We start from the raw sequence: 133,284 nt of genomic DNA on the forward strand, positions 1-133,284 counted from the left end.
AAGACCTCGCCTCTTTACCTCTCCCATCTCTGCTTACTGATTCCCCGCCCCTTGCCCCTGCCCTAGAGGTGCCTAAAAGAGCACAGTGAGCTAAGGAGAAAGGCAAGAACCAGCAAAGGAGCATGCACAATCCCCTTCTCCCCTGCAGCTTCTGAGCCTGAGCCAGTCCCAAGTCCACAGTGGGGAGAAATTTTTAACTGGATGAGAGGTTGGAGTTTTGTCATTAGACCAAATGGGACTTTACAAATTACCTGACATTGAGGCTGTCCTTTAATACTGAAGAGTGACTGGAATAGCTAGAGAATCCATGTACGATGACTAAGATTTCCAAGGAATAGGAAGTCAGAGCAGGTTTGAAGGGACAATGATGAGAAAATAAAACTGCTTTTGCCTGATTCCAGTTTATTCAGGAAGTTGTTACCTTTTTAAAGATGTTCTTTCTGTAAGCTCTATGAGGGCTTGTTACGAGTCTTGTTCATCATGGGATTCCTGGCACCAACACTGTGTAGCTCATTGTAGGTGCTCAGCAAAGCTTTGTTTAGTTGCACTGAGTTCAGTTGAAGGGTGTAGGCAAGAGTGGGGTGAAAGCAATGTTAAGTGTAGTGATTTGGTGGGAGAGAAAGAAACTGCCTTCTCCCCATTTAGGATTCCAGTGAGGAACATATAATATGTTGGCAAGAGTGCCATATTACAAACTCTGTGTTCTAGGCCTGACTCTCCTGCCAGCTGGCTGCTTATATTGGGCACGTCTCTAGAACACCCTGGGCTCCAACTTTCTAGTCTGGAAAACAAAGAAGTCAGTTGGCTTGGTAAGTGGATTCCAGAGCAGGCTGTACGTGCGACTCATTTGGGGTGCTCCGTAAACACAGATTCCTGGACCCACTCCTACCCGCATGCTGACTGGGGTGGTGGTGTCTAGAATAGGTCCCCAGATGCTCTAGGGTTTCCTAGGTCATTCCGATGCACAAGTCAGCTTAGCAACCGCTGGTTAAGATCATTGCTAAGATCTGCTCAAGCTTTAAAGGGTGTGAATCAATTTCCTTATCTAAAAAATGGGAATAATCTGAGTGTCTGCCCCCACAGAGTTGGTGTGAGGATGAGATGGAATGATACATGCACAAGGTTGACAGCAGTTCCTGGCACATGCTAGCTACTCAGTAAATACTATCTCATAAAACATAGAAACAGATATTTGCCAGTAGAGTAGAACTGTCAACTTTGAAATTGGTTTTAAACCCACAAATATAATGCCAAATCTTTTCTTGTTTTCATTTTTCTTTCCTGCACATCTCCAGCCTGGGCCATGCCCTTTCTCCCTCTCATGTGTTTGTAATTATTTTCTCCTTAAAATGTTTTCTTATCCCATCCCACCCACATCCCACGCTTGAAGCTGTGTTTCCCCTTATACTGAAATCATGGACATTTCTCACTTATTTTCTAGTTCTCAGGGCAAACTTCCACAAGTACCTCTGCCCCAGTGTCCCTGAAATGAAATGTTTCAGAAAGTCCCTGGCGTTGCAAGGCAAGTTTTCTGTAAGTTGCAGAGCAAGCTGAACAAGGACTCAGGGCAGTGGGTAACTTAGCATCATGGTCAAGGCCTGATGGACAGAGGGATTGCTGTTGTCCTGGTGAATGTTGATCTTGGTCATGCTCAGCTTCCCGGCGGGTTTTCATTGCATCCTGATTTGGCCAAAGCCAAACGTTTTGTGCTGGGCCAGCAGTTGTGAAATCTACAGCAGATCCAGTGGTATTGTGTGTCTATTTTTAGATGCCGTGTCCTGGGGACCATAGAGAATGGGGGTTCTGTGGTATTTCGCTGCTTCTCCCGGGCCTCGCTGTCAGGGGCTGACCTCATTTTTCACTCACCATCAGTAATTGACTGCAGAGCCAGCTCTGGACTGCTCCAGAACCATCTCAGGCTTTCTCCCAGCACCCTCTCATTACTGAGCTGCAAGTCTACAGCCTGGCTTCGTGCACAGAAATTGACTCTGGCTTAAGGCACTGCTCCAATACATTTCTTTCCAGCTGTGAAGAACAGGCCAAAGGCCAGTATATCCTAAATGCCTGCAGGTCCCTGCTGTTGATGAGCTATTAAGTAAGGAGATAATTAGATTCAGTGAGAGTGGGGTTGGGTAGGCTTATTCCAAGGTTTGTCAAACCCAGTACAAGACAAGTGGTAGAAACTGTGTCTCCCACTCATTCTCTGTTCTCCTCTACCCCTTATTCACCAGTCCTGTAGCACTTAGCAAATCACGCTGTTAGTTGCATGTGAATTTTTCTGCATTTACTAGTAGATTATAAACTACTATGGCCCAGGCGCATGGCGGGGGTTCTGACAATATTTGTTGAGTGAGTTTTGAATAAGCTACATGAGGGTTTGGTCTTATCCACCACTTATTTCCAGTCTCATAGAGGACCTGGACATGGTAGGTGCCCTATCGTATCTGGGAATGAATGAATTTCAGCATCTGTGGCTTTGGAGTCTGGCAGATGTGGTTTAAATGCTGGCTCGGACGAGATCGGGCACGCTCAGGGTGGTATGGCCCTAGACTATGGACTCTGAGAAACAAACAGGGTGTTAGAGGGGTGGGGGGAAGGGGGGTGGGTTAGCCCGGTGATGGGTATTAAGGAGGGCACGTCCTGCATGGAGCACTGGGTGTTATATGAAAACAATGGATCATGGATCACCACGTCAAAGACTAATGATGTATTGTATGGTGACTAACATAACATAATAAAATTAAACAAACAAACAAAACAAAACAAAACAAAAACAAACAAATGCTGGCTTGGCAACCATATGGCCGAAATGGATCATTTTCCTTTCTGAGAGTCACTTTCCTCATCTGCATAATGAAGATAATAACATCTGTCACACAGAGTTTATCTTGAGGGTTGGATAAGCTAATGCGCTAGTTAATGAGGAAATTGGGTGAAGAGAGGCCCTCGAAGAATCAATGGAGTGTCTGGGAGAAAGGAATATAGAGACAGTAAAGTCACGGGGGCAAGGGCAGAAAGAGGAAGGTAGGGGAGAGGGTATGGTGAGGGCCAGTAAAGGGTATAGAATTCATCCATTTCCTCAGTGGTAATAGTAACTATTCCTGGCAACCTAGTCCACCCTCTCTTTCTGGATCAGAGACTTAGAGGTCCAGCTAGGGAGCCTGGAGAAGCTGAGCATAAACCCAAATGCCCTGCCCAGATCTGGAAGCTCAGTCCCGGTTGCACTGAGGTGAATGGGTTTTCCAGACTGCGACTTCTCCAAAATTCTTGGCATCTGTAATCAGTTTAAACACTTAGTGTTTGAAAAATATTTTATAGAATATTTGGCTGATCAAATATTGGTAGTGGTAACAGGGCTTCTTTCATATTTTGTGTATTCTCAGGAGCGTTATAAAAAGGGGATAGAAAGGGACAGGAAGCATGTCACTTGAGAAATATTTTTAAAAAATTCCAAGTGACCAGAGAGATTATAATGTAATAAAGGTTACATGTATATCAGATCTATCAGCATCTGATACCTTCTAGATATTCAGTTCACCATTATTTTTTCTTTTCTATGGGATTAGAAGCTGATAAACATCAGAATAAAAGGAAGGAACCCCAAGTCCCCAATTCCAAATCTAAATCCATAAGTCCTTAAATGTTGCAGAATCATAATTTCTTGAATTTGCTTCCATGGTTCTGTTTGATCACCCTGAACCAGCTTTCTGTTCTTGCTGGACGCCAGGGAGAAACAAACTCAAATTAAGATTCTGGAGAATTTTCCCTTTTGCCTTGCCTGTCATCCAGCTCCCTGTGCTGGGAAACGTAGCGCGTGAGGGAATGGAGGCAGACAAACAGTGGACTGTGGACAATCTCTCCTCACTTGCCAAAGTGGAACTTCAGGGGAGCAGCTGGGGCCCAGGGGACAGCTCTAGTCTGGGAGCCAGGTCCTCATCCCTGCTTGGCCACTGGCAAACCAAGTGACTGTGAGCGAGTTACTTAACTAATCCAGGCCTCAGTGTCCTCTCTGCGAAATGAGGTGCTTGAACCAAATCACCCCAAAGTCTTGGCAGTGGATCCTACTATTATTGTTCCAATTAGTCACTGCCTTTCTCGTAAGAGGATTATACATCCCCGCCCATTGCCACCCAGATTCCAGCTCTTCTTCCATTGATGTTGGAATTGGCCATAAACTTGCTTTGGCCAGTGGAGTCTGGGCAGACTTGACAGACATGACACACTGGGCAGCCGTGTTAAGAGCCCCTGTGTGGTTCAGTTACTGTTCTGTCCCTTTCTGCCATGAAATGACATTAGGAGCTGCTCCCCGGCCTGGATCCTGGAATGGGGAAGACCTCTGGAGTGCAGCCACAGAGCCAGAGTCAGCCTGCAGCCAACGAACAATGTGAGTGAGAAGTAAGTTGTTGTTGTAGGCCACTGGAGGCTGGGGCTATCTGTTACTGCAGCCTTCCCCAGGGAAAGTGGAGTCGTAGTCTCCCACTGTGAAGTTCTGCGTCCTCTGGCCTCCAAGGCAGGGTCACCTTGATCACTACTCTCCCAGCCAATGGCATGCCCATTCTAAAATCAGATCTGCTTGGATCTGTTCAGGCTTTTTTGGTTGCAGTTCCCAGAAAACCCAACTCCACAGGCCTAAGACCAAACAAACAAACAAACAAACAAAAAAGGAGCCTATCAGTTTATTGAACTGAAAAGTCTAGAAAGGATTTGGCCTGGCTTTATCCAGAGGTGCAGTGTTATCATCAGCATCCTACCTCTCTCCATCTCCGACTCTGCTCTTCCACCTTTGGCTTCGTTCTCAGGCTTTATATGGCAATAAGATAACTACTCTAGGCTTAAACCTTCCTAGGCCAAATGCAGCCGAATAAAGACACTCTTCTACCAGTGGTGCTTATACTAATCCCAAGATTTACTCCAATTGGACCATCTTGGGTAAGTATCCATCCCTGAAACAATCCCTGTAAGGTCAGAGGGATGAAATTATTGTGATAGGCTTACATCTAAATCAATCACTGTGGCTTGGGGGATTCTGTGACCTGATTGGCCTGTTCTGGGTCACAGGCACTGCTCCCTACCTCTAAGAGTCATAGAGGGGTGGTACTCCAAAAGAAATCTGAGCTACCATTGTAAGGGGAAAGGGGATGGGTGTTGGCAGGGAAGTCAGGAAATGAGCGGTATACTGGTTATGTCACTCGAATGACATTAACAAGACAAAAACAAAGAGAAACTTCAAAAAAAAAATCCATAATTTTCAGGCTCAAATCCCAACTCTTTGATCCGGCCCTTGCTCACCTTGCTGACCTCATCTTCTTACCCACCTCCAGTAAATCCTTCCCTCTTGGCCAACTTCATTCCCTCAGAGGTTAAGAGAGGTGCCTCGAAGAAAAATGAAGACATGTCAAAATAAGATTAGGAAAATTGTGATATATTTTAGATGTTTTTGGTTAATTAACACTTTCAACACATGCATGAAAAGTTCAATAGTCATACAATCTCATTGGATGATTAGGTTCAGGAGCCTGAATTGGGGGCCCTCTGTGATGTTGAGAGGCCCAAGCCAAAGGGCCTTCTGGTCACACTCTCAACCTCCTGACCCCGCAACTCTCCCCGCCAAACAGATACAGTGTCTGAACAGCATGTGCTTTTCCGAATGCTATTCCCTAGCCTCAGATGCCTTTCCCCGCCCCTGTCCTTTGCCTGCCCTTATATTTCATGCCCTTTAAATTCAAGTAGCTGGGACTTCAGAAGACACACCTGCATCCTCTAGTTGAGGGCTATTAATCTTTTTATGCCTTAGAACCTATTGAAGAAAATGAATTAGTGATATAGTCATATATACGTGCTTCTTTATTAATGCATTGCATAACAAGATCCTGCAGCAGGTTTTGATGGAATGATGCACATAGATGTTCTTCCAAGGTTTCTGCCGCAAATGAAATGTGATATGAAAATATCTGTGATTACAATTTGGGGCAAGGGCATGGGTACTGCTAATACCGCTGTGGTTTGTTGCCTACACGCAGGGAGAAAGGCATGCTTCATTTCAGTTAGAGGTTAGTGAAAATCAAGGTAAGTTTTTTTTTCTCGTCCAAGTTCAAGGAGCCCCTTAATTTGATCTATAAACCACAGGTTAGTCACTCTGCCCTAATCTGATTTAGATGCCCCTCTCCTCATATCTGGACCCTTTCTCCTCTTCTGTTCTCAAAGCTGGACTGGGACATACGGGTCCTATAAGGCAGCCCATCACTGGCCCTCCCGGCATCTACAGGATGCGTGGTGGCAAAGGGGGAGATGGAAAGGAGGCTGGCAGCCCTCAGCCTCAGCTCCAATCTCCAGCTTGATTCAGTGCCAGCCCAAACAGGCATACTTCACCCTATAAAATTCCCACCCTTCGTAAATAGCAACCCAGTGTTTCTACGTTGATGTTTCCCTGGCTTGACCCTTGGAGGAAGTGCTAGAAGCTTCTTTCTTCAGAGACAGTTTCTACTTTCCCGGTGTTCCTGAAGTGTTCCCTGAGGAACCTAATGCCCATCTTTCTTTCCTGACTGAGGGATTGCATGGGGAGGGAGGGACTTAATTCGAAGCTAAAGACATTCAAATTTTTCTTTATTCTCTTTGTTTTTACCATTTAGTATACGTGCTTAGCTGGGTCTCTCCCTCCATCTGGAGGAATGGAATCACCAACTGGTTGACTGGAAGGTATCCGAGCACAAGGCCGGGGCTGTGTATCCCACTTCCTAGTATACATTAAATATTCAATATTTTTGGAGGAAAAACTTCCACTGAAAAGCAATGGTTAAGGAGGGTTAAGATCTCCAGAATGAGAACCTGAAATACCCGATTCTTGCTCAGGCCTAAGGCTTTCATTCGAATTTTTATTCATCCTACCAGTCTTTCCTCTCTTTCTCCCACCCAACGCCATGTCCTGATTAAGTGGTTTGGTTTTATAACCAGGCACCAGGAAATGACAGGAACTGCAGACCTCCCAAATGAACACCTGCTCCCTATATTTTTTGAATGGAAGGGCGAATGACCTCAATGCAGAGGCTGATCATACATTAATTGGACAACCTCAGCGAGAAGAGAATATTGGCTTTCATATATTTTCTTTCTTTTTTTTTAACCGCCAAAAGTTTAAAAAATAAAATAAAAAGTCTGTGCAGTTTGTGCACATTTTTATTGCTGGGCCCTTTTATCCAGGCCCTGAGGGCCTCTAGCCCCATCATGTAGCAATATGGTTCAGATTTCATTTGGCGACTCTTTTGATGTGCCACTCTTGGTCTAGGCAATCACTGATTTCTTTCTGGAGCCAGCTGGCTTGCCAGGTGATGTGGCTTTCATTAGAGACTTTGGCTTATTGAGGTTTGGGGACCTGTGGATTGTGGGTAGACCAGAGGTCCTAGCAGGTGGTTGGTTTGCCCTTCAAGACATTTAAAAATTTGGGAGTAAGGGACCTACTTTTAAAAAAGTTAGGAAATTTTACATACAAAAATCTGGATTTCCAGCCTCTTTTGGAAAATTGCCAGGCCCGGCAATATCGTCCTGCATTCCCATGCCTGGCTGGTGTTAAGATTCAGATGGGCTGTGATTCTTCACTGCCCACAGTTACCTTCTGCCCTCACTGTTTAAAACCTTTCAGGTTGGGGCGCCTGGGTGGCTCAGATGGTTAAGCGTCTGCCTTCGGCTCAGGTCATGATCCCAGGGTCCTGGGATCGAGTCCCGCATTGGGCCTCCCGCTCCTTGGGAGCCTGCTTCTCCCTCTGTTTCTGTCTCTCATGAATAAATAAATAAAATCTTAAAAAAAAAATAAAAAATAAAAAATAAAACCTTTCAGGCTTCCACTTACTTTTAGGTTACAGGCCAACATTCTTGGCCCACTAGGCCTGCACAGCCTGAGTCCTGCCTACCTCTCCCACCTCATCTTGTGCTGGGAATAATAATGGCAAACACACACACACACACACACACACACATACGGTGCTATGCCTGGCTCTTTCAATCCTCAGGACAACCCTTGGGAAGGAGGCGCTATTATTTTTCTTGCTTTATAGGTGAGGAAAGTAAGGCACAGAGAAGTCAAGTAACTTGTCCCACGGCACAGAGCTAGGAAGACCTGGGGCTGGCATTCAAACCCAGGCAGCCAGCCCCTTGGAGACTCCATTCTGAACCATTGCACTCCCTCTCTTTGCATTCTAGTCTCATTGTTCCCCACCCCCCGCCCCCCAGCATAGGTTTTTGACAGATGCTGTCCCTTTCACCTAGCATGCTTTCCCGCCCTTCCCCCACCTTCAGCGGTGGATTTCCCCTCTTCCTTCTGTTCCAGCTCCAATTCCACTTCCTTGGGGAAGCCTCTCTGTGTCTGAACCCCCAGAGCTCCCAGCATTGGTCCCTTTCCTCTCATGCAATGCTCTCTGATAGAGGATCCCATGAGGATGAAAAGCCTCTCTATTTGTCCTGACCAGGATGGTAGCCCCTGGCTGTGTTGGTCGTTGGGCACTTGGCTCATGTGACTGAGGAACTGAATTCTTCATTTTGTTTCATCTTAATTAGTGCCAAGTTGAATTTCAGTAGCCGCGTGGGGCAAGAAAGTCACCTCGGCTGGCTCAGCTTTGGAGCGTTCGTCTCACGTTGGAATTCTACTCCCTCGCTCCTGTTGGTTCGATCTGTTTCCGTTTCAGTCACAGACCCTGTGCTCCACCAGGGTAGACATGATGTCGGTCCCTTCCCACTGTGTCCCTGACCCTGCGATCAGTGCCCCACGCATAGCAGATCCTGGCTGCACTGGCAGACTTCGCAGCTTGTGTGTGCACCGGAGAGGGATGTGCACGGAGGGACAGTCTGACACCCCAGTGCGGGAGGGATATTGCAACATCACAGACTTTGGGGGAAGAGCTACATTTGAACCCAGCCTCCAAAGCTTATGAGCTCTGTGAACCTTGGTTTTCTCATTGGGAAGATGGAAATAGTAATTCTATCTAAGAGGATTGTTGTGAGGAATAAATGAGTGTTGATAGTAAGTTAAGATTTATTGCCAGCTTACCATTCTTCTGAGAGTTTTCCATGTATCATTTCATTTTATCCTCTCAGTGAATAGAGGCACAGAAGGGCCAGGTGACACGGGGACACGTAAGTGGCACAGGGGTGTGGCTGTGTTTGAGCTCACCTGTTTCTCTCCCCAGTGCTTGCGCTTAATCAATTGTAAAGAGTCTGCTCATGGCAGAAATCCTAGCATGTTTAACTGTTGCTTGCCCCCCACCTTTGCCCCTCCTCCCTCTGCCAGCTCCTCCCTGGTCCAGAAGCAGCAAGGAACCCCCCTGGTGCTGTGAACCCCTCCTGGGGGCAGCTCTGGGCAGCCAGGAGCTGTGGAGTCCCGGTGGCTGAGCCCAGCAGGAAGACTCTGCCCTTGCAATGGGCCCTGAGACCCCAAGGCTTGTAGACAGGCAGGAGCCAGGTGTCCATAAATGGGCTGGTGACCTGTTCAATCTCTCTGGTGACCCTGCTGCTGTCTCCGACCTTGTGTGGCTCAACTGGTTGCTGTGAGCCTGGTCCAGCTGTGGGAGGTTGGCCTCTCCATCCTCAGGCAGAGCAGCTTCTGTTTAGGCTCCTCTGAGATCCCTCTTGGAGGGATTCAGACTCAGAGTGGGGAGCTGGGGGTGGGGAAGAATGGAGAGAAGGAGGGGGGAGAGAAGGGGAGGAGGGAATGAAACTTTTGGGCAAAAGGTCAGCTCCATCCAGGAACTGGGGCATTTGGGGATTTGTAACCTCTTGGGCATCACTTTGCAGCAAGGCTAAAGCTAATAATGATAACATTAATCAAGCACTTCATTGTGTCAGGCATTGTTCTAATCGTTTTATCCTTCAAATCAGGTTCTATGATTTTAACCCCGTTTGACAGATGAGGAAACTGAGGAACAGAGAGGTTAAGTAGCCTGTCCAAGATCACACAGTAAGGGGTTGAGCCTGAATTCCAATCCAGGCAGTTAGACTTTAGAACCTAAATTTCTATGAAATAAACCTGGATTATCTCATTGCCTAAGTGCTTGTTGGGAATGCCAAAGATGAGCTATCTAGAATACCCTGTTTATTTCATAGTTGGCACATCAGAAGTCTCAAGAGGAGGAGTTTTGAGGATTTGCTCAAGGATGTACAATACTGATGACCAGAACTGTTTAAGAACCTGGTCCCTGACTTCGATTTCACTCACACAGTAAAGAAAAATCAAGACTCCATTCCGCTAAAACAACCAGAATTCCACCTCCCCTGTGACTTCCGATGGAAATGCCAATGAAGCATTTCCAGAAGCGTGTCCTATGAGATGCTTTGTGAAAGAAGGGTCTAGAGGCAGATGCGGTCTGGACAGTGTCTTAGAGAGCTCACAGTGTGTATTTGCCCACTAAAGAACTTTCTACATCAGCTTGATCATGGAGTTTTGGTAAAATGTTTGAGTCAGTGGAATATGAGGAGAGAGAAGAACTAGCTGCAACTCAGTTTGGGGAGAAGAGGGTAGAAATTAGATAAAAATTGGGAGGGCATATGGTTCTGGGGAAAGGTCATGGGCTGCAGGGTTGGGCAGACTTGGGGACAGGCTGCCTTACTGCCTGTGGATGGTGGGCAACTCCTTATAGACCACCACCTCATTCAGACAACAACGACTCTCGAGTATGTGTGAGTGGAGACAACTCTACTCGTAGGCATCAACTTGACCAGTGATAGCTATTGATACTCTTTTTTTTTTTTAAAGATTTTATTTATTTATTTGACAGAGACAGAGACAGCGAGAGCAGGAACATAAGCAGGGGGAGTGGGAGAGGGAGAAGCAGGCCTCCCCCCGAGCTGGGAGCCCGACGCGGGACTCGATCCCAGGACCCCGGGACCATGACCCGAGCCGAAGGCAGTCGCCCAACCAACTGAGCCACCCAGGTGCCCTATTGATACTCTTAAAATAATGAGCACCAATTCCAAATGTGTGTTAAGAAAATGCAGGCGCTTTGGGAATTATTAGGGATTACTTGTCAAAAGTAAGTTTAGAACATGCTTAGTTAAGCAAGGGATATCGATTTCTTTCTGCAGGACTTCTCAGTGCTTTTAGCTGGACTCTTATCCAACTGCATTTCTGTTCGCGTTTCTTAGGATTACTAATTCTGCTTTCTTTTTAAGGGGAAACTTCACTTTTACATTTATTTTTTGGTAACGATTTCCCCTTTGTGTCCTTGAAGAACCTGGAATCTCTTGTGGTACTTTGAGTGTTAACCAGGAAGTTTTCCTGAGCTAAAGGGATGATTGATATGTGTGTCACGCAAGCTGTCATGTGGGATAGCACTCGCATTTATTGAATGAGCGCTTACTATGTGTTAGTTATTTTACATGCATAATTTTATTTCTTTCTCACAAAAGTCATGTATAATTTCATTATCCCCATTTTATAGACTGAGAAACAGAGGCTCAGAGAGCTCAAATTTCAGGGCTATCCAGGTAGTTTATGGCCCTGCTGGGTTTAAAACCCAAGTTCAGGCTGACTCTGGCGTTTCTGCCCTTGGGTTGGGGGGTAGAAGTTGGCCTTTAAGGATGTCAGAAAACGAAAAGTAAGCAAATAAAGAAATGAGCGGCTCCTTGGCAGAGATGTAAACGGAGGAGCCCCAGGGGGAGCAAGTGAGTTAGCCTGGCCACCTGCTTTCCTCTGGCTGGAGAGCTGGGGATGGGGAGGTAACTGAATAAATGAACAGGGTCAAGTTTCCTAAAGGCTGGCAAGCCAATAAAATGACAGTCTTCATTTAAATTAGGGGATGGAAAATGGGGGTCATTCAAAGAATTTGGCTATTTCGGCCTCCCTTTGGCTGAGCCCTCAACCTTACATGCGTTTAGTTTGGATCAACTGTGTTATTCCTGCCCTCTTCTAGGCTTCGTTTTGTTTTGTTTTTGTTTTTTTCTAATTTCTGAAAAATGACTTTGGAGCCAGTTTCTGAGAAGTGGCTTTTTCATTTTACTTGGGGTTGCTTTGATAACTTAATATTATTGTCGTTTGCAACAATCCCTTGCATATTGGAAATGAAATTTTTATGGAACAAAGAAAGCTTGCTTTCTCCGCCACGTGGGACTACTGATTCTCCTTGGAAGAATGAAATGGAACTGGGGAGAATTTGGTGTAGAGAGGGAAAAACAGAAAGTGGGCTTGAAGCTGGGGCTTTCAGGTTCTGGTTCTAGCAGAGCTAACACAGACTTGGGCTCATCTGTGTGACCTGGGGCAAGTGCCTTTACTTCCCTGGGTGTCAGTATCTTCGTTCATCAAAGAGAGGGTTGAACTAAGTCATCTCTAAGATGTCTTCTGATTCTAATATTCCACAACCATGAGGTTATCGTGTGTGCACAGGATACATAAACACACAATAAAAACTCAGGACTGCTGGCGAGATCGGGCTTGGGGTGCTGGATCTGGGGATTACTGGGGGTGGGGGTCTCCATGATGGCAACCTCAGAGGATCTGTGCCCCCGGCGGCTCTGGGTCCTCTGCCATACCTTGCAAAGACCACGTGGCACAGTGGTTACAAAAAGGTTTGCATCTCAGCCTGGCCACTTTGCTAAGCTGGGGCTCCCCTGGGGCCTGCCTGTTGGGCTGGCCATTTGGCGGGGCCAATGTTCCAGTTTTCCCAGCAGGCTCCAGTTCCATGTCCTCATTGTCTGAGATGGGAATTCTGGAAGGCAGGTTTTCTTTGAGATAAGGCAGTGTTTCTTCTTTATTATAAAAGTGATCCATACTTATAATTGAAACTCTGGAAAATAGGGAAAGAAGGAAAAAAAAATGAAATCTTCATTAGTCTGAAACTAAGAAGCCAAGTACAGAGACTGAAGCCCTATGTCATATTTTCCTGCATCCTTTTTGTCTACGCAAAATGTGTTTGAATATAATTGGGATCCTAGAATACAAGTACTGTGTATCCTGATTTTTCCTATAACAAGCACTTAAGATATTGTCACAAACTCTTTAAGATTTTATTTATTTATTTATTTATTTATTTATTTATTTATTTATTTATTTATTTATTTATTTATTTATTTATAGAGTGTGTGTGAGCAGGGGAAGGGGCAGAGGGAGAGGGAGAGAGAGAATTCCAAGCAGACTCTGGGGTGATAAGCACGGAGCCCAACGTGGGGCTCGCCATGGGGCTCGACAACTCCGACATCATGACCTGAACTGAAACCAAGAGTTGGACGCTTAATCGATTGAGCCACCCAGGTGTCCCTATCACAAACTCTTCTTAAGTGCACTTAGTAAAGGGCATTTAATACTCCATCAAGCCTGGCAACTCATAATTTAACTATTTTCTTTTTGTTCATCTGAAAGATGGTTGTCGAGGGCCTGGGGTGGGCCAGGCACAATATGAACTGTTAGACACTTAGGTTGTGTCCATTTTTGTAAGTTTACATAGCCCTGGGGTGAACTTTTTTATACATAATAGAGTTTTTTCCAAGTTTGAGATTATCTTCTTAGGCTAGGTTCCCAGAAGTTAGAGGCAGCTGCTTATGGTTAGTGGGAAAATCATAGGCTTCTGAGTCAGACAACCAGGGCCTGTATCCCAGCTCCATCTGTCAGTAGCTGGATGACCCTGGATAAGTCACATACCCTCTCAGAGTTTTGGTTTCTCATCTCTAAAAAATGGGTAGAAAGCCTCCCTGCTAAGAGAATGTAAGGATCCAGTAGTAAGTGCTGAAATGAGGCCTGGTGCCTAGTGTTGAACATCACCACCACCACAATATATATCCTATTATTGAGTTTGAGTCTATGAACATTTCATACATTCGATAGCTTTCTATCAGTAATAGGTCAAGGCCTCCTCTTGATTACTCTTCTCAGCTGTCACTCTTTTCAGCTCACTCTGGGCCTGGGAATGTCTTAATTAGACTCTTCGCTCTCCTCATTTACCCAGGCACACCCCTCTATGAGGCCATAGGGAAGGAAGTGGGCCATGGGGTATAGTCTAAAGAGAACCAGCTTATCTGTCCCCCTGAGCTATCTCCCCGACTGGCCTCTCTTGGTGCCCAGTATCTTCTCCATTAGGGAGATTCCTCTGGTCTACAGAAGGGCTCTGGCTGGAGGCCTGGGGGCCAGGGCCCTGGACTTATGATCAGGAAGTGCAGTTTGAATTCTGTCTCTACCCTGACAGATCCTAGAACGCAGCCTCTCTGAATCAAGTCTCCTCTCCCTGGAGGAGCCAAGGTGCCCTTTCTCTCAAAGTTGTGAGAATCCAAAGGGGCGTGTGAAGGCCCTGGTGCAGACAGTGTCTACCTGCCTGACTTTCACACCTGTCCCTGACTTATTGGAGGGGGCGCCACCTGGTCCGACTCATTTTCCTGGAGCCCAGCAGGGGGCCAGGGGCGCAGAGGTGCACGACAGACATCTGGAATGAATCGATGGGTCAGTGAGTGATGATGAGCTCGAACAGGAAGACGGTATGTTATGATGCAGAACTTGCAAATTTAAGGACCAGGCTAGTAAAAACAGCATCAAAACTCCTTGAGACTGCCTGCCCTTGAGACCATAGAACAGTCAGGTACCAGGACAGTCAGGTTCTCAGGTGAACAATAAGGTTTGCGCCCTTTTATGTGTGTTAAGCAAACTGCCCAACGAACCCCCCCCTGGGGCAGCATGCCACTTTGCCATCCTTGCAGACCCCTAAGTGGAAATGGGTTCTATACTGCGCTCTGTAAAATGTCTATGCCCATGCGTAAAGACAAGACAAGAAAAAAGAGCACCAGGATATAAATGACATCAATTGTTAGGGTAGCCAGGATGCGGGTGAAGTTCTCTACACTAGAAATTTATGATGGTTATAATGGATAATTTGTCTAGCTGGAAGTGATTTTGATAGTGGAAAATACAGAAAGGTACAAAAAATATTATAAGAAACATCTGTGTACCCACCGTCTTGAATTACTACGGTTAACATTTTATCTTATTTGTTTTAAATATTTTTATGTGAATGAAATTTTAAAAATTACAGATGAAGTTGAGATTCTCTTTTCCCTTTTTTCTCAGTCCACTTCCCCTTCCTCCTTCTCCCCACCTTTCCCACCTCATGTGTTACAGTGGAAAATGTGTTACAGTGGAAAAACACATGCTATTCGGTTGTGTTTTTAATAGCTACTTTCAGAAACAACACACAGACACTCACATAAATTATTTCTTCTTTGTTAATCATCCGAAATGCCAGTATCGTGTGGGTTAGTGGGTTTCCTCCTCATCTTCCTTTTATATGTGGCAATGTGTTTTTTTTTTTTTAAGATTTTATTTGTTTATTTGAGAGAGAATGAGAGGGAGAAAGAATCTGAAGCAGACTCCGCTCTGAGCACAGAGCCCAACGCGGGGCTTGATCCCACAACCTTGAGGAGATCATGATCTGAACTGAAACCAAGAGTTTGGACGCTTAACCGACTGAGCCATCCAGGAGCCCCAATGTTGTTTTGAACGATAAAAATGAGAAAACAAATTTACCTTTCTATACCCAATCCCTGTTCTGTTAGAGACTAGGATGAGAGACCTAAAATCTCAGTTTTGAGGACTAGAATATTCTAGTAAGCGCCACTAGGAAGAGCGTGGTCGTTACACCTAGGAGGTGCTTTGCAGGCCAGTATTCTTTGTTCACTGGGATTATACAGCTTGGGAACCACTACAGAAATAACGAAATATTCAGAGTTTACAACACGGTGCGTACTTTAAATATGTAACCTCATTTAATCGTTCCAGAAGCCTGTGAAGAGAGTACTTCATCCCCATTTTACAGACGAGGACACCAAGGCTTCGAGAGGTGATGAGATATACCGGGCTACTCAGCTAACAGCAAGCACAGCTGGATTTGAACCCAGGTCTGTCTGACTTCAACGCTCCTGCCGATGAGAGACAGCTGATTGAAACAGGCTGCGAAAGGACTCAGACCTGCTAAGCAAGGCTCTTGTTCTCAGTAAACAGGGCTTCTATTTGGTGCTGTTCTCTTTTACTCAGAATTTTTCTGAAAAGCTCTCTCCTTAGGGCAACATTTTCCATCACAAAAGGTGATTTGCTTTGGAGAAGTTTGAGTAAAAACAGCTCTATATTTCTTGCTTTCCAGAGAATGGAAAAACACATGCTATTCAGTTGTGTTTTTAATAGCTACTTTAAGAAACAACACACAGACACTCACATAAATTATTTCTTCTTTGTTAATCACCCCAAATGCCATCTGCAGTGTTTCCAAAGAACAGCTGGGAACGTGAGTTAAGACATTGAGTAATTTCTTAACATATTTATTTTCCTTATGAAATCTGTATCCTCTGCATTAGGAAAAAAAATATGTTTGTTATTTCTCAACTTGGAGTTATTTAACTTTTTCCAAGGGCCAGCAGGCTTCCAAGTACTTTGGGGGGGCATTCAAGTAGACAAGACTCCTATCTCAAATCTAGTCTAATTAGGCAGGCAAAGATACAGAAAGATCTATGAGTGAACAATGGCTAGCATGTGTACAGTACTTTGTTGTTTAAAAGTGAATTCACATACTGTATTGCATCTGTAAGCCTAGAGGGCAGGGGAGGACACATCGTGATTTCCATTTCGCAAAACAGGCAGGCAGGAGGCTCAGTGACTGGGTGACCGCATTGGGTCAGGTGGCTGGTGAGTGGCAGCACCACTCCTCCATCCAGTCTTCCGACTCCTGGATCCATGCTCATTCCTCAGGGAGACAGACTGATGAAGGTTTGAGTCCTGACTCGGATGCTTACCAGACACTGGAGCGCTCTACATCTCACGTTTTCATCTGCAGAAGGAGGAACCACGATGCCCATAACCAGAAGGATGGAAGAGGAATCAGCGAGCTGAGGGGAGACAGGAAGGAATGGATGTCTTAGATTGGGCTCAGCAAGTCACTCAGGCAAAAAGGGGATTCAGTGGGAGGATCCTAGCGCATCTTGTGAAAAGTAAATATGTGCTCCCTCTCTCCTCCTTCTTTAATTCTCCCCAACTCGCACTCCCCCGGCAATAGCTTCTCGTCTCTGCTTCTCATTCTGCCTCTCTGTTTTCTTCTTTCCCTCCTCCCACAGGCTTTCTGTGCTTCTCTGGACCCAGGACACAGAATGACCACCTCAGCTCTTACCTGTCATCTTGGTTCAGGCACCGACAGAGAAGAACCAGAATTTCTTGTACGAGTTATACATTTGAGATGGACAAAACCCAACTGGCCCAGCGTGGGTCAGGGTTCTGAGAGAGGGGCCATGGGGGTATGGGCCAAGGGGCCAAAAAGCGTTTAATAGGACTTTAGGTGCCAGGCAGTGTGCTTATTGCCAAGACCTGATTAGTCCAATGTTTCTGTAAGTGAGGCACTATGCCTTGATCCATGATTTCATTTCATCCTTACAGCAACCCTTTGAGGGAGGCATTACTACCCCCATTTTTTTTTTTAAGATTTTTATTTATTTATTTGACAGAGAGAGACACAGCAAGAGAGGGAACACAAACAGGGGAGGTGGGAGAGGGAGAAGCAGACTCCCTGCCGAGCAGGGAGCCTGATGCGGGGCTCGATCCCAGGACCCTGGGATCATGACCTGAGCCGAAGGAAGATGCTTAATGACTGACCCACCCAGGCGCCACCCCCCATTTTTTTTTTTAACATATGAAGAAACCGAGGCTCAGAAGATTATACCATTTGCCCAAGACACATAGGTAATAAGAGCCAGAGCCAGTGTTCTGACTCAGGTCTATCTGAGTCCAGAGAGGGCACAATGTTACCACTGGGCAGCATTGCCGTGAGGCAGTTGTGGCTCCTCGGGATGTGAAGAAATGAGTGACTCAATCACCATTATTTGAAAGATGCATGAGAACAGGGGAAGGTCATGTTTCCTTCCCAAGCTTCCGTGGAGGCTCCTATGTTCTGACACACAGGTCCTCCCCCAGTCCTAGCTTAAAGTATGTTTTGAGCCTGTCATGGTACTTTGTTGGCTCCCCAACTCCCTCCTACTTCAATCCTGGCCCCAACGCAAGTGACAGCCTGACCCCCTCCCAAAGGTACCCTGACCTCCAGCCTGCGCTGAATTTCCAAATGGTTTCTTTGCACCCCTCAACACAAGGTAACTGACAAAAGAGGACTTTATCCAAACAGAGCTGTGCCTTTGTCAGATCCTTGTAGGATGGGAAGTCTTGGAGGTGAGGAGAGATGTGTGTTTACTGACCACAGTGCAATCTAAATTGACCGTGGTGTTCATGGTTTCCATTGAACTATTTCCAGATCCCTTTAATAGAACTTTGCTTGAGGCAGTGGAGGCTACCTGGGTGAAGCAGTAAGTAAAACCCTGGAGAAAAGTGAGAGCTGATATAGGAATTCCATGTAGGGAGAGAACCATTGTGAAAACTTTGATGAAACTGACTGGGGTGGACCCCTTGGAGCGCACACCAAGAGTATTAGGACCTCACCAAAATCCAGGGTGCTTTCCTTATCTAGGCTGGGAACAACTTTGGAATCGTTTAGAATAAACAACAAAGCAGAAGCTTCTGGACACTGGGAGATGTACCAACCACTCAAAGATCGTTCTCCTGCCCTTTCATATCACTTTGGACCAACATCTGGCTATTGCCACACCACGGTCGGTCCTCCGCTTGGGACATGAATTCCTTTTTGATCTGACTGAAGAGAACTCCCAGCTTGGGTGGGGACAGACCACACATGGATACCTGCTTTGAAGGAGGAGGTGATATATATATTTTTTAATTGTTTTTTTTTTTTAAAGATTTTATTTATTTATTTGAGAGAGAGAGAGAATGAGAGAGAGCAAGCACATGAGAGGGGGGAGGGTCAGAGGGAGAAGCAGACTCCCTGCCGAGCAGGGAGCCCGATGCGGGACTCGATCCCGGGACTCCGGGATCATGACCTGAGCCGAAGGCAGTCGCTTAACCGACTGAGCCACCCAGGCGCCCAGGAGGAGGTGATATTTTTATAAAGTGCCCTGGGCAAACTATTATTAGAGGGATGATATTAGATCATAACTCCAAAATTTCAATTGAGGTGGCTTTAATGGGTCCCTCTTGGCAATTTAAAATTAATATTAAACAACAAGAATGGCCCAGTTATTGAATGACTATTATTTGTAGTAATTTTCCAAGTACTATATGTTCCAGTTGTGTCAATAACCCAAAATATGTATTTCGGAGAACATGCCACAGATCTTAGTGTGACTCACTGGAGGCATAGGGAAAGAGTCCAATATAACCTTCATTTTCCCCTAAAAATAGAAGCAAAAAAAGTCTTAACATGTATGTTGAGTTTGAAGACACTGGGTCAAGAAATAAAATACACACTAGGTATTTCTAACAGAGGGAATTTAACTCAGGGTATTGTTATACAGATGTTAGAAGGGCTGGAAAAACAAAAACGAGGAGGAGGAGGGCGGGAAGAACAAACGGGAAGCCGCGCAGGCACCAAAGCTTAGTGCGCCTGACAGGAGCCGCATCCTGTTGGGGGTGTTGTCGCAGTGAGGTCTGGGTCAGTTGAAGGGAGGCCTCTTCAGCCCCCGCTGATGAAGCTGCTTCTGTCAGGGCTGCCGGCATCCAGCATCACCCAACTGCTATTGTCACTATGATAGTCACCCCCCCCATCCCCCAGGGCCAGAGGTGGAAACTCCTCACTTCCTCCCACCTGCCCGCCCATCTCCCACCAACACCTCCCATTGGTGGAACCAACCAGGAAGCTCCTGGCAAGGGACCCTGGGAAATGTAGTTTGCAGACACCTAGCCCCGGGCGTACAGAACAGAGCACAGAAAGGCAGCTGCAGGGCTGAGCATCCGTAAGTAAATTATGGGCCAGGACTATCAATGGGGGATTTGAACAAGGGGTTCCTGGATCACCAGAGCTTCAAAGAAAGTGGTGGAACTTGAAAGAGAGCTGGGTGAGGAGGGTATTGGGGAGGGACACAGGGAGCTGGGGGTCAGAGTCAGGAAGTGGTCATGCAGGAGAACTGTGACCCTTCCCCACTACTTCTGCCAGCTAAACATTTTACTTACTTATTTAGGAAACAGGTGAAGGGTTTAAATCCAGTGTGATGCCAGAATGGACCAAGACAGCTTATGAAGGCCCAGGACTCTGGAGGCAGAGGTAGGAGACCATGGGTGAATGAGTCCCCGGGAATGTGCCCACAGATCGGACAGGATTCGTGTCCTTGTCTGTGTGTGTGCCTCCTGATAGCAGTCCTATACAGATCTCAAGGATGGGGGCCTCCAATTCATATCTGGATTACAAATAGAACCTCTGTTTGGGATTAGAAGACCTAATTTGTGCCTTTGCCCTGCCTCTTACTAGTCCTGTGACCCTTGACAAGAAACCTGTCTAGGTAACTGAATCTCTCTACTTAGCTCAAATTCCTCCTCTGCGAGATGAAGATTAGAATGGCTACTTTGCAGGGTTGTCCTGAACACGAAACGAGATCATGGATGTACAGCTCCTTGTGCACTGCCCACTGAATATGCTTTGGGAATGTCTTCTCTGTCCCACAGGGACCAGCTCCTGTGTCACCTCCTCCTGGAAGCTTCCCCAGCTCTCAGGCAGAATGAGACTGAATTTCTTTTCTGCTCTCACTATCCCTTATGCTTTCCTGCTTGGAGACCTCCTGGCAGAATACTAAATGAAGTGGTTTTTTTTTTTTTTTTTAAGATTTTATTTATTTATTCTTGAGAGAGCGAGAGAGAGAGGCAGAGGGAGAAGCAGGCTCCCAAGAAGCAGGGAGCCTGATGTGGGACTCCATCCCAGGATCCCGGGATCATGACCTGAGGCGAAGGCAGACGCTTAACCATCTGAGCCACCCAGGCGCCCAGTGTTTTTTTTTTTTTTTAATATTTTATTTATTTATTTGACAGAGAGAGACACAGTGAGAGAGGGAACATAAGCAGGAGGAGTGGGAGAGGGAGAAGCAGGCTTCCCGCCTAGCAGGGAGCCCGATGTGGGGCTCGATCCCAGGACCCTGGGATCATGACCTGAGCCGAAGGCAGACGCTTAATGACTGAGCCACCCAGGCGCCCCAGTGAAATGTTTGTTTTTATGTCTACGCCCCCAGTTCACTTGAGCTCCTTGAAGGGATTCACTTCATTTTATTCATGGTCTCATTCCTCTTTAGTAATAGAATTTCTACCTGGTCGCATGGTTGTCCAGAATAAAGACTCCACTTCCCAGCCGCCCTGGCAGCAAATGTGGCCATGTGATCAGGTTGTGTGACCAATGGGATGTGACTGTAGGTGAGGGAGGAGGTCTGTCTGCTTTCCCCTGTTTCTTTCTCCTTTCCCCTGGCTGGAATGCAGACATGGCGGTGAGCCATTTTGGGCCATGTGGATGAAAGCCACATCTCCGTGTTAGTTTTCCAGAGGCTGCCATAACGAAATACCATAGACTTAGTGGCCTGAACAACAGAATTTATTGTCTCACAGTCTGAAGGCCAGAAACCCAGGATCAAGGCCTGGGACAGAAGCTATTCTGTGCCTCCTCCCTAGCTGCTGGTGGTTTGCTGGCAATCTCTGTCATTCCTTGGCTTGTGGAAGCATCACCCCAATCTTTGTTCTGCATGGAGTTCTCCCTGTGTGCACTTCTGTGTCTGAATTTCCCCTTTGGCACTATGAAACCTGTCATATTGGATTAGGGGCCCACCCTATTCCAGTATTACCTCATCTAAACTTAACTAATTACATCTGCAATGACCCTATTTCCAAATAAGTTTACATTCTGAGGTACTGGGGCGTAGGACTTCAACATATGGATTTTTTGGGGGGGCACAACTCAACACATTACAACCTCATAGTGGATGCTCTGTTGTGCTGCTCGGATTACCTTTCAGGACCGAAGGGCTCTTTCCCACAGCTGCCCGCCTTCGGCCATCAGCCCATGCTGAGAATTGCTCTCAGCTGAAGAGAGTCTTCTGGCCCAAGGTCACACACCTTCCCAAGGGCAGCCAGTATCCAATGACTAGTCTCTGTGTGTGTATAAAGGCCTGGCTCCCTCAACTCAGTTTGGACAACCCCGCAAGGACATCACAGCCCAACTCCTCCCTCCACTCAGTCCAGCCCCTTTTCCACAAGTGTGGATCCTGCACGCCAACCTCCAGCATGGAGACTGCTTCCCAGGGGGCCCAAACTGCAATACGCCCTAAAAATTCAAGCAGAGGAGTCCTGTGTCCCCAACCCTAAGGAGCGGCCCTATCAGCCCCAGAGTGTTACGTGAGAAAGAAGCTCCTCCTTCATCCAAGCTGTGATTTCAGCTGGTCTCTGTCTCTGTGTCGGAACCTGTGTCCTCAGTAGTTGTGGATGCTGCAGAGGGAGGATCTGCCCTGAGCAGGTGGTTGCACTCAGTGAGCTTGGCTGGTCCTTCTAGCCTCACGTTTCCAGGATTCCCAGATTCTGTGCACATGGCATAGTGGGCAGTGGTCCCCAAAGCTGTCTGTGCATCACTAGGGACACTAAAGAATACAGGTTTGGGGTAACATCCAAGACCATCTAACATCATTGCTGGGCAGCCATCTGCAGACTGGGGAGGTACTGGTGTGGGGAAACTCATTGAACATTGCTTAGGGGACTCCGTTCCTGCTCTGAATATCTCTCTTTTCACCTCTGTTACTTCTTGGGCTCCAGTTTCCTCATTTCTAACACAGGACTAAGTTACTTGAAAGTCCCTTGCTTTGCCTACTTCGGAAAGTTTGTATGAGGCCAAATTGAGCCCAGATGAAGGGCTTTGAAGGGTCAGTACCACTGTCTAAATACACAAGATACGATGATCATGATTGGTATTGACACCGAAAGGCTGTTCTGGTCACAGGTTGTGCGAGTGATGCTTGACAGATGGTGTTCCCAGAATGCTCCCGGGGGCCTTGTTACTGGGGGATTTTCCACTGAATGCAGTTCTCTTTCAAAGTTTTGTTTTGAAATTGGAGTCAGTGAGGAGCCTTGGTTAATCCTGGGCACGGGCTGAGCAACTCAACTAGCTGAGCGTGGGGCAGGTCTTTTATCTAGGCCTGGACCTTTGGTTGACCTGGAAAGAGAAGCTCTTTCAGTCCCTAAGACAGTTGGCCACAGTTGGCCAAATGTGGGCTGCAGGCTTATCGCAGTTCCCAGAAGCCTCTGGACTGAGTTGACCCAAACTCTGCCTTTGTCTTGGGATGTGTTCTTTGGGACTGGGGTGTGTGTGTGTGTGTGTGTGTGTGTGTGTGTGTGAGGGAGCAGGAGGGGGAGGAAGAGGGAAGGGCAGGGGACATCATAGCATATTGGAGCTGGAAGAGACCCTGGAGCCCCCTAATCCAACTGCTTCGTATTGCTAGCCGTGATACAAGGCTCAGAGAGGTTTAGTATTTTGCCTAAGATCACACAGCAGATTGGGAGCCGGCTAGGTGCAGAACACAGGATGCTTAAACATCTGGGCTTGAGTCTGTTTACCACCCACAGAGGTTGTTGACTACCGTCAGGTAGGTTCCGCAGGGCCGGGGAGTAGGGCAGAAGGGCTGGACTCGCTTACTTTAACCCAATTTCACATCTCAATAACTGGTTCCTCCCTCCGGTGCTGCCAGATCCTTGTTAGATTAGCTTCTCCTCCGAGGCAGCCGTGGGCAGTGACCTGGCTGACCTGTGTTGGTCCTACTTCGAAATGCAGCGCAAAGTTGGTTACGATCTGGTGCAAGGGCAGCGTGACCCTCTCCGTTTCTCAGCAGACTGCCCCAACCACTGCCTGAAATGCCTCCAGGAAAGGCCTTCTTGAGGCTTGCCCTTCTAGAATTCCTCTATTTAAAATGTTCGTGACCCTGGGAGTGGCAACACGGGTCCATCTGACTTGCTGTTGTTGCCTGAGAGTGTCTTGGATCTCACAGCAGGTCCTGAGAGAGGACTGAACGAAGCCCCCTTTGCGGCAGGGGTGGGGTGATGGGGAGACTAAGGGAGTGAGGACCTGGTTCCCGGGACACACATTTTTCTCACTGCACGACTCCCATGAGGGCTTGTGGGCATTGCAGGCTTGGCCTCTGCCTACATAAGGGTATTTGCCCTTCTCGTCCTGACTTGTAACTTCATCTGCCTGGGAAGTCCAGGCTCTCCTCCCACAGATGGAAAGCAGGGGGCTGGGGAGGCTCCTGGGGAACAAGGGCCCAGGCAGAGGGCTAGCTGACACTTCTGGTCATCTTGGAGGCATGGAAGGGCTCTTAAGGGCCTTTCCAAAGCTCATGGCCTCAAGGTAGCCTTGGTGAGAAAGCAGAATTAGTCTCAGAGCTCCGTGATGGCCACAGGAGGGCTTGAGGAGGGGTCTTTGCAAAGGCAGGGAAGGCCCCCCTCCCTAGTGTGATTTCAGGGGAAATAAGAACTCTGCCCCCTAAATATATTCATAACTGCCTGCCCCACTTTTGGCTCTGCTTTCTCACCCATGGACCAGCATTTCTTTGAAAACAGAAAAACACTAAAAAAATTTTGAAGTCATGAATATCATAGAAAATCTAGAAATGCATTAATAAAAAATCACCTATAATCCTGTTGCCCAGAGAAAACCAGTGTGAGAATTTTGGCTGGCCCAGTATTTAAGGGTGTGTGTGTATGCACACATGTGTATATGTATGTACATGTGCATATGTGTGTGGACGTGTTTCCGTGTGCACGTGTATGCGTGCACATGTATGTATGCGTGTGTGCATGTGTATATATGTATATATCTGTGCACATGTATGTATGCGTGCGTGTGCGCGCGTGTGTATATATCTGTGCACATGTATGTATGCGTGTGTGTTCGCACATGTGTGTATATATGTATGTATTTGTGCACATGTTTGTAGGGGCCAACAAATACAGCAGAGGGACTTGATTTGGAAAAGCTATAGCCTTGGAGGGGGCTATAGAGCAGGATTCATGGCCATAGAAGGATGTAGAAACTGCCAGCAGTAGGGCACCGTCTGGCCCTTGCTGGTCCTTCCATTGCCTGTGCCCTCTGAGAGCCAGAGGTCAAGGGCACCCTGGTGGTATACCCCACAGGGGTCAGCCCCGGGGCTCCCTTTCCCTGAGAAAGAGCGCAATGGATTGGTGATGGGAGGTGCAAACAGACAACAGAAATTTCCTTTCCGGGGGAGGGGCTGGTGAGGAGCTGGAGGAGGCTGATTTTGATGGTGTAGCTATCTAGGAGTAAGTAAGAGTCAGGAATGGAGAAAAAGCCTCTCTCCTGCCCTCCCCAACTCCCCTTCTTTCTGTCTGTCTATCTACCTATCTATCATCTATCTATCTATCTATCTATCTATCTATCTATCTATCATCTATCCATCCATGTATCTATCATGTATACCTGTCTCTAAATTCTTTTAAGAGAGAACAGTAGGCAAGGTGAAGCTGCTAAGCGCAGGCTGAGGACCCAGAGCATGTGAGCTGGAGTGCTGGCTGGACCACTTCACGGTGCCGGGAGTCTGAGCTGGTTATTTCCACCTCTCTGAGGCTCAGTTTCCCCGTCTCTCGATGGGCCCAGTGGTGGTTGGGAGGCTTAGATGAGTGAATCTGTGTAAGGTGTTTAGACAGTGCCAGGCACATAGTAGGTGCTCAGTTTGTAGCTATGCCAACAATTCATTGTATTAAGAACTAGGGAGTAGTTGGGTCATAGCTTCCTGTGGGAGAAGAAAAGAAACCAGTCACAGGCTTATGGGGTGGGGGCTGGAGTCAGCTTGCCCCCCCTTCTCTGGCAGGCTCACCCCAGGTTAGAGTCCACTTTCCTAGTCCGGTCTCCAGGGGTGACTCTCCAGAGGGTCTTCTACTTTATGCCTTTGAAAATGGAAATCCTCCCGGGAAGGGAGCTATTCTCACCGAGGTGCTAAGAATTTATCGGAGCGTAGCTGGCAGGCAGGAGACATTTAATGGGTCCAAACGGGAGAAGAGGGACAGGAGAAAGGAAGGAAGGAGGTGGAGGGGGGAAGTGTGACAAAGAAGCCCATGGAGTGTGTGAGACGCAAAGACCAGTGCTCCCAGGGCCAGGTGGGCACGAGCGCCCCTCCCCGCCAACCTTCGCACAGGTCTCTCTGCTGCCGGAAACGCGGCTGTGGCTCAGTGAGGCCAGCCAGGCCTCCTCACGGTGCTCTCTGCCACTTTGTGGGTGGTAGGTCTTAAAGAGAGCCTGTTTCCTCACCTGGAAAATGGGAATCGTATTTCCAAATTTGCTTGTGTGAGGTTAAATGCAATACAGTAATGCACCTGTGGAGCTTGCTAGGCTGCCTGGCACAAAAACGTGGTCATGAAAGTAGCCTATAGTCATGAAAAATAAAACCAAGGACCTCGAAGAGACATTTCTCCAAAGAAGATACACAAATGGCCGGTAAGCTCAACAGCAGTCATCACGGGGAAAATGCAAACCCAAACCACAACGAGCTACCACCTCCCACCCAGTTATTAAAAAAAACACCAAACAAACCAAAAAATCAGTGTTGGTGAGGATGTGGAGAAAAGAGAAACCTCGTGCAGTGCTGATGGGAATGTACAATGATGCATTCACTGTGGCTTCTCAAAAAATTCAACATAGAATTACCATGTGATCCAGCCATTCCATTTCCGGGTACGTGGCCCAAAGAAATGAAAGCAGAAACACATCGAGACGCAGTAGCATCACTCAGTCACCCAAAGTGGGAGCAACCAAGTGTCCACTGATGGATGAATGGATGAACAAGATGTGGTAGATACAGGGGCGCCTGGGTGGCTCAGTTGGTTAAGCGACTGCCTTCGGCTCAGGTCATGATCCTGGAGTCCCGGGATCGAGTTCTGCATCGGGCTCCCTGCTCGGCGGGGAGTCTGTTTCTCCCTCTGACCCTCCTCCCTCTCATGCTCTCTCTATCTCATTCTCTCTCTCTCAAATAAATAAATAAAATCTTTAAAAAAAAAAAAAGATGTGGTAGATACATACACTGGAATTTTATTCAGCCTTAGAGAGGAATGGAATTCTGAGAGGAGCTAGAACATGGATGAAGCGTGAAGACATTCTGCTAAGTGAAATAAGCCAGTCACAAAGGGACAGACTGTTTGGTTCCCCTTATATGAGGTACCTAGAAGAGTCAAATTCACAGAGACAGAAAGCAAAATGGTGGCTGCCAGAGGCTGAGGGGGAGACTGGAACAGGGAATTCGTGTTTGATGGGAACAGAGTTTCAGGTGGCGAAGATGAAGAAGTTCTGGAGAGGGATGGTGGTGATGATTGCATAGCAGTGTGAATGTACTTCATGCCGCTGAACAGTACACTTAAAAATCATTAAAATGAAGGGCGCCTGGGTGGCTCAGTTGGTTAAGCGTACGACTTTTCGTTTCATCTCAGGTCATGATCTCAGGGTCCTGGGATGGAGCCCTGAGTTGGCTCTGTGCTCAGTGGGGAGCCTGCTTGGGATCCTCTCTCCCTCTGCCCTTCCCCCTGCTTGTGTGCACTCTCTCTCTCTCAAATAAATAAATAAATCTTCAAAAAATGGTAAAAATGGTAAGTTTTATGTTATGCATATTTTGTTATAAAAAAGTAACAAAACAAAACCAAGGAAATTTTAATAATTATTAACAGCAATCACTATGAATTTTTTTAAAGATGTGTTCTATTTTATTTATTTATTTGTTTGCTTATTGGTAACAGCTTTATTGAGATAGAGTTCACATATAAAGTTTGCCTGTTTAAAGTGTTTAATTCAATGGCTTTTAGTATATTTACAGAGTTGTGCAACCATCACTATACTCTAAATTTATGACATTTCATAACTATTAATTTTATTTTATGTCCTCAACACTCTTGTCTTCCTTAGCCAGCACAATGCTGGGCTCTGGATACATGAAAAACTCAAACAAAATAAACCAAAAAACACTCACTGAAAAGACAAAAACCATGGAAGTTATAAGATCTTCTCTCCCTTTCTGTCTTCCTTCTCCATTTCCTTCTTTTTCTGGAAGGGAGGTCCTACGTCTTTTCATTGGTTTACTCCCAGGGCCTCCCCCCAGTGCCAGCATAAGAGGATTTTTTTTTTTTAAATGAACGAATGACAAAGGCTATTCCTAGGAAAGGCTTGTCTCTGTCCTACTACTTACGATCCTAGAAATGCATCTTCAGATGCCTGGCAGGTTACATAAATGCACTGGAGCAATGAAGAAGCTAATAAAGAAGACAGGTCCTTTTTCCCTGCGGGGTCAGAGCTATCTGAGTTTATTGAGATAGAGCCCAGTAGGTGAAAAATCAAAAAGCTTTGGGGCAGAGGAGCCAGGACTTTATGAGAGAACAGCAAAGTTCTCATCCTTTTCTACAGACGCTGAGTCCTTCATCACTAACCAGAAAAACAGATAAGTGTCCTCTCCAAGATCCAAGTCACTTCCAGAGGGACTGGCTTCATTCCCTTTGAATTACATAAGAGGCTTTCCTGGCACTTTGGTTTATTCATTGAACATTCCTTTGAGATGTTCTAATTCTGGGGTACACAATAATCGCTTCTTGGTAGAACAGGATTTATCATAGGGTTTGAGAGCTAGTGTGTTAAAATCCTGGGAGCCTGGAATGGAAGCCCTGTTGGGCTGTTGGGCTTCTTTTCGCAGAGCATTTGGAACCCCTGTTGTCCTTTCTCATCTTGCAGACCATGTGACTACCTTTGGAGTGAGAGAAAAAAGGAGGAGGCAGAACTGGGGTCTTGGGCCTCATTGACAATGGGTCATTCCCCATTTTATCCCTAATAGGGTCTGTGTGCAGTTACTGCACCTTTCACTTCCCATCTTGTGCACACCAGGATTGCCAACTGTCTTAGTGTAACAATGACTCTAAAACTTAGTGGCTAAGAACAACAGCCATTTATTTAGCTCATGAGACTGTATGTGACTGATGGTTTTGCTTCTCTGGGCAGGTGGGACTTAGAGCTGTTGGCTCACGCCTCTGTGGTCAGCTTCAAGATGGCCTGGGGGCTGACTGGTCTAGAATGGCGTCAGTTGGGTTGGCTTGTGTCTGCTCCATGTGGCCTCCCATCCTCCAGCGGGCTGGCCCAGCCCAGGCTTGTCCCTGTGGCAGTGGCCCAAGGCCTCAAGAGAATAAAAGTGGACAAGGCCCCTAGAACAAGGTCCAAGCTTGGAACTAGCTGCCAATTGCATTTTATTGGCCAAAGCACGTCTTAAGGCCAGCCCAGATTCAAGGAAGGGAATGATTGAGGTCTTTTTTTTTTTTTTTTTCCCCCAAACAACTACCATTCTAACTGTACAACTTTGCTATCATCTGGGCTATCATGTGAATGGGAGAAATAATGAGATAGCACTCAGCACGGTGCTTGCCATTAGTCATGCTCAGGAAATGTTGAATAAATACATAGAAGCATCTTTAACAGAGAATATAGTAGTAAGAATAAGATATCGTTCTTGCCCTGGAGAATCTCAGAGCCAAGAGGGAAGACAGACTCATAAATAGGTCATTCTTTTTTTTTTTTTTTTTAAAGATTTTATTTATTTATTTGAGAGAATGAGATAGAGAGAGAGAGCATGAGACAGGGGAGGGTCAGAGGGAGAAGCAGACTCCCTGCCGAGCAGGGAGCCCGATGCGGGACTCGATCCCAGGACTCCAGGATCATGACCTGAGCCGAAGGCAGTCGCTTAACCAACTGAGCCACCCAGGCGCCCATAAACAGGTCATTCTAATACAGTGTGGTCAGTGTGGTGATAACAGTTTGTGGAGGGTTGTTGTAAACACCAATAAGACAAAGGCTCCCCTCATCCAGCCTGGGAGCGGGGTGGGGTGTAGTGGAGGTGGAGGCAGTAAAGTGGAGTGGTTAAGGTTATGTTTCCAGCCATTTTGCCCAAGTTGAAATCCAGCACTGATCTAGCTGTGTGACCTTGGGTAAGTCACTTGACCACTCTATGCCTCGGTTTCTTCATCTTTAACATGTAGATGTTAGAAGTAGTGCCTACCTCATAGTGTTTGCATGAGTTTTAAATGAACTGATGTTTGAAAAGCACTTATAATGGTGACTAGCACATAATAGACATTATATGAGTGTAAGCTATGATTATTAATTATTTTTTATAATTAGTAGCTGTTAGTCAGATGGGGGCCTGGGAGAAGTCAGAGCATTCTTGGTGTTGGAGGCTTGGTGAGACCCTACCCAAATCTCCCCTTCACATCGCGCACCAACTGAGAAATGAATACAGCAGTCAGATAGAGGTGAGATCAGTTTCATACCAGGAAAGCCAAGCTGGAAATCTCAGCTAGGGCTTGAGGGTGGTGTGGTGGTCCTGCTCCTTTGCTTCACTAATAGACTGGCTTCCTCACCCTTTTGCACGGGTTAAGTCCTACTCTGGGGAGTTTATCACAGGGTGGGAGGAGAGGAGAAAATCACTTTGGGTAGTATGCAAGCTAACAGGTTCCCTGGGAGGGACTCCACATGGGCCAGTCCCAATTTTCCTACCTCCCCACTCAGAGAGCTAGGGACTGTGGAGGGAGGAAGTGATTTTTCAATGCTTTTCTTTCCCAAAGGATGAGGGAAAGCCCTCTTGATCACATGCAGACATGAGGTGTGGTACAGATTGTATCTTGATCGATCAGATATTCATGGTCCCCCTACTTCTCCATGGGAGGAGTGCATACCCTCGCCTCATGGATGTTTGCTCCCCAGCGTGACTTGCACCGGCCAACAGAAGGGACCAGAATGATGTATATCACATCTGGTCCGAGGCTTGAAATGCGCTCCTGTTTGGCCTGGCCTCCTGAGCATCTGCCTCTGTCTTGAGGTTAACATACCCCTCGTACTTCTGTTTTAGCCTGGGGCCTGCGATGAAGAGACATGTGGGACAGACTTGCACCTGGCCCACGGCCTGGGGCTGAGCCCAGCTGGGCCCAGCAGAGCCACAGAAGACAGGGAAGCCCAGACACGAGAAATAAACATGTCTTGTTGTAAGTCCCTGAGATTCTGGGGGGCTGATTGTGACTGCAGGAAAAGCTGACTAGTAAAAGCGTGTAATTGGCCAACGTCCCTGGATCACGAAATGGGAGAAAGAGCATGAGTAAAGACAAGAAGCCACAAGCAGCTCAGGGATGCTGGAGCCACATGATGGGATTCACGGCTGCAGAGCAGGCAAGGGACAGTCTAAGGAGGACAGGCCTCAGTGGTCAAGGTCTTTGGGGTTAAACTGCAGGAAATGGGAGTTATCGAAGGGTTAGTTAGGACAGTGATGTGAGTAAAATTTGAACTTTCACTCATCTGTCCGAATAATTACAAAAGGTCCTAAAATGCATTGGAGCCTCTGAAAACAAGTAAGAAAGCGGAGACCTAGCTCCTACTCTAAGTAGTGGGGGAACTTAGGGGAGCCAGGTCCAGATTGGAATTTAGGTCCTGAACCCTGTCCTACCTGGATGTGTCCATTGGAAAGGAAAAGGGAGAAGTGAGAGCAGGTTTGCAAGTCAAGCTATGAAATAGGTTTGCTGTGGGAAGACCACTGGACACGGAATTAGAGAAGGTGAGTCTCTGTTCTGCCACTTGCATAATGTTACCGGTCTCATGGCATTCTTTTTTTTTTTTTTTTTAAGATTTATTTATTTATTTATTTTTTAAAAATTTTATTTATTTATTTGATAGAGAGAGGCACAGCGAGAGAGGGAACACAAGCAGGGGGAGTGGGAGAGGGAGAAGCAGGCTCCCGCCGAGCAGGGAGCCCGAGGCGGGGCTCGATCCTAGGACCCTGGGGTCATGACCTGAGCCGAAGGCAGACACTTAACGACTGAGCCACCCAGGTGCCTTATTTATTTATTTTTTAAAAAAGATTTTATTCATTTATTTGACAGAGAGAGACACAGCGAGAGAGGGAACACAAGCAGGGGGAGTGGAAGAGGGAGAAGCAGGCTTCCCGCTGAGCAGGGAGCCTGATGTGGGGCTTGATCCCAGGACCCTGAGCCGAAGGCAGATGCTTAATGACTGAGCCACCCAGGCGCCCCAGATTTATTTCTTTATTTATTTGAGAGAGAGTGCTGGGGGAGGGGCAGAGGGAGAGGGAGAGAAAGAATCCTCAAGCAGACTCCCTGTGGGTGTAGAGCCCGAGCCGGGGCTCGATCCCAGGGCCCTGAGATCATGACTTGAGCTAAAATCAAGAGTCAGACTTGCTTGACTGCGCCACCCAGGCACCCCAGGTCTCATCGCATTCTTTAGAATAATGTTGGCAAATAATAAAAACCCATTTAAACTATGGAAGCAAAAGGAGGAATTATTGTAAGGATCCAGAGATGCTTTATAGAACTTGAGCAAGTGGTACAGCTGGGCCTTAGGAAAAGACTAGAACTAGGAGTGTGGAATTCATCTAGGACCATACAGCTTGTCTCTGCCCATCTGCTTCATTCTTTTTCTACAGACTGACTTTCTGTGCTTTGGTCCTTATAACTTGCGGAAGATGGATACCGCATAGCTCTTGAGTTTACTTCTTCTCTGTTCAAGTAATCAGTCCAGACTGATCTGGAATCACTTAACATTCATTTCAGATAACTAGAAGAGAGATTTTGATTGGCCCATCTGGGTTTATTGTCCACTCCCATGGCCATGAAGTCAGGGTCATTGAGCATAAATTAAGGAGAGATCTTACTTTTGGGTGAAGTGGGAGGTCAAGAACATTGCTATAAGCAGGATAGTTATACCAAAATTCATCTAGGGACTATTTTAGAACATAGATTCACTTGTCTAAGAGACCTCAAATAGCAGTGGCTTAAATAATATAGAAATAGATAAGAAATAGGGCAGAGAGACCACAGCTGCTGTATTAGTTGGCTGGGCTGCTCTTACTTGGTGTCTCCTTTCTGTAGAGTTTTACCCTCCATGTGGCTCATTATGGCTTATCATCAGATTCACTTCCAAGAGGATGGAAGGGTTAAGATTCCCTTCTCTCTAAAAGCATGACCCCAAAGCTACCCATATGGCTTTTACTCACATCCCATTCTCTAGAACCTATATGGCCCACTGGGCTGCAGAGAAGCCTGGAAAATACAGTCTGTATTCTAGAGTGCCATGTATCCAGTTAAAGGCCACGAGTCCTACCACCACAAATGAAAAGAGAAGTAGAATGGTGTGGAACAACTAAACATCCTCCTACAGCATGATATTTCTTACCTTGACAAATTATTCTGAGGATCAAATGACCTGGGATGTAGGAAAGGTTTGTAAACTGTAAAGCATTATGTAACAGTATGAACCATAATAGGAAAACCTCCTTATGAGTCATCTGTAGTCCAGTGTTGAGATGAAGAGGCTTTGCTTTTGAGTCAGGAGTTCATCATTTATTATTTGTGTGACTTGGGGTGAGTAATTTGAACTTTCTGGGCCTCTGTTTCGTCGAAGATAAAATGGGTCTAACACTAGTGGCCTCAAGGTCACTCAAGGGTGTTAAGAAGATTAGACAATGTACACCGAGTACTTAATACTAAGCTGCTCTATAGTGTTCAACAGGTTATTAGTATTTATAGTCCCTCCTTCAAAGTTAACCATTTGGTTCCCTGGGTTGAATTTTTTGATGTCTAATGGAAATCAGGTCTCTGAGAACCTTTGTTGGTTGCCTCCCTAGCAGCCATCCCCAACCTCCTTTCTCCTTCTCTGCCTCCTAATATGGAGCCTGAATATGCCAGGTATTTGCTTCCCTAGCCTGCTTTGCAGCTAAGTGTAACTATGGGACCAAGTGTTGGTTGATGTGGTGTGCTGGGAAGTATTTTCATCGCTCATAAAGGGACAGAAAGACATATGAAGGGAGCTTCCCCTTTGCCCTGGCTGACCCCCTCACCCCACCCTTTCTTACTTCCTTTGAAAGCAGTAGTATGAGTATGTGATGTCTGGAACCATGGCAGCCATCTGTGTCCATGAGGTAGGTAATAACCCAAAGAATTTTTAAAAAGCCAATAAGCTAAAAATGGTAGAGAAGAATAGAAATACCCTCTGTTCTTATTTTTTATTTTTAAGTTTTTATTTATTTCCAGTTAGTTAAAATACAGTGTTATATTAGTTTCAGGTATACAATATAGTGATTCAACAATTCCATACATCACCCTGTAAGAGCCTATGTGTGGGGAGGATGGGCTAGATGGGTGATGGGTATTAAGGAGGACACTTGTTGTGATGAGCACTGGGTGTTTTATGTCAGTGATGAACCACTGAATTCTACTCCTGAAACCAATATTGCACTGTATGTTAACTAACTAGAATTTAAATAAAATTTTGAAAAAAGCAAATGAAAGAAAGAAAAGGAGACCCAGATCCTGCCTTGAAAGAGCTCACAGTCTAGGGAGAAGAACAAATTGATAAACAGATAATTCCACAAAATGGGAAGGGCAGTGATGGTATGGAATTACAAAGGAGGGGAGCCAGCCATATGGTTGGGGGTAGAGAGAAGGGAGCAAATCAAACCAGGAAAGAGAATACTTATTGAACCCCTACTACGGGGTGTGTAGAGTGTATGAATATATATGCTTTTAATTGGAAGTCCCAGTTCTGGATTCAACATCAGCACATGAGGGCTGCTTCCTCCCAGCATGGACCAGCATCTTTCCAGCATCAGCATATTAATGTAGCCTAATTTATACATTCATATAAGACAGAGAGATGGGTGGGGAAAGAAGAGCCAGCCTGAGCACTGCTAATCAACATATCTAGGATCAACATATTAGAGTTTGCTTATTTGCATACAGCCAATCAGAATGAGTGTGTGAATAGCAACACCCCAGGGAAGCCAATCCTCACTATCAGGAACTGAGCTTTCACAGTAAGATGGCATTTGGTGGCCCTGCAGGGGCTGTCTCTGGGCACCTCTGCACCTCTTCCCCACTGTCCTAAGTAACTCTGAAGGTCTGTGGCTAAACGTTCTGGATCATGCCCTGATGAGAACTCTTGTACCAGATCCAACCCACAGTGATGGCTGAGACAGCTGCTGAGGTGTGAGAGAGGACATCCATTCCTACAGGTGAGCAGTTCTGACAGGTACTGTCAGTACTGACGTTAAGGCACTGATTAGGTCCTTTATCCCAAAGGAACATATGTATGCACCTTCATAGGAAGGTTTAGTCTAGGCAGTTTAGGTAACTTTATATTGGAAGATCTTTTAATGTTAAGTAATCTTAACTGTGTATGTGTGTGTGTGTGTGTGTGATCTGAAAAGCAGCCTCCGATGGGTTTCTACTTATGACAAGGCTAGTGACATGAACAAACACAGCTCACTGTAGCCTTAGGCCCCTGTGGCTCTGACAGGGTGCTTGTAAATGGGGACTATGCTGGATGATTCTGTTAGAGGAATGAGTGTGGATTTTGTGGAGACCACTGTCTCTGCAATTCTGTCATCTGTGGATTTCACTCAAGAGGACACAGTCAAGCCTGGACTCTACGAATCCAGGAAAACACCCTCAGAGGACTAGGTCACCCTTGTCCTGGCCATCATGGCCATAGCCACTTATTTGCACAAATAATGGGCAGTTCTCCTTTACTGGCGTGGACACGTCTCAAGCTTATCTAATTCTATAATTAGAGTTTTATCCTTTTGGCTAAGTTGTGCCTTATTAAAGTACATTCCTTGGAGAGTGAACCTTTACACTTAATAACCACAAAAAGGAAGTTTTCACATTGCCTCCTCTCATTGGATGCCCTTGACAATCCAGTAAGATAGGCTTGACAATTGCACCTGTTTAACTGATGAGGAAACCGAGGCCCCAACAGAAGCCAGCATTTAAAACTGTGGCTTGGATTACAAATGTCTATGGATGATGTAGGCTCTTGGGCCCCACATTTACATCTGTAAATTGGATACAATAATGCAATAGCACAACTCTCTTGGATGTTATCGAGAGAACAGGATGAAGCATACTACTTTTTCCTTGTTAGTCATTCATTCACATTTAGCAAGTGGTTCACTGCATCCTGATCTGAGGGACAAAGGGCTCCCAAGATGCCTGAGGAGAACTTGGGGCCATAACAGTAAAAAATGACAATACTCCCCTTTATTTGAGCCCTTGTTATGTGCCAGACATACTTTAATATAATCCTCTTTAAATTATATTTGTTAGGTATTATTCCAGTTTTGTAGATACAGAGGAGACTCAGGCTCAGAGGAGTTAAGCAATTTGCCCAAGGTCACATGGCTAGCAATGGAGGGGCCTGGGACATGACCCATATCTGACTCGGGGGCTTTCATTCTCAATATACATAGCCGCTCCTGTATTGGACTTTCTTTGTGCTTTATTCCCTTTGGCTTTGGCTGGGCCTATTTTGGATAAATGCAGCTGGATGCTAAGGAGCCACACAGTCCAATGGAGACCTGAGCCAGCAGGTGGGCCCATGACCCAAGCAACTTGGTGAGAGCTGCTGGGACGTTTTAGGTAAAGGTCTTGGGGCCCAAACTCTGGACAGTTGCTGTATTCTTGCCTGGGGCCAGGTGTGGACTTAGTGGGCTGGTCACCATCTCCTGCCTCAGCAGCAGATCCTTGCTTCCCTTTCCCAACTCTTCAGGTGGCTGCCATGGTCCTCTCTGTCCGTGTCGGGATCTGGTCCCTTGGGCCGGAGTCTACTCATCCCCTGCGGTATGCTTGCTCTGAGCAGCTGGTACTGCAGCTGAAGAGAAAGCCTGCTGGTAGCCTGAGGAAGTCCAGGGGTCAGAAGCAGATGCAAGGCTGGATAGGACTGTGGAGTGGAAATACCCCAAAGGCCACATTAATCTCCCTCAATGCCCTCCCGGCATAATGAAGGTGCTGAGAATCCAATCAGCTCCTCTTTCAAATGAACACTGAGGTGGCTGCTCTTTTGGAAAGGGCAGGAGGCCAAGCTGAAGCCAGGCTGGGTGTTCTTGTCCTGTCCTTTTCTCTGCTCTTCATTTTGGCTCCCAGTACTCTGATCTGGACACTGAAAACTCATGGCATTCCATTTCGTTATAGACAGGAGGTAGAGACCCTGCAGCTAACCATATACAAAGTATTTTATGAGTGGCTTTCACAAACATGCTCTTATTATTTTTTTTCATTTTGACTCTGTCTATATGATGAAAGGTATCATTATGCCCATTTAATAGATGGGGAAAGACCCAGAGAGACTATGTGATATGGTGGAAAGTGTACAGGACAAGGAGTTGGAAGGTCGGGACCCTAAACTGGCTCTAATCTCATAAACAACAGTGGACACAAATGTGGAGCATTTTGCAGTGCAGAAAGTTTTTGCATCTAGCTTTTTAGCTCATGCATGTAACAAACCCCACAGGGAGTTTTATTATTAACCCCCATTTTGCAGATCACATAGTCAGTGACAGATCTGGTCTTCTAACTTCATATTCCATATTTTTCACCCATCATATCACTTTTTTTTTAATATTTTATTTATTTATTTGAGAGAGAGGGAGAGCAAGAGCGAGAGAGAGAGAGAAAGCGAGCACGAGCGGGGGTGGGGAGGCAGGTAGAGAGAGAAGCAGGCTCCCCACTGAGCAGGAAGCCTGATGCGGGGCTCAATCCCAGGACCCTGGGATCATGACCCGAGCTGAAGGCAGACGCTTAACTGACTGAGCCACCCAGGCACCTCTCCCAGGGTTCCTCAAGTTCTTTGAGTCTCTATCCCAGGAGCTGGTAATTTTTTTATTAAGTGCTGGGTAGTAAGTATTTTAGGTTTTGACAGTCAGACAGTCTCTGTCAGAACACTCACTTCTGTTCTTATAGCTCGAAAGCAGCCGTAGATATACATAGATACATGGGTGGGGCTGTGTTCCAATAACCCTTTATTTATGGATTGAAATCTGAATTTCACATAATCTTCAGATATCATAAATATTGTTCTTATTTGATTTTTTTCCTGCTCTATCTTTATCCGTAAAACTGGGGAGCAATAATACCTCTCTCTTAGACTTGCAGGGATGAAATAAGACCATACAGGTAATGAGCTTTGCACAGAGTACATCATCGCCCTCACGTCACCCCGTAAGAGCATGAACTTCCCTGGGTCTTAGTTTTCCCATCTATAAAAAGGGAAGGGTTGGCTACTTGCAGCCATAATTTCTGAATTTCTGCCAAATTGCTTCTTGAAGAAGAGCTTTGACTGCTTGCCTTCTTCCTGTTATGAGGGCATCCACGTCTCCTGGATCTCTGCTGAATTTTTCCACCCCTCCTCGGTTTTGCCAACTTCTTTTTCTTGCTCCTGGTTGTTAGATATTTTGTGCCTTGGCTCATCGGAGCAAGCCTCTGTTGGATGGGGTTTTTAATGGGCAGAGACTCAGCTGTGGGAAGATGTGTTTTGCTCGTAAAGCCACCTGGATGTTTCTCCCAGAAGACTCCAGGAATAAAGGTAGGGGCACCAGAAATGGTGCTTCAGGGGGAAGGAGGTGTGGGTCATACCTGCGCATGTGTTTCCAGCATTTGTTCATACCTCTGCGGTCAGAGGTTTCAGGAATCCCGGGCTGGGTGCTTGCATTGGAAGAGCAAGGGACAGACAGATCTGGTGAGGCTCCTGATCCATCCAAATTCCTGATGTCCCCGTCTATTGTGCTGAGGGAGGGAGCCAGTCTCCCTTGGCCCCTTGTATAACATGCAATTTCTCTTTGGAGCTATTAAATATACAATTAAATGGCCTTTATCTTTTAGTGAGCTCTTTGTGACTTTTTTTGACAGAGAGAGCGCGAGAGAGAGAGAGAGAGAGAGAGAGAGCGTGAGCATGAGTAGGGGGAGCAGCTGAGGGAGGGGGAGAGGGAAAATCAGACTCTCCGATGAGCAGGGAGCCCAATGTGTGGCTGGATCCCAGGACCCCGGGATCACGACCGGAGCTGAAGGCAGATGCTTCACCGACTGAGCCACCCACATACCCCTTTTTTTGACTTTTATAGAACTGCTGTTTGTGAGATGCGATGTCACTTGGGTACTCCCTGTGGTGTCAGCACAAGACCTGAGTGTGAGTCCTGGCTCCTCCTTTGTGGACTGTGAGACCTTAGGTAATGCGCTCCATCTCTTAGGACATCCAGTGAAATGTGTGTGTTGCCCGGGGAGGAGGGGGATAAAAGCATCTAATCCCAATAAAATATCAATTTGAGATTTAAGAGAGACCACTTGTGTGAGACTGTCTTGTATACTGTAAAGCACCACATCAGTGCGAGGTATTAGACGCTTTCCGAGGGCAGAGGACCGTCTGATATTACCCTTTATCCCCAGCCCAGACTCAATGATTGCGTCGTCAGCGACGCTCAAATACCATGTGCTGGCTGGATGAATGAACAGGTGGACGCAGAGCGTCATGAAGGGCGGGGCAGATTGGAGATGTGCCTGTTAAATTAAGGATTTCAGAGGATGAGGCTGGAGAGGGAGCAGGAGAAGCAGGCCGTTGAGAGGAATCTGGGGTTTCTGGCTCCTCTGCCTGGAAGGCGGCTAATGCATCCCTCACCAGCTGGCCGCCTGGGCAGCCTGGCTGCCAGGCCCCAGGCCATCTAAGGCCTGGGTGACTGCCCCAGAGCAGGTGGGCCAAGAGCTTCTGCCGTCATAGGCAGGCTGATGACTCGTGTGGAATGCCCTGCCTCTCGTGCCTGCTTTTCGAGCCTAAGTCCCTGGTGACAGTAAACAGAGTGGCCTGACACGGAGCTGAGCTGGCTCTTGGCAGGGCAGGGCTGAGGGACCTGTATCCCAGGGTTAGAAATACAAATACAAATACAAACAGGACAGGTTAAATATAGGCAATCGTGTAGGAAATCTAGATCCTGAGACTATTTTTTCCTGACCTAGTTTTTTTGTTTGGGACAGAATTACTTGGGGAATTGTGATTGCTTTACACGGTTGGTATAGACCTGAGAGAATGAATCTAATATTATTATTTAAACAGACTAAGAACAGCTACATTTTGCCAGTGCCAATGTAGGTACTATATTAAACGCTTCAGAGCCATCTTCTTAGTCCTATAGGATAAGCATTAACCCCTGTAGGATCCTATCAGACAACTCTGTAAGGTAAATATTACTATACATCCATTTTACAGATGAAGGAACTGAGGTTTAATCTTTAATTACTTACTGGGATTATAAAACTAGCAGGTGAAACAGCTGGAACTCAAATTATTCATCTATCCGTTTATTTATTCCATGCATAATTATCGAGCACCTGTTACACGCCAGGTACTGGGGATTTATGAGAGAATCATATAGATGAAAACCCCTGCTTTGTTCAGACAAACACAACAAAGAAACAGATTGTGTAATATATTACATGCTGGTGAAAGCAATGGTGAAGAAGAAAACAGGTAAAGGTGGGTAAGGAGCCCCAGTGTTGGGATGGAGGAGGAGCGGATGGGCTGCAATTTTAAACAGGATGGTCAGTAAAGACCCCACTTTGCTTTGACATCTAAGCAGAGAGTTGAATATGCTGGGTTGCTGAGCTGCATGGATCAGAGAGTAGAACTTCGATGCCTTTGAACTTTGTCCCATGGGACAAAATGAAAAATTGGAGTCCAAGGAAGATTTCTATGGATTCACCTTTCCCTTAATTTCATTCTCTCTTTCTTGTGCTCTGCATTTCCAGAGTAAGAAATAGGAAGGTAAACTGGGGAGGGTGTATAATTAGTAAAATCCATCCATCCATCCATCCATCCATCCATCCATCCATCCTTTCAGTATTTATATATTACAAGCCACATCTATACTTCTATTAGAATAAAGAATAAGATCTAGATCTACACTGTTGGAAACAGTAGCCACTAGTCACATATGGCTATTGGGTGCTTGAAATGAGGCTCTTTAACTAGGGAACTAAACATTTAATTTTATACAATTAATCGAAATTTAAGTTAAAAAACTCTGGAGCTGTGTAAAATATCTTTCTGTGAAATACAACTTTATCTTTTCACTAAGGTATTTTTCAGTTGAAAATTTAGCTCTGAATTGAGGTTTCCTGTAAGTGTAAAATGTGACAATGGATTTCAAAGATTTCGTACAGAAGGAAGAATGTAAACTACCTTATCAATGGGTTTTTATATTGATTTCATTTTGAAATGATCGTATTTGGGGCATATTCGGTTAAGTAAAATACATTAATAAGATTAATTGCTCTCTCTCTCTTTTTTTAAACTTGCTTTTAATGTGGCTGCTAGAAAAGTTAAAATGCCATACGGGGCTCATATTATATTTCTGTTGGACAGTGCTGTTCTCGTGCTGACCATCCTGGAGTTCCCAGGCAACTGGGCAGAGCTGGACACATAGCTGAATAATTGTAATGCCATGAGGTAAGTGCTGTAAGAGACCCAGGGACTGAGTGCCCTGGGGACAGAGAACTGAGCCTTTAGTTCTGTCTAGCACAGTGTCAGAGGGGAGGTGACATCTTAAGCTAGGTCTCCAAGATGAGTAGCAGTTTGTTATCTGGAGGACAGGAAAGGGGCCATCCCAGGCATTGGGCACAGCATGTGCAAAGGTGGAGCAGCATGAAACAGAGGTGTCCCCAGAAAATGTGCTTGGTGGGAGGAGGTGGTGTGGGTAAGGATCAGGAGGGTACCATTAGGGTTCGACCACTAAAGGGAAGAGGGCAATGAGCATGAGTCAGCAAGAGAAGGGCACAATGGCTGGGCACTAGCCACTCTGCAGATGCTCTCTCCTACGTTATTAGTTCATTCGCTGACTCCACCCATATTTGTTGAGTGCCTACCTACTAGGTGCTAGGCATTGTTCTGGGTGTTGAATATATAGCAAGGAACAAGACAAACAAGAGTCCTAACCCTCATGGAGCTGACATGCAGGTGATAACATCCAGGACAAGGAGGAAAGAGAACAAACTGAGGTCAGAGACCTCTAGCGACTTGGGCACATCACATAGCTGGTGAGCGCTAAGATCAGGACTCTAATCTGGGTCTTTTTGATGCCAAGGCCAATGCTCTTGTTACCCTGTGATGCTTTCCCCAGCCAGCGGCAGGCTAAGAGTTTGGACTTTGACCTCAAGGCCACAGAGGTCAGCAGAATCTCAGGAGAGGGAGACACAAGAGTCAGATAGATATGTGTTTTAGGAATGACCCACGGTGAGCACAAGGAGGAAGGCACTGAGGAAATTGAGGTGTTGTATGTAGTTCTTGTAGGCGAGAACTTTCCAGAGCCCCTTAGCCTTTTTCAGAGCCCTGTGCCCCCATCACTTCCCTCCCTCCCCAAGTCCATTTTTAATACAATGGCTGGGGGGGAGACTTTTCAAATCTGAGTCTGAGGATGTCACTGTTTTTTTTTTTCTTTGATTGCACACATGTATTTAACAATACAATTTTACAAAGGATGCTAAGAGCACTTTTCTTCGTATTTTATAGAACGACCAGAAACATGGACTTTCTATTAATATCCATACTGTAACACAGACAAATCTAATTCCTAGATAGACGCATTACAATTTGTTTATTTAGACTTTGAAGGCTTAATGGAAATGATGAGAGGAAGAAAAAGAATTTATTTTACATAACTGAATGAAAAATAATTCAAGAAATAGTAAATAAAATGTAATATGGTCTCATGCACCCTGAAGGAGGTGGTGCCCGATTTGGAGGTGTGATTGCTATGTCCAGATAGTCTCCTATTTGGAACTTCTGCCACCTTCAGTCCCCTTCCTCCCAGACATGGTGCTGCCAATCTCCTTTACTCGATAGGCCTTTTAGTATCTGTAAAAACAATTGCAAAATTGAAGTGTGTGCCCTTCTTTCTAGCTTCTCGGTAGACTTCTTCTACTAAACTAGTCAACTCTTTCAAAGTTGCATCCATCCAAGTGTAGCTCTGCAGCTCGCTGGACGGTACGTGTCCGCGGGAAAACTCGTCCATTCGGTGGTGGCGGCTGTTAATTGGTGGTGAAAACACGCAGCAGCAGCGGGCACATTTTCTCCCGATCAATCAGTTTCTCTGGCTCCTTCTTAATTTCCTCCTGGGTAACGCGCTACCCCACTGCTGTCTTCCTCCTACAGCCTGCGAGACACTCGCTCTGAGGATGTCACTGTTTTAATCACAATCGACCAGTTGGGGCACCTGGGTGGCTCAGTTGGTTAAGCGACTGCCTTCGGCTCAGGTCATGATCCTGGAGTCTTGGGATCGAGTCCCGCATCGGGCTCCCTGCTCAGTGGGGGGTCTGCTTCTCTTGTGCTGTCTCTCATTCTCTCTCTCAAATAAATAAATAAAATCTTAAAAAAAAAAAAAAAAAGAATCGACCAATGGCTTCCTGCCTGCCTCAGTATAAAACCCAGAGCTCTTTCATCATTCCACAGAGCCGACAGGATCTGGTCTTCTAGTAACTCTCTGGCTTCAACGCCTACTACTCTCCCCTATTTCACTCCACTTGCTGTTTCACGAACATGCCAAGCATATTCCTGCCTCAGGGTCTTTGCACTTATGAGTCTCTATGCTGGGGAGGCTTTTCCCCCAGATGTACATATTATCCCTCAGATATCCAGGCTGTACACACACTCGCTTCCTTAGGGCCTTTGCTCACACATCACCTTGTCAGAAAGTCTTCTCCTTACCACTCTCAATGTGTTCTGCCTCTTTAACTTGATCTATTCCCACCAGCCCTTACCATTACCTGACAGATAATAGATTTATTTGTCCGTGGCTCACTGTTTATCTGTAAACCTGATGAAGGCGGGGACTTTGTTTTTGTTCACTTCTGTATCCCCAGTACCTAGAATTGTGATGGGCCCATGGTAAGCACTTAGCTAATATGGTTGAGTGCATTCACCCATCCAGGGAGCAACATGAGGAAATGAGCTCTTTACATCCCCCACCACCACCTGGAACCCCCCCCCCCATTTAACCTCCACACTCTTCCATTGTAGCCAATTAGAGTTATTCTCTCACATGACCCCAGTGTGTCCCTGCATGGGACATGTTTACTCTCGATTTTCTGGCAGTCACCCTTTCCAGGGGTGGGAAGGTGTTGTTTCCCGCTCTGGAGTCCTGCCAGTGCTTCTCCTGTGGATGGGGAATTGATCACATTTCGGTTTCTTTTCTCCATAAAAGAACCTTCCAATGCCTCCCCACTGTTTTATTCCCTCAGGGAGAAGCTATCTTATTTTTTCAGTATGATGTTTAGGACAGAGAAAACAAAGCAAATGGAACTGCTGGAAGTCATCTGCTTGCCCATGCGGGAAAAGAAGGGAGAAGAAGACACGTGCAAGGAGTGTGAAACTGCCATCTCCAAAAGGAATCAGGAATTGTCAGCCCCAAGGGTCATCAGACGGCATCTCGCCTGGTGATGTCATTCCACAGAGAGGTGAAGGCACCTGCCCTGGGTGGCATCCCCTGGGGACAGCAGAGGCTAGAAACCCTGTCTTGTCTTGTTGGTTGTCCCCATACTATGGTGGATGCCCAGACTGATGCTCTTCCTTCCCAGCGGGGTCCTCTGCCCTCTCAGTCACCAAATAGATGAGACATATTGCAAATGAAGGCTCAGTTTGGATTATTTTGGTTGAACTTTTGTAAGAGCAACTGATTCTGTTCATGATTCTGTGCCTGGCTTTCCCTTGTACCCTTGCATGCACAAAATAGAATGTAATGTAGAATAGGGAAGGTGGCAAATCATAATAACAGCTGACATTTATGGGGTGTCACCACTACCTCGTGCTGACCTTAGTGCTTTTTATTGCATAAACTCAATCAATCCTTAACAAAAGCCCTTTGAGTGGGGCATTATTAATGTCCCCATCTGCAAGGTGAGACAACAGAGAAACAAAGACCGAGTCACCCAAGATCGCACACCTTGAATGTGGTAGAGCCAGGATTTGAACCGAGCTGGTTTTGATTCTGGAAACTAGGCTCCTAACCACCCTTCTAACTGTTTCTCTAGCTGCTCAGCTGGGGAAGAAACACAGCTTTCTGTTTTGATCTCTGACACATGTAATCCAGGAAAAACTAAAAGAAAAATTCTGGCCCGAAATAATTTGCTTTCTCCTTAAGTCAGCAAGTAGACAGAAAACATACACATGGCATTTTTGGTTCTAACTCTTCAGATGGTTGTGATCATCTTCCATTTTGCTTTTCCTACGTAAATACAGACTTAGTGTAAGCTGTATGTATTAGGGCAGTATTAGCTGTTGTAACAAATAAACCCTCTAATTTCAGGGACTTCATAGAAGGTTATTTCTCACTCATGGACCAGTCCAATGTCCTGCCCCGAGGGTGGCTTTATTCCTCAATGAGATTCAGGGACACGAGCTTCTTTTATCTAGTGACTCCACCATCCTCTGGTGCCTTGGAGTCCTCGGTTTCCTGCTAGGCAATTTTTAAACACCCCGGCCTAGGAAGAAGTGAACATCATTTGGCTCATATTTCATTGGAGAGAACTAGTCACGTGGCCAGGCTTGGAGGCAAGGGAGGCTGGGAGATACATCCCCAGCTGAGCAACTGTCTGTCAGCTCCCCTGTGGAAAGACAAACATGACTATTTGGTGGTTAGCTAGCAGTCTTCTGCCACAGTGAAGAATATGTACCTTCTCAGGTGGTTCTTCAGTGTAAGATGTCTAGCAAACAATATACTTATGTTAGAAATGACACAATCTGGGGCGTCTCGGTGACTCAGTCAGTTAAGCGTCTCTTAGTTTCGTTCTGCTCAGGTCATGATCTCAGGGTCGTGGGACTGAGCCCCGAATTGGGCTCTGTGCTGGGTGTGGAGCCTGCTTAAGATTCTCTCTTGCTCTCCCTCTGCCCCTCCCCCACCACTCACACGCATGCGTGCACGCTCTCTCTCTCTTAAAGAAAAGTCACGATCTTAGGTAGCTTTCCAAAACCTCATCTAGAAAAATGGAAAATGATTGTCAACCAAAGCACAGGCATTCATTGATATGAACTGGAATGTCGGGCAGCTTAAAATAGGGGTTGGAGCAAAACCTGAGTCAGAGACTTGGGTTCCAATTCTGACTCGGCCAATTACTTCCCGGTCATAGGCACCTTAACCTCTTTGAGCTCCCTGTTCTTAACAGCCAAATGGGGCTCATAACGTCCACCTTACGGTTTTATGATGGTGATTAGAGGCAATACATATAAAGGTCCTGGCAGACAGTAGATGGTGGATAAAGGACACTGGTATTACTATGTTTTCTGAACAAATATTTCTCAAGAAAGCAAGCATACTTTCTTTTAAATTGCTTTGAAAATAGAAAAGTGTAATAAAGAACAAGTAATGAGCCTTATGTAAATATGAGCTGTAGGGCAGTGTGGATGTCATGTTTCTAACTTCAGATGTTAGTACCTCTGTCCCGTAATGAGAATGAAGCCAGAAATCAGAGTCTAATCAAGTAAGTAATATGATTAAATGGCTTATAATTGCCTCAATGCCAGTAGGAGTCATGCAAGATAAAGAATAAGTATAATAAAAACAAGTATGATATTAATAGCCATGATTTATTGAGTGCATATATTATATCCCTTAATCCTCACAAGAGCCCTCACGCCTATTATTGTTAGCACCCCTAATACCACCTGCCATTTTGAAGATGAGAGAAGGGGGGCATAGAGAGGGAAAAGAATTGTCCAAGATGGTCAATTACTAGTGGCAGAATAGGGATTTGAACTCAGGCAGTCTGACACCAGATCTCAAGCTCTTAATCAAGCAGCCTGGGATCTTGTCGGAGGAAATGCTTTATCTATGTGAAAACACTTGAGCATAATGCATGATAATATTGTGCTTAAGTGTGGTTCCAATTATAAATGCTATAGGAATTCAGTCTGGAGAGGAACTTCCAGTGCTTGAGTAGGACTGTGTGCCAGGCATTGTACTGGGTGTTTCCATCCTTCCCATTTAAGGAGATGTGGCATGGCAAGTGTAGAAGAGGAAGAGCATGAGGTTTGGAACTGCACAGGTAGGGTTTAAACCCTGGCCTTGCTATTTATGACTTGTGCGATTTCAGGCAAACTACTTAATTTTTCTGAGATGGTGTCCTTAATTGAAAATAGGGACTATCACAGCCACCTTACAGCAGAGGGTTTATTGTTATCATATAGTATCAGATACTATCATAAAATAGTATCAGAATAATATCAGAATAGTATCAGAATGCTATTCATTCAACAAATACCGATTAAGTCCCAAGCATTTAGGAGCAACACTGTTAGCCAGAATAAGCAACATTACGCTGTTGTAACAAACAACCCCCGGATCTCACTGGTTTAACACAACACAAGTCTAAAATCTGCTCACACTACTTTTCTAATGCATGCTAGCTGGGCTTGCTCAGTCATCTTTACAGGGCCCTGCGCTGGCTGGGGGAGGCTCTGTTGCTGCACTTCCATGGTTGACAACATAAGATTGCCAAGATTGAACTTTTGGGATTGCCCATTGGCCCTTAGAAGTTTCTCCCTGAAAGCAATGCATATCCCTTCTGCTCTCATTCCATTGGCCTAAGTGAGTCATATAGGGTAGTGGATTCCTACCACATCCCTCGGGAGGGAAAGAACATGGAAATATTTGGTGAATAGTTTCAATTCCCACTACAGACACAGTCTTTTCACCTGTAAAACAGATCTGCTATTCCCTATTTTAAGGAGAAGTAACAGGCGCTGAGAGGTTAAGTCATTTGACCAAGGTCACACAGCCTATCCACCGGGGAGCCAGAATCAACCCACACTTTGCTCACCCCAACTCTTCAATTTATATGCACAATGTCTACAGACTTTATAAACAAAACAAAACAAAACAAAACAAAACAAAACAAAAAAGAATTCACTTTCAGGATGGGGGCAGGGAGGCCCTACAATTGTGGACAGCATAGGAATTGAATAGACATGGCCTTTGTCTTCTCCAAGAGCACACTGGTTATTGCATAACCAGTGTGCTCTTGGAGAAGGCAGGAAGGGGCAGAGAGAGGTTTATGTCAGCATCCGGAGGAGAGAAGTTAGGACAGATAAGGACAAGAGTGTGGCAGAGGCACAGAAATGGGGGATATGATGATGGCAGCATTTTAGGCCATTTCTCTAGCAGCAGGGAGGGGGCTGACGGGCAGGACAGGCTGTTGCAGGAGTCCAGGGTAAGGTGATAAGGGGGAGACAAGAGTGAAGACAGCAGGAATGCAGAAGGGATGGACCTGAGAGCTGCAGAGGAAGGTCGAGAGGGGCGCCCTGGTGAAAAAGTAAAGACCAACCAGGCACCAGACATTCTTCATACCTCACTCTTCCTATCCCAGTCTACTGCACCATTACAAAAAAAAAAAAAAATTCCCTAAGGCCTCTTTTTCTCTTGCCTTGAAGCTCCCGAGGAGAAGGAGTTTGTGTGGTGGTGGTGGGGGGGGGGCGCTGCTTCACCGCTGTCGGACGCCCTTCCTGCCTGACCCTCAACTTGTGGGGTACGGGCGCCCTTACCAACTCCGGGATCCGGGCCTTTCAGTTCGAGGAAAACTCCCAAGGCCCAAGGGGGCCAAGAGGCCTGCAAGTCGCCTCTTGCTCAGAAGGCTCCGGGCCCTGCTCCCTCTGAGGTCCCCGGTTCGCCCACCTCCGAAGGCAGCCGTCGCCGGACAGGGTGGGCGCCCCACGTCTTCCACGCCCCCAACTGTTCTCCCTTCCCTGGCGGCCAGAGTCCCGGCTGGTGTCGGAGGGCCGGCAGTCCGGCGGCGGACCCCAGGTTCAGCCTCTGGGCCTCTCTTCCTCCCCGCCTCCGCCTTTCCTCGGCGGGGGCGCGGGGCCGGGGTCGAGGCGCCCCTCTCGGGGTCCTCCGCGGAGCGCAGCCGCCCCAGCCGGAGAAGGGGGCCTCGGAGGCGGGGTGCCAGCCCCGGCTGGGCGGGAGGGGTGCGCACTGCGGCGGAGGGGCCGTGACTCACCGCCTGTAACCCAACACCCGCCCTGCTCCCCTCCCCCAGCCTCTCCCCCGTCTCCGGCCTGGCGGCCGCGGCGACACCCAAAACAAAATGAAGGGGTGCCCAGGCCCGTGGCGCCCCCGGCCGGATCGCGAGCGGGTCCCGGCGGCCTCCGGCTCGGAGCGCTCCTGCTTCTCCCGCCCCGGGGCTCGGCGAGCCGCCGCCGCCGCCGCCGCCGCCCGGGCGCCAGCAGGCGGGGAGGCCGAGCGGCCGGAGCAGGAGACGGCGGCGACGGCGGGCCCGCGGTAGCTGCGGCGGGCGAGCCCGGGGGGGGGCGCCCCGGCCTGGAAGCCTCCGGTCCGGGTCGCGGCCGAGCGAGGACAAAGCCCCCCCCCCCCCCCCGGCCGCCGCTGCGGCCTACCCCGCGCGGCACAAAGGGCGAGTCGCGACACGCTCCCATCCCCCTCCCCGCTCGGGTGGCCCCGGGCCCCGGGTGGCGGCGGGGAGGTGGGGAAGCCCCGGCCACGCCGCCCCTCGCTCCCCGCCCCCGGGGGCCGGCCGAGCTCGGCGCCCCCGCCCCCGCCCCCGCCCCGTCTGTGCGTCCTCCCGGGGAGGGGTCGGGGGGCGCGGCGCCCCACATAACACTCCCCCGCCTGCGCGCGGAGCCTCCCCTCTCCCCTCCCTCCTGCAAACACCGCCGCCTCCCCTGCCACCGCCGCCACCTCGCCCGACGCTCCGCAGCTCGCCGCGGCCGGGGGGCGGTGCGCGGACCGTGCGCGCCGGGGGCGCCAGATGTGCAGTCCGCGCCGCCGCCAGTGACCGAGCCGCAGCCCGAGCGGGATCGGGCCGCCTCCCCAATGCTGCGGGGGCGACCTTGAGCGCGCCCCGGCTTCCTCGGCGGGGACCCCGACACCGCGAACGCTGTGCCCAGTCCTGCCCTCTCCAGCCCGGCTCGCCCTGCGTTCCGACATGGAGGGGGCCGCTGCTCCCGCGGCCGGGGACGGCCCCGACTTGCGGCCGGGGGCTCCGGGCTCTCCCCCGGAGGTGGTGGCGGGGGCCACCGCAGCCCCCGCCGCGGCGGCGGCGGCGGCGGCGGCCCCGGAGCCCAGGAAGCCGCACGGGGTGAAGCGGCATCACCACAAGCACAACTTGAAGCATCGCTACGAGCTGCAGGAGACCCTGGGCAAAGGCACCTATGGCAAAGTCAAGAGGGCCACCGAGAGGTTTTCGGGTCGAGTGGTGAGTGGGGGAACCCCTCCCCCCCCGGGGCGAGGGCCAGACGGGGCTGCGGACCGAGGGCGCGCCGGCCGGGGGGCTGGGGCTCTGAGACTCTCTTGTCCGAGAGGGGCTTCCCGGGAACCCCCAGACAGACTCCTCACTCTCTCCCCAGCTCCCCGGGACTCAGGCGTGTCTCTCCCTCGAAACACTTGTTACATCCTGTCTGCGCATATTTTGGGGGTTTTTCTCCCAGCAGCCAAGTAGTGTTTATGATTTGCAAACACTTTGCAAACGTTGGGACCGTGGAGGTCTCCCTCGCGGGCACGCATTCAGACCAAGCCCTGGAATGCTTTATTGCTCTAACTCCGAACAGACCCACATCCTCAGCAGGGAGCTGGTCCCCGGAGTCCCGTGTCCTGTACGTGAAGGCGACCCCCACCCTCCCACTCCTACTCCCCATCACCCCGGTGCTGCTGTAGTTGCAAGGGAGGGTGGATTCCTGCCTGTTTTTTAGGAGAGAAGGTTAGGGCGCAAAAATAAAGACTACTGCATGCCTGAGGGTTGTGACAGTTCACCTCTGCTTCGGGGAGGACTGAAATGCCCAGGGCATGGGTAGCCACACAGATGCTGAATTGCAGCGACCCCACTGCCTTTCAGGTCCTGGTCGCAGGGCTGCTGAATTGCTTTAGGGGACTGGGCCAGCTGCCCCACTCTTTGTGACAGCTGAAACCCTGCCAGGGTCCCAGCCCCATTTGGAAGCGGTTGGAGTACCTTGGGGTCTCTGCGTGTCCCCAACTTGGCTTGTTGTCCTTTTCCTTTCTGGGGAACAGGCCCTTGAAATCCACACTGCTTGTGGCCAGAGGGTTGGGTTCAAAGTGACTGACTGTTGCAGAAAGATTTTGTGTGGTGTGTGGCAGAAAATTAACATGGTTCTTTGATTTGAAGCATATCAGATGTATTTTAATCAATTTAGGGCCAAAGTCAGGAACTAATTATGGTATGCCTCGTGTGCACTTTTGGGGTATTTCGGGGCCCAGGGTTGCTTATAAACTTAACGAATGACCACAGGGTAAAAGCAAAATGAACTGTTGAATGAAGTGGTAGGTAGGTTGATGTTGGTAATTTTCTTTTCAATCTGTACAGGGACCGTTCTATGGAGAAAATGGGGCCCCAATCAGAAGGTTTAGCCCCGAATTCTCAAATATTTGGATACCTGGATAACTCCCTCATCCTAAGCTTCACTGTTTGGGTTGATCCAACTGTATTCTATAGCTTAAAAAAGAAATCGTTCATAGATTAATTGGAAATTTGAGACATTGTACATTGTATTTTTAAAGCGGTCTCCGATAAACAAATCTGATAGCCAGCAAGTAGTTAAGAATTCACTCTGGGCAGGTGCCATTTTTTTGTAGGTTGAGCATTTTAAAGAGGAGATGGTTGTAGAGATGTCCTTTGAGGAACAGACTTTCAGGTCTGCGGAAGAAGAGGCTGAGAAACGTGCACTTCATTCATGCTTTTCTTCTGAGGTGATATTCCCCAGGCTGGATGTTGAAAAAGCAAGAACTAAGCCTAGCTCCTTGCTCGTGTTGTCTTAATAGCTGTTGAAGAATCGCGCTGGGAAGTTGGAAAGCGTAATAATGAAAAACAGACGCGGTCGGAGCTGCAGGTTGAGGATGTGAGCTTGAGAGGGGTTGAGTGGCAAGGGTGTGTCTGGGATCTGCCAGGGGACACAGAAGCCTGAATGCTGGGGAGCTGCCACCAACTGTTTGAAAGAATGAAATCTTGTCTATGGCAGACACCTTTCTGAGTTTCACTGGGGCTTCCTGTCAGGCATTCGTCTCGCTGTCTGATCCACAGACGAGGTTAGAGTGAAAGGGATTGCATCAGTAGACGGGAGCCTGCCTTTCTCTTTTGGTGGGTGTCTTTCCCTTTATTTGCAGAAACTCTGAACATTCCGTCGGGATTTAGTCGAACGACCACGAGGGGGCGCCCTGAGAACGGGAGAGGCTCATTTCTCCGCCAGCAGACTCCAGTCCTGCTCTGTTATTGTCCAGCCCTGGTCGTTGCCCATTGTGCTATTAATTTCAGCCAGATCTCTTGTTTTACTAAAAAATTATGTAAAGATTTTTAAATCTGGTAGCAGATCCAGGCTCAGAAGCTGGCAATCCTCAAACTGCTTTCTATTCCATAGATAAGCTGAGAACCTTAGCAGAATCATCTGGTGAAAGGCTTGCATTAACCAGATGGGAAAACTGAGGTTTGGTGATGGGAAGCCCTCCTTGGCCTTGAGTCCTCCCCCTGCTGAGCACAGTGCTCACAGATGGTGTAAGAACTTAAGTGAGAAACAGGAATTGTCAGGTGGAAAATTCCCTGTGCCTGGCTGAACAGAAAATAAAACAAACACCCAAAAAAATTGGTCAGCAAGTTGTTCTCGCCTGTACAGCACTTGGTGACTCAGAATCTGTCAAGAGCAGAAAGACATTATCATCTGAAGTATGAACTTGGGAGTTTTCTTCTGGTTCTAAGGATGCAGTGAATAGCTATCACTTGCTTTCGGGGTGCGGTGGAGGAGAATCGAGAGAGCGCTCTCTCAGGTCTGACTTTTCGGGCTTTGGGTAGAATTCCGAAGTGACGTTTTCATGGCATTTGTCTTTTTCATTGCCATGTCTTTTATGGCACCTCTCAAGAGGAGGAGGGGTTTTAAGCCGCTTTGCCAGCGCTGGTGGCTGGCGTCCCGGGCATGAGATGCTGTGGGATCAGCACTCCCGTTGAAAGCAGCTCAGAGGCAGAGAAGTGTTTAAAAATGAAAATGTTGTGGCTTTTAATTGTACATCTGGAAGGGCCTTCTGAATCAAACAGAGCACCACGCAGCATCATCTTCTGTGTTCTGTGAAAGCCACTTCTGAAGAGAGTTGCAGGATCAGGAGCTTGGAGTGGCCCTCGGCCTGGCCTAGTCCAGGCACACTCCTCTCTGAATTCCCAAATGTGGTTTGTGGCCACTGCCGGAGGGTGTCCATGACACAAGGACTCCAAGTGGCTTGTTCCAGAGATTAACACACCCCACAAGGAAGCACTCTTGCAGAAGGGCTAAGAGCCCTGGCGGACATTCAAATCCCAACTTTTCACTAGCTTCGTGAGCTGGTGCACGCTCTGTAACTTTTTGAAACCTCAGCTCCCTCATCTGTAAAATGGGCTACCGATAGTACCAGTTTCGTGGACTTGTGTAATAATTAAATAAAATAATCGATGGAAAGCCTCAAGAGGCGAAATTAGCTGGTTTAGTTCCTTCTTTTAGCAGAATTTTTTTTCTCACCTCACGTAGACTTTCCCTTAGATTTTTAAGACCATTAGAGAGACATGGTGCATTGGAAAATCAGCATGCTATCACTCAGAGAATGGTAGGGGAAAGAACCCACTTTTTAGGTGAATTAAGGAATGCGAGGTTCGCAGAAAAGTGCACCCATAAGAAGCCAAGACCATCAGCCAGATTCTGACAGGATCTGCGTGCATTTCTAAAGCCTTGAATTTGGGCTTTGTTTCTTGCACAACTTCTGTTTTGATACAGTTTTGGGCAGGGCCGTTGTTGAGTAGAGCCCCTGTGGCATAACATGGCATGCATTTTCTTTGAGCCAAACTGCCCGGACCTTCAGGCTGTGCAAACTATTGCCAAAAAACCCAAACCCCAAAACAAACAACATCTTGAGGAGCAGTGTCATGTGATCACCTCCCCGCCAAGGGCCAAGTTCAACTTTCCCTCTGCACCAGGTTATCTCTTGTGAGCAGGATGCTGTGTGGTATGAGCAGGAGGTGAGGTCTCTGGGCGGGTCTGGCATGGGAGGTGCAGGACCAGTGGGCAGAGTGTGCCCCCAGTTTACCATTGGTGTGCCTGGGGGTACCAGAGCTCTAGCTTGGGTGATGGGGCATCCTCACTCCGCAAAGGAACTGATTTGACCAAAAATGGGTGTTTTAAGCACTGGCCCAAAGTTACTCCTTGCCTTGCTTCACTGCAAATGAGGGGTGCTATCATATCGTAAGCTGGCCTGCTGAGCCAGATGGCTGTCATCTGCAGGGCCATGTTGCACTGAAGACCCAGACCCAGTTTCAGGGAGTAAGACGCGTTGGCCAACACATGGTACAAACTTCTCATCCCGGAGATGGGAAAAATAAAGCATAGACGCGTTAAGGGACTTCTCTGGGGTTGCCTGAAATGCCCCATATTTCAGTCTTCTGAAACGCAAATCAAGGATCATCTTCAACACCATCTGCCCTCCCTAATCCTCCAGAATGACCCAGTGACTGAGCTGGGTCTAAGCAACCTGATTCTCGGTTTGGTATTTTTTGCATCACTCATTTAATAAATCTTTACTAAAGCAAGACGTGATGCTCACGCTTAAGGAGCTTGTAGTCTAGTAGCCAAGATAAAATGTCCTTACAGATATTGAACTAGTTCTGTGTGGCTACCAGATTTATTACCATCTCCTGTATGCTGCTCTCCACGTTAAAATGCTGGGACACAGGAGTGACCGAGGCCCACGGAACTACCCATCTGGTGGAAGACGCAGTAAGCAGTTACCTGGTCTGAGTGCCTGGTACAGGACTGGATGATATCAGGTGATTGTCCACTTGGAATGTAGCTTACCGAAGCTTAGTTTGTTTGATTGCGTTCGATTCTGGACAGGGACACCCCCTCCCCGTATGGCCACAGCTACTCTGATTACTACCAGCTGACACTTTTGAAAGCTTGGTGGGTGTCCCGCTACGCTAACTGCTTTCCAGACATCTCTCATTTAACACTCACAACAACCCCGAGAGGTGTGCACTCGAGTTAGAGCCATTGAACAGATGGGCAAAATAATGCATAGGGAAGTGAAGTAACTTGCCCAGGTCATACAGCTGGAGGGTCACGTGGTCTGTTTCGAAACCCACTGCTGCTAGAGAAATGGAGAACCTTCCTTATGTTGCACAACCGGTGACCTCTGGATTTGGGCATGATACTTTGCTCGTGGTGTCAGAAGACCAGCCAGCCATGGGGTGATTCTTTTCCTGGGGGGCGGTTTTCTCTGCACTGTTCAGGAAAGGAATAGAGACAAAGGGCTGTGGCATTCTGGAAGATTAGGGAGGGCTGATGATGTTGAAGATGATCCTTGATTTGGGTTTTGGAAGACTGAAATATGGGGCATTTCAGGCAAAGGGGATTCTAGGGTGAGCAGGCCAGATCACTTAGAATGCAGGGTTTATGCTGGGATGCAGTGGGAAGCAAGATTGGCAAGATAGGATGGGGTAGTAATAACAATATTTAATAATAGTAATAGCAGCTAATACTTTCTGAGTGCTTATAACATGGGCCAGGTACACCGCCAGGTACATATGAACTGATTTAATTGTCATAATGTGCCTGTTACTATCCCATTTCCTGGATGAAGAAACTGAGTTGCAGACCGTGAAGGTCACACGCAGCAGCAGGGCCAGGGTTTGGACGCCAGTAGTGTGAATGCGGAGACCTTGACCGTATCTCTTCCTCTGGATGGGCTGGGCTGGGTTCTGGTTTCAGTGGGGCTCTGAGCCCAGCAGTCTGGTGGGCTGCCTTGGAGCAGGGAGGCTAGCCTGGAGGTTTTCGCAAGAGTTGAGGTATGAGAAGATAAGGATCGGAACCGCATTAATGTGTCTGCTTCTGGAGAGCTGTCTGCTTGTTGGGCCATGAGTCTGTTTTAATGAATCAAGTCAGGGAGCTCTCCACCTGGACACACACTGAGTTCTTTGTTCCTCGAGTAGCCTCAGATTCTGGAAGCCCTAGCAGGCCTGGAGGGATCAGCTGGTTCACTTCCCTGCCTGCAGATAGAAATGCACCCACAGCACGCAGGACATCTCACTTCCTCCTGGGAAGTAGCAGTAGAGGAGGGTTGGGGCCGGGTGCCTTGTCTGCCGGTAAGCCCGGCCTTACTGTCTTAAACCTCCCGTCGTGCCTAGCTTAGTTTGCCTAGCACATAGTTTGCCTAGCACATAGTAGGTCCTCAACAAAGGCTTGTGCGATGGACACTGATGTGAATACACTGGGCAAAAGGGACTATCTTAGGACATGGAAAGGCCGTAGGTCGTCTTCTGTGACCTCAAGGAGCTCTCTGATTTGCTGCGGTTGAAAAACAATTGCTGGGAATGAATGCGGCTTAACACGGGCAAACACTGCAGAGCCGGGCGGACCGTTCTGTGCACGGATTCCCTGTCTGCTGCATGCGCGCCTGCACTCGTGAGGGGGAGAGCGGCCGTCCCGGGCCTGTCGGCTTCCTGTCCTCAGTGGCTCCGGAGTCAGACGGCCTAAGTCTCGTTTGTGTTTCCCACATGAAAGTCCTGGAGCATCTGTAAGTTATGATTTGTGAAGTATCTGTTTTAGAGCAGAATGCATTTATCATTGTGCTGGCCCAGACGACACTGTACAGGGCGGGAATGAGAAGATCCCAGGCCCCGGAATAGGAGGGGCTCGGCCAGATGACCCACCCGTGAGGGGAGTCTGGCCATATTGATAAAATTCTCTGGAAACGGCCCAGGAGCAGCCAGATGTTGACTTCACGGTGGGGCTGTTTGGTGAACTTGTAACTGCCTTTTAAGATGGGGATGGGCAATTCCCCTCCCAGACCTGCCCAGGAGAAATGCAGACACACGTCCACACGGAAATGTGAACACAGTTATTCCTAGTGGTGTTATTCGTAAGAGCCCTCAGGAGGAGCAACCTAAATGTCCATCAGCTGACGAACGGATAAATAAAATGTGGTATGTTCAGCTTATTTATGGACTATTGTATATGATCCTTTCCATAATTTTATTTATGGTATATTTAGGGATTATTGTTCCGCAGTAAAAAGGAACGAAGTACTACGAACGCACAACAACACGGATGAATCTTGAAAACATGATGCGAAGGGAATGAAGCCAGTCACAACAGATCATATGTTGTATGATCCCATTTCTGTGAAATGTCCAAATTCGGCAAAGCCAGAGAGACAGACTGTAGACGAGTGGTTGCCTAGGGCTTGAGTGGGTTGGAAGGAAGTGGGGAGTAGCTGCTAATGGGGGTGGGGTTTCTTTTTGGAGGGATGGAAATGTTCTAAAATTGATTGTGGTGATGGTTGCACAACTCTGTGAATATACTGGAAGTCCCTGAATTGTACATTTTTAAATGGGTGAATTTTGTGATGCGTAAATTAGATCTCAATAAAGTTATTATTAAAAAAAACACAACAAAACAAGGCGGGGCTCAGGGTAGTGGGTGGGGAGTGGGGATGGGAGTGGAAGCCCCATATATGTCAGGTCCTCAAGATTCCAATCTGTGGGTCCCCAGAACGCTCATGCTCATTTTGTGTTGGAAGTGGAAAGCAGTGTCCTGTGTGCCATGGTCAACCAGATGCCCACCTCCACATTCCATCCCACAGCTTGACAATGGTGTGACCTTGGCCTCATTCTTAATCTCCTTGAAACCTCTGTTCTCTCATCTGGGGCTTATACTAGTTCTTACTTTTCAGACTGTTGAGAAGATTCAATAAGATGATGTGATGTAGCTGAGCGTTTAGCCTAGTGCCTGACACACAGTAGATGTGTATTAAGTGCATCTGGGGCTGTGGTTAGTCTAAAAGGTACATCTGTCTGAAATAGAAAACGGCTTCCCTCGAGGTGGATGAATTTGAAAAGGTCCCCTTCCTGGCCCAAAGCAGCCCCCAGATGGGTGGCCCTGGGAGAACAGGTTGCCATTCACTTGTTTTTCCATGGGGCACCCTGTGTGTATATGATCCCCACATCCCTACCTGGCAGCACTTGCTGGTGGTCTTCCTCATTCTTCTTATTATCCACCACTCCTCCCTGCTCTGTGGCTGAGTAGTAATATTCAGACACAACATACTAAAAACACGTAATAAAGACTCAACGTATGTAGGAGGTTGGCATGCCTCCTTTTCCTTTCAATCTAGCGGTAAACCAGATGTACTGAATGAGTGCTTCCTTTTTTTTTTTTTTTAAAGATTTTATTTATTTATTTGAGACAGAGAGAATGAGAAAGAGAGAGCACATGAGAGGGGGGAGGGTCAGAGGCAGAAGCAGGCTCCCCGCCGAGCAGGGAGCCCGATGCGGGACTCGATCCAGGGACTCCAGGATCATGACCTGAGCCGAAGGCAGTCGCTTAACCAACTGAGCCACCCAGGCGCCCCTGAATGAGTGCTTCCTAAGTGCTCAGGACTGTTGGCCATTTCGGAGAACATGACAAGTCCTGCACCGAGACACTGAGACTTCAGTTGGGGCATGTGAGTCATACATCTGGAATAATCTGGGAACAATACAAGGCAGTATCTAAATGAGGTGTAGGGGAAGAAATCATGGCTGTAGGACAAGCGGACTTGGGTTCAAATTCATCCCTGCTACTTGGCAGCTAGATGACCCTGGGCAAGCTACATGTTTTCTCTGAGCTTCTGTTTTCTCACTTAGAAAGGGCAGCTTTCAGCATCCTACCAAGTGGGATTGCCATGAGAAGTAGAATTTGGAAGCTTCCAACACAGAGCCTGGTGCCTAGCAGGCTTTAGGAAACCAGGACTGGTATTATTATTTATTCTGGTGAGAAGTACCAGCATGGAGTATAGAGTAGCTGGTGGTCTTCTTATCCTAGATCGTGGCTCTCCCTGCTTAAAACCCTGCCATGGGTTGTGTGGGGACTAAATTAGGAATTTGCCACATCCTTCAAGGCTCCTACCAGTGTCCAAACTCCCACTTCTTCATTCCTCTGTCTTGGCCCTTTGTTCATTTCCTTCAGAACATGTAAACTATGCAGCTTCGATGATTTGTCTGTGTATACCTTCCCCTTCCTCCCCCGTTAGAAGGAAACAGGGGTGCTGTCTTACTCCTTACTGCTTTCTGGCCTGTGGCCTGGTGCTCTGCCTACAGTAGCTGCTCAGTAAGAATGAAGGAAGGAAGGAAGGAAGGAAGGAATGAATGAGAAGTGCAGCAGCAATCCTGAGAGGGGGAGCTCTGTGACCCTGGGAGGCAGCAGGAAAGGCCCCTTGGGTCCCCACCCTCTTCCCTTTCTGAGTCACCCCCCTCCTCACCACTGTGTGGACAGGTGTGGAGAGCCCATTTTTTTTTTTTTTAAAGATTTTATTTATTTATTTTAGAGACAGAGCACAAGAGGGGGGAGCGGGAGAGGGAGAAGCAGACTCCCTGCCGAGCAGGGAGCCCGATGTGTGACTCGATCCCGGGACTCCAGGATCATGACCTGAGCCGAAGGCAGTTGCCTAACCAACTGAGCCACCCAGGCGCCCCGAGAGCCCACTTTTTAAAAAAATTTTTTTTTAAAGATTGTATCTATTTATTTGAGAGAAAGCATGAGCAGGAGGGACAGGGGGAGAGAGAATCTGAAGCAGACTCCGTGCTGAGCATAGAGCCCAACGCAGGGCTCAATTCCACGATCTCGAGATCATGACCTGAGCCGAACCAAGACAAGAGTCGGATGCTTAACCGACTGAACCACTCAGGCGCCCCAAGAGCTCAGCATTGTTAGCTGCAGCTCTGCACCCCTACCAGAGAGGAGGAGGGGGAGGAGGAGGGAGCCCATTTCCCACCCTGGGAGGCTGCTCCCACACTCTCACATCTTCCCAGGAGACCCCAGCCCCTCATCTGAGAAGCCTGGTGATCAGTCTGCAGAGTAGGCAAGCTTTAGATGCAAAGTACGTTTGCAAGGTTTTCAAAACATTTTCTCCCTGGGTTGTAAATCAAGTACTTTAAGAATTGTAAACCGGCTGGAGTGGAGAGTTAATGTATGTCTGGAAAAAAACACCATTATGATTTGCCTTTTAAACTCAAGAAAAGAATTCCACGTCGCTTGCTTTCATGAGAGATACTGAGACAGCATGAGGTTTCTGGGCGAAGGGCTAGGAGGTGGCTGTGGCAGGTTCCCCCTTCCCTGGGAGGGGAAGGGAATGGCAGTCAAGTGGCTCAGGGCCTGAGGGCAATTTCCCAGGGAAATAGAAGGAGTTGCTTCTTTGTCTTAGTATGTCCTAAAGACCCCATCCCCTCCCATCCCCTCTGCTTGTGTCAAGCTCTCCTATTCCTGTAGCTCCAAAGCCACAAGGACAGCTGATTGCTGCAGGTTTGGGAGTCCTTGCTGGCTCTTGCCATTTCATTAAGAATTGGGCTCCGCTCAGGGATGATTCGCAGGGATGCTCTTGTGTTTTCTCCAGGATGGTGGAAGGAAAGTGGATGATCCCATCTGTGGCTCTGGAAGGGAGTGTGAGGGTGGGTTCTGAGCATGGTCTCTGAGCCAGGCTCCCTGGGTTTGAGAGCCCGCTTGAACCTCCTGTGCAACCTTGAGATGGTCAGCCCGATTCAGTTTCTTCATCTGTGAAATGGGAGTGGCCGTGAGGATAAATGCGCTGTGTGTCACTTAGAAATGTGTGTGGTCCACAGCAAATGCTCCTTACGTGTTACTCTTGGAAGAAACCCTCCTGGGAAAGGCCGGACAGCCCGTTGGCTGTGCCCGCGCCTTGGGCAGCCTGGGTGCTGTGCATCACGTGCAGTAGGTACCCCAGTGTTGAACCTCCTTTCCTCACCTGTAAATCGAGGGGCTGAGACAGACTGGTCTCCAGGCTCACAGAAAGAGAATCCTGGGATTCACTGAATGAAATTGGTGAAATGTAGATTTCATTTCCTGTTGCTTGGTTTTTGGCAGAAGGAGGCTTGTTGCGGGGGAAGGGAAGTATCTTTATTTCTCAAAACTCTTTTCAGATGGTCTGGTGCAGGCTTTGACAAGTGTAAGGAGAGTCTCCCCATGTGGAGTGTCAGCCTGCAGTGGGGAGGCCTTCTTACTTCCCAGCTCCTGGTCTTGTCGGATGCACACGCACCCCCTTCAGCCCAAGGCAGGCGGTGCTTTGTTAAGCACGTCTGTGAGGTGGGTTCTGCACTAGATTCTGCGTGAGATAGAAAATTCTCACTTTCCAAGAATGTATCCGTTTTCTCATGTGTAAAATGGGACGGTAATAGTAGGACGTGCCTCCTAGGTGGGCCTGTGGATCCAGGAATGGTGGTGAGAGCAGTGTCTGACATGTAGCCAGTCCTTGATAAATGTGAGCTGTGATTCTTCGGGGTTTGGAGGAGGGCAAGTTAATGTTCTGTGGGTTTGCTTAGAGGGATCTTTGCTTATCCCTAAGATACCTAGCGCTTAGTAGAGCTTTCCATGGGGTCCTGGTGAAGCCAGAGCCCAGGCTGGCTCTGCTCTTGGTCGTGCCTGTGGCTCTCCCTGAAGACCACATTTTTTTCTCCCCGTGGCTTTAGCAGTGGTGGGGGCATTTGGCATCCCGGGAGGGCTCAGCTCCTTCAGCCTGGCGACAGGTGGGGTGGTGGCAAGACTCGAGGGTTGAGGAAAAGACTAAGGAGGGCCTCTTCCCAGGGCAAGAGATATTTTTGGCAGCTTCACTTAAAAGGAAGACTTGACTCATGCATTTACTACTATTTTATCCTTAAAGAGGGAATCAGTTGATCAATCGATCAAACTCCTTTTTAGGGAGCACTTTATTTTTGCCAGGCCTCGGGGTAAGTGCGTCACCTACATCACGTGATGATGTCCTTGTCGTGCTTAGACCCGTTCTAAGGGAGAGATGCTACAGCTATTCCCACCTCCCTGCAGAGGGGACTGAGGCCCAGGGCCACTCTCTTTGTCACTTGGGGAAGATGGCAGGAATGAAACTCAAGTCTGTCTCAGCTCTCAGCTATGAGTCTAGACAGCTTCCCAAGAAGGAGTAGAAATATCTGCTGTCATTTTTTTTTTCTTGTGGCAAGTGTTCCTTCTGCCTCTCCCATGTAGCATTTAGCATTTAAAAATATTTATTCAGATAGTTGGTGAACTCCTCCTGTGTGCCCGGCACTGTGCTGGGCACAGGGGAGAAAATAAAGAGCAAGATACAACCTCTGCCCCAAGGCGACTCAACCACCTCTTGGTTCTAGAACTTGCGGCTACCCCTGGTCATTTCAGATCCCGATTTTTGTGGCCCACACTTACCCGTCTTAGCTGGTCCATTTAAGGAGACCGATTCCCTGGTGTGTGTCTGTGAGTGTGTGTGTGTGTGTGTGTGTGTGTGTGTTGCTTTAATCTCTCAGAATTTCATCCCTTGGCCTCAAGTACATCCCTCATGCAGCCAGCCTTGACTTTCTCAGAGTCAATTAAAAAAGATGCCAACAAACTTGAGAAACTCTCAGTGGTCCCAGATGCCATGTAATTACCTTGTAATGGTTCTTAATAGATTTCAAAGTGAACTTTTCCTTCAGCTAGCAGAAGGAGTGGGAGGGAAGAGGCTAAGCCTCCATTGATCGGGTGAGCTCCGGGCCCAGCACGTGAATGTGTTCGGATGGAAAGGCAGGGCAGGGATGTGCTCACTCTAGGGAGAGAACCCTACCTTGCATCTTCCTCATGGTCAAATGATAGGTTTTCCAGGCAGAATCAAATGTGACGTTCAGGGAGGGAACTGGTGTGTGAATGGGCGTGCATGCAGCTGGTAGCAGAAATCCTGGAGAGGAGAGGAATTAAGTGGAAATCTCCCCTGAGTCTTGTGCACCTGCTTGAGTGTGTAGGGGGCTCCAGAGCAGATGGAGGGTCCTTTCCCTAACAGTGTTAATAGCAGGAAACATTTATTGAGTGACTGCTGTATGCCAGGTGCTGTTCTGAGTACTTGACATGCCTTCTCTCCCATTCTTCTGTATCATTAGGATGTTCATTTTGCAGGTGAGGAAGAGGAGTCTTAGAAAGGTCAATGACTTTGCTCAAAGTCTCAGAGCTGGGATTTAGGACTGGGCTGTCTGACATCAGGGTCATGGTCATAACCACTGGGTTCCCTAGCCTTTCATGGGTCTGGGACCTTGGAAGCTTCTGCAGCCCTCCTGCTTTGACTTTTTATCTGCATGCTGGATGGTAGACACCGGTTGAACCCAGACTTAAAGCTCAGAGAAGTTGTCTCCAAGCTTGTGAAAATGGTAATTGGAGGAACTGTGTCCCATAATCTCAGTTATTCTGTGTCTTACTCATGTGTGTCCTCCCAGTGCCTAGTTCAGGGCCTGGCCCACGACACGAATGCCATCAATACCTGCCGAATGGCTGTGGGGCATCATGAGTCTGGGGCTGGTGTCAGGAGACTTGGGGTCAGTCCCCTCATTGCCACAACTTGAGCTGCACGAGCTGGGGCAAGATCCATCCCTTCGATAGCTTTGCCTAACTCATCTGTAAGATGAGAGCTCTGGGACCGATTTTGGTGTCAGGCTTCATTATTCACTCGACAAGTGTTTGTTGAGGGCCGGCTTTGTGTCAGATACTGCTCTGCTCTGGGTGAAAGGGGAGAGGGACAGTCAGACGACGGGGTTCCTGCTCTCCCAGAGCCCCCTTTCCCGCCTCTTCCAGAGTCTGCCCTTGGCGAGTCTTCACGCCCTGTCCCCACATACGTCTGAAGTGGCAGTCAGCGAGTCCTCCCTTGTTCGTCTTCTTTCACTAGAATGCATGCTCCCACCCCCCGGGCAGGGACTTTCATCACTTTGGCTTGCTGATGTAGCCCAAGTGCCTAGTCCAGCGCCTGGTGAATCAATGTTGGCGACACGCATGCACGCATGCCCGAATGAATGATTCGGCTATCCCCCTTGCTCATGAAATCTCTGGATGTGAACGTTCTGGGGCTAAAGCCCAAGAAGAAAATGAAGGAGCAAAAGTCCCCCTTTTCCAGGAAAAACACCGTCTTTACAAAAGCGAGCGATTGGGAAGGAAGGTTTATTATCTCCGCTAGCTGAGGGATGAGGGAGTCAGGCAGGATTCCTCTGATTTGTCATCTGGTGATGCTTTTTTGCAAACCACAGAGAAAACAAAACAAGAGCAAAAACTCTCCCCTTCCTCCCACCGCCCTCCTCCCCCACCCGCCCCCCCACCCGCCCCGCGTGCCTTCTTTATTTCAAGCAGAAAAAGCACTTGCTTCTTAAAACAGCTCATGAAGGAAAAAATTATAACAAATATCTTCCATTTCTCTGGTGGCGGCACAGCCTGAATTCCTTTCAGCCCCACAATGAGTTCTAATTTTATGAAATGTTTGGATTAGCCACCAATTTTCCGGTGGAATTTAGGAGGCTTGTATTTGTACTTAGGCTTGAAGCGGGGAAATCTCATAAAATCCGTGCAGTGTCTTGGGCCCAGTGGGACGTTCTAGCCGAGGACAGAATGACTGACCATCCACAGAGCGGTGGGGCCGAAAGAGATCTCTCTGGCAGCTGTGGGCAGGCTTTGTGGGTGGCAGTGTGTTCCCGAACCGCAGTCTCTGGGGCTTGGCCGGGCTGCATACCTCTTCCAACTGATCATGGGCTATAAAAATTCCAGCCCAAGTACAATGCCTTGTACCTGACCTTGTTCTTTCAATTCTCGGAGCCAGAGAACATTAGGGCATCTGGTAATTGGGTGAGAGGCATTGGATAACACACGGTGCTCTAAGCACTCCCCACTCCCTCCCAACCCCTGTGGTACATAATGCCTGTGTTATCATTTCCCGTTTCCATTTCTTCTTCTGCCTCTAGACCTGCACTATCTAATAAGGACACGGGTGGCTGTTAAAATTAATTACAATTAGAATGAAAACTTCAGTTCCTTGGTTGCACTAGCCACATTTTAAGTGCCTGTAGCTAGCGCCTCCCTACCGTTGGACGGTGCTGAAAAGGTCTTTTCCATCATCACAGAAATTCTGAAGAGCAGAGTTGCTCTAGATGCTGAGTTTAATGAGAGTAGCGTGCCGCCCTTTACTTTGCTTTATTAGCTCCGTACTCGGCACTTGTCACTCTCTGTAAACAGCAACCCCATTCATCATCTTTTCTGTATCTTGTGTCTAGAACACTGCCTGGCATGTTGTAAGCACCCAGGAAAGATGTTTAGATGAATGAATGAAGTCTGACTCAGCACTGGTTTGTATGGGCCTTCAAAAAACTGAACACTTCGAGAGTTATAACCATTGCGTGGATTCACCTGGTATTTGTTGAGCACCTGCTGTGTGTCAGGCATTGTGTGAGGCTCTGGGGGATACAGACCTGGATCCTCTAGCTTAGCCAATCCAGTGGTTCTTAAATTTGAGGGGACTTGCGACTCTGCCGGGTGTGCCTGTCAAAATGCACCATCTTTGGCATCTACCCCAGAGAGTCTGATCCAGCTGGGCTGGCGTGGGACTTAGGGAGATTTGGGAATCTGCAGCATTTTAACCAAGCAACTCAAGTGAATGTGATGGGGTTGGTCCATGGTCTGCACTTTGGAAAACGCAGCTCTGGGGTGCCTGGGTGGCGCGGTAGGTTAAGCTGACTCAGGTCGTGATCTCAGGGTCATGAGATCGAGCCCTGTGTCGGGCTCTGCACTTGGCGGGGAGTCTGCTTAAGATTCTCTCTTCCTCTCCCTCTGTCCTTCCCTCCCCCCCGGCCAAATAAATCTTTTTTTAAAAAAAAAAAAACTCAGCTGGACAATGGAAAGCTAGTTGCTGTATTCACCTGGGAATACAGCACCCCACTTTCTTCAGTCCCTACCTTCTCTTGTGATAACCAGAAGGCTCTCAGATCTTGGAGTTCTCTTAGTGGGCCTGAAACGTGAGATCTCTTTGCCTGATATCCTCCCGTGGAGTAGTAATAATAGCAAACAGTTGCATAGCAGTGATTATACCTGGCTATAGCCCACGCGTGTTAAATCACTGACCTAAATTCATCCTCATGGTAACCTTAACAAGTGCACACCATGATTATCCCCATTTTACAGTGGATAGGCTGAGGCACAGAAAATTAAGTCACTTGCCCACATCTGCAGGTGTAGGTGGGATTCAAACCCTGAAATGTGGTGACGCTGCTGTTCACGGTCACTGGGCTTTGAGCAGCTGCTCCCTGTTGCGTGTTGGATGGACCTTCTTATCCTTTTCTGCCAGTTGCTTGGAATCAAAGTTCAGGTGCGTTTATGCAAATGCCTGTTTAGGGCATTAACACGGGTGGGCATTATGAGCTCTGTTGATCTACACGTGTCCATCCCTGGCCTTAAGGAGCAGCAGTAACTCATCCATTTGGCAGACGTTCCCTTGGGCCCACTATGTGCCAGCTCTGTACAGGGCTGCCAGGTGGAAGAGACTTGCACTTGGCCTACTGGGGGAGATGGGGGTGAGGCAGGGGCTTTCTGAGAAAGCGTCTCACCCCGGATAGGTTTTCTTCTGGACGGGAAAAGCAACGCCGATCTTAGAAACTAGGCTTTCCCTCAGCTTGCTGCTTGTGACTCTCGATTTTTTTTACATAGTTTCACTATAGAATATGCCCATTTCACCTAGTAGGGGTGCATGCATGCGTGTGTGTGTGTGCGTGTGTGGATTTTTTATGTGTGGTGGGGATCCAGCATAAGGAAAGATGGGCCTTTCTCCCCAACCTTTTTTTTTTTTTTTTAAAGATTCCACCCATTCATTTATTTGAGAGAGTGAGAGCACATGAGAGGGGGAAAGTTCACAGGGAGAAGCAGACTCCCCGCCGAGCAGGGAGCCCGATGCGGGACTCGATCCAGGGACTCCAGGATCATGACCTGAGCCGAAGGCAGTCGCTCAACCAACTGAGCCACCCAGGCGCCCCTCCCCCACCCTTTTTAAAACCACTTAGCAATTCAGGAAACCCCTTAGGATTGGGAGCGGCCCGGAATTCCCGACCCACTTGCAAGAGCCTTGAAAGGAGAGAAAGGTTGGGGCGCCTGGGTGGCTCAGTCGTTAAGCGTCTGCCTTCGGCTCAGGTCATGATCCCGGGGTCCTGGGATCGAGCCCCGCCTCGGGCTCCCTGCTCGGTGGGACGCCTGCTTCTCCCTCTCCCACTCCCCCTGCTTGTGTTCCCTCTCTCGCAGTGTCTCTCTGTCAAATAAATAAATAAAATCTTTTAAAAAAAAAAAAAGGAGAGAAAGGTTGACACTTACAGGGTGCACGTGTGTGCCTTCTGCAAGGCACACCAAAGGAGGCCGCTGACACGTATCCTCTCGTTTCACAGCAGCTTTGTGATGGGGTGACTGTTAACTACCACTTTGCAGTTAAATAACTTGATGCTGGAAGAGTAGCTGATCTGCCCAAGGGATCAAGGCTGCACCTGCGCTTGCTCTGGTCCGTCCGACCCCGCTGAGGGCAATTCCCGCTACACCACTGGTTCTCCGTCCCGGCTGAGCATTAGAATAACCTTTTAAAAGCTCTCTGGGGATGGCGCCCGGGCACCAACATTTTTAAACAGTCCCCTAGGTCACTGGCTGGCGCATGCTGACTGCAGAGGTCCGAGGTCTGCACTCCCGAAGATGTCTCCATCAATGCCTGGCCAAGTGGGACGTTACCCACAGGAAGGCAAGTCCTCCCCCAACTCCCAGCCTTGCCCCCTGGTATGCTTTTTTTCTCCGGGGAGGACTGGTGTGTCCAAAGCCATCCCCCTGGACCTGGGCCGGGACCTTTTGCTCCTATTGCATCAGAAGCTGCCCGTAAATGCGGCAGCTGGCTTGTTTTCTTTCTAGGCCCCAGTTGTAGCGACCTTTGTGTGTCTGTTTATTTCAGCAAAATAATCCCATCCTGCAAAATCAATTCCCTGGGGGCTACAGAAGTATATTTGGAGGGACTTCTTTTAGTGGGGTGACCTGAAATGTCCTCTCGAAAGTGGCCCCAGCTGCTCCCCTTCTCCCATCCCCTTCTCACTGTGCCCTCTGACACTGTCCTCTCGACCTCTCAAGATTTTGAAGGTCTCATTGGAGTCCCCTTCTTACTTACATATATTGCATAAGGGCTCTCTGTTAACTATAATCGTAAAAGCATTCTGGAGCACTTAGTGTTGTTGGGACCCCTCCGGGGTATTTTCTGTGTGTTATCTTACTGCATTTTGCATTTTCTTGGCAGTAAGAGAGTAAAGAAAAGTCTGAAATTGGGGGCTTTTTATCCTTAGGGTGGAAGGGCTTACAATCGTGTCACGATTTGCTGGCCTTGTTGGAAGAGGAGGAGTTCCATGGACTGTAGAGGCCGCCATATTGGGGCAGTTGACTTGCCTGGGATGATGGTGGGTAATTGGCTGATTGAACAAGAAGGCTGTAGGGAAAGCAGAGAGTAGCAGGTGCAACCCCTAGTCTTCAACCTGCCATGAGCCTCAGTCAAAGAAATGGAGAGTACCGGTTAATCTGATGTGCCTGGTAAGTGGACATAGAAGTTATCACAGAGAGCTCCAAGTGTATTTTTCCAGGTAATTGGAGCTTACCCATTTAAGAGCCAATTTTTTAAAAAAATTATAGCCATTTATTATGGAAATCTTTTTCAAGTGTACGTACACTTTCTTTCCTTCTTAAAACAAAGTACTTGAACGTTAGACCTCTTCTTGATGTCTTTGGGGGAACTTCTCCCAACTGGTCCTCAGAACTTTATTTTGGGGTTCTCGTGTATGTTATTTATAGTTTGTCGGCCTTCTCCCTCATCAACTTTCATTCCTGTCTGTGACCTTTTTAGAGTATAGCGCCTGCCCAATACTGAAAACTCACAAGACACGGACGTTAAAGATGGAAGGTAAAAATTAGTTGTCCTGTCTTGGTTCTGTCCTGTCTTGGCTCCCTCTGACGGCTTTCTCCTTCCATTTTTCCACTTCCCCAAAGATTTGCTGTGACCAAGCTTATTATAAATATTAGTAGGAAAGTTGTGGGTTGCCATTTGCAGGGGCTCAGTGCATGGATTCAATGACATTTCTTGGGTGGCTTTCCTAAGGGTTCATTTCCTTTCCTCTTATAATCTTCACAGCTGAACGGGCCCTGACCGTGAATCTCATGAACTTCTGTTTTTCATGTGACAGGATGAGCCATTGTGGGGGGAGCAAGGCTGGCCAAGGTCACTCAGGGAGAACATTTTCCATTTCACCGTCTCTTACCTGTGTTTCGGAGTGTGGGTTAGGGGGTCAGTGGCGTTGGAACTAAAGGAGATGCTGCCATATTTGAATAACTAAAACCGGGAAAAACTTACCTTTACCTCAAGGTTGCTCAAATGACTGATTTTTTTAAACTTCTTTCCTGCGGGAGTAAGAAGCAGAATGTGGCCTCTTGTTCAGCATGCCAGACCCACTCTCTGTTGGAACATCAGTCTTAGATTAATTCGGAGATGGACTCAGAAACACACTTGAAAGCAACTTGCATTATTAGCCATACATAGCTTACATTTTATGACCTGCTTAAAGATGCAGGGAGCATAAATCTTGGGGAAGACTGTCTTATTTACTTGTTCGTCTTTTCTGCAGATGGGATGCTTGCATCAGAGCCGGGCTGGCTTCAGATGTCTGATCCAGGACATTTTAGCTGAACTGTATGAGTCCATTAAACAAATGTAAGGGTTTTTGGGAAAGAAGGGCTGTGTCTCAAACCAAATGTTTTACATAGAGAACATCTGGGGAATATCGGTATTTGTGTGTACAGTACATCAGAAAGCAGCTTGGTGGGGCTCAGCTCGGATGTTTCTGGCCTGCGGTTGCTGGGATTGACAATTTCGTTGTAAGGGAACGGTTCTTATGAAATGTTGCCATCAAGGCAGCGCTTGATCCAGGAAGCGGTGTCCTTGTTTAGCCGCACACCCAAATTGTTCTGATTAGCTCCCCGGCCGGATCGTCCACGAAATTTGAACAGTCTGATATCTGAGCTAGTTTCCCCCCAGGCCTAACCTCCCGAGAAAGGAAGCATCCCAGTGCCAGGACTCAGGGTGTTTCTTCCTTACCCTGCGCTTCTGTGGATTTGATGAAAGTGTGGGAACAGGTGTGGCCCAGCAGAGGCAGCATTGGCCACAGAATCTAAGTACCCATTTGACACTTGGGTGTGGCCTTCATGACCTGTGACTTGGGGAGTCCCCTTTTCTTCAGTCTCTGTTTTCCTCTCCTGCAAAACGAGGCGCCCGTCTCAGGGGCTGGTGGGGAGAGTACAGTGAAGTGGGACGGCATTGTATATGCATAGTGCATGGGGGTCATTTACGCACCGTGGTCTTGCATCCCTGGGCTTGTGATCTTCCCCACAAGGACAGAAGTGACATGGACTGGAGTGGAATCTGGGATATCATCTGGGTAGGTTGTCTGACTTTAGCAACTTGTAGGTACTGGGCCAGGTTGGTGGTAGTGAGTGGATGGGTATTCTCATTCTTAGAAAAGTTAAGACAATATTCATCATGTCTGATTACATTCAACTCAACAACTATTTATTGAATGTCTGCTATGGTGCCAGACTCTTTCCTAGATATTGAGGACACAGGGATAAACAAGACAGTTAGGGTTCCTGTCCTGTAGGCTCTGCTTGCTGTGCTTGGTATTGACCGTGAATGACCCTCCCTTTGGTTGGATTATATGTTGACTGTGATTTAGGTCAATTGGACAAGGACCAGGGTATTACTGTGCTCAGGCCGGATACCAGAATACCACACACCGAGTGGTTTAAATAACAGAAATTACTTTCCTCCCAGGTCTGGAGGCTAGAAGTTCAAGATTAGGGTGCTGGCAGGGTTGGTTTCTGGTGAGGCCTGTCTTCCTAGCCTGTAGACCACCACCTTCTCACTGTGTCCTCACGTGCCCTATCATGGGTGTGTGCATGCCCCTGGTGTCTTTTCATCTTCTTATAAGGACACCGGTCCTGTTGGATCAGGCCCCCACTCTTATGTCCTCATTTACCCTTAATTACCTCCTTAAAGGCTCTGCCTTCAAATATAGTCACATTGGGGGTTAGGGCCTCAACATATGAATTTGGGGGGACACACAATTCAGTCTACAACAACTGGTAGATACAGATGTGAACATTATTTGGCAGAGAATATGGTTAGACTTTCTCCACTTTTCTGCAAGATAGGTCAAAATAATCCTTATTGAACCCCCAACCAGCCAGGAAAAAAAAAAGGCAAAACTCCACAACAATTTAATATGGCTTTGTTGTGGTGCGAGAGGAAATTATTGTAAAAATTACATCTGGATGGTCCCTGAAGATTGGCATTTTGACGTGTACCAGTCAAGTGAGACATGCCCAATTCATGAAGGAGGTGACTGAGTGTAGGTGTGCAGTATGTGTGAGCAAAGGGGACAGTGGAGATGTGTCCTTTTTAGGGATGGAAAAATGAATGAGCAAAGTGAGACTCAATTTTGATCTTATTTAGGAGTGTGAGTGAGACACAGAGGTAGAAATGGTGGGGGGTGATGCATGGAAGGACTTCTCAGGAGGCCCCGTCTCTGCACACCTACATCAGTTTGCCTGTGATCTTACAAAAAGACACTTTGCTGGGAAGGGTCTTACAGTCCTAGAAAAAGCATCATCTTGGCCAATCTCTAGGCCCATGTGTTTGCCTATTGGCTTGAGGAGGGTGAAGTATCTTGATTGGTAGTGTCCTTGTCTGTGCCAAAGCCTGTGTATCTTCTGGTCCAGTCCTCCATCCCACCTGCTCCCAGGAGCCCGCTCTGACTTCTCTAGCCCCAAGCACAGCAGGTTCTCTCTTCCCACGCTGACCCATTGATGTCTCCCGGTAGAAGTTAGGGGTCTTGGTTGCTAGCGACAGAAATGGACTCTGTGACTCATTAAGGAGAAGATGAATTTGGAAGGTCTGGTGTATCCCGAGGCCCAGGCTGGGGAAAAGACAAAACCCAAGGAAGCCCCAAGGAACTAGTTCTTTTCAGAGATTGTTGTTGGGATGAATGGCCTAGCTATTTTCAGACCATCAAAACTCAATTCTGGGGGGAGAGAATCTTCTTAGCCAGATCCTAGGATCATGGGTCCACTTGTTGGCATTGGGAGGGTGCTTTATCTTGACTGACTGTCTCTTTAAAACTGCACGTACTGGGATCCCCAGAGCAAAGTCAGGGTGTTTCTATCAGTAGAAGGGTGAATAAGTGCAGGGCAGGGAGGAGCCCCCATGTCCACTGCCCTTTCCAGTAGGATTGTAAGCCACTTGAAGGGAATGTCTGGATCATGTTCGGCAGGGCCTAGATCAGTGCCTTATCCAGAGCAGATTTGCCCAAATTGCTTGCTGGAGAATTGACTCATGATTACATCATTTTTAAGGACACACCTCTCAGAACCCGATTTATTAGTTGTGTGCCCTAAGGCAAGTTACATCACCTGTCTCAGACTCAGTTTGTATTCATTGAGAAGCAGAAATAATAATCTTTCTGCGAGAATTTAACGAGTGAAAGGTTGAGCAACATGATGGTGCCCAGTGCCTGGCACATAGTCAGGGCTTGATAGTCTGTAATTATTAGGATTACTGTTAACTGTTGTTGTGAATTATCTCCCAGCCCTTCTGGAGTGGATCCTGTTATTATCTCCATTTTATTTATTTATTAGCCTATAAATAATGGAAACTTATTTTTTACAGTTTCAAAGGGTGGAAGTCCAAGATCAGGCACCCAGAGGTTCTGTGTCTGGAGACGGCCCCCTTCCTGGTTCATAGATGACCACCTTCTCTCATGTCCTCACTTGGCAGAAGGCGCAAGGGAACTCTCTGGGGTCTCTTTCCTAGGGGCACTAATCCCATTCATGAGGGCTCCACCCTCAGGACCTGATCAACCCCTCCAGGTCCCATTTCTAAACACCATCATATTATCTCCATTTGAGAGATGAGCAAGTTCAGGCTCAGTGATTTCAGGACAAGTAGGGATTCAACACTTGAGAGATGAGTAAGTAAAAGAAGACTCAGTGGCAGGTGGTTCTGCACTGATAAGATGTCCTGCTTTACTTTTTTTTTTTTTAAGGGTCCTTCCCCCCCAGCTTTATTGAGATATGATTGGCATATAACGTATGTAAGTTTAAGGTGAATGGTTCGATGATCTGATACACAGATATATTGCAAAATGATTACCACTGTTAGGTTAGTTAACACCTTCATCCGCTCACCTAATCATCAGTGTGTGTGTGTGCGCGTGCATGTGTGGTGATAACATTTAAGATCTACTCTCTTAACAACCTTCAAGTACCTAAGACGATGTTGTTAACTGTAGTCACTGTGCTGCATGTGAGATCCCCAGACCTTATCCAGCTTAAAGCTGGAAGATTGTGCCCTCTGACCAGCATGTCCTATTTCCCCCACCCCGTGGCCCTGGCACCCACCAGTATACTCTCTACTTCTATGAGGTTGGCTGTGTTAGATTCCACGTGTAAGTGAGATCATACAGGGTTTGCCTTTCCCTGTCTGATTTATTTCACTTAGCAAAATGTTAAGGGTCCTTTTTAATACTTGGAGTCCCTTTGAGCCACAGCTTTTTGGCATCGAATATGCCAGGCACCTGCGAGGCGCTGGAGATACAGTGAATACAACAGAAATGGTCTCTGTGTGAATGGCGACCGAGGTTGGGAAGCGGACCTGTACGTGCGTTATGGGGGCCCCATTGTGGGGGATGATATGGAGGAGCTCGTCAGCTGAAGACATTAGTGGCAGATGATTGGGTGTGGAGGGGTCCCGGCGGAGAAAATGACAAGCACAAATGTCCAGGAGCACCTCATTCTCTGCCCAGGCTGTTCTTTGGGGCCCCTGTAAGAGCCACAGACCCCTACCCCGGTCTCCCTAAGGGTACGAACTGAGTGGTGGGTGCTGGATGAAGCTCACACAGCTAACCTGCTGGGGACTGAGCATATGCTCCTTGGGGGTCCAATGGACATCACCTGGGGCTGTGCTTGCATAGCTGGAGGCCCTACTGTGACAAGCTTCTCCAGCAGGTTTGTAGGGGGTAATTAGTGGGCTGATAAGCATGGGTGGGGAGGAGGTTTGCAGCGGGGCTCTGGAGCAGGGCCCAGCCTGCTAACTCTCTGGGTAATGGACAGTGAGAGCTTCCAGGGGACAGATTACAGCCTGACAGTTGTTCCTTACCTGTCCGGTGTGTCTTCTCACACTCTCATTGCAACAAATCAGCTCTCCGAACAAGAGTTTTGTCGGGATAAAAATAACATCGGAAGAATCTTCCCTTTCACTTATTTATAAAATCATCCGCAGTTAAAATACGCAATATAATTTAAAGCCATGCTTTTTTTTTTTTTTTGCATGTTCTATATATTTTACCATCTTAAGAAATTAAAAACCTTTTTTTTCTTTGTTCCGTTCACCTGGATCAGCTAAATTCAGTCGACTAATTTTTTTTCCTCCTTTGGAAAACTAATTTTGGTTCTTAGGTCTTTTGCGTCCCTTGTTCATCGTTCCTAAGGTCAGTGATTTCGGTAGCAGCCCGAAGTTAATGTTTAAAAGCAGTGTTTTCAGCGGATTAAGAAATAATGGAATAAAAACCTCCCAAGTATGCCTACTCGTGTGTGATATCAAATCAGCCTTCAGAAATTGGAACAATTTCTGGACTGAACTGAAGACCGTGTCTTGGGCATGTCTGAGGGAAGGCAGCCCCCTGGCATGAGAGGGAGGTGCCGTGCTGTGAAAAGGGTCATAATTTGCCGGCACGCTTAGGAGTTATCTGTCACTCCCCATCTCAGCTTGTTCGTAATTCGGCAGTCCGGGGGCCTGGCGGCGCTGGGGCCTGCCTCCCAGGTGCATGGTAAATCTTTGGGTGGCAGTTTTAGTCCTGCTGTTAGCTGTGGCTTGGAAGTTGGCGAGCACTCCTTGCCCTGAGTGTTAATTCCAGACTGGGGCTCCAGTGCTGCTCTGAACTCCGTGAACCCGGGCCTGTGCTTTAACCTCCCTGGGATTCAGTTTTCTCACCTGTAAAATGAGGGGGTTGGCATGGAACATCCTGAGGTCCTTGCAGCTGTAACATCTGCTGATTATTACACCTGGTGCCATATGCCTCCGTGCCTTCTCCGCCCTCCGTGCTGTACACAATCTGCTAAGACCCCCCCACCCCCGTCAACCTCATGGGGTTGGCCCACTGTTGGCATCCTTATCTGCAGAGGAGGGAACTGAGCTTCTGGCGTGCTGGTCTGAGTACCTCTGTGCAGGGGCGCCTGGCCAAGTAGCTGTGACTGAGGACAAGGCCAAGGTGCTGATGTGGTTTCCCAGCCGTTCTGGCCTGGGCTCTGCTGGGCTTGGAGGTTGATAAATAAAAGTTGCACAACCCTATGCTTATCCAAGCCGGGTTATGAACAGCGTCAGAGCGATCAGATGCTACCAGGCGAGGCTGTCCAGCATGGCCCTCTGGCCCGGCCCTTCCTCTCCCTCCCCGGGACAGTTGGAACCTGGAAGAAAAGCAGCTTGCACTTTAGAGTTCTGAGTTGGGGCTGCATTTGGCTTTCGGAAATGTGGAAGTCCAAAAATAAACAGCTGCTTGGCCACTCGGGTTCCAGCTAAACAGCCTTGTGAATTCAGTCCCTCTGTGGCCCTGCTGTTGTCTGGGTCCCATCTCTTGTGCTTCCAGCAGCCTTTGCTTGCAGCGGGCCCTGGGGTCATTCATTAGGGCAGAGCCTGGAAAGACTTCTGGAGGATCCTGGTGAGAGGAGGCTCCTCGCAGCCCCAGCCAGATCCTCTGTCACAGAGCAGGCCGAACAGGAGGCTCCAGGGCTCACTTCCTCTCTCTTCCTTTGGAGACATTTACGTTTCCAGGTGTGGGAACCCCAGGTTGTGTGCAGAGCATGTGCGCACCCCATTACCAGCCAGCTTCTGGGGCCTTCGAGCATCCACAGGTCCATGCTGAGCAAACTGTCCCCAGGGAGCAGACCTCCCATTTGCCAGGGTTAAATTAATTCGGGTCACAGAGTCCCCTCAGGGAAGCAGCTTGTTTTTATGTCGCCTCTATATGGATGGGCAGTTCATTAATTTTCATTAATCATCTCATGTTTAATATGACTGTGCAGCCTTTAAGTTTGGAATAAGAAGTGCCATCATGGCCGTGTTTACTCTGACGGTTCTCAAATGTCAGAGTGCAGCAGAGTCACCTGGGAAGCTTGTAAAAAATGCTGCTGCTGGAATTCAGTAGGTGGGGTGGGGGGGGGCGGAAGCTGCATTTTGACAGTCGGCCCCCCCAACCCCTGGATCTGATGCAGGCGGTGTGCTCAGCACTCTTTGAGGGAGGAACTGCTCTCCCAGAGAATCAGATCCCATGCTCTCATCTGGCTCGTTGCTTGCTGTTGGCATTGCCACCATTGTCAACTTTCCACGGGCTTTTTTTTTCTTTTTTCCTTTTTCTGCCGCTCCTTTGATTCCTCTCTGGTCAGCTGTGGCCACTATCTGGTGTTTGCAAACCCCTGGTGGTACAGGGAGTGTAAATGTGCCCACAGTTTCTGAGCCGTGACTTCCACTTCCCTTGTGGCATCACCCCATGCAGTAAGGACATGCTTAGCCCAGGCCTTTAAGAGGAGGTGTGGGGAGGAAGGGAAGCCTATGGCTGTAGATAAAGACGTCCCGGCCTCTCTGAGGTCCTCTTGAGCAGGCCCATCAGATAAAAATCTAATTCGCTATTCAAATTCTGGAAATAGAACACATTTTTTTTTAAAGATTTTATTTATTTATTTGAGACAGAGAGAATGAGAGAGAGCAAGCACATGAGAGGGGGGAGGGTCAGAGGGAGAAGCAGGCTCCCTGCCGAGCAGGGAGCCCGATGCGGGACTCGATCCAGGGACTCCAGGATCATGACCTGAGCCGAAGGCAGTCGCTTAACCAACTGAGCCACCCAGGCGCCCGAACATATTTTTAAAAAAAGATTTATTTATTTATTTTAGAGAGAGAGGGAGAGAGAGAGAGTACAGGCAGGGGAGAAGGGCAGGGGTGGGGGAGAGGGGGAGAGAGACTCTCAAGCAGACTTCCCGCGGGTTCCGAGCCTGACGCAGGGCTTGATCTCACGACTCTGAGATCATGACCTGAGTTGAAAGCAAGAGTCGGACGCTTGGCCGGCTGAGCCACCCAGGTGCCCCTGGAAATAGAACACATTTTTCACGGCGGGGGAAAAATCAGCCTCATCTGAGGCCACATCATCTCTGATGGGGAGCTTTGGGAAATCGAGGCTGGAGAATCAACGTAAGAGGATTCTATTTTCAGAACCTTTTATAAGGTTCAAGGGCTGCTGGTGGTGCACGGTGGATGCTGTTCTTTGAAGAAAAAGCTCTTTCTTCCACATGCCGCACTTCCTGGCGTCGGGGTGCATCTCCTCAGCGCCTGTTGATACAACTCTTGGCTCCTAATCTGCTTCTGTCTGAAAAAACATCCATGTAATGACATGAATCAACAGGCCGGAGAGGAAGAGGCCCATGGGCCCCGTGGAGGAGTTGGCTTGGGTCCCTGTGGGGTCGGTTGCATCATGGCAACTTGCTCGAGTGTTGTCCTGAGTTGGCCAGGCTCCTCACAAAGAGCTGAAGGTCATTTAATTAATTAGGGGCTTTGGCTGCAGGATGGCCTCCTGGGTCGCACCACCGCGGTGATGGCCCTGCACAGCCTTTCTGTGTGGCCGGTGTGAAACCGTGCCTTGCCCTGAACTCTGACCATCAACCAGACACGAGCAGGGACCCCTACACTGGCCTCCAACTTGATTTGGCTGCTCACCTCCGCTGCAAGTGGCCTCCGGGCCCCTGGGTGAGAAAGGATCTCCGAGCCGCTCTGACTCAGTGCCCGGCAGCTCCCGGGGAACGTGGCCGGGGGTGAGATCACACCTTGTGAATGGCAGGGAAGCTGCCAGCTCCCATTGTCCAGATTAGAATGCAAACTTGTTCCTACTAAGTGATGCTAATGCCGTGTTTATGGCCGTGTTTCTTCCCTGCTACTCAGACCCCAAATGCTGCCTCCTGGCTGCCTCACAGATGACCCTATAAAACCTCATCTGCTTGGAGGGGGCCCATCACACCGAGTTTTGGAGACTCTCTGAGATCCGGGGAGAGAGTCTGTCACCTGCCATGTTTGCTGTCCATGCCGGCTTTACCCAGAGCCTCTAGAATCAGCAGCCTCAGTGGAAGCCTTAGCTCTCTCTTTCACAAGCTGTGTGAGTTTGGGCAGTATTTGTCTCTTCTGTACCTCAGTTTCCTCCCCTGTAAAATGGGCTTGTAGTAAATGAGATAAGGCCCCCTGACACACAGTTCACACTTAAGAAATGCTAGTTACTGCCACTGATTTTAAAATACGGATATGTCAGGGCCAAAGACAGAGCACTGAGATCTTGCCACTCATAAGCGTGGTCCCTGGACCTGCATCACTGTCATCACCTGGGAGCTTGCTAGAAGTGCAGAATCCCAGGCCCCCTGTTAGACCTTTGGACTCAGAATCTACATTTTAACAAGGTGTCCATAACCCCTGTTTGAGGGAGTTCTAGGACACTCCCTGCAGGCTGACAGGTGGCAGTGAGTGAGCATCCATGGGAGGTGGCTCTGGAGGGAAGGGGGCTGTGATGCTCTTGCTTAGAGGCTGGCAAACATACCACCTGTCCAGAACTTCCCCTACTCCCCAGAGCAGGCCAGGAGGACGGCTGGCTGCTCTACTCTCTGCAGGCAGGCAGGCTAGGTATGAATTTTAACCTGCTCTTGCCTCAGTACAAATGTGGGGATGGGGAGGATGGGTGTGGGGCATGGGGAGGGGAGAGGCCTATAAGATTATTTGCTGGGGCTCATCACCCCTAAAACATGGTCCAGGACCCCGTTACTGCCAGGCCTCATCTATTGTCACCACCATTCAGTAAACACCTACTGTGTGCCAGGTACTTTCCTCACATTATTCCCACTCCTTACAACAGCCCCAAGGAAGGGGGCTTCCTAGCCCCCCTTTACAGGTGAGGAAACAGATCTGCGATGCTCTGATGACCTCACCTGAGGTCAGCTAGCCAGCAAAAGCCTGAGCTTTCGCAGTACCCTGCTGCGAAAGGTTCTGCCTCCCAGAACCTGCCCGGCCACCCAGCTCTTAACATTGGTGGCAGCCACTGTGGCCAAGGACGCCCAGCAGGCTGCAGAACAGGTGGTTTGTGGTGATTATTCCAAAAAGGAAAAAGCGCGTGGAGAGAAGAGGAGGCGGGGCCTGCTCAGGTTCCCCAGGGCTGGGGGCCGGCTGGGCTGAGTGCGCCTCTTAAAGAGGCAGGCGCGCCGCAGGGCAGAATTCACAGGTCCCCGGCCAGACCTGCTGCTGCAGACGGTTTAGACATTAAACCATAGGGTGGCCTTATACAAAGGCAGACCCTTTTATAAGGCACACAGTGCTGTCTAGACTTGGGAACATTTATGAAAGGGGCTGTACTGTGCGTGAGTTCCCTTCACTTTGCAGGCGGAGTGACATCTCTGGCTCCTGCAGCAACAAATTGGATTTTTTTTTTTTTTTTTGGAGGGTGTATGATTTCAGACATTTGGTAATAAGCTCTTCCTGCTGGGCCCTTCTTTCCTTACTTCTGTCTTTCTTTGTCAATGTGGGTGAGGACTGAGGAAAACTGGAGAGGAGGTTTTCTCCAGAATGCCCACACCTCTGTGTGCCTCTTCGGTAGCCTTTGGCCGTGAGGAAAATTTCGTAATTAGCTGTGCAATTTTTGCCACTCCCCGCCCTCCCCCCAGCCTTGAGGGCTGGGACAGAATCTTGTGGTTCCCTTGTGGGTCGTGCCAGCGCTGTGCTTGGTACCTGGAAGGTGCTGCAAAGAAAGAAGTGAACGAACAGTCCAAAGCCAGAGGCTGAAGTGGGTATCTTGAGACAGACTTTTGATTCGAGTGGGAGTTTCTTATTCCCCTGTTCACCTAAATCCTCACAGGGTACCTCCTTGATGGGTGGGGAAACTGGAGCACAGAAAGGTTATGCAACCTGCCCAAGGTCACACAGCAGCTAGTGAGTGGTTTCAGCCAGGACTCAGCCATGCCCCTGACCGTTAGGCAACCCTGCGTCCCTGCGTGCTGGCCCAGTTCCTCCCCTGGACTTCATGAAGCAGGCACTACCTTACGTTACAGGAGCTACGTTTATAGATCTCTGTCTCCTTTTATAAACGACTCTTTCTAAAAATTTTTTTATTAACATGAAATGTATTATTTATTTCAGGGGTACAGGTCTGTGATTCATCAGTCTTACACAATTCACAGCGCTCACCATAGCACATACCCTCCCCAGTGTCCATCACCCAGCCACCCCATCCCTCCCACCCCCCTCCATTCCAGCAACCCTAAGTTTGTTTCCTGAGATTAAGAGTCTCTTATGGTTTGTCTCCCTCTCTGGTTTCGTCTTGTTTCATTTTTCCCTCCCTTTCCCTATGGTGGCTCTATAGCGCAGTGGATAGCGCATTGGACTTCTATAAATGACTCTTTAAAAACATGACAACCATTCTTAGCCTTCTGGGTCCTACAGAAGCAGGCCACAAACTGGATTTGGTCATGGGCTGAATATGCAGCAAACAAAGAAGCAAGAGAATTTCAGATGGTGCGATAGGTCCCAAAGAAGATATAGTGGGGGCAAGTGTGGCGAGAGGGGTCAGGGAGGGCTGTCCTAGGGCATCCTGGAGCTGACGCCTGAATGAGGAGGTAAAGATGGGCGGTGTGAAGAGCACTTCGCACCAGGTCTGCACCATATGTGAAGTGCTCCACGCCCAGCTGCTGTTACTACTGTGGGGTTGCTGTGTCCGTGGTTTGCCATTAACGGGCTCTGCAACCTTGGGTGAGGCAGCTCCCTGCTCTTGGGAGTTGAACTGAGAGTCTCCCCCTGGCCTTGACAGTTGCATGGTTCTAAGTGATTTCTAGCATTTGTCTCCGACTGACTTCCCTCCAACCCTTTGAGAGAGGGGGCAGAATGAGCCCTCTTTTACATTTTCAATAGAAGATTCATTGCAGGAAGAGGGAAGCTTTTGTGGAGGGGCAACCGCCATGGTTATTAACATTTATGGAGCCCCTTCAGTTTCCTCAGTGCCGAGTGGGGTTTTATTAGAATGTGAGCACTTTCCTTTTCATAGTGGGCTGAAAGCATCCCCCTGGCAAACATACTTCACTGTTGGGGGGAACTGACAACTGGGCTTATTTTCTTACCCCACAGAATGTCACCACCCTCCCCTGACCCTGGAAGGGGAAAGAATTTATGCCTCTTGTCATTTGACAATAGGGCCTCCTTGAGGCCAAGTTCAGCCTGCTGCTTAATCAAAGGGGTGGTTTCTCCCCTGGCCCATCTTTAGTTCCTGGAGGAATGCAGGAGTTGGTCCAGCAGCCACCCACATCCTCCACGGCCTGTGTGTGTTCACTGTCTGCTTCCTCCCAGAGCAAGCGCTCAAGATCACAGTCCCAGCTCAGACAAAATAAAGCCTTCCAGTCATATCTTTACATTTGACGTAAGCACGGGGAGACTTTTCTTGCTGCCTACGGAATGGGGCTGTCGGGAGGGCCTGGGGTGGCTTTGAGCCTGGCACCCTGGTGAAAAGGGGCCTTGAAGCTGGAAGCTCATTCATCTCTGGGCAGCCTCCTTTTATGCAGCCTCGGGGTCTGCCCCCAGTCTAAGGGAGGATGGTGCCGGCCCCTGGGTTTGCAGCCCAGCGTCCCGTGTTTCTGGTCTGCTTTGTCCATTCCTCGGTTCCCCTTGCAGGTAGGATGCCAAAGAAGAACGAAGCAGCTTCCCAGCGTGCCTGTCTCGGTGGTGGTGTCTGTCTAGGGTGTCCTTCCTTTTTTGCTCCGGTTCCACCATCACATCTCTGGTCCGGGCTCTCATAACCTAACGGCAGACATCACCCCTGCCCCCCGCCCCTTCCCTTTCTGTCTACTTAGCACCTGCCCACCTGCCCACACTAAGGCTTTTCTCTGGCCTGCCACGTGCCAACACGGAGTTAAGCACTGGAGATAAAGCAGTGAATTAGATCCCCACTAGTATAGAGCCAAGTGACGACACAAGTACTCATTTCATTACAGCTGGGGAGGGTTCTGCAGAGGAGAAAAATGGGGACCTGCCTGTCCATTTCCCCCATTTGCTGGGAGGTCAGCAAGTAGCAAAACAATAATAATTATAATGACAATAATAATAATAATAATAGCTGCCCAATTCTTACTGAGTTAGAGATGGACCAATTGTATTTTAGAAATGTTTCCATGGGGGCGCCTGGGTGGCTCAGTCGGTTAAGCGACTGCCTTCGGCTCAGGTCATGATCCTGGAGTCCCGGGATCGAGTCCCGCATCGGGCTCCCTGCTCGGCAGGGAGTCTGCTTCTCCCTCTGACCCTCCCCCCCTCTCATGTTCTCTCTATCTCATTCTCTCTCTCAAATAAATAAATAAAATCTTAAAAAAAAAAAAAGAAATGTTTCCATGTATCGTGCTTGGTGGGGACCTGGTGTAAGCCAGAAGATGCTAATGCTCACAGGTGGGAGTGCATTCCTGCTGAGGCTGACAGGGCTTCAACCTGTCTTAATCCAGGTGTGGGGATGGCCTGCTGGGAACAAGGAGCACTTCATGCCTTTGTGATCCAGAGGGATGGGCTAAGTGCCTTTCATCTAGGAGAGGGTGGTCCAGGTGAGAGCTGACATCACAGGAGGACTACTTTGGAGGGGACTAAGCAGGCTTTTGGAGATGGCAGCACATTGGTTGGCAGGCTTCCTTGTTACCCATGGACACCTTCCCCCTCCAAAGTACTTTTTGCCTCCCTTAGAGCCAGGGTGGATTAAATTACGAAGCAACTTGTTTATGAGCAAAGATGAGTCCATTGGCAAACACGTTTTTCCTTATTAGATTCCCATTGTCATTTAATGCTTTTTTATTTATGTGTTTCTTTTGAGGAACTGCTCTGTGCATTGGCCCTGGCAGCTCACTACAGTTTGCATTTACAGACATTGGCACGGGAATCGACTGGGGCTGGGCAGGGAGTCTGGCTGTCACTCCCTTTGTTTTGTCCTGATTTTTCTATAGCAGAGCCTTTTTGTCTTGTCACGTGTATCAAAGGTCCTTGGGCAAGAGGAAGGATGAAGGAAGGATTTGGCCGCTGAGCAATTGCACAAACACAGCACAGGCTGGAGTCTTGAAAACCGTACGTTTGAGCAGAACTGGCCTCGAGAAGCCCCATGCAGTAAAGCTTTTTCTGGTCTTTGCTGCGGCAGCTGCCCGGTGGAGCTGAGTGATACTGATTTCACCCATCCATATTTAATCATCCAGACCCTGTAAACCGAGCTCTCCTTTTTCCTTTTTTCAAAGGATCAGGATTCCTGGAGTAAATGGATCTGGCCACATGAAGCAGCCTCTGCTTTATGGAAAACAAAAACAAAAACAAAAAACCCTCTAATAAACAAAAAAAAAAGCCAACCCGGCATCCCAAACCCTAGGCTGTTGGAACCTGATGTTTTCTGTTGTTAGGAGAAGGGTGTTTTTGCTATAAATGAAAGACATGACAGGGGGTATTTCAAAGCTTTGTTTTGGTTATTGTCGGTTCTGCCAACAAGTAACATCTGTATTTATTTTCCAAACTCCCCCAATGGCTGATTTGCATCTGTTTAGTTCTCTGGGTAACATTTCATTTCCTGACTTTATAGGTTGCTATAAAATCCATTCGTAAGGACAAAATTAAGGATGAACAAGACATGGTTCACATCAGACGAGAGATTGAGATCATGTCATCCCTCAACCATCCTCATATCATCAGTATTTATGAAGGTCAGTGATTTTTTTTTTTTTCACCCGTGTATCAGTTACCATTTCTCATACCATGAATGGGGCCTGCCAAGATTTTTAGGTAATTGCCCTTCTGGTCAGAAGCCAGGTATTTTTCCTCCTGATGCAAAAATAGCTAGGTGTTATCTCTTACTTGGTTACCTTGAATGCAACCAGACACACGTAGCAGAGCTCACTTTGGTCGTAAAATAGCTCTGGCTGGTGCTGCCTTCTGCCTTCTTGCCAGTTCTTGGCAGTTGCTAAGCAACCCGACTTATTAAAAGCCGGTAGGGGAGACAGCCACGGTTTCCAAAAAATGGCAGTTTGCTGGGTGATCAGGGTCACGGTGGATCCATTGTCAATGTCGTTCCCCAACGCAGATGCCCCAGTGGTGGAGTCATGAGTTACTCCAAGTGGAGGCTCTTTGAGTTGGGAATTATCTTCGAGCAGGTCCCGGAAGTACCAAGAAAGAAGAGGGATCTCTCGGTGGAGCAGATGCTTCACTGATGGAATCCAAGTTGTAGTCGGTGTTTGTAGGAGAGTGGGGCCGGGAGAAAGTTATAAAAATGCTCGTGCTTCAACTTGTTACTCCTTCCTGGGAAGAAATGGCGAGTATAAACTTCCTATAGCCTATCTCTCTTTTTTTTTTAAATCTGTAAAAAACATTACTCAAGCAATATGTATTTGTTGCAGAAATGATTGAGATACACAATTTAAAATTTCAAAATAATTTCAGTTCTAACCCCCCATTTGATAAATAGCACTCTAGCTATATTTATATTTTTATCTATCTCTCTATATCTATATGATTTTTATCCAAAGTTAGAGCATACTGTTTATACTGTTTTTTGACTTAATTTTTTTTTCATGTTTTATATCCTGTACCCTTTCCTAGGTCAATAGATATTCCCTGTAAGGACATTTTAAAAGGCTTTATAGAGTATTCCATTTATGGACGTACCGTAATTTATTGGATCTAATTTCTTTTATTAAACATTTAAGTTGTTTCAAATTTCTGGTGGTTATAAGCAGGACTTTTGTGACCCTCCTTGTAATCATTTTTATATTCATTTCTGATAATTATTATTTTTTGTCTTATGAAAATTTTTCTAGGCTTGGACTTACTTACTGAGTCAGAGTGTTTCTCCAGAATATTTTTAAATAAATGGTTCAGTCAGAAAACTGAACCTATTTTTAATTTGGTCTCATCATAGTATTTTTAATTGTGGTCTGATCATAATACGTTTACACAGTAATGGCTAAGAGGAAACCAGATGGTAACCTGAAAGTTTTTCTGATATCTATCTTAAATTTTCCTTCTTCTGGTTCCCTGCTGTTTTTGGCCATTTTTTCTCCCTGTTGCTTCTATTTTTGCTCCTCATCTAGAAGTAAATGTTGGTAACAATTTTTATCTTGATTTTTCTAAAGCTCATTTTTGGAGCTCTTGGGGAGAGGATGCTTAAGAGAAATTTTCATTCACTCAATCATGTATTCATTCCACAAACATCTCTTGCAGGGATTCTCAAAGTGCAGTCTCTGAACCGGTAACATCCATATAAACTGGGATGTTAGAAATGCAGATTCCAGGGCCTCACCGAAGACCTGCTGAATTAGCAGCTCTGGGGGTGGGGCCCGGCAGTCCATGTTTTAACAAGTATGGGAACCACTGGTCTACTGAGTGACCGTGTTAAGCACCATGTTCAATGTGGTTAGAAACTGAAAGAGACAACAGGTTATGGATCTCCTATTCAAGGCACCCTACAAGGCATGACAGAAGAATGTTACGTAGATACGCAAGCAACATATTCTGGGACCATAGAGTCCTGGAGCTTAGAAGTTTTTGTGGCATATATGCTGGGCCTTGAAGGAGTTATTTTGAGGAAGAATTGGGAAAGGAGAATTCCAGGTTGAGAAAACAAATCTGAGTATGTCTGCAAAGAGAGGAACTTCTAGAGGTTAGAAGTGAGTGGGGACACACAATGCAGGAGGAGAGTGAGTTTTATACAATTCTGAGTGTTTTTGCTCCCTGTGGCCTGGTTACCATGGGAACCTGAAGGTACTTGTGAAGGATGACCTCCACAGTGTGGACCAGTGTGCTGTGTTTGGGATTTCTTTGGCGTAGAGAAGGACCTTTGCTTATAACTTTGAAGATAGGTACCACATAATTTGAAGTTCTTTGGGTGACTAGAAATAATTTCCATCGAGGCCTCAGGTGGGAGCTTGGGCCTCAATTCATAAAACCCTATCACCAGGTTCTGGGGACTCAGGAAAGAGCTTGAGTTCTCACATCAGGCTCTTGGGTTTTAGTCCCAAATCCTTCACTGTGGCCTTGACATGAGACTTTGGGCAAGTTGGGGGGCCTCTCAGGGCCTCAATATCTACATCTGTAAGATGTGGATAACAGTTCTACCTCTTTCTTTGGGTTGTTGGTAGGATTAAATTAGATGATACAGGTTCTGGTAAGCTCAAAAAAGATAATTATTGTGAAGACAGTACAATCATTACAAGTGGTTCCTAACTTGGTCCATTGGCAGGGGTCAGTGGAACTTCAGGGTGTTTGTAAGTCCTCTGGAATATTGTATAACTGCCTTGTCCAATATAGAAGCCACTAGCTATAGATGGATATTTGAATTAAAATTAATAAAATAAAATAATTAAAAATCAGTTCTTCAGTCCCACTAGCCACATTTCAAGGGCTCCATAGCCACACGTGGCTAGTGGCTGCCATATTGGACAGTATGGATACAGAACTTTTTCATCATTGCAGGATAGGACCATGCTGGTGTATAATGTTTTAGATGTTGAGTGCACGGGGTAATTTTTTTCTGAAGAGAGGGTGCATAGCTTTCATCAGATTGTCAGAGCGATTCTTGACCTCAGATAGGTTAAAGAAAAATCTTTACTGCTATCAAGTATTTTGTGACCTTCAGAGTACCATACAAATAAAATGTATTGTTTTTATCCAGAAAATTCCCAGGGACATAAATGTGGCTTTTTTTTTTTTTCTTTTCATTTCTTAGAAATCTCTGATTTCTGTTCTGTTCTCTTTTCCTTCTCCCACGCAAGTTCTGTTTCTCCCACATCCACTAAATAACTGTGGAGGAGGGCAGCTCCAGTCTCTTCCCTGGAGGTTTGGAGCAGGGGATTGCCAAGGCACTGGTCTAGCTCCTTCACCTCTAACTGCGACCCCACAGTCCCCAGGGGCTTCTGACTTTATCTGCTTTACTGCCCGGGACCCCAGGACCAGGGCCCTGAGAGTGAAGTTAGACCTCCCGAGGTCATCCGTGGAATTCTGTATGGTTGACAAAGCTCCCCCACCTTGAGCCTCAGTCGATCCCTTCAGCACACCTGTGGGAGGGGCAGGCCAGGTGTCCCATTTTGCAGCTGTGGAGATTGAGGCCCTGGAACGTTAAGACACGCTGGGTGTATTAGTTCGCCAGGGCTGCCACAACAGAACACCATGGGCTGGGGGGCTTGCACAATAGAAATGTGTTGTTTCTCAGTTCTGGAGACTAGAAGTCCGAAATCCAGGTGTCAGAGGGTAGCTTTCTTCCGGGCCTCTCTCCTTGGCTTAGAGATGGCTGTCTTCTCCCCATGTCTTCATGTGCTGTCCCCTCTGTGTCTGTGTCCAAATTTCCCCTTTTTATAAGGATACCAGTCACACTGGATTAAGGGCCCACCCTGATGTCCTCATTTAACCTTAATTATCTTTTTAAAGGCCCTGTCTCCGAGTAGGGTCACATTCTGAGGTATGGGGCGTTGGGACTTCGACATACGAATTTGGAGGACCCCGTTCAGTTCATGACCCCATTCAGTACCATGGCTCGCTGGTGGCCCTGGCACACAGGCCTCCTGACCTCATTTGGTTTCTCCACCACCGGGCATCCGCCCTATGTCTCTGCTTTTGTGTCTTGTTCTGCTGGCTCCGCAGCCCACCTGTGTGCCCCAGGCATCCCCTTTTCTCTCCTTCTAGGCCCCCTGGTGTGGTAGGGGCAGTGCGGGGGCAGCAGGGGTGGGGGGCCGAGTCTGAGGCCTCTCGGCCAATCACTGTGTGAAAGGGAACCATCTCCCTGGAAGCTGATTGGTTGTCTGACCAGCCAATCAGGAGCCTTCGCTGGGTGCAGCCATGCGCAGATTTTGCTGAATGAACTGGCTGTTTGGACATTAGCCAAGGGAATGGAACTGTGGAAGAACCTTAGGAGTTCTTCTGCAGCCAGGACTTTTGTGATTTAAAATACATGCACGCATGCACACACACACACACACACAGAGTAGTAGCAGCTGCAAAAGCAACACCATGGCAAAGCAAGGATGCGTCTGACCCCATGTGTTCAGGAACAATGCTCAAGGGAGGGAAGGAGCTTGTGTTGGCAGAAGTGACAGAGGGTCTGTGAGGCTGAGGGAGCAAGTGAGTAGGAGGGTGGTGGAGAGAGGAGGTCAGAGAGGGCCAGATTTTGCCCAGATTGGCTAAGGAGAGCTGTGGGTTTTGTACCAAGAATAAGGCAAAGCCACTGATTTTGAGGAAGAAAGTAGCTTTTATTTACACTTTAAAATAGTACTAATAATAGCTAGGAGTTACTGAGTTTTACCCTATGCTAGGATGTGTGCTTGTATTATCTCAGTTGATCCTTACATCCATGAAATGCAACTGTTAACATCCGTATTTTATGGTAAGGAAATTTTGTCTGAGAGGCTAAGTACATTTCCCAAAGTCATACTGACTAAGCAGCGGGAGATCTGAGCGCTGAACCTAGTCACTCTGAAGCTGGTGCGCCTAGGACAAGCCAGGTCATTTGGTGGTCTGCCGTGACCCCTAACTGGGGGCAAGCATTATTCTGGACCCCGTGATACAGAGAATTCTTGGTGTTCACGGGAGTTGTTGTCTGAAATATGTGAGAGCATTAAATGTCAGCTTTGTGGGTATTTTAGAAAATATTTCTACATACATCTCAGGAACAAGCTTGGGGCCCAAATCTGGTCCACTCAAAGATCAAGTGTTTTCTACACTGCAGTCCATGGAAATGTAATAAGTTATTTGTACATTATTCAGAGTACCCACGGGCTCACGACATCTGCGACTTCACTGAATTAACGCTGCTCTTCACCAAATCTCAAAAATAATTCCTTTCAAATGTTTCTTTCTCAAACCAGACCCCGGGGTTACTCTCCTATTGACCTGTGGGTGAAGGTGATTAACCCTCAAATTTGTCGACTCCGTGTAAACACAAACCATAACTGGTCTCTAATGCTAAGTAAATAAAAGAGGATAGACCTACACCTTCTAGGGTGTGATACTAAGGGTAATAACGTAAGGGAGAGAGAAAAGGAAGAAAGAAATCTCTGGCACCATCTCTGAGATGGACCCCTGTTTCCAGTCAAAGGAATTCCATTCTCTCAGCAGGGTGGGAATTGACAGTATGGAAAGAACAGCTGAAAAGGAAGTGCCCACCAGAGCTTTCAACTTGGCTGCCTAGGATGGAAGAGATAAAAACAGTTTTTGCCTGAGGTTCTGATTTCAGGACCCGAGTGCAAACATCAAAGGCACATTGTCTCGCCCTGGCTTCCCCTTTGAAAGCCTAGGAGACACAAACTGCAAAACCTCGAGAATGAACGTCTTGCCACACAGCACTTTAGGGAAACCTAGCACCCCATCTGGTAACAGTCCCGCTGGGGAGGGGGGAGGGGAATGAAAAGGTGGGGGAGTGAGTGGGGGAGATTCTGCTGGCGCCTTCACTTCTATGCCCTTGGTTTTTGTTCCTGGCCCTGCAAGATTTCATCCCTTCATTGACCCTTTGCATTGCAGTATGCTAGAATGGGCCAACCCTTTCATCACGTGCCCTGTCTTAGGTAAGGGGGATTCTGGCTTTCTGGAACAAAGCGGGAAGCCTATTGGACATTGGTCAGCTGTGATCTCTCACCTTTGGAAGAGTTTCTGAAACTTAAAAAAGCCAAATGAAACAAACAGACATGCCTCCCTTGATAAGCATGTGTGTCTTGTGAGCTTTAAACCTGCTGCCTAGGAGAAGACGTAAAGGAGTCTGTATTCTAGAAACTTCTCTGAATTCCTGCCATAAAGGCACTTTGGATGAGTTGTTCTTTTTTTTTTTTTTAGATTCGTGAAAAGTTCCTTCCATCTTCCTAGAAGTATACATTACAATATGCTTTTTCGAGCTACCTGTGTCTCCTGAGAATTTGATAGATTTTTCTGGAAGGGCATATGGTTCTTGCCTGGTGGTGAAAATCACTGCTCTAATAATCTAGCCAGAGATGCAGAGGAGACACCAAGAGGCAGGGCCTGTGGAAGAGCCCAGAGGCTGTATTGTGAGCTGTAAGCTTGGATGACAGGGCATTCCACCTCCCGCCTTCTCCTGCCCCTCAACTTTTGGCCAGGGGCAGTGGGGCTGGTGCAAGACACATCCAAAAGGTCTAGCAGAGGTCCCAGAGTCACAAAGTGTGGCTGCCCCTGCAAAGTAACCCCTTGAGAATGGCAGGACGCTGATCAACTGCCCAGCAATGCATGTGAGCCACGGTTCTCAGAGGGACCCTGGAGCTGCAGCGTCCGTGTTCCTTGGGCCCACCCAGCCTTCTGGGTGACTCGAATGCACTCTCAAGTTTGAGAACCACCGTGTTAGAGAACAGCTGCTCCGTGGAGCAGAAACCAAGGCAGGGCTCATTTCTAGCATCAGTTATTTGGAAATACCTACAGTCGAACCAGTTCACGTTTTTCTTCTCAGGTCAAGTGCCCTAACCCAGCCTTCTCAGCCAGCAAGCAGATCCTGATTGAGGCCTTTTCGAAGGCAGGGGATGGCCGAATTGATCTGACAAGGGCTGTTAGTCATTAATTCTACCCAGTGTTCTCATTCATTCATGTGATCACTCATTGCTTTTACAAAAATATATTGAGTACTTACGTCCCAGGCAGGTATTGTTCTAGTAGGATGAGTATATGTTTTCTTGTCCCAAGCAGGCTTCGATTTGAGTGAGCCAGCTGCTCTTCCAGTTGCTATTATGTGACCTTGGGCCAGTGACTTAACCTGTCTGAGGGTCAGTTCTCTTACCTATAAAATGGGGCCAATAGCTCACTACTTTCTCGATAAACTTGTGAGGATTAAATCAGATAAGGAAAAGATCGCTAAGCACAGCGGCAGGTACATCCCCAATAAATAACACTGATTATTCCTGCTGTGATGTTTAGGGCTCTGAGAGGTCCTTAATGACTGGAGTATCACCCTCTTTTGGGAGGAGTTAGAAGAGAAGGTCGCGGCCAGATTGCCTACACCAGTGATACTGAGCGCTGGATACACATTAAAATCTCATGGGACATCTGTAAAAAATGCTGATGCCCGAGCCTCCCCCCCTGGGGATTCGGATTTAATTGGCCAGACTGAGAAATACGGACTTAATCCTGCAACGAAGAGGAAATGAGCCCTGCTCTCGAAACTTGTCTTGGTCTGATCATTTGTCATCAGTGAATTCCAGAGAAGAAAGTGTGTCTGGCAGCGATCACCAGTGAGCAGTGAGTGATACCTTTGGGCTTGGGTTTCCTTACTTAGCCATTTCGTTGCTGCCCTCATCAGGGACTTAGAGCCCCATGAAACAGTTTGTTGAACTTGGCAAAGTGGTGTATTATGCTTGTGTTTACTCTTTTGAACCCATGGCAAATTGCTGAGCATTTTAACACACTCCCCTTGCTGCCAGGTCCACAAATTCCACGTGAAGTCTCTGCAGGCTGGATCCAAAAGGAAGGACTCGCCCTGGTTAATAACACAGCACCAGAGTTTCCTTCACTTTTAGTCACAGGCACGAGCTCTTCAGCTGTGAATCTGTCCAGCCACGTTTCTAATGAGTTTCCTATTAAGTTAGCTGTTTGACCTTCAAGTGTATTATTTTCATTGTTTTCATTTGATTACACCCAAGTCATTTTTCTAGAGGCTGGAGATTAGAAATAAAACAACTAAAAACGAATGCTACTCCCTGGTTGTCCTGCCTCGCCCTCTCGGGTTTCCTGGAATTCAATATTTTCTAGTGCCTCAAATAATACCACTTGTATTTGAAGTTAATTTCTAAAGAAAAAAAAATGCAACCGTGTTGTCTGGTAATATAAGATCTTTTGAACTTAAGCGTGATGGCTCTGTTAATTTGCCTCGGTGGTTAACAGCATGCATTGAAGAAGGCTTGTGGGGTATGGAAGAGGCCCACTCCCCAGATGATTTCTGACAGTGGGTTCATCTGGCAGGGGTAGCTCTGAGGTTGAGATCCATGCTTTGGAACACCACTGGTGTCTGAAGAATGGACCCTAATTAGGAGAGCTAAGCTTGCCTCCACCTCAGGCTTGGCTGCAAGTCCTTTGACGTCCCTGAGTTTTAGTCTATTTTTCTGTTCTCCCACCTCCCTCTCATCCCTCAAGGGAACACATGTGATCTCAGGTTTAGATTTTGCCAATACATATATCCTTAATAATCCTGGATTTGATTCAGGCATGACTAAGACTTGCTGCCTACTAATAACAGCCTAACACACAGACGCATGTTGTGATAACCTTCACAATGAGGATCGGTGGTCTTCACCTTAACAGATGAAGAAACTGAGGCTCAGAAAGTTTAGGTAACTTGCCAAGGTCACTCAGCTGGTAAGTGGCAGAGCCTGGATTTGAACCCAGGTAGCCTGGCTCCGGGAGTCAGGCTCTTAACAACAGCACTATGTTTGCACGATGAGGTGGACCAGAATTTAGAGTTGACAGGATTAGTCCTGAGCCATACACAGTGGGGTGAGCAATGGCTAGAAGCATAGATATGATAACCACAGGGCTGACTTTTCCACCCTGGCTGCTGGTAAGGGTGGGATGTGCCCCTGTAGCGAAGCGTCCTGTGGGGAGGGCAACGGTAAGGCTGTCTTTACAGGGGGTGGATTTCTACCACATTCATTGCCTGAATTGGAGGAGCCTGCTTTTTCTCAGAGTTCACCGTGTCAAGTACAAGAGCGTTAACGTTAGCCTGGGGTGGTTCTGAGGTGTTCCGACCAGTTGTCAGTGCTCTTAGATTCAGGATGGCGTGAGTGTGTGTGTGAGACAAAAAAGCCCAGACAGAGCAATAAAGAAAATAATCAGGAAGACTGTGGGGTGTGGCTGATGAGTGTGTGGTGATGGTTGATGGGGCGCATCACCTCACAATCCTACTTGTTTCCGTGGAAATACCCCAGGGATGGTTGTGGAAGGAGAGTGGAATCCAATGGCTGGACCAACATGGTGCCATTGATTCTCTCTCCCATGTAGCTCCTTCCTTTATCCTGGCCACATCCCCTGCCCTCCTAGGATTTGTTATTGGGCCCCCAAATAACACTGATGGTCTTGGCAGGAATGAATGGTTCTTGGAAAGACATCTGCATCCCCTCTTCCGCAGGGAGCTTATATGCTTTCTTACCGTTTCTTCTACCTTCTGCGGAGTCCACTGCTGGTAGTGGGTGGCCTGGTTGGCGATGGTTCTCCTTGCGTACGCCAGCCAACATCCAGAGAGAGTTTTGGTTTAAGAAAAGACAATTAGTGAACGAAAGAGCCTTTCATTGCCCAAACCGGGAAACACACTGATTCAACTCGGACCAACTCACTGGCTGTGGGAGAACTGCCAGCCCAGTATAACTTTCTCACTCTCACTGCCATGGGCTTTCAGACTTAAGGGATCAGAAGACCATTTTGTGAAGCCCTGAGCCTGTGAGGTACTTGAAATTTAGTTCTGGGGAGGAAACTCTTGAAAAATGGATCTTGCATTGACTAAAGGACCTAATTAGGTTGCAGACAGTTCTTGCAAAGGAAAGACCATTCCATTTCTGAAATGAAAAATAAGCTACTTTCCACGAGGATCGTACGACCTTTAACAGAAGCACGCCCCTGAGGAGTGGAATGGTCTGTCTGAGGTTTCAGGAAGGCAGTAAAAATGCTGTCATGTGGGGAGGCAACCCCATGGAAAGAATGAACTAATTTGACTGAAGGCAAAGGCATGAGGAGAATCTTGACTGGTCCACTCTAGGCCATTGGCTTTTTTGCTTAAAACCAACAAACGAATGTTCCTCTTCTGAGGTTACATGTAAACCAGAAAGACATCCTCCTTTTTTTGTAACCTGCTGTCCATGGAGCATCCTGTAAAGGGATTCCCACCCTCTCCCTTCCCAAGCTCATTTCCTTCCAAATGGCATTGTGAGTTTGGTTCTAGAATGGCTGGCGGACGGTTAAAATCTCAAGATCTCGTCACTCATCAGCCTTTCTCCCAGGCCAGAGCATTATTTTGTAATCCGCATTTGCTCAAGTTATACAAGTTGTGTTATTTGCCCTGGGGGCAACAGGAGGGAGTCGTTAGGAGTTGGGTAATTAGCGTGGTTGGGAAAGCGAGACAATCAGAAGGCAGAGCTGGACCGTCAAACTGAACATCTGATGAAATTCAGAATTAATTTGGAGAAGTAGCCGTTTCTCTAGGAACCAATCCCCACTCTCCCTTGAAATGGAAAATAAGCAGAAAACAAGAGAAATCATTCAAGTTGGTGTCTGGGAAGAAGGCCTTTCTGTGGGACAGTAGAAGAAAGCAGAGTCTGGACATCGGTCTATGCGAAAACAATGGTAAAACCATCTCAGTTGAGCAAAACCCAAGGCATTTTGGGTGGTTCAGTTGCATGCTTGTTTCTCTAGGAACTTTCTTAGGCCATGTGCGTTATCTCCCTGATTCTGATCATATAGGTCCTTAAAGTCTATCATACAGGTTAACACTTGATCTATTTCATAAACACTCCTGGTGGTATCCAGCTACATTACAACGCCTCCAGGACAAATACTGTGCCTTCTGTTGCATTTGTATCCCCTTCAACACAAAGCAGAAAATGCTCCAGATTGATAAAAAACAAAACAAAACAAAACAAAACATTTTCAGAAAAAAACAGTGATGCTGGTCTCTTTAACGAAGGAGACTCTTTATCGAGTATTACATAAGGAAAGTAAAGGGATGATGGAGGAAGGTGGTGGGGAGTCGTGGGAAGAACAGAAGCTTTTGGGTCACATACATTTGGGATCAAATCCGTATTGGTTATCTGCCCAACAGAAATGCATACAGATGAACATTGAAAGAATGTTTACAGCAGCACTATTCGTAATGACCCCCACCTGGAAACAACCCAAATACCCATCAACAGTAGAATGGATACAGCCTTGCTGCATTCACACAGAGGGGTACTCTACAGCAACGAGAGCGAACAGTTTCCATCACACGGAACAAACATGGGATTATTCTTACAGCGTTGAGCTAACGAAGCCCGACACAAAAGAATATATTCAGCATGATTCCATTTTTAGACAATTGGCAAAATTTATCTATGGTGCTGACTTATAGTCGTCCTATTCGTGGTATTGGCTTATATATATCCTTGGGGAGATGGTTAGTGAGAGAAAGAGGACACAGAGAAGGTAGGCCTTGCCCGGTGCTGGCCGTGTTGTTTCTCCATCTGAGTGCTGGTTCCCTATTTATGAAATAGGGGATTGTTAGGATTAAATGTGACAATCCATGGCATGCAGTAATTGTTCAGTACGTGTTATCTATTGTTACCACAAATAAGCCTTCTGAGGAAGGAGGGATCACTCTCCAGCGTGGAAGGCTCTCGGGAAGAAGGGTGCTCTGGGCTATTTCATAGGCCCAGGATCCTGGGGGCTGCCCTGTGCCTTGTCCCATCTCTTTATTGTCCTTGGCAACATTTGGGCCCATCTGACTCCTCCCCCACAGAGCTCCTTGTGGGCATTCAAGGCCTTGGTGGCTCATTCATAGCCTGCCTCTCCTTTCTAGTCCCTTAATCCCCAGCACCTGCCAACTGCTGGTGGTTCTGCTCCTGTTTCTGCCCTTGCCCGTGCTGCTCCCCCTGCCTGGCCTGCCTTTCCCACTCTTCCCCTAGTAAAGTCTCTCTCAGTATCCCCAGTGCCAGTCCCACAGCAGGTACTTTATACAAGTATATTGTTAGAACTCAAACCTGGGTCTGCGGTGCATGGACATGGCCCCTGTGCTGCGGTCTGACTCAAGCTGAGCTAAGTTTCTATTCAGGGTTTTGATTTTCCTGGTAGGCCTGGCATGTCAAGGGCCATAGTTTTCCTTACCGTTCTGGAGCCACCGTGCTTCTGGGTAAAGCTGTCTGGCCAAGAGACACAGGCTTTCATTTTTCAGAAAGGAAACCCTTCCCAACTGGTGGAAAATAAGCTTTTGCTTAGTGACTAATAACATAAACACAGACAAGCTTTCTGGGCTTATAAATAACCAGTTGTAAAAGTGCCCAAGGGAAGCGGCCCCTTTTGCCAGAAGAATGGCCAAGAGGGTTCCTCTCACCTCGCTGATAGTGACCTTAGTGTGGGCAAGGGAGCCTTGGGCCAGGAGTGCGGAAGCTGGTCATTCTTCAGGAGAAATTCCCAAGGCCTTGCTCTTATACATTAGAAATCCTTGGCTATTCTGGAAAAATAATAGTTGGTCTCTAAGGCCCTTCCTGCTTGAAAATTTTGTGATTCTGAGGAAGCCACGCCATATTTTATTTTTTAAAATTTATTTTTATTTTTTTTTAATGTGCAAGTGTTTCTCAGAAGTAGGCATTCTTTTTTTGTGTGTGATTTATTTATTTATTAGAGAGAGAGCACGTGCATGTGGGGCAGGGAGGAGGGGCACAAGGAGAGGGAGAGAGAGAGAAACCCAAGCAGACTCCGTGCTGAGCACAGAGCCAGGCTCAATCCCACCACCCTGAGATCACCACCTGAGCTGAAACCAAGAGTCAGACACTTAACTGACTGAGCCACCCAAGTGTTCCAGCCACAACACGCTTTAAAGAGTGATGGCAGCAGGGAGAGAAAAGTCTTACGGTTTTGTTTTGCAGAAGCTGGCTAGGAGGCAGATGAGAAATTCTGAGGATAGCTGCCCTTTATTGAGCACTGGCAAAGTCACCATCCGGAAGGAACAGGACCCTTGAGCTCACCGAGGGCCCTGCATCTGACTGATGAGGAGACCGAGGTTCGGGGGGGGGGGGTCACCTATATGTAAAATGGTGTAGTGGCTAGGAGCATGGCATGTGTGGTCAGACTGCGGGCCTAGGCCTGGCTCCGCCCTGGACTCGCTCTGTGGCCATGGTGGTTACTAACCTGGTTGTACTTAGAATTTCTCATGTGTACAGCGAGGATACTCATAGGACCAAAGCCATAAGACATAATTCAAGCAAAGTGCTTATTAGCTCAGAGTCTGCACATAGTAGGCCTTCAGTAAGTGCCACTGTTATCAGGAAGGACTGGAAGCTTCATACCTAACACCACGGGGCCTCCTTGATGAATCACTGATGTACCAAGTCTAGAACTGCTATTTGCATTTAGTTAATTGAGGGTTACAATGAGGGCCGTGACCGTGAGGCTTGGCTGTGCTGCTTCCTGTGGGAAGGGTGGAGCCCCACGTGGCCACCTGGACAGGTCTCTCACCTGGCTGCCCGTGAGCCCCGCCTATCATCTCCACCCATTGTTTACCAGATTGGCTCCCCATTAGTTCCTCTGATGTCAGGAGGAATGTTGAAATGGCCAAATCAACCTGCAAAACTCAGAGTCAAAGAAACCAGACCCTCCAAGGGCAATCAGGTATTAGCATTGTCCAAAAAACATTTTGCCGATGCTCGATCACAGGCACATTTTCTTCCAGAATATCTTGCAGGACCCGCGCTCCACGGCACGCACATCTGGAAATGTTCCCCAGCCCCCTCTGAATACAGAAAATCAGCTGAGGGGCAAGAGAGAAAAGGCAGGAAACCAGCGAGGATGGAGATTCAGAGCAAGGGGTGAGCGGGGACATCAGACACGAGGACAGAATCAGCATATATTTTAGAGGTGGGCCTGGCGGGACTCGCTGATGGAGGTTCCTCACGTAGTAAAATATTTGGTGTTGAAATGAATCGTGTTTATCTCTGCTTGATACCAGGCGGGCCAGTTGGAGAGGGAGGAATCCTGTCACCGAAACAGTCCTTTTGTCCGCCTGAGACCAGCGACCCATACTTTCTGATAATCACTGAAGGGACTGGTGACTTTGGCCTCATTTAGGGACACATCAGACTTTTTGGGGGTGTGAACCTCCTCATTTATTTCTCTGTCAAAGTACTTTCCCTCTTTCTTCCTCCCCCACTTTTTAAAATTAGAAAGCCCGCTGCCCTCTCCCGGGCCTAGCACTCCATCATTTTCAGAGCCTGAGCCATGTACCCTGAGGCAGTTTTGCAGTTTCCGGAGTTTATTGTTAATGAAAAGGGCACAACAGGCTGAAATCCCTGGCAAGAGCCAAAGCTGCAGGGTACGCCGAAGTCAGCAGACACGGGAGCAGCCAATTTTATCTGGCCGTTCTCTTGACTCCTCCACCTCCCTTCCCTCCTCCTTCCCCCTTCCTTTTATCAGAGAGGTTTGGCTGGACTTGAAGGAGCCAAGGAGGAACTGGAGGGGCTTGAGCTTCTAACAGCCAGTGACAAGGTGTGGGAGGACAGAGGACCCAGGCCTGGGCATGTTCCAGTTCAATTCCATTCTCACTGAGTGTGTCTAGGAGTCTGGCTCAGTGCTAAGGCCCTGGGGTCCAATAATATCAATAGTACAATAATAGCTAATGTCACTGGGTGCATGCTATAAGCATTTAACACACCCAATATCAATAAACACTGCCAACAGTTCTAAGAAGTACTTACTAGTATTATTTACATTTTACAGTTGACGAAACTGAGGCACAGAGAGGGCAAGCAATTCCCCCAGAGTCACACAGCAAGTAAGAGGCAGATCCAGGAATCCTACTTAGGAGGGTCTGATTTTAAACTTTCTACATCTAAAAGTCCAGACTCACAGTCCAGGCAGAGGAATGGATATGTAAACCAGCAAATAAATCCATGCAGTTTGAAAGGGCTATCATACAAGTATTGAGTAGCACAGTGAGAGGCAGAGGGAGGCAAAATAGAAGCCATATTTGAGTTCAGTCTTGACAGATAGGTTGGAATTTCCCCCACAGGTAAGGCAGGTAGTAAAGGCAGAGGGGAGGAGGTGGGAAATAGCAGTGTGTGTGTGTGTGAGAGAGAGAGACAGAGACAGAGACAGGGAGACAGAGACAGAGATTGTGAGAAACAGCAAATGGTTCAGCATTAGTGGACATCGGGGGCCTGATGGGGAACAGTGGAAGCTGATGAGACACAGGGATATAGGCAGGGATTCTTTAGGAAGGATCTTGGATACCCTACAAAGGTTTTTATGCCATGTCCCTTGGGAGGGATGGGTTTCAAAACAATTATTTATTTTTTCTTTGCTCAAAGGACATCTAAGTGAAAGCCCAAAGTAGGAAACAGATAGCAATGGGATGGCTTTGGTGGAGGGATGCTGAGGACCTAGCTAGTACCTGTGCTCCGTGGTCTCCCCGAACCCGCTCCTATGGGCATCTTCCTGGCTCTTCCTCCCACAGACTTAGTCCAGCTGAGTGTGTGCATCACGGCTAGAGTGTCAGAGTTGGTGAGAGGGAAATGGGAGAGAGAAGCATTTGGGAAAACAATTCCCATGGTGGTGTGGGGGTTGCGTGGGAAGGGGCCGAGGCAGGGAACCCAGCTTGGGGTGATTGCAGTGGTCCTGACGTGCCATCAGCCTGTGGCATCATGGGTCCCCATCCACGCTGGAAGCCAGAGATGAGCCCCGTCCAGTCTGGAGGGCTCAGCCACACTGTGCGAGTCTCTTAACTTCTCCAGGCCTCAGTGTCCCCATTTTACTAGTGGTAAAATTAGTGGTATTTCCCTGAAAGTTTGTTGCATGATCTAAATGAGTCAGTACATGTCAGGTACTCAAAACCTTACGGGAGCCTGGCACATAGTAATTATTTCCTGTAATTGTCCGAATGCACTTAGGAAGTTTTGAGTTCACTCGTTTGATAATTGTGACTTGAGCCTCTCTGTCCGCGTTCTGAGTGCTGGGGAGACATCCGTGAATGAAATAGACCAACCCTCATTTACACTCTAGTAGGCGAGAAGAGCTAAATAAATACACAGAATACACAGAATCGGGCTAGGATGGATCCACGGGATCACACAGGACCTGCTGGGCCAATTTGGAACACTGGGTTTTATTTTGAGTGAGATGGAAAGTCTAGAAGTCTAGAAGGTTTTGAGCGAAGAGGTGACAAGTCCAACTACCCATTTTTGGGTTCAGAGTAGCTTGTGAGGTCCTTATCGAACAGTTCATAGAAGGTAGGTGTTACCCTGCACTGTCCTGTGGCTGGGGGGGCGTTCTGGTGGGCGAGGCTTTGGAGAACGAGCCTGGTGAAGGGTGGGGGGCCCTCAGAAAAGAGAGGCACCTTTCCCGTCAGGGTGCAGAGGTGTGTCCGGTCACAAGAGCGGTGATGTCATTGTCCACCTGGCTGGAACACTCTCGCCCAGCTCCTGGGCGGGAACGGCCTGAGTTGTGTCCTGACCGGTCGCTCTTGGCCCCTGCTCAGTGACATCTCCGTTGTCCTTCCTCGCACCCTCTGGAGTCATAAGTGAGCTTGTTGGATAAACAGGGTGTTTGTGTATTGCTGTCCCCCCCGCAGTGTTTGAGAACAAAGATAAGATTGTGATCATCATGGAGTACGCAAGCAAGGGCGAGCTGTACGATTACATCAGCGAGCGGAGACGCCTCAGCGAGAGGGAGACCAGACACTTCTTCCGGCAGATTGTCTCTGCTGTGCACTATTGTCACAAGGTATGGCCAAGCCCTGCCAGAGCCTGGGTCACCGACGGTTTTGATGCTCATGTGACCGTTTTCACGGTATGCAGGTGATACCTGTTTATTGTCGCCTGCATGGAGAATTTATGAAATAGAAGAAAATCACCATCACCCAGAATTCCAGAATCCAGGCATGACCCATGATTGACATTTTTGTTCATTTCTTTCCCATCTTCTTCCTCCTACTCCTAACATTTGTTTTTTTATTTGAACTTATTTTGAATAATTTTAGATGTACAGTGAAGTTTCCAGGCTAGTACAGAGAGCTCCCGTATGCCCCTCACTCACTTGATCCTAATGGGAACAGCTTATGTTACAACAGTACATTTGTTGAAACCAAGACACCAACATTTGGGCGCTGTTATTAACAAAACTCCAGATTTTATTTAGATTTCCCCAGTTTCTCCGCCAATGACCTTCTTCCTCCTTTTCAGGATTCGGAGTACCACAGTGCATGTATTTGTACATTTGTGTCTTGCCTTGTCACTTAGTATTTTAATCAGAACACGTTCCTATGTTACTAAAAATTCTCTGTAATTATTGTGATTGTTGGACATTTAAGGCTGGTTCCAATTTCCGGTTAATATATATAGTGATCCACATCTTTTTTTTTTTTTTTTAAAGATTTTATTTATTTGACAGAGAGAGACACAGCGAGAGAGGGAACACAAGCAGGGGGAGTGGGAGAGGGAGAAGCAGGCTTCCCAGCGGAGCAGGGAGCCCGATGCGGGGCTCGATCCCAGGACCCTGGGATCATGACCTGAGCCGAAGGCAGACGCCTAACGACTGAGCCACCCAGACGCCCCAATGATCCACATCTTTATATATTAACCTTTTCCTCTCATTTGAATGATTCACCTGAGGGAAAATCCGGGAGTGAAGTTACTGGCTGTGAACTTTCCTGTGCTCTCGGTATCTTTCCTTGCATAGGTCATATCCCCTTAGGTTATGTACCTACACATACATTTTATTGCAACACACGTAATGGGTTGTGCTCATAATACAGTCAGGTTAGCCACCCTTTGTCTCTGGAGAAGGAAATGAAGTACATAGCTACTTCCAAGACGTATTTCAGCCTTCATCATTATTAATCACGTCAGTCATGATTCCCATCGTATTCGCACTTTCCCCCAGAATGGTCACACCTGGAACAGTCTTTCACTTTGAGGACAATAGTGACTTGAGTCCAGCATGGCATCCAAAATAGAGCCAGCTTCTTCATTCAAATGATTGCAACATGGGGCCTTCTGGTATGTTAAATATTCCGGTTAACTGAGAGCGGCTCCATAAGTAACTAGAAGATACTATTCAAATCTAAAACCTTTAACCCATGCGAACACTGTTGGACTTCTCTTTGCTGACTCGAAAAGCACTGATGACCCAGATCATACGGTATTTTGTACTTTATCATCAGGCATCATCATAAAGGACTGCAGATCATATTTTCATTATTTGAGGTGTGTGAGTACTTAAGATTTTGTATGAATGGCGCTTTGTCAGACTCATTCCATCTTACTCTGAAAATTAGGAATGCAATAATATAAACCAAAACTGCTCCCAGTCTTTAAAACTAGAAAAAAATCGGGGACCTTAGGTTCTGTATCTTTCCTCCAGGAGCCTTGGTTTGTGCCTTTCTGAAGTCAAAACACATCCTGGAAGGTTTGCGTTAGAAAAAGAGGAGTAGAAATACAGCTTTCACCTCCTCAGCCCGTGCTTTTGGAGGTGGTAGGGACTGTCAAATGGAAAGGAAAATAAACAAGTAAAGCACCAACTGTAATAAACATGCCGATTCTGAACTAAAGAAGTCTCGATCGAAAGACAGAGATGTTCTAGCCAGTTGGTTTGCTTAAAAGAGGAGCTTCAATCGCAAATGTCCTTTATGCTGAATGATATGAAAAACTTACTCCTTGCTATTTGTCCGCCCAGCCCAGAGTAGCTGGTTCTTTCTGTTCCACCTCTGCCCATGCCCTCCCCCCATCCCATTAAAAGATCCCTGGGCTTTACAAAGAATTGTGCGCACCAGGTGTTACTGCGGGATAGACCAGCAGCCTATTGGTTAATGACTCCTTTTCAGCCTCAGCGGGGCTGTCTGCCTGTCAGTGCAGGCCAGCTTCCAGTCTTGCCAGAGTTTGCTTGAACAGAAAGGTCCCACGGTAGGGCAGCGACCTGCTAGGGTCTCCTGTGCCCCTCCCACCTTCGCCCTTCGCCCTTGAGTCTAGCTGAGCCCAGAGGGTCTTGCAGAACTTCCCTCCCAGCCGCTCAGGAAATGCCCGTGTGGGGGACTTCTGCTATCCTCGGGGTGTGGGGGGGCAGGCAGGCAGACAGACAGACAGACAAGAGAGGCCCGTGAGCCCCACATTCTGAGTCTCCAGCAGAGAAATCTGCTTCTTCCCTGAGAAGCCCAGCACAGACAGACATTGTTCGCCGCCGCCCGTGACTCTGTTGCTTTCACACAGTGGAATTACATTCCGACCAAGAATCCCCCTGCTGTTTTACAGGCTCTGGGGGAGAATGGATTCCAGTCATTTTTCCCTTCACCGCACAGCAAGTGACTAATGCTCTCCTGTCTCTGGTCGCTGGCTGGCGGGGAGCCTTATGACAGTAAGAGAAGCCCTGAAGGATGGAGGCAAAGACCACCAGGGCTGGCGCATTTCTTTCATCCGTCAAATGTCTCCCCTTGCTCACCCTCCCGCTCCCTCTTTCTGTCTCTCGTGCCGGCCGCCCCATTCACGTCCGCGCCTGTCTTCTCATTGCAGAACGGCGTGGTCCACCGGGACTTGAAGCTGGAAAACATCCTGCTGGATGACAACTGCAATATTAAGGTAAAGCTCTTGCCTGGTGGATTGATACACAGGGCGGGGGAGGGGGTTGCTCAAGGTGCCCCAGGCTGCAGTCTTAGAGCCAGGCGGCTGCGTCCTGCCCTGGCTGGTGGATGCGGGGAGTCATCTCAGTTCCGTTCCAGTCCTTCAATTCGACCAGCATTTATCGATCTCCAACTACATGCCAGGCCTCGATCTTCATGCTGGGAGAAAAAGATGACAAAATACAATCCCTGTCCTCAGGAAGCTCGTAGTCCGCAATCATCACCGTAAAAACACCTACAGCCGTAACATATTGCGTGTGTATGTCCTGTCATGTTTGCCTGCTATCGCTTACCTTTAATCTTCACAACCCTATGAGGTGAGCGCCGTTATTGACATCATTTCGCAGATAGGGAAAGCGAGGCACAGAGAAGTTAAGTAACCAACCCGAGGTAACACAGCAGTAAGTAAGCGGAGCTGGGTTTGAGCCCGTGTGTGTCTGACTCCCGAGGGCTTGAGTTGCCAGTGGGTCCCCAGGTTATGTAACAGTTGGAACTCTCTCCCTGCCAGCCTTCTGTCCCTGCCGCGCCGTGCCTTCTCCTTCTCTCTCCCGACCCTCCCAGCCCCCGAACCAGCCGTGGAACTGGGCAGCTGGCTGTGGTGGTATGTGTGCTGGGAAAGGAGCAGACCGTCCGGTGAGGGGGTTTACTGCCACGGAGAGTGTTTTTGCTGGCTGCTGCTGCAGTTGAAGCAAGCTCTCCTGGCCCACGGGGTTCAAGCACCTCCTGCGGAGCACTCTCAACATCCTTTTGATCACGGATGCAAAATAAGCAAATACGGTTTCAAAATAAACGGAGCTCGCTGCATGGGTTTCATTATGAAATGGCCTCAGTACTCCTGACACCAGGGGATCCCTCTGATTGGCCACCAGTGACGTTAGTGCCTCATCCCTGGTCCCCGGACAAAGCATGGGAACGACCTTGCATCGCCCCCTTTCCTGGTTGCTCTTGCGCTCAGTGGAGGGGGTGGGGTGCATCACAGGGAGCCTGTTGCCTTGCTCCGAGTTTGGATTAACACTGTTGGCAGATCATGGCGGCCACCATTAGTTACCATTGTCCTTTGAGAGGATCCTCGAAGTCACGTCGGGATGACCTCTTGTTTTTGCGAGTCGTTGACCTCTTTCTGTGTTAGTCCATAGAATACGGAGGAAGCAGTTGGTCAAAGCAGTTTTTCCTAGGATCGGGAAGTGAGATCTCAAGGTCTCTCCCTTTCTGGATTATTCTAGCAGGAGGACTGGCTGTCCAGTCAGAAAATTCCCTCCTGTGTGGCTTCCTAGCTGCTTGCCATGGGGAACCCCACTTCATCCTGTTTCTGCGACTATAAAACGGGGTAACAGTGATGCTCACAGGCTTGCGTTCAGGACTAAACAAGATACCCCGTGTTAGCTTCATACACTGCTGAGCACTGTGCGTGAGTCGAGATCAAGAGCGGTGGCTTTGGAGTTGGGTAGCCTGAGATTTGAATTTGAATCACGACTCTGTCCCTGACTAATGGCAGTGTTTTGGAGAGATGAATCCCCTGTCTCAGTTTTCTGGTGCGTCCAGTAGGGATGCCAGTCCTGACTCTGGGGGTGGTTGTCTATTCGTTCATTTTCTCAGTGAGTATTTCCCGAGCAGTTATGTGTGTGCCCTGTGCCCAGGGTGCCTGGAGAGTCAAGGGCAAATGTGAGGATTTTAGTGCACAGAGCACTTAGCACTCAACTCTCAGTATCCAAGGCCCCTGCGCCAATTGTTGGTCACCAGAGAGGACTTTGAACAGGGAGTCAGCTGCCGTGAAGGTGCCTGGGTCCTCGGGAGTGGTGGCCAGGCCACGGCTAGAGAACTGGGTGCTGGTCTGAGGGGCACATTTCTAAGGGTTTGTGTCATCCACCCTGGTAGCTTTCTCTGCAGATTCTTTCTGCCACCTGCCTCCGGAGCTCTCCAAACAAAATGTAGTCTTTACAAGGCCTGGAATGTGAGCCTCTGGCTTGGGGATTGGGTTCTGTGGGACAGTGTGACCTCTTGGTCCCATGATGTAGTCCCAGAAGTGATAAGGCACATAGCTTCCTATGGAGTCATAGAATTTCCCAATGGAGGAGAAGAATAGTTAGAATTCTGAAAGCAATTGTGCTGGGAACAATGCCGCAGGAGCCCTGGGGAATGGCACATTTGAATGAGCAATGGGGTAGTGGTGTTGGGCCTCCCAACTCCCAGGACCACGTCCTTCCATCTGCGCTCCCTGTCCATTGTATAGGTTAATAGCAGACACACAGAACATTATAAAAATTGAACTTTCACTCATGTTTTTTTTTTTTTTTCCTCCTTGTCTTTTCCTTAAGAATCTCTTCTCCTGGGGGAAGAATGAAGCGGGGGAAATCGGAGGGGTAGACGAACCATGAGAGACGATGGACTCTGAAAAACAAACTGAGGGTTCTAGAGGGGAGGGGGGTGGGAGGATGGGTTAGCCTGGTGATGGGTATTGAGGAGGGCACATTCTGCATGGAGCACTGGGTGTTATGCACAAACAATGAATCATGGAACACTACATCTAAAACCTATGATGTAATGTATGGGGATTAACATAAGAATAAAAAAAAAAAGAAAAAAAAAAGAATCTCTTCTCCTGGCATTTCCCAAGGTAAAACGCACACGTGCGTGCACACACACACAGAAACCAAACCTTCCCATTCCCCAACACGGGTTCTTCCTTTTGCTTGTTCAAGGGATGCTGCTAGGATCTGAGAATCCTAGAGCCTGATGAACACTGAGGGTCATTTTCCAGCCCCCTCGCTCAAATGACGGAGGCCCCGTAGGTCTAGGTGACAGACCCAAGGTCACGTGCAGGGAATCAGTGTGGGCTTATTGTGTCTCTGTTTCCTTGGAGTGTGGCCCAGTGCTTGCCACACAGTAGGTACCCTTAGATTGTTTGGGTTTGGGGTGAAGGGATGACAGCCAGGAGGAGAACTCCCGTGTTTGACTTCTGGGCAAATTCTCTTTCATCATCTCACACGCATTTCCAAGATTTTTTTAAAAACGCATTTCAGCTGGTGTTGATTTGTCTTCCGGCTGTGTCTGCCCGGCTCTTCCTGACTCAGCATTTCGGTGGAAACATATTTAAACAGGGCACCGGCGGCAAAGGCAGCAGACACATGGCCAGACACCGGCCTCCATGTTCAAGCGAGCCTTTGGCATCAGCGTCTGGCTCCAGGGGCGGGCAGAGAAAGCAATGGGATATGAATAGCCAGGTCCCTCTTGGAGGCCCCTCTGGTGCCTCTCTAGCCGCGGTTCCATCTTCTGTATTCCAAGGGTGGGAGGCCCGTAAAAATGCTACTGGTTTAAACTTGTCGCATGTCACTGTAGTTTGGTGTGAGCTGTGTAGCTTGATCCTCCCCTCTTCTCAGCCTGATGTTGATTTGCAAAGAGCACATCTGGCATTGGAAATTATTTATCTGGCCAGGGCGAGAGGGCGTGGCTTCTAAAAATATTCACATAGTCTGTCGGCAGAAAGAATGAGAGCAATGTGCTTCTTTGGGTTGCATTCCGTACTTCGGAGAAGCCTGCTAAAGCCTCTGCGGAGTAAGCCTATGTCTACGAAAATAGATACCCGGCATTGCATTAATTCGCAATTAATAAAAACGGGCCAGATTCACATCCCACTCTCTGGGAGAATGGAATGCCGACAATTCCCATAGAAGGGTCCTGTAAAAATGTCTTACAATAAGAAGAGGTCCAAGCACTGGGGTCAGCTCGCCTCCTCAAAGAGGGCTGGGAATTTGGTGAGCTCCCAGGGCTCAGAGTAGAGGGGCAGAGGGGAAATGGCCTGTTGCCCCTGATGACAATGGAATCGCCGCTGCTGTGGACAAGAAAAGCAGCTTTGAATGGCCAGGGCTAAGATGAGCTAGAAATCTCAGAGGCTGAACAAGGCCAAACGGGGCAGCTCGGGATATGGCCCCCGGGCTTTGATTATATGTGTGTGAGAACTCTGCATTCGTGCATTAATTAACCCATCGGTTTGTTTGTTCATTCATCCATTTATGTATGTGTTTGTGTACACGTGTGTATCCACGCATGCCCACATTCTCTCCTCTGTTCCTGCACTTACGCAGTCAGCAAACTGGGTATCTCCTGGGGGCAGGATATACTCGACCATAGATATTTACTAAGTTCCTACTATGCACCTGGCCCTGTGCAGGATGCTGGCATTCCAGGTCCTTATCATGGAGCTCGGAATCTTGAAGCTGTTTAGCCAGCAGTAACAAGGGGCCAGGAGAAGGATATGGAGATGAGTGAGGAAGATAAGGTACCTGCCTTAGTGGACTTAGAATTCCACTTGGGGACACAAGCAGCAGACAAATAAATACAGAATGTAATTGTCTGGTGGCGAAGAGAATCCATGCAGAGTGAGGGCGGAGGCTCGCAGGTGCTTTTAGCTAGGGTGGTCAGAGAAAGCAACTTGCGTAGGACTCACACTCTTCAAATCCACTGAGCTCTCTCTGGCTCCCTGGCCTTTGCACACATGGATCCCTGTGCTTGGTATGCTCTTCCCACTGCTCTTTGCCTGCCCCTCCTTTCAGTCTCAGCTTGAATGCCTCTTCTTCCAGGAAGCCTTCCCTGATCCTCCTTTCTCGGCAGGGCCACATGGCCCTGCTATGTGCCTCATAGTGCCCTGTGTAGTGTTCTGGAAGCATTAAGCAGGAAGTGGGGCGTCTGTTAACTATAAACGGACCAAAAAGCCTTTCCTGAGGCAGTGGTGATTGAACTTGGTTTTGAAGGATGGGTAGGAGTTTGACAGAAAGAAATGTGCTGACGGCCTTCTACAGGGAAGGAGCAGCAAGCACAGGAATAGGGCATGGAGGCTGGAAAATGGAAGTAACCTTTCTTGAGTCTCTGCTAGAAGCCAGAGTCCTGTGCCAGACCTTCCATGTGCTTTATCTCATTTGGATCTCAGAATGTCTCCACCGGGGTGGGTGGGATTATCCCCCATTTTATGGATGAGGAGGTTCCTGCAGCTAATATTGGCAATGGGGCTGGCTGCAAACTTAAGGCCACTCAACTCTAAGGGCCAGGCACCTGATAAATTCTACCTCTACCGCTGCCACCCAAATTTGCCCCAAATCTAGGAGAGCATCACACGAGGGCACGTTTTTGGTCCTTGATTCAGCCTGCCTTACCTTGTCTGTAGGCAGCTGGCAGCTGTTCCCGGGAGGGACTCTCCAAGTGCTGATGGTGGCCGATGGTGGCCGATGGCCAGGCTGCCTCTGTCGTGGTGGCCAGAGCACCCACGTAGGGATGCCCGAGTCGAATGCGTGGTGAGTCGTGACAGGTTGCTCACTGGGGTCCCCTGAGAGGCTGCATCCTGGAGGTGCCCTCAGTGAAGAGCTTCCCCAGATCGCTTGGGGTCGATCATTTCCCAGCTGGTACAGAAGCTGGAGCAGGGAAGGATTAATTAACTGCCTAAGTTCAGTGCTGGTAAGAGGTAGGGCTGGGATTTGAACCCAAACCCTCAAACCCCGCATCCTTTACTTCTCCCATCGTGCAGTGCAGCCTCTCACTCTGGGCATGCCTATTCCAGAAGTGGGTGACAATAATTCCTCCGGGCTCTGGGGTGGGCACTGGGTCTTAGCAAATAATTGTTAAGCAGACCAAACCACCAGCAGTGACTTGCCGTCATCTAGAATCAGCTGGTACGGGGACTGTTCCAAGGGCTTTTCATCCCTGTTTTTCAGTCCCCACACAGCTTTCTGAGGTGGGTTCTGTGATTATTCCCACTTTGCAGATGAGGAGACTGAGTGACTTGGCAGGGCCCGCCCATCACCCAGGAGGCCCAAGTCCAAGGCTAGCCCCAGGTTCTTCTGATCTGTCCAGCCCACTGTACTTCCTCTCAGACACTGCAAAAGACCATCAGCCCTTCACTTATATTATTGACCTCCTGAGTGTTTTCCCCCAGCGTTTACCCGCCAGCATCCGGATACTTCCTTTTTCATCCGGTGAGCTCACAGCGATTATTCACAGAGATCTGAGGTTAGCCCCCCTTTAGGTACTGCGGAGAAGTGGACCCACGGAATATTTATCCTTTCGCGTCTGGCTTACTTCACTTAGCTCAGCGTCTTCATGGTGCATGTGAGTGTTGTAGTGAGGCTAATTGTTTGGAGATGTGAAGAATCACTTCCTACTTTGTCTTTCTAACTCTGATTTTTATCCAGCAGCACACACCTCTAGAACGGCTTGGTAATAACAAAAACTCCAAAAATTAAGGACCTGAGTGTTGGCTTCTCAGATCCTTTCCAGAGCCCAGGCTGAATGGGGTATCAGCCCAGTGTGGGGACATGATTGGGAGCCCGTAGCAGGCAGGGGACAATCCCATCATTAGCAAAAATGCAGAGTAGTTACCTTTCTCCAGAGGTTACTTGTGTGTCAGCAAAGTATGACTTTCATTCAGGTATTTTGTTTTATTATGTTTAAAATCACTGTTTCCCCAATTTCAACTTTTTCAGATTTCCCAAATTTCTCTTCTTTCGCTCTTTGGCTTTCGCCTTTCCCTCGAACCTTCTGTGTTCTTTTACTTAATATTTATATTTAGTGCAGTTCCCTTCTAAAAAGTATATTTATTTGAGGAAGAAGCTTTAAAATAATTACCTGAAACAGAAAAACCAGTGTTGTTTTGAGTATCGTGAGGTTGATAAAGCTACTATTACGGATTTAAGGGTGGGAAGCAAAGATTTCTCGAGGCCAATTTTTCTGTGCCAATGAGTGTTCCAAGCATTTTACATACTTTCCATCATTTAATTTTCACTACAACACTGTGGCAGTCAGTGCTCTTCCTATTTCCACTTTACAGATGAGAAATTGAGGCTTTGAGAGGTTTTATACCCAGAGGCCATTCCTGCTCTTCTGGTCGATAGAGGCTCCATAGGGCGTGAAATCTTAGAGCTGCTGCCCGAGTTTAGGTGGTTCAAGGTTTGAGAACTGTGTGTGTGTGTGTGTGTGTGTGTTGATTGATATTCCTTTTCCACTGAAGTGCCAAGAGCACAGACTAATCTACATTTCTATGAATCTTCTGTCAGCGGCAAATGACAGTTTTACTGGGAGAGGCTGATAAACATCAGTCTGTGGAGATGGGAGTGGGCCCTAACATAAACACGCTTCTCAGGACGGCTGCAGAGAGAGCAAGCGTGCCCGGACTGGGAGCACTCTGGTGCGAGTGTGTGCGTGCAGGGATTTGCACGCTGCGGTGGTGGGTGCCTCTCACGGGTGTGTGTATTTGGAAGCCGCGGACATCGTGCATCGCGGGGTGGCAAGGGGATGTCTCCCCCCGCCCCCGGGCCCCGCACAGTGTTGGGGCCTCCCCTTGGCTGCGCTCCCCGAGGACAAAGCCCTGGGACGTGCTCCCGGGCTGTGGCCATTCCATTCCTTTTCTGATGGACAGGGCACACTTCATAAGCTTCCAACCAACTTCCTGCAAGTGAATCAGAGGCCTTGCTAAGAAAGTGGAATTCCGGGCAATTAAATGCAATCTGAGCCTGGAGAATGCATTTTCTGAGGCTGGTTATACACCAGCTGCTTTCAATGCCATTCCATTCATTCATTCAGGGGCGACTTTTAGAATAGGCTTATTCTGGGGCTGCATTCAAAAGAAAGCCTCAGCACCATCGGGGCTGGGCTGCTCGCTGGGCATGTGAATTGCTCAGCCTATTTATAAGCCTCCAGTGGAAATCCGCACGGAGAATGGCAGAAGCCCACAGTGGCTCGTCTCAGGAGGCTGGAGTGAAGGCTTGGAGGCACGGCTTTACGTTGCTGCCTGCTAGTCAGCTCTCCTGAGATGCCTCATCACATCTCCCTAAACCCCACTTTCCTGATCTGCTTAAAAAATGGAGGCAAAATAGCCAGAACATGAAATTTGCCATTTTAACCATGTTTAGCTGTACAGGTCAGTGGCATGAAGTATATTCACATTGTTGTGAAAATGGGCTTAGATCAGAGAGGGTGAAGCGCTCAGAACAGGGCCTGATCATTGGAGGTTGTTCAATAAGCGGTGACTAAGTTTCTTCTTCTTCTGCATATTCTGTTAGTTGTCTTGTGCTTTTCAAAGTGTTTTGCCTGTTCGAGTGACAAGTATTTCTTGGTGGGGGCAGGTGCTAAACAGTGGATGACACAAAGATGAGGGAAAATGGGGAACATGCTACCTGCTTCAGGGGACTCAGAGTCTAATGGGCAAGGAGAATTTATTATTTATATATGTGTGTGTGTATGTTTATATATGCTACATGTGTGTATACATACATACGTATGTATATATGTGACGTGTATGTATGTGATTATATGTACTTATGCACACAAGTGTGCCCACATACACTCACACAGGGAAGGGTACTGCCATAAAAGATAATGAATAAAACACTTCAAGAAACCAGGAGAGAAGAGAGTGATTCCAAGGGGTGTGCAGTACGAAAGAAGCAGGGTTATGTAGAGCATTTGTATGGAATTTGAAGACTTAAAGGTTTACGTTCATGGTCTCATCTTGAGTGATTGATTTTTTTTTTTCTCACACTAATACTACGGTCCAGAACAGGAAAGGATCCTGGGTTCCCATTTTCTGGTGGCTAAACTGAGGCTCAGAGTAGCTAAGGGACCTGTTTCCATGTCACACAGATGGCTAATGGCAGAATTTGGGCTGATATATGGTGACTCAAAATCTAGGACTCTGGGGTCCTAGATTTCACCTGGGCTCACAAGGTTGGCAAAATAGACTTCTGGGGAGATGGGGGTGGGTGAGAAGGGGTTGGTATCAGTGATGTCAGTCACGGTTTTCCAAAGGGTGACTTTCCGAAAGTCACTGTGGGTGCAATGTGATTTTAGGGGGGCTACAGATGGGCACTTCCCAGATTAATAGCTGTGTACTGTCTTGTGCGTCGGAAACGTCAAGGCTGTGATTCTGTGGCTGTTTCTCAGAGCGGGTCTAAACTGAAGTGAAGGTCAAGTCCATGCAGGGAGCGGTTTTGAGTAAGTAAGAGAACATGTGTGCAGATCTAGCAGAATCTGTTGTGGACACCAAAGATTGTGGCTGGGAGTCACTGGCCCAGTCCTGTGGGTGGACTGGTTCTTTTATGGAGACTAAGGACTGGAGAAAAAATGGTGACCCAGCTGGCAGACCCACCCAGGTGCCCTAGTGCTCAGATGATTCAAGGTAGGTACCCCCTGGAATGCTAACCGGCCTCTCTGGGTCTTGCTTCTCTTTGCAGATTGCTGACTTTGGGCTTTCCAACCTGTACCAGAAGGACAAGTTCTTGCAAACCTTTTGTGGGAGCCCACTCTACGCTTCTCCTGAGATTGTCAATGGGAGACCTTACCGGGGGCCAGAGGTGAGCAAGTTGCTGGGGTGTATGGGGGTGGGGGTGGGGGAGCAAAGGGAGGAGGGAGGGCAGGAACAGGATATAAGAAATACTTCAAACAAACAAAAAGGCAAGCAAGTGGAGAAAGCTTTTCCTTATATGATTATAAAAGCCACAATATAGACACGTGGGAGAAAATTTGAAAAATCTAGAAAATGAAGTTACCTGCAATTTTCCCCACAAGAGATAACCACTTAATATTTTTGCCACTTTTCTTTTAGACTTTTTTCCAGGGTTGATCTCTGCATTTCAAAAAATAATGGCAATCATTATATACACGTGTATACATATGTGCATGTGGCCTTTTATTGACTTAAAATTATATTGTGACATATTTTGAATTTGTTATTACTAAAAAACGTGGTTTCTGAGGATGATATAATTTTTATTTTATGAATATACCATAATTTAATCAATTCCCTAGATTTAGACAGATTGTTTTCAGTTTTTCCCTGTTAGAACAAACCAAAAAAACAGGCAAAAAACCCCTAACTCTGCAATGAATATCTTTTTGCATATATCTTTGACAGCATGTATCTTTGATTAAGGAAATATAGGTTTTTTTTTTAAGATTTACTCATTTATTTTAGAGAGAAAGAGCATGAGTGGGAGGGGCAGAGGGAAATGGAGAGAGAGAATCCCAAGCAGACTCTGCGGGACCTGATCCCATGATCCATGAGATCATGACCTGAGCCAAAACCAAGAGGCAGATGCTCAACCGACTGCACCACCCAGGCTCCGCTAAGGAAATACAGTTTTAATCGAACCTTCTAATGCATGAGAAATGCATTTCTTTATGTGCTTAAAGCTCTCAGGACCACTGTAAGAGATGTGTATGTGGAAATGCTATTTTGAAATTGGGTGAGTTGCGAGCGATTATGCTCTTTAAAAGGATGGTTCTCTTTACAGAGAGATCCATCCACTCCTTATCCTTTAAAGAGCAGCTGCTCAGTGGGTTGAAATGTTTCCCTCCAAATATTTATCTGTTGGAGAGTGTTTGAAGGCAGGGCTGGAGGGTGAAGAGAAGGATGCCAAGGGCCTCTACCAATTGCAGTGAAGAGAAAGTCTTTCTAAAATAAGAATGTAAGGGAGGAACATTGGATTCCATTTACAAAACTCTAGAAACCTGATACTGTCCATTTATCATAGGTAATGAATGTTTCTTTGATCTTTGATGATCTCTTTCTGGGGTTCTAAGCTGGCGGCCTGTGATCTGGCTAGCAAACATGCTTTATCTGGCCACATTAGTCTTTCTAAAAGAAAATGGACCAAACATTCAATAATTGGGAGATTTTGCATTAAAGTCTGGTGTCTGACTTCCCGAAAGGGTCTGGCAGTGCCGAGCCTACGTTACTGTGTGGCAGCAGTTAGCCAAGGGGAGGCTGCCTCCATCAGGTGGATCCATGCACTCCCACATCGTACCCCACATTCTCTCTTGCTTTGTTCATCTTGGTTGCGTGCCTGGCTCTTGTAAGCATTTGAGTTGGCAGCCCCTGATCCATTTGAAGAAGGTGCAGGAAGGCATTGGTGCCTGGATTTAGAGTGAACAGCCCCGTGTCCCAGTCCGGCACCCATCCTGGAGGCAGAGAGGGGCTCTGGAGAAATCAGTTAGCTTTCCTATGCCTCAGTCTTCCCATCTGTCAGATGGGGTTGAAAATAATCCAGGCCCTCCCTGTTTCACAACATTATACTGAGGATCCAAGGAGATAATCTTTTTAAGAAAGTCCTTACACAGATTGGGACTCTTGGTGTCTGAGATGGAAAGGTCGGGCTCTGCAGCAGCTGACAGCCGCACCGCGTATCAATTGTCAGGCTGCAGTGGGAACCCATCCGCTGAGTGCTAAATTCAGTTCCTGGGGTCATTGGGGGTGGCTGCTCACAGTCTGTGATCTAATGGATCGGAAGGCATCCCGGAACCTGGTTCTGAGCTCCTGTATGTCCCGTCTCTCTGCTCCAGGTGGACAGCTGGGCCCTGGGCGTGTTGCTTTACACTCTAGTTTACGGAACAATGCCCTTCGATGGTTTCGATCACAAAAACCTCATTCGGCAGATCAGCAGTGGAGAGTACCGGGAGCCTACGCAGCCGTCAGGTGCGTGCCCTCAGAGGCTCAGGGATTGAGCGGGAGTGGTTGGCTTATTACCCTTTTTTGAGTGTGTAGCTCACACTTTTTTGCTTTTGTTTTAACATCTGCAAGGAATCTCCTGCTTTTCCTCTTCTTTTTCTCTCCAGATTTTTGCCTTCTGGCAAAGCTGGCTTGCTAGGCTGCTTTGCCCAAACCTTCCCAAATGGAATTTCGAGAACAAATGTCCTCTACACCAGGCAACCTAGGAGTCCTGTGTGCTTGCTGTGTGAACTTGGGCAAGTCCCTTACCATGTGGATTCAGTTTCTCCACTATAAATTCACATTTTGGAAGAGATACCACATGAAGTCCTTTCTAGTCTACGTGGTTATATAAACCACCTTCATTAGACTCAGGGCCATGAGGGTGGCAACTGCTCTTTTTCACCACTGTGCCCCCAGCCAGGGGCATGGCCCATGGGCGCTGTTTCATTATTCAGTATTTATTGCTATAACAACTCTATCCCCGACCTCCCCCACCGCCCTGAGTCAACTTGATGGTTTAAAGAACAACTAGGTACCCTGTCTCTCCATTCCCTGGGTTGGCTAGAGCTCTTCTGGCCATGCTTGGGTTGCTCCTACCATGACATTTGGATGGCAGCTGGGCTGGGTCTGACTGGGGGACAGCTGCTCAGTGCTCCTCCACGTGGGCTCCCTCTCCATGAGATGCCTCTCCAGGGCCCTCTCTCCAGGAGGAATCCTCGACTTCTTCCACAGCAGCTCAGGGCTCTAAGGTGGAGGAAGAAGAAACTTCCAAGCCTTCTGTGCTGGGCAGGCAGATAATGTCACTTCTGCCACGCTCTATGGGTCAAGGCAACCAAGATCATAAGCTCCACCTCTTGCTAGGATGATGTGATGTGTGGATGGAAAGTGTGTGTCCACATGGTCATCTTTGGAAAGTAGTTAACGCAGACCTTCCTATGTAGACATGCTGCCCACGCGTGCACACGCACAGCTGATTTCTCATTCTTTGCGGTAGTTACATTTCACAAAGTTGCTATGAGCATGGAGTGAGTGAATACTGAGACCGCACTGCTCCTGGGGCAAATACAGGGCTCAAGCTCTGGTCACAGTACTGTTGTCAACTGATCAGTATATAACCTTGTGTTATGTATATTTCTGTCCAGAGACACCTCATTTAAAACATCCCGTTGACTCATTCACATCAGACTCACAGCCAACAGCGCTGTGACTCATGCCTGAACGAAGCCTATCTAACACATGCACTTTCTCCGTAAGGCACATCACAGCCTTCTCGAACTTGGGAACCATAGTTAGCACGTTGGGCCATTTTACACAGTGAAATCACCAACAAAAAGGTCAAAAGCGTGAAAAACATGGGCTATACAGGCTGTGAGAAGTACACCTGTTTACAGCATGAGAGTGGAAACAAGAAGGCAGGGAGGCGGCACCTCCTTCGACCTCAGGTGGGAACATACGTGCTGCGCTGGGGGTGACTCAAATTTTTTGCCACTTTGCAAATGGACACAAATGACAGGGAGAGTGAGTGCCCGGGTATTGATTTTGGGGCTACAAATACATTTTAGTGAGCAGGAGAATTTATAATACAGAATCTGTGAATAATGAATACATACACATATATATATATGTATGCATACGCATTCTTTTTTTTTCAATAGACCAGCCTGGGTTTTTGTTTGTTTGTTTGTTTTGTTTCTTGTTTTTTGTTGTTGTTGTTTTTTGAGAAATTTCAGGTGACCCAACCAGTACCAACACAGCTCCTGGCACATTGCAGGAATTTAGAAAATATTTACTGAATGACTGAAGGAACATCCTGTTACTTTTCAGGGGTGCAGCTCACCCCTGATTTCATTGCCTGACCCCTGCCAGCTACTCATTAGTCCACATAAGTGGCTGAGGGGGAGGTGGCGCCTTCCCAGGATATAATTCACCTCCCTTTGGGGGAGCACAGTTTAATCTTATAAGTCAATTTATAAGCTGTGAGAGTCAGTTGGTTCCTGTGGCCTCCTCAACATCCCTTCGGGGCTTTCCCCTAATTCTCTGGCAGCCGAAATGTGCACATGGAATGTCTCAGCCAGGGCGTAAGCGGATAGCAGATCTAGATGAGCTCTCTGAGCTGACGGCTCGGTAGGCTGCAGCTTACGTCAGAGAGGGAGAGGAGGTGAGCTCGCTGGGCGTGGGTCTCAGCACCTGGCAAAAGCCTGGGGTAAGGCCAGCCTTGGGGATGGCACCTCTCACTGCCCACGTGTGCCATCCTTCTCTCTTTCCCTCTTTGATAAGGAGCCTCTTTCTCACCGTCTCAGCCTTAGATGTCCTTTTCATGCCGACACACTTTCCCCATGACCTTGAGCACTGCGTGTTTATACAAGCCCACCTTGGAGGACTACAGAAAAGCCAGGGTCACCTCCCCCTGGTTTCCCTTTTGGTAAAATAATATCCACCGAAGAAATGGTGGGGCCCTGCTTGGGGTCGGGTCTGAAATCTGTTCCAGTTCCCTGGCCTTCCCCATTTAATGAAGATCTGAGTTGATGGAGAGCTCGGTAGTTCTAGAACAGTCCTTCGTTTCTGTGGAAAAACATGCCAGGGTGTGACCGTGCCCTGGCCTGTGGTTGTGGCCCGATGATGCTTTCCGTGTACCGTCTGGAAGGCTTTGGCTCCTGCTCCCTGGTGCGGCAGGACCAGGTCTCCTGCCAGAGTGCACGTGTCCCCTCGCCCCTGCAGCGTCAGCCCCGTCAAGGCCAAAGGCTTCCATGTGACGCATCCTTCTTTTTCTCTTGTGCCACAGATGCCCGAGGACTCATTCGGTGGATGCTGATGGTGAACCCCGATCGCCGGGCCACCATCGAGGACATCGCCAACCACTGGTGGGTGAACTGGGGCTACAAGAGCAGCGTTTGTGACTGTGATGCGCTCCACAACTCCGAGTCGCCGCTCTTGGCTCGCATCATCGACTGGCACCACCGTTCCACAGGGCTGCAGGCTGAGGCCGAAGCCAAAATCAAGGGCCTGGCCAAGCCCGGGGCCTCCGAGGTCATGCTGGAGCGGCAGCGGTCCCTGAAAAAGTCCAAGAAAGAGAACGATTTTGCCCAGTCCGGCCAGGACTCGGTGCCCGAGAGCCCATCCAAGCTGAGTTCCAAGAGGCCCAAAGGGATCCTGAAGAAGCGAAGCAACAGTGAACATCGTTCCCACAGCACTGGCTTCATCGAAGGCGTCGTGAGCCCTGCCTTACCCTCTGCTTTCAAGATGGAGCCCGACTTGGGCCGGACCGCCGGGCCCCTCCCAAGCCCCCCTGAGGCGGAGGTGCCGGGCAAGCTCAGCCCCAAGCAGTCGGCCACGATGCCCAAGAAGGGCATCTTGAAGAAGACCCAGCAGAGAGAGTCAGGGTACTACTCGTCCCCAGAGCGCAGTGAGTCTTCGGAGCTGTTGGACAGTAATGACGGGCTGGGCAGTGGCCTCCCTTCCCCCAGCCCCCCGGACCCCGCCAGGGGGACGTCCCACGGCCTCTCGTGCCGCAGGAAGGGCATCTTGAAACACAGCAGCAAGTACTCAGCAGGGACCACGGACCCGACCCTCGTCAGCCCTGAAATGCCCACACTGGAATCCTTGCTGGAGCCTGGCGTCCCCGCCGAGGGCCTCTCCCGGAGCTACAGCCGGCCCTCCAGCGTCATCAGTGACGACAGCGTCCTGTCCAGCGACTCCTTCGACTTGCTGGATTTGCAGGAGAATCGCCCTGCCCGCCAGCGCATCCGCAGCTGCGTCTCTGCTGAAAACTTCCTCCAGATCCAGGACTTTGAGGGGCTCCAGAACCGGCCCCGACCCCAGTACCTGAAGCGGTACCGGAACCGGCTGGGAGACAGCAGCTTCTCCCTCCTCATGGACATGGACGATGTGACTCAGGTCTACAAGAAAGCGCTGGAGATCTGCAACAAGCTTAACTAGCTCCCCGGGGGTGGTGGGGCTGGGTTGTGGGTGGGTTCGGGGGAGGCGTGGGAGCAATGACTTGTGCTAGTGAGCTGGTTACCTCTTTGCTGGCCTGTGACAATATGCTGAGAAAGGATTGGTGCCATCTTGGTTGGCCCAGTTTGCAGCCTTGAGCCAACACCTGAGAGGGAGAAGTGGGCTCTCTGCCAGTCCTGCCAACTGCCAGTCAGAATTTGGGTCCTAACTGGCATTTACTTTGTGGCACCTCCTAGAGGACCAGCTGTCCAGGGGAGGTGGTGTTGGCCAGCACGAAGAGGGTGGGGAGGAAGCATATGGGAGAGGGAACATATCCCTAAAAGTCATCCAAATGCTTCTGGAGGAAGGGCAAGAGAGACTGGGGCCATCTGCCTTGGATGAGCTCAGAACTTGCTGCTTCCCTCCTCACATGAGCTGGCTTGGTCTGACTGCATGGGGTTGGCAAGTAGATTTCAGCCACCTGAACTTGCATCGGTGATCGATTGATAGTGGCTGCTGGGTGTGCTGGTGTGAGTAGCCTAGACGCATGGGAAGGAGTGCTGTGATTGAATAGCAATGGCTGCCTTGGGAAAGGGAAGGGGGGCAGTAGCACTCACGCCATGCGGTGGCCATCCTTGACCCGGCTAAGCCTTGAAAGTGTTGGGTTGAGGCATCCTGTGGGATCTATGCTTGTCTTTCATGCCACTCACGTGGCCTTTGTTCATTTGCTACTCTACCTGGAATGGAAGACAGGGTCTCGGGCAGAGTGAGAATGCTCTGAACACCGCTAAGGACTTAAGGGTCAGCCCGTGGTGATTTTTGGGCTTCTTGCTGTCTCCCACTTCTTTCCTGATGTCTGCCTTGCTCTTCAGCACAATCTCCCGAGGATGGACAGGGAAAAGAATGGTGGTGTCAGAGGTCAAAACTCTGGTGTGTAACAGAGCTTGGGACCCTCTGTGGTCTTTGTGCAGATGAATGGAAATTGATCCACACCAGCAAGAGGGCAACTTGTCAATTTCTTTAACATCTCACTGTTAACTGGAATGCTGCCTCTTGGGTTCTCACCTGCATGAATCAGATGTGATGCTGTCCACAGTCTCCAAGGAGTAACTGGCTCAACCATTTACCCTGTTTACTAATAGCAAACGGTTTCCCCATCCACCGAGTGTAGAATCCACAGAGGCGGGCGGGTTTGCTTCTAGGGAGTTAGTGTGTAGGTGGGATATTTGGATGAGGAAAAGAAGGTAGGCATAAGGTGCTCCCCCCATATCTAGGGATTCTGTCATGGGTTTGAAGTCCTAGGCTCTGGGGGAAAAGAAAGTTCCACCCATTCAAATGAATAAGGTGTTGAAAGAGCACAGTGGGTTGGGAGGAAGCATACAGAAGAGGGAATATTTCCCAAGAAGCCAGCCAGATGGTTCTGGAGGAGGCAGGAAAGAGGTATAGCAGGACTCTTATCATAAAAAGTAATATAACTAGGTATTCAACTTCTAGACACCCAGATTACAGGTGATAAGATGTCAGTCCCACAATGGGACATCTTCAGATACTGGGTTTGGAATTCATGGTCTCATTGGAGAATCTGGGATGACTTCAGATCCTACTGGCCTGGGCAAATTGAAAGCCTTGTTTCAAGATGGTCGACCTCTGCTAGCCACAAAAATATATAAGGAGGACTAGTCTTGGGGGGGGGGGTGGGTATTTTGGGGAAAACCAACAGACAACAAACAGTTATAGGGAATGCAAAAGAATTCACCGTAAGGCACTGAGAACATTCATTGGAGTGAAACTGTCCTTTTCCTAAGGAGATGGCTCCATTTCTTCCCTTGTCACCAGTTCTGGGGTTGTGGCTTTGTGCATGCCTTCAGGTCAAGCTGAGTGGTGTGTTATGGGAAGCTCCTCCATTTTCTTTCTTTCAATTGCACCTCCTTCCTGAGCTCCGATATAGGTTCAAAGGGAAAAAAACTCTGTAGTTAGCAAACTGTGTGTGTGGGAAGTGTGGGTGTGTGGAGGGCATCTTGCAGCCTCCAAGCTCCCCATGCCTTGTCTCATTTTATGTGATCTGTTCCGGACAGCACGTATTGCCCCACTGCTGGTCCCGCATGCATGGCAGCTGGCCAAGTTCGTAGCTGTCAATACGCCTAAAGTGTAACACCTACCTACTGGGTGATGTGTTTTTTCCTTTCGCCAAGTGATTGTGTCTGTTTAGTATTTTCCATCCTTCTGAAATGACACTATTAAGGAAAATCATTCTATTTCTCCCCTTCCCCCCCGAAAAACCCCACACATGCATGTTCTCTTTTGTCCACCAACCCAGACAGTGGATTGTGGCAAAGACCGTCCTCCCTCCACTCAGAGGCCGAGGGTCTGAGTTGAGTCCTGCTGTGCTGCTAATTAGATGGTGGCCTGAGGCACCTGCAGTGTTTGGGAAGCTAAGTTTTCCCTTTAATGAGAGCTGGAGGGGGGGCGACCAGCCCATCTCTCAGGCCCCCTGCCTGCTTCTGACATTCTGCTAACATCCTCTGATTCTGCATACTGTGTGTTGACTCTGTCCTTTCAAGGAAAAACCTGGACTAGAGACAAAAGCCCTGACGCGTAGCTCCCTGCTTCCTGATTAAGTGCTATCATCCCTACCAGCCAATCCCCAGCCAAGGAAGTCATGCTTGATTCATTTCCATGGAATTACAAGTGAGAGACACTTTTATGACCTGGTGGACCAAGCAGGAGATTCCATGTCCGCTCTCCTGGTCCTTTCCTGGCCTCTGTGGGCCTTTCTGTGTCTTAGTTTACACATCTGCCAAAGGAGTAGAATTATACTTCTTTTTACAGGTAAATTTTAAGGCATGATCAGTTTTCAGGAAGTGCCTCAAGACCCTAGGCGAAATGAAAATGCTGGTGCTCCCTGACTTTCCATCCCTGTTACAAGGCGCTGCTTCTTCAGATGATGGGGAGCACTTTCCAGGGAGAAATTCAGGGGAGTGTCGCCCTGGCCTGCTGTCTTGAGTACAAATGTGAATGATCAACTGACTGCTTATTGCCAAACTGGAGATGTTCTGTAGGGATTTACTGGCCTGGTATCATTCCTAGACGAAAAAGAAGAGAGAGAGAGAGAGAGAAAAAAAAACTTGACTGCACATTTTTTTTTTTTTTAATCCGTGTTGTGACTTTTATTTAATTTCTATTTTTTTTTGTTTTGGTAATAAAAAGTTGACTTTTTTATTTGAATTTGTCTTTTTTTTTATTTATTGGTCTGAAAGACATTTCAAAGGTATTATAATAATATATTGGTGTAATTTAATTGGTGCAACATGCTTTATGGCTCCAGTCAAAATTGGTTTTTGTTCATTTGATTGGTTTGAGCCCAGAACAGCCTACAGGGGGGAAAAAGCTGGATAACCACCCAAAGTGTTTGTATTTTCATTGGAAACTGACTTTTGTTCTGTTTTTCGTTTCGTTTTGTTTTTTTTTTTTTTTTTTTTTGGTTTTGTTTTGTTTCCGTTTTTATTTTTAAATTAAATAAATTGCAATGAACTGAACTGAACTGGGACCTTGCTTCGTTATTTGGTTGTTTTCCTCTTAGTTAAGGAAGTAAGTGACAGAGTGGGTATAAGTAACAGAAACCTACCCAAGCTAGCTCAGGCACAGAGAGGGAATTTATTTGAAGTTTTTGGAAAGGGAAATGCAGCTAGCAGGGCAGCAGGAACGAGAACTGGAGGAGGAGGAGCCAAGAGAATGACAGGCCCTTTTTTCTGCTCCTCCTTGCACACCGGCTTTCTCCTCCTCCTCCTTTTGTAGCCTAGCTTTCTCCCTGATTTTATGACCCACCTTGGTTTACCTCACAGCTTCCAAATTTACATGTTCTCAGTTCTGAGTTCCAGAAGAGACGACTCACTGGGTTCCTTCAAACTGGACTAGAGACAGTATCGAAAGTTAATAGCCAGTCGTGCTCTCTCGTTCTGGTTCAGCTCCCTCTGCCTGTCCCTTCTTCGGCAGCCCCCTCTGTTCCCAGGGCAGCCAGGCTGCTAATCTGATTGCTCAGAGTCCAAGATCAATGGGCATTATTTCCCAATGGGAAAAGCCACTGCCCTGGCTCTGATAAAATGGCACCCTGAGTCCCATTTTACCACTATTCCTTGCATGAACAGACCCTCCAGGAAGCTCTTAGAAAGAGGGATGAATAATAGGGTAAGACTGGATCCCAGTTACAATAGCAAATGACATCAAGCCCTACCCTAGTATCAAACATTAGAGTCACGCTCTGTGCTGAATAGCAGTGTTTGGGGATCCGTGTAAGAAAAGTCTGACTTTGCAAAGAAATTGCAACTTACACCCCTTATCTGGTCTACTGGGAGAACATCTGACACAGCTTGTCACATTTAGCAAATAAAACCACAGGACATCCAGTTAAGCAATGGATGATTTTTTTTTTTGAAAGATTTTATTTATTTGAGAGAATGAGAGAGAGCATGAGAGGGAAGAGGGTCAGAAGGAGAAGCAGACTCCCCACTGAGCAGGGAGCCCGATGCGGGACTCGATCCAGGGACTCCAGGATCATGACCTGAGCCGAAGGCAGTCGCTTAACCAACTGAGCCACCCAGGCGCCCAACAATGGATGATTTTTTAGTATAAGTATGTCCCATGCACTATTTGGGTCATGCTTATACTAAAAAAAAAATTATTTATCTGAAATTCAAATTTAAATGGGCCTCCTGTATTTTATCTGGGAACCCAATCTGATGGAGCTTATTTGGCTAAAATGACCAGGCACCTGATAAGGTTGAGGGTTGGGGAATGGATGTTTATGATGTGGCCTGCCGAATTAGGACCCGTCTGTCTGTGCCTCTCCAGCTGGGCTGCAGTGGGAAGAATATCTCAATTCCGATTTGGACTTGCTGATTGTTAATGAGGCAAACTGCTTCGTGTCTTTGTGCCTCTGTTTTCTCATCTGTCTGATGGGTACATAGATTGCTACCTTTACCCAACTTTAATGGGTCCATGAAGAAGGAAAGAGCTAATTTCTACAAAGTTGCCTTGAGTGTAAAGCTCATTATGAATGGGAATCCATAATCCTTTCATTACAGAGCAATAGTCACTGAATATAAGGGATAGGGAGGAAATAGGAGCAGCTGGAGGGGCATGGCTTACATGCCAACTGATAGGTTGGTGGGGTTAATGAGAAGTGGTCACTTTAAGGAGGAAGATTGAGAGAACTAATATTTATGGAGCTTCTTCAGGGTGCTCACTTCATCCTTACTCAGTGGCGAGTGGAAGAAACCTAGCTCAGACCATGTGAAGGAACAAGACAAATTTACTGCTTCATGTAACTGAGAAGTCTAAGGAGTATGTCTCAGGCACAGCTAGATCCAGGGGTTCAAGAGATGCCATTGGCCTCTTTTTCACTCACTCTCCCTGGATGTGGGCTTCATTCCTAGGCAGGCTCTCTCCACATGGTGGTAAGATAGCTTCTGGTAGTAGTGCTGTTATGAGGTCCTTTAAGTGTGTGATCCTGAAGTCAGAGAGAGATACTTACTATCCCAGCATTTGTGTGCCAAGGAAGGAGTGTGATTGGCTTTGCTGGGGGTCACGTGTCTCTCTCTTGCCTACTTATAGGGTCCAGATGGAGAGATGCTCTGATTGGCCCACCTGGATCATGTGCCTACCCTTGTGGTATACTTGAATGATCGCTCCTTCAGTATCACCCGAAGTTAGGGGAGGGCGGCTCTGCCAAAAGAAGGGATGCAGAGCTAATGAAACAAAGTTATACCTTTGGGGCCTCGATTTCGTCATCTATAAAATAGTATTACATAATCCCTGGCTTTCAGAGTTCTTTCTTTCTTTCTTTTCTTTCTTTCTTCCTTCCTTCCTTCCTTTCTTTCTTTGCTTTCTTGCTTTCTTTTCTTTCTTTCTTCTTTCTTTCTTTCTTTCTTTCTTTCTTTCTTTCTTTCTTTCTTTCTTTCTTTCTTTCTTCTTTCTTTCTTTTCTTTCTTTCTTTCTTCTTTCTTCTTTCTTTTTTTAGTAGGCTCCATGCCCAGTAGTGGAATCCAGCATGGGGCTTGAACTCATGATCCTGAGATCAAGACCTGAGTTGAGATCAAGAGTCAGATGTTTAGCCGACTGAGCCACCCAGGTGTTCTGACATTAGAAGATTTCTAATTTATACCAATAGTGTCAGGAAAGACAACAATATAAAACTATAGGGAGCAGATATATTCGTTAGGAAGATTTTCGTTGTCAAATTAGTTATAATATGAGAAAATCCAGCTGAAACCGGTTTAAGCACAGAAAAGGTTTTATTAGCTCATATACCTTGAATTTTAGAAATAAGGTAGATTTCATGGTTACTTAGATCTAGTGGGAAAATGGACAATAAACAAACAAATAATCCCTCCCTAAAACAACAGATTATAGTAAGTGCTATGAAGGAAATGGACAGGGTGCCGAGATAGAGAATTAAGGGAGGAGGAAACTTTTGCAGAAAGAGTAGTCAGAGAACCCATCTCTGGAGAGGTGACATTTGGGCAGAGATTTGAAGAATTAGCTATATGAAGAGCGAGTATTCCAGGCAAGGGGAACTGTATATACAAAGGCCCTGGGGTCTTCAAAACAGAGCTTTGTAGGGTTAATTTCTGGTCCATTGGCATAGGACAACCACGGTTCAGGGAGTGTGGTGTTTTGCTAAACATATGTGGCCAAGTTCTCATGTGGACTGGCTATGATCATCTAGGACTTTGTGTAGCCTTAATTACAAATGGCCGTTTCCTGTGACAGGTGGTCCCCAGATGAAATACATGCCATGACGTGCAATTTTAAATAAGAATATGTTTCCACAGCAGAAATTCACTGCCAATTTATTGAAATTTATGGAGAAGATGTTTTTAATCCGCACAATCATGCGAAGCTTGGGGCATGCAAGTGGAGCCGCAGTGGTGCTCTATGAAGACCAGAAAGTGCAGACTAAGGTTTTCATGTCACAAAACCTGCCCCAAGCTGTCACAAATGTCTGGCTCCAGTGGGGACTTGTGGGGGAAATGAGCAATCAATTTTTAAAAAATTGTGCCAATCCTTGTCCTAGTGATGAAAAATTTATGGTGCTCATCTCCACCTGACTGGGAAGATGCATTGTGTCTTGACCTGCTAGTTTTCCCATCCACTCCCTGTGCTAGTTTCCATTTGTGCTTTAGTCTGGATAGGCTCTATTATGCTAAAGTAACAAGCCCTGAGATGGCAGTGGCTCAGTATGATAAATGATTATTTCTTACTATCACCAAGTCCAGTATGTGTTGGGCAACTCTCTTCATCCTGTCTTCTCCACGCAGGCACTCAGGACCTGAGCTTCATCCATCCCGTGGGTCTGACATCTTGGGGTCCTCTGTTTCTAGCTGTGCAAATGGGGGATAGAGAGAGCACAAGTGAGCACCTTTCAAGGGTCAGGCTTGAATGTGGGAACATCACGTGTACCCTTCTCCTCCTGGCTGCAACTCAGTCACCTGACCCCAGCCTGACTTCCTGGGAAGTCTTTGAGTCTGTAGTACTTAAAAAGTGGAAAATATAATGGCGTCAGATGGACATATCACAATGGCTTTGTCACAGCTTCTGTCTGCTTCCCACAGGGAAGGGCAGCATAATATCAACAGATATTAACTGACTGTTTACTGAGCTGCAGGCAGTGTGCTTACCCTTTACATGAATCATCTCTTCGAATGCTCCTTTTATGTTTTAATATTCCCTGATCTCCATTTTTACAGATGAGGAAACTGTTGGAAACGTGTAGTATCTTGCCGAAGTCACCCAACTAGTAAATGTGGAGCTGGAATCAAATAAAAGCCTGGCTGACCAGCTTCTGAGCCCAAGCTCTTAACTGCTCTGTTGTGCCCCTGGGATGATCCTTAGGTCAGACTCCTTGATCATAAGCCCCATCTTGTCACCATCCTTGTCCATGTAAATGGCATTTTCCTGCAGGAGTTAAGTGGACATCATCAGGGATGACGACATCGACCCAAGTCAATGCACTCTCCAAACAAATATGGTGTCAGGTTCTAGAAGATTCAGTCTCAGTAGATAAAATGAATAGAATTGGTTCAGGTTTCTAGAGTGGAATGGGATGAAGGAGTGAGTCTTTCTCCATCCTGAGCACATGCTGTGGGGCAGCGGGCCCAGTGGGCTGGGTTTCTTCTGTCCAAATCTGTGTACTCACACACACCCAACTGTGCTCTATATGCTCTTTCCTGTGCTGATGGGCCTCAGGGGAGCCCCATTTCTGGGGACTGACAGCTCAAAGCAACTGCTTTAGAGCCATATGGAAACACAGGAGGCCAGGCTGGCTGTACGGACCCGCCTGGTATCTGGCATTGCAACAACTTCCGTCACAAAAAACAGAACATTGCCATGTCTTCAAAGCCCAGAGCAGGGTGATGATACAGGCATGGCCTCCAATCCGATTTCCAGAGGAACACCTCACAGTCAGATGAAACTGAGGGTGGGGAAGAGCTCATTTTGGAGGCAGCTGGAGAAAAAAGGCTCCAAGAATATAGCTATCCTGAGAAAGTCCTTCAAGTAGGAATTTGTGAATCACTGAAGCTGAGAAACATCTGATGCAGCCGTGCCTGGGGTATTCCAGAAGCTTCAGCCATTAGACTTTGGCACCCAGACAGAAGGATGTGTGCAGAGCAGAAAGCCAGATGCAGACCTCTGAACCAGGCTCACTGGTCAGCTCCTAAGAGGCCATGCTTGTGGGTTCAGTCTCTATGCGGTACAGATGGTTCCTGGGAGTGGAAGCTGCTGAGACTGGCTTCTTATAAACATGGAAAGCTGGGCACCATGGTGATAAAGGAAAGAGTTATGGATGCTTGGGAAACATTGACTCCCCTTTTCAGAGAAACAACTCATAATCACATGCTCAGATCCTTTTGGGATGCAGAATCGTGGGATGATGCTGCCCATGAGGCTAAGCTGGAGCTAATGAGAGTGCATATGGACATGTGCTTCTATGTCCAGTGCACTGGTGGAAAGAGAGTGTGGGGAAATGCATCCTGGCTCTTCACATTTCCACCAGTAGTGATAATATGGTGCAGGGCTCATGTCTCATGGGACAAGTCACACAGACGTATCCCGTCTTTGAAGAGGGACAGGGAAACGTAGTCTTATTCTGGGACAGTGGAAATGCCAGGTGAACAGCACAATAGGCAACCATCTCTTTCCTGAGCGAACACTTTGGAGGGGGAAAAAACTCATTTTCTATCCTGGCATTTACTGTATTTTGCATGCCTTTTCCTTCTCTCTTCATCACCACAACCTAGAGGGCTATGGGCTATCATTCCATTATCCACACAATTATGAAAAAGTGTCTTTTTTAAAAATAAACTTTATCGAGGCATAGTTTACATACAATAAAACATACATGAATTTGGTTTTGAGGAGTACTGAAATATGCGTGTGTGCCTGCAACCACCACCACAGTGAAGATCTAGAACATTTTCACCATCCAAAAGTCTTTCTAGTGCTTCTTCCCAGTTTGTCCATCCTCCACAGCTTTGGTCTCAGGTAAACTACCAACCTGCCTTCTGACACCATTTCATATAAGTGAAAGCATATGGCATGTACTCTTTTGTGTCTAGCTTCTTTAATTCAGCACAGTATCTTGAGATCCATCCATGTGGTTGTAAGTAGCTCTAGTTCATTCTTTTTTATGGCTAGGTGCTGTTCCATTGTATGAACATACTACAACTTGTTATTAAAATAAAGCCTTGGGCGCCTGGGTGGCTCAGATGGTTAAGCGTCTGCCTTCAGCTCAGGTCATGATCCCAGGGTCCTGGGATCGAGTCCTGCATCGGGCTCCCTGCTCCTTGGGAGCCTGCTTCTTCCTCTGCCTCTCTCTCTCTCTCTCTGTCTCTCATGAATGAATAAATAAAATCTTAAAAAAAAATTAAAATAAAGCCTCTCGCAACATTTGTGTAAAAAATCCTTATGTGGACATATGTTAGCATTTTCTTGGGTAAACACCTAGGAGTGGAATTGCTGGATTATATGGTACATGGGCTTAACTTTAAAAGAACCACAGAGTTTCCCATAGTGGTTGTACCGTTTGACATTATTACCAAAAACACATACAGGAGAGTTCCAGTTGCTCCACATCCATTCCAACACTTGGCATTGTCAGTCTTTTAAATTTTAGTCATTTTAGTGAGTATGTAGTATCTCATTATAGTTTTAATGTCAATTTCCCTGATGGCTAATGATATTGCGCATCTTTTCATGTGCTTTTGGGCCAAATATCTTCTTTTGTTAAGTGTCTCCCCAATATTTTGCCCACCATTTTAGAAATTTGGTTGATCATCTTCATATTATTGAGTTGTGAGAGTTCTTTATATATACTAGACACAGGCTTTTGTGAGATATATATTTGCAAATATTTTTTCCCATTCTGTGGGTTTGCCTTTTTATTTCTTGTCAGAGTGATTTGAAAAGCAGATGTTTTGAATCTTAACAAAATCCATTTCATAAAGTACTTAATGGTTTGTGCTTTTCATGTCCTAAGAAATTTTTGCCTACAAGTGTTGTACTGATTTTCTCTCTTTTCTTCTAGTAGATTTACATTTAATTTTTTACACTTAGGTGTATGATCCATTTTGAGGTAACTTTTGTTTACCATGTGGGAAAAGGGTTGAGTTTCATTTTTTTTTTTTGCATACAGATCTTTAGTTTTTGGAGTGCAATTTGTTGAGAAGACTATACATTATTACATTTTGGTTTTAAATGACCTTAAGATGATCTTTTAAATAAATAAGCAAAAATTTGAATTATCTTAAAAATTGAAAACCAGGGAGGCCTGGGTGGCTCAGTCAGTTAAGTGTCTGCCTTCTGCTCATTGAGGAAACTGAGATTAAATAATCTTTAATAAGTAGCTACAGTATGATTAAAACATAGATCTGTCTAACCCAAAGTCAATGTTTTTAGCCAGTATTATATAAAGTGCCTAACGCCTGGCACATAATACATGCTCAGTAAATGTTAGTTAGAAATAATAGTAATGGGATGCCTGGATGGCTCAGTTTGTTAAGTACCTGCCTTCAGCTTGGGTCATGATCCCAGGGTCCTGGGATCAAACCCCGCATCGGGTTGCTTGCTCAGTGGGGAGCCTGCTTCTCCCTCTGCCTGCCGCTCCCCCTGCTTGTGCTCTCTCTTTCTCATAAATAAATAAATAAAATCTTTTAAAAAATCCACTTTTCTTTAAAAAAAAATTGAAAACCAGACAATATCTTTCATATTTATGAACTGTTTATTTGCTGTGTTTTCACTCCTCCATGTTCCAAGCTGCCCTTTGGTATCATTCTTCTACTTCATGGAGAACTTTCATTAACATTTCTTGTAGTAAAGGTCAGCTGGTGACAACTTCTCTCAGCTTTGGTTTGTTTGAAATAAAAGCTTTGTTTCAACTTTATTTTGAAAAGATATTTTCTCTGGTTATAACATCTTAGTGACAACTTTTATCTCTTGTTCCTAGAAGTTATCACTCCACTATCTTCTGGTTTGTGTAGTTTCTGATTAGATGTCCCTGATAATTTTTCTCTTTGTTCTCTGTATGTAACATTTTTTTTTTCTGTACAATGTCTAATATTTTCTACTTATCATTTTTTTCTTTGGCAATTTGATTATGATTTCCCTTGATTTTTTTGTTTTGTTTTGTTTTATCTTTCTTTGGGTTCACTGACCTTCTTACATTTATAAGTTTATAGATTTCATCAAAATTTGAATTTTTAAAATTCAGTATGTATTCAAATACTTAATATTTATTCCTCTCCTTCCTCTCTTTCTGGAACTCCAGTTACATACATGTTATATCACTTAATATTGTTGACACTTTTGACAATAAGGCTGTTGACATTTTTCAGTCTTTTTTTTCTCTTTGTGCTTCGTTTTAGATTTTTTTTTTTTTTTGGTATGTTTTCAAATTCACTGATCTTTTCTTTGGTAGTGTTTGATATGCTCTTATTTCCATCCAGTGAATTCGTATATTGTGTTTTTCATCCCTAAAAGTTCCATTTGGTATACATATGCATTCAGCAATGTCTCTGTACTCTAGCCAGTGGGAACTTGAATATTTCCAGTCCTGGGTGAGCTCTGAGAATTGTTCAGCTTACAGCTCCCCAGTGATCGTTCTTCTTCTTCTTTTTTTTTTTTTTTCTGTTCTTTTTCTTTGCACAGCTTCATGGGCTTTCTCCCTATACGTGAGCAGATTAGTATTTAGCTAAAGGCTTAGAGTGTCCCTATGCAGATATCTGGGGCTCTTTGATTGCATAGTGTCCTCCTTTCCAGTGCTCTGTGCCCCCAAATCTAGCTGCTTTTGGCCGCCATGATCTCTGTTTGGGTTCCTCCTTCTGGTGAAATGATTTTCACCAGAAACTGCCCCCAGGTTAAGCTGATGCAATTGGAGGGTTTACCTTGTTTTTTCCTTTCTATTGAGGATCATAGTTCCACATTGCTTGTTGCCTGAAATAGCAATTGTTTCATACAATCTGTGTGTCTTGTATTTTGTATTTACAATGGGGGCAAGGAGCATTTCATAGGAGTTTCTCCTTCATGGATAGAAATAAAAGTTGAAATTAAGCCATTTGCCCGATCACAGAGATGGGTGATGGCAGAACTGGGTCTTAAACTCAGAAATGACAAACATCAAAGCCTATGCTTTTCACTCTTATCAAGATCTTGTTCTCCACCCCCCCACACACTTTTTTTTTTTTTTAAATCTCACATTCCAGAAAGAAGTCAGGTAAAAACCCTATCAGTGAAAAGCAAATTGGTTATTCTGCTTGCTGTTAATTTCAGTAAAAAGGATTAGCTGGGGAGTGTGCTGTTATAGTTAGGCTATTTCTCAGAGGTGCCCTGCCAAAGTGAGCTTTCATTTATTTTTTTCCTTGGGAGTGAGTGGAGAAAGTATGGGGCAGCTCTTCCTATATTTGCTGACGCATTCCCTAATTCTATCATTTATCTATCCATTCACGCTTATTTATGGAACACTGACTACGTTTCAGGCACTAAGCTTCTCTTCACATTGGAAAAGGAGAAGAAACTCCTCAAGGTTTTCTTTTGCTATCTTTCCCCTCTCCTTGCTCGCTCTCCCAGAATTTCAACGTGATCATGTGGGAAGGGCCCAGATGGTGACATTTTAGAGATGTCTCCCTGGACTCCGGGGGAGCTTCTGAGTGGTTAGGAGAGAAGTTAGGGCCTCTTCCCCTATCAAAATAAATGCCAGTCCCCCCAAGAGGAATCACACATGAAGTCATTGTCAGCTAAACCTTATGCAGCCATTAAAGTTTCAGGAGAGATTTATTAAGTGTGAACTGGCAGTAAGAATGGAGAACAGCACAGGATGCGGAGGCAAGGGAATTCTCACTAGAAAGGTGGCAAGAAGGAGACAGATTTTGCCTCACGCTGAGCCGCTTCAGTATCCGACTCTCGCCTTCTTTGGTCTGGGGGTAATAATCTTTTAATCCATGAACGGAGAAACTCCTATGAAATGCCCCTTGCCCCCATTGTAAATACAAAATACAAACCACAACAGATTATATGTAACCTACAAAAGATTACCGGGGGTCATAACAGCGACAAAGGCAAGTGACGTTTTGTAGGTTACAAATATTCATCAGCTCCCCCCAACACACTCTCATTTTGTCCTTGCGGCCCCCTCTCAATCATCCCTGGAAGTAAACCTTAATACCACAGAGGAAATGGAAGCTTGGAGGAGGGAAGTCATGGGCTCAAGTCATGCAGCTGGTAAGTGCGTGGCCCGAATTTGAACTCAGTCCATCTCACTCCGGGGCCTCCCATCCTCATTCCGCTCCGTCATCTTAGCAGGCAAAGTCGCTTGCTTTGTTCAGACCATGTCTGCCTTCATCACCCCTGCCATCCATGAAGTAGTTCGCACGGGCAGCCCATCTACAGAGCACTGCATTTTGTGCCAAAAGTCATCCGGGCTCTCGCATGTCCTCCAGATGTTTGTGGCCCATCTTGGGAACGAGTTCTTCCCCTGTGTGGCTGGTGGATTGGAATGGAAGTGAAAAGCAGGTCTGGCCAGCGACTGCCCAGGAGACCAAGAGATGACAAACAAAAGGACACAAAGATGTTCTCATCTTAAAGCTCTGCGCTCCATCTGGACAACTCAACTGGGCAGAAAGCACTTTTGAGGAGAAGCAGGAACAAAGCGATAGCCTAGCCCCGGGCTTGCTGTCGCTGCAGAACAAAATGCAATGTATTTGCAGGGTGAGGTTGCAAGGCTGTTTCTGAGAGAGGCACCAGCAGGCCTCAGATGGAGGCTACGTGGGCTAATGAAATAAACGCGCTTCCTGCTTCCCCGTGATTTATATTTCTCAGTCTGCACTCCGTAGTAATTCAATAAAGCTGCAATGGCAGGAATGTCTGGCAGATTTTTCGAGAATATGATCCTTGGCTCATGGTGGTGCATCAAGTTCAGTGTCTGGATCGGAGGGGGACACGAAGGGACACCAGAAGTGAGCTTTGTTTTTCTCTTTCAGCCTCTCCTGTGGCAGCACAGGCCGCTTCTTCTCACTTTATTTGTGTCAAAGTAGCGGTTATGTACTGAAGTTTTGCTGAAGATGATGGTCTATTGGAGAACGAGGAGATTTTCTCTGCCCGCCAGTCACGGTCCTTACGATTAGGAAGTTTATGTTTCAGTTCGTGATTTTTCTTTTCCTCTTGATGTAACCAGAGACTTTAGCTCTGTCCCCCGAGTAATACTGGGATCGCTCCTCACGGCCATTTCCCTGCGAGTGCCACAGGGGCTGTTTGAAACCTCTTCCCTGTCCGCGTGTGTGAGGTGGGGGTGGGGGGGTGGGCAGAGAGAGACAGAGAGGGAGGGAGACAGAGAATGAAAGAGAGGGAG

The 133,284-nt window shown here is 47.5% G+C and overlaps 1 protein-coding gene and 1 pseudogene across 1 annotated transcript; one reads left to right on the forward strand and one right to left on the reverse strand.

Annotated features, from left to right (window-relative positions):
• Positions 1 to 42,349: 42,349 nt before the first annotated feature.
• On the reverse strand, positions 42,350 to 43,779 carry LOC117998480 (annotated as a pseudogene).
• Positions 43,780 to 49,328: 5,549 nt separating this feature from the next.
• On the forward strand, positions 49,329 to 121,470 carry NUAK1 (NUAK family kinase 1). Its single transcript, XM_034987675.1, has 7 exons — positions 49,329 to 49,912; positions 83,252 to 83,372; positions 99,947 to 100,098; positions 102,879 to 102,944; positions 112,201 to 112,320; positions 114,308 to 114,440; positions 117,238 to 121,470. The coding sequence occupies exons 1-7, from the start codon at positions 49,643 to 49,645 to the stop codon at positions 118,389 to 118,391; spliced, it is 2,016 nt and encodes a 671-aa protein (XP_034843566.1). The 5' UTR covers positions 49,329 to 49,642; the 3' UTR covers positions 118,392 to 121,470.
• The last annotated feature ends 11,814 nt before the right edge of the window (positions 121,471 to 133,284 follow it).

This window comes from Mirounga leonina, unplaced genomic scaffold (assembly GCF_011800145.1).
Source record: "Mirounga leonina isolate KUSES-001 unplaced genomic scaffold, KU_Mleo_1.0 Mir_418, whole genome shotgun sequence".
NCBI lineage: Eukaryota > Metazoa > Chordata > Mammalia > Carnivora > Phocidae > Mirounga > Mirounga leonina.

What these genes read in the sequence shown, in the direction of transcription:
- NUAK1 (XM_034987675.1), top strand. Translation starts at nt 49,643, where the DNA reads ATGGAGGGGGCCGCTGCTCCCGCGGCCGGGGACGGCCCCGACTTGCGG. An exon ending in TATCATCAGTATTTATGAAG is followed by an intron (nt 83,373 to 99,946) that starts GTCAGTGATTTT and finishes TCCCCCCCGCAG; the next exon opens with TGTTTGAGAACAAAGATAAG. An exon ending in GGAGCCTACGCAGCCGTCAG is followed by an intron (nt 114,441 to 117,237) that starts GTGCGTGCCCTC and finishes CTTGTGCCACAG; the next exon opens with ATGCCCGAGGACTCATTCGG.